Source organism: Lichenostomus cassidix, chromosome 12, assembly GCF_008360975.1.
Source record: "Lichenostomus cassidix isolate B80296 chromosome 12, HeHo_3.0, whole genome shotgun sequence".
NCBI classification, from domain to species: domain Eukaryota; kingdom Metazoa; phylum Chordata; class Aves; order Passeriformes; family Meliphagidae; genus Lichenostomus; species Lichenostomus cassidix.
Window position 1 is genome coordinate 4340112 of NC_139493.1, and position 121896 is coordinate 4462007.

General features: G+C 43.2%; 1 protein-coding gene across 10 annotated transcripts; it reads right to left on the reverse strand.

Annotated features, from left to right (window-relative positions):
• Positions 1-9254: 9254 nt before the first annotated feature.
• MITF (melanocyte inducing transcription factor) lies at positions 9255-109353 on the reverse strand. 10 transcript variants are annotated; one of them, XM_085072303.1, is made up of 10 exons: positions 108962-109353; positions 53466-53712; positions 28052-28279; positions 26881-26964; positions 25470-25565; positions 19870-19987; positions 17544-17618; positions 16559-16634; positions 15318-15465; positions 9255-13221 (listed from the first exon to the last, which is right to left on the reverse strand). In XM_085072303.1, the coding sequence occupies exons 1-10, from the start codon at positions 109063-109065 to the stop codon at positions 12820-12822; spliced, it is 1578 nt and encodes a 525-aa protein (XP_084928429.1). In that variant the 5' UTR covers positions 109066-109353; the 3' UTR covers positions 9255-12819. The 10 variants fall into 10 exon arrangements, with proteins under 10 accessions (XP_084928429.1, XP_084928430.1, XP_084928433.1 ...); XM_085072304.1 differs by having other exon boundaries at positions 17544-17600; positions 108962-109351; XM_085072307.1 differs by lacking the exon at positions 108962-109353 and adding an exon at positions 73503-73521.
• Between the last annotated feature and the right edge of the window lie 12543 nt (positions 109354-121896).

Consider the following 121896-nt stretch of genomic DNA (forward strand, 5'->3'; position numbering starts at 1 on the left):
CCAGGAATGGGGCAATTACCAGTTCTCTGGAAAACCCATTCCAGTGTTTCACTATTCCCACTGTAAAAAATTTCTTCTTCACAACCAGCCTGAATCTATCTTCTTTCAGCATAAACCATTATCTCCTCTTCTATCACAACAGGCCCTTCTAAACAGTCTGTCCTTTCTTATAAGGCTCATTTGAGTATTGAAAAGTAAAATATCCAGCAGCATCCATGGCATTGTATAAACAACTTAGAGAAATCAGGTGGGCCATCAAGCCTGCACAGGGACTTTTAACTCTCATTCAGTCTATATATACATATTTTTTTGCAGCTGCTAAACTATTTAGAACATCCCTTACACTCAGTGTTAGGTGCTAACCCTGCAGAGGAAACTCCAAAACTCACAGCCAGCTGGAGACACAGAAAAACCAGGCAAGAAAAGCCTCATCTTTCCATTGAGGCTGATCCATAGCATTCTGTAATGAACTCCTGGCAGAGGATCTGAGGCTCATTATACTGGGGATTAATAATCTGCAAGATCATTTGTACCTACCCCCCTGGGTATGTCGAGTGTGGTCAATCAATCTCCTGTGAGGCAAATTCTGCTTCTAAAATTACCTGGAAAGTGCACACTAAATGGCTTTATGTCTGGAGAGCTTTGGAAACTTTTGATAAAGCAGAGTTCAAGCTATTAAAGTGTATTAGAGACAAGTTCATCAGCAGCAATTTTCAGTGCTTGCACAGTGAGAAATCCCCAGGATATCTGGAGGTTTCTGGCAGGCACTGTGAAACCCTCAGGTCACCATTCCCCGCTGCAGGAGGGGGTAATGCCTGAGTCAGAGAGGGAAAAAATATGAACTTCTAACAAGGAGATTACATCTAAACCCTCATATTCTCCACGCTGCAGTGTTTTCTCACCTTCCCTTGCCCGAAGAGCAAACCCAAGGATTAGATGAGAGTTGTCCTGGAGTTGGCCACCACCCACTCCCTGTCCTGAGGCTGGCCACCATCCAGTCTCGAGTTTCTTTCCAGGCATACAAATAACCAAATCTCATTACAAACCACCTGCTAGGCTATGGGAGCATGGAGCAAACTCCCAGCATGGGCAGAGCTGCCCAGTATCGGGGGAAATTTCACACCATTGCTCCCATCATTTCTGCCATTTTACCAGAATCCCACTGGGTATTTCCACACTGCCTTTTGCACAACCTTCACTCATCAGATTGACAATGTGTGACACCACCAGGTCACACTCCATAGACACCAAATGTATTTGTGCTAACCAGGAACTGTCTACAGAAACACCTTTTCAGGTTACAGAGGTAGAACTTGTCCATGTACCACGTGTAGATATTTCTTTCCTAATGTATTACATGTTCTTGCAGTCCAATCTACCAAAACACTCAAGTTTCCAACAGCACACACAAGGATCAGATAATTATCTTTAATTACCTCTTCTATTCTTTGTCCCAGATGGCTCTCATGAAACACAAGGGGCTGTTTGACCTGCTCAAGAGCCATGGAAAATACCTGCTGGACACCAAGTTCCAGTCCTGCAATGGCTTGGCTGACCATGGGGATGCTGCACTGCAGACTACCAGGATTGCCATTGAAACCATGCTGGAAGAGTTGGCTCCCAACCTCTGGGAGGATGATCTGGACAGACTGGTGGATTTTGGACACCTTATAAGCCCAGAGCTGGAAATGGTGAGTGACAGACTTCATATTGCAACATCCACTTTAAATACAAAATGAAATAATTCAATGGGCGGCATGAAAACTTGGTGCAAAGGAGGCGAGAGAAATTCCAGATTTGCACATGCTACCCCAGATCACCCAATACACCAGCCTGGTGGGACTCCTGCCCATTTCCCCCACACCTCCACTTCTTTCCAATTCAGACCTCAGGCCAGTTGTAACTTCTTCTGGGCTTTTACTGAAGCACAAAGACAACCAGATTTCAGTGCAGCCACCAGAAATCACCAACATGAGCTGTAACAGCACAAAGGCATGGAGACACAGCCCATATTCCTGGGGAGAAATTGCTATCGAGGAGTGAGGGAGGAAATCTTAGACCTTATCCAAAATTCAGAGCTCTCTCCTTCATCCCATGGTGCTCTACCAGTGATTTGGAAGGGAGGAGAATTAGACCCTGGATCCCTATGGGGGATTTTAGCTGCAATTAATCACGTGCAAAACGGATCATCCTAGCAACCCATAAATCACAAGACGCCAACATCCAGCAACCGCAGTGAGTCAAATGTCGATTTTCAGGGACGCTTCTAGAAATAAACCCTATTTATTTCCCATCTTCCACCCCAAACCTCTTCTGCCACCCACCTTTGCCGTGTTCCAGAGGGTTTTGCCGTCGCTGATGCACGGGGAAGCTGTGAACGTCGACATGGCATTCATGACGTACGTGGCCCACGCTCGGGGGCTCCTGGATGCCGAGGAGAAGGAGCAGATCCTGCAGTGCATGAGGGGCCTGGAGCTGCCCGTGTGGCACAGCGGCTGCAGCTGGGCTCTGATCCAGAGAGCCCTGGGGGAGCGCCTCAAGCACAGCGGGGGACAGACCCGCATGCCCCTGCCCACCGGGCTCGGCGTGGCAGGTATGACCCAGGGACCCCCGGGAGACCCCAGAAGGGCACTTGGCAGGCAGGGAAATCCTGGAAAATGTGCTCTGTGCCCTGCAGTTGTGCATTTCTTGTGCTCTTTTTCACATCTTGATGAAGCCATCAAGAGAGAGGATCCCTCTTGTGTACAAGACCCAGAGCTCCGTTAAAAACTGAGTCTAATTAATTGCATTATGATTAACCAATTCACCTTGCAAAGGTAAATGCAGTGCTCTGGCAGACAAACCAGCAAGGGCAAAAGAGAAAAACAATTCCTTTGCTGTACTTGAAAAGTTTTGTTAAATAGTCTTTGGCAAAAGGAACTTAATGTATTACTGTGCCTAGAACTAATACTTGCAAACTAAACAATTTCTATTCAATATCTGGGATTAAATACTCTTAATTACAAGATTTAAAAACAAAAGCCAACCAACCCCCAGCACAGAAGCAATGCAGAGGCCCAGGCTGTGATCTCTGCCATCAGTTCCCATTCACACCATTCCCATGAAGCTCAGTCTCTACACACAGGACAACAGATTCTCACAAACTGGAGAGACTCTGCCACAAGCAGTCAGAGTGTGCAGGCAGGAAAAGCTCCTCTGGATGCCCTATTAACTACAACTCTTTATTTTCCAGAGATATTCAATGACACCAGTGAAGAGACCCTGGAGAGAGCATACAAGCTGTGGGTCAGCGACTGCAAGACAAAGCTGGAGGAAGAGCTGCAAGCCCAAGGTGATGGTCCTGACCCAGGCCTGAGCTGTTTGCCACAGTAAATTAGTGGGCAGAAATCAATTTGGAGCAAGAAAAATCCAGAAGCACCCATGAAACTGCATACACCCCAGAGCTGTGAGGAACAAGCAGAATATTGGCATCTGACCTGATTTACCTTTTTCAATTGCTTTGTTTGAAAGGGAATCTGCTATTGCCTGAGAAATGATTGCTCACAACTGAAACCACCCAGTGCCTGTAGTGTAGTTCATAGCAAACTGGCTTCCTTCAGGGAATGTGAGCAGGATTATTCATTTATTTAGTTAATCCAAGCTGGGAACTGCCATGGCCCTTCCTGGTGGTATCCCACCATTGCTTGTGCTTGACATGACATGAGCAGCGGTAGCTGCCTCATAGACCATGGTGTGGCACCATGCAAAATCTCTATGCTATATAAGATATTTGAAGTGGGTTATCTCCTTCACTGGTTATTATTTTTCTTCTTGGTGTTCTTCTTGTTTTGTCTCATTCAAAAGAGCAAAAAAAGCAGCTCATCTGCCAGGCTTTGCACACAATGTAAGGAAAGACACACTCATTTGAGGCACCATGACAAGGCACAGATCAGTGAATGTCACTGCTGTGAAGCACATGGGGGCTGTATTTTGGCAGCAGGGCAGCCCTTTGTCTTGGGTCTCTCAGATGCTGAGGACATGTCTCAAGTCTGCTCTTGCTGCCCAAATTTCTGTGGTGTTTCACTGTGTCAGCCCTGCATGGCCCCAGTGTGACAAACAGGGCACAATTTGCAGCACTGCTGCCTAAAAACAGAGCTGGGCTCCTGGAAATACTGCAGAACCCCCTGGTGTCCCCAGCCTGGCACAGAGCTGCTCACACCTGTCAGCCCCTGGATCCTTTCCCATCTCAGCCCTTTCTGGTTAGATCAGGCCAGCTGGGGAAAACCAAGGGAAATTAGAGGACTCCAAGCAAGTTCATAATCTTCAAGCAGCCTCAGTGTCATGTCTCAGGATCCTGGCAGACTCAGAACAGATTATATAAGGGATGCTGATGCTGAAAAACGTAAAAGTAATGCCAACCTTCTCCCTGGAGGTCCAATCAAAGGAATTGCAATCAACAAACAGCCTTTGAATTATTTACAGCATTATTTGCTTTTCCCCTGGTGTTTTTTTTCCTACACCAGTTTGTGCTGATGTGCTGGCTTCTGTTTTGCTAAATAAAAGCTACTAAAATTGAAAAACTTTTGAAATAATGATTGCATTGCTGCCTGCAGTGTGTGCCTGAGTACATTTGCACGTGCTTGAGAGACAGAAAGAGAGGAAAAGTGAGGCACAGAGCTGACATAATAAATACCTTTTCCTCCTGAGCCTGGAGAAGATGTGCTTAAAACCACCCAGAAAGCTCTCTTCAGCCTTCTCCAGAGCAGTGCATCTCTCCAGCTTCAGGACAGGGTTTCACACAGCTGGTGCTGTCTTACCAAGGAACTGTAGAACATGTCCTAACAACTTCTTAGAAATAAACTCCAAATTCCCAGAGTTAAATTCACCTGGGGCTGAGGATATCATTGAATTTTTCTCCTTTTTCCAGACCATCAAACACAGGCTCATTCAGCAGGTACTGTGTGGGGAGAGCATCACTGCCTCTCTTGGGGATCCACAGAGATCACAGGAATCTCCAGCTTTGCTAGAGCAGACAGGGACAGGGACAGTGCAGCAGGAGAGCAGGTGAGAGCCCTGAGTGTCCAAAGAGAGGTCACAGGATGGACCAGGCTCTGCTCAGAGGTGCCCAGCAACAGGACAAGAGGGCACAGGCAGAAACTGATGCACAGGAAGTTCCATCTGAACTTGAAGAAGAACTTCTTGGCTGTGCAGTGACCACACACTGGGACAGATTGTCCAGAGAGGCTGTGGATTCTCCTCACTGGGGACATTCCAGACCCACCTGGACACCACCCTGGGCCATGTGCTCTGGGATGGCCCTGCTTGGGCAGGCAGGTTGCACCAGAGGAGACACTGTGGTCTCTTCCAACCTGAAACCTTCTGTGACCCAACTTTTTTGGAGCATGAGAGCCCCAAGGACAGCAGCCTGAGGGGCAGAGGTGCTGAGAGCCAGGTGATGTTGTGCCCACGGTGATCACCTGGGCACACTCACAGGTGGTTTCTTTCCTCTCCAGCAGCAGTGTTGGCCATTTTCCACACCAGATAACCTAAAAATTAATGAAGCACAAGATTATCACCTGCCCAAATCAGAGTCTTTCAGCACAGTGGACACGGATGGGAACTCCCATCTACCTCTGTGGAGGAGGTACAATGCAAACACCAACTCGAGTTGCTGATTTTAAATGCCCAGAGAGAGACTCCCAGGAGACCAAAGGCATTTAGCACTCCATTTCCAGTGAAAGCCAAAGTGCAGCTTCACAGAGTCTGGGTGAGTTGAACTAAAAAGAGTCACAAAACCACACACACATTAAAAGCCCAACACCCAGGACTGATGTGTTATTGGTGACAGTGACCTGGCTGTGGGTCACCTGCCAGCCACATTGGCTTTGCCTTCAGAAGGCAGTGGTTGTGTCTGTGACAACATATCCAAGGAGCTGCAGCACAATTAGGACTGAAAAGTGAACACATGATTATTATTATTTTTTACCCTCCCTTCTGCTGTGGGTGACAGAACACAATCAGCCCCTGACGTGCTTGGTTGCTTGGTAGCAGACAGGCACATTTTTAATTATATACTAAAATATGCTAAAGAACATAAAATGGCTGCGTGACTAATATGTGTGTATCAAGAAAGGCACATGACAGCAGCAAAATTGCTTCAGTGTCTGATAAAAAGTGCCTCTGCCAGGCTTGTCATCAAAAGATCAAGGGAAAGGGGTGGAAAGTATTATTAATAAAACAGTGACTTTTTAAAATACACCTCATTGTTTAAGGTGCATTTTTTTTAATGTCTAGCATGAATTTAATTCTTTTCCATTTATTCAGCTCTGATTTAGTTCCTGCTTTTTCAAACAGAACTATTCTATTAGACCTAAAATCTCTGCTTATTCTCATATGACGCATTACTCCAAAGTGAAAAGTGGAAAGTCCCAGCTGGGTCCTTGCAGAGCAAGTTCTTCATGGATTTGTTTGAACAAAATTACTTTAGTGGTCAGAGAATAAGAAATTATTTCATTATTTACTTGTGCTGAAGTAATTTCTTTTGCAACAACCTGCCTATAAACTGCTTTTCAGCAGGGAAAAAAGAGGAGAAATATTAATAAATTTCTTTCCAACCCAAATCAGTCTATGATTCTGTGGTTCTGGAATAGATAAAGGAGTATCCACCATCGTGCCCAGTGAACAGTAGCATTCAGTGTACTCAGTGTAAAATGACAATCAGGCCAGAGGTCTTGAAGACATTAAACGATTTTGACTAAATGTATTAAAAGTGGCTAAAGAAACTGTGCTGGATACACCAGCAACTGCCCCATTCCTTGTGCAACACAGCACCTGCTCACCCCTCTGAGCCTGCCTGGGTGCAGCTGATAGCTCTGCTGTGAGTTACACACTGCATTCAGAGAAAACAATCTGCAAGGACACAACTCACCTTGGAGCAGGGTGGGTTTGCTGGCTGGAGCTGGGATAGAGTACAGGCTGGGAAGGACAAATCCCCACAAGAGTGTGCTGTTCCCACTCTTTTCATTCAAGTCTAAAGTCAACTCCTGCTCTCACAGGCAGACAGGAGGAAAGCCAGCAGGAGCAGGGAGCTCTGGAGAGGCACTGCTGAACAGCAGGAGAGCAAAGTGTTTGAGCAAGAGCAGAGTCCCTGAGCTGTGTGCCCATCCACCAAAGCCTCTTTTGAGGCAGCATCACAATATGGAGCCATGTACATCAACCCCGTGGTGACATTTATATACATCTTAAAGAACAATCGATATTTAGATGCTTTGCATATAAATATTGCATAAAAATATTTTTTATGCGCTGGCCCTTCCTGCTGACCACAGCTGCCTTCCCTTGCCTTGCACAGCTCTTGGCCAGCACTACCTCAAAGGGGTCTGTCACAGGAATATCACTTCCCTCTATGATCCCAGAGCACTCCACCTGTTAAGAGAGTCACTCCCAAAAACTGAGCTGGAAAAGCAGCAGTTTCAAGGGTGAAGCTCGGGTCACAGGAAAAGACAAGGGTGTTGCTCAGTGCACACACATCTGACCTGTGAGACAGCATCTCGTCAAGCCTCATCGATTTTAATGAGTCAGCAACACTTTTCCAAGCCATTCCCCTGCAATTTGAAGCAAGTGCATTTCAAAGGAGCTGGAACAACAGTGTAGGACAACTGTCAGTGCTGGGACCACCCCAAGAGGGGAGAGCAAAAGGAGCAGCACTGAACTCACCGAGGCAGAGCAATCAGGAGCTACTCAGCTCTCAGCTCTCCTGGGAAGGAAAGCATGACAAGGTGACATGGTGGTGGCAGTGTCCTGCTGTGCCACCACACCACCCAGCCGAGCCCTGCAGCATCCCACAACCCAGCCACGGGGCTTTCCAGCAAAACAGATCCCACCAGGCATGGTTGGACTTACTTTTAATATCCACTTTCTTACCCTGCGGAGGATTTTTCAGGCTTGTCCAAAGCAACTAGAAGGCTTCCAAGCAGAGCTGCCACCAACCCTTTAGTGACACAGAGCTATTCCCTACAGCCAATAGCCCCACGATGGGTGCTCTTCCTGCTCCTCCTGGGTTCTCCAGCCCAGCCAAAACCTTTAGGTTCTCCCACCCACAGCAAGAAATTCACTCCAAACTGAGCACAAAAAAACCCCACTAACCACCAAAAGCAAAGTCAAAACACATCTAAGAACTCCAGCTTAATATAGAAATTATATCTTAGGCTGCTGATAAATAAATTTTCTAATGCAGTCCTACTACATTTTAATACGACAATTTCTAAAGAAATTACATTGGAAAACCTGCTGGAAACACTCAAAAGCTTTTACTCAAGTATCCTCTACAAAGAGGGAGTGGGGCTGTTCTGCTGCAGTCCTAGTAGAGTCAGGCATTTTTTGTTGGGCTAGTTTTTAAACTGAGCTACTACTTTTCAGTTCAACTGAATTGGGTATTTACTACTCCTAATAGGTATCAGCTTTTCAAGACACTGGTCAAATTCAATACCTCTGTTTGTAATCAGGGCTCAAACCCCCTGGGACAGCACTCAATAACCCCCAATGCTGCTGCAGCAAGGTCCACAGAGAGCAGGAACTCAATGCTGTGAGCACAGGAAGCCAAAGGCTATTGAAAAACAAAACCAGAAAGTGATGAGAGCAACAGAGACAGGAAGAAATAATGAAGATGGGAAGACACAAGACCACAGCTAACCAGCAGAAGCCAGAAGCAGCTGTTTGTGTGTTGGGTGGGAGGTTTGGGAGGAGTGAGCAGACAGGGGATGGGGATGCTACCATGCACAGCCCGGCTGGAGAACGGGGTGAGGAGCTCCTGTGCAGGGCTGCTGGGGAGAGGCGACCTTGCAGGACTAAGTGACAGCAGGACAAAGGGGACAGCTACCCCGAGGCCCCACAGAGGTGAGCATAGGTTAGCTGGGGGCTGCAAGGGGCAGGGAGAGAGGCAAATGACAAGAGCCCATGGTAGGGGAGAAAGGCAATGACATTTTATCACATCCACCTGTTTTATTCCTTACTCTGGGCAATAAGCCCTGGGTCTTTCCAGCTTGGGGTGTATTTCACAGCCCAGGTGGGGTCTGAGCTGTAGCTTCATCCCCCTGTGTGAGCACCACACAAACACAACTGGACAGCTGTGGCGGAACCAAGGATGCCAACCAACACCAGGTCAGGGACATGGACACATCCATGGCCAAGTCACAGACATAGAAGCACTGCAGGGACTTCAAATGCACAGGAAAACAAGATCAACTCACATGGAAAACGAGTGACTTACACAGATGTATGTGAAAAACCAAATGCTTTAATCCATCTATCAAGAACAACAGTTCAAATTATTTCATTGGATACATTAATATTGATCCATAATTTACAGTGCTATGGACCATACACAAATTATTGCTGCAGTCAACAGCAGATGAATATCAACATTACAGTACCAAGCATCATAGCAAGAGGCAGTAATTAATGTCACTTTTTCAAGAAATATAGGTATTTATACTATTATCAACATCAGCTTCCCCCCCAGTGCATTTTATGTCAAACAACATAAATGTAAGTGCATTATTTTGTGCTTTGTGCTTTCCTTATGTACCTTCTTTTTGCTTTTACAGGTTGTAAGAGTTAAATATTGCTTTATAGGCCAAAAGCAGAAAGGAAGAACTCCATGGTACTCTGCATGTCCCTGCCTGTGGCATGGCTTTGGCAAAGTGAGAATTGGTCAGTTCCCCATCCACCTGCTCAGGGAAGCCACCGCTGCCCAGCGTCACACACGTCACTGTCACCAGACCGGGCAACAACTTCTGTCCATCTCACTCCACCTAGTCCATGCCAAACCCTGTGACTGCTGTCCCTGTCCTCTGCCACTGACCCCTGCAAAATGTCACAGCCACACACTCCATGATGCTCAAACAGGCAAGGACACCTCCCACGAGCACCCACTGGGGGGTCTGTGTCTCCTAGAGGTGTCCCCACTGCAGTGTCACCATGCCAAGGGTGGGCAGACTCAGGGGAGGGCTGTGACCTAAGGAAACATGGGGGGAAGAGTGAGCAGGGCATGGCCAAGTTCTGTGTTACCCCAGAAAATATAAGGTATAGGAGACCAAAAAACAGAGACTTCTGCTGAGGAATCCAGCTCGTGATGGAATGGTTGGCCTTGAATCCTAACTCACCTCCACACAGCATGGAGCCAAAAATCAGAAGTCCTGGCTGTCAGCAAGTACCAGTGGTTTCACATAAGCTTGAAAAATATTCATATACCACAGTCTAGACTTGAATTCCTGAATGCCCTGGGCAGGCACCAAACCAAAAGCCTCCTTCAATACATTCAGTGGTTCTCAGTTACTACACTCCAGCATGCACACCCTGAATTGTTGTACCAACGCTGCAGAGCTCTCCCACTTTCTGGGAAAGGGCAACACAGCCCTGTGTTACAGCTACAAGCATTTCCTACAGCCCTGATTTTCCTACCTGTCACCCCAGCCAAACAGCAGCACCAGAAGCCTATACCCCCATCCTCAACCCAGAGCTATGGCACAGTTGCCTTGCAGGGACTGGGATGTCCTGCCCCAGGACCACGGTGACCACAGCACATCCTGCAGCCTCCCCAGCCTGCCTGGGCCACAGCTTCTCTACCCTAGGAAACACACATTCCCAAAAGCTGTCTGGGGTGTTGGGGGAGAGGCATCATTACAACCCAACCCCAGCTCCTCCTTCCAAAACTACAAAAGAAAGAAAAAAAAGCCACAACCCGGTGGTTGCATCAACGCAAACACATCGCTGGCTGCTCAAGCGGGAAGGAAGGGCTGGACACAGCCACGGGAGGAGTGACACCAACACTGATCCCCAGGTTCTGCAGCCACAGCTCTGTGAGCCCCAGCCCTGTGCTGGGAGCAGTGGGACCAGGCAGGGACATCAGGAGCCCTTCCCTGGGGAGACGTCCAGAGGAAACTCCCATCGCCATCCCCGGCCACCCCCTCCTACCCAGTTCACATTTGGTTTCTGAACACTAACTGCTGAGCCCAAGGTTTCCTTGGAAAGCTGGCCAAACTGGCACTCAAGTCACCCACCGTTGCACTCATCCTATGTAATCCCCAGTGCAGCACAAAGGAGAATGGGAAGCTCTGGTTTTCTATCCGTAGGCACCATGCTACACCTCAACGCCCTGTACACCACCACCCTAAAGCTCTGTCCACGCCACACTTCAGTCAGTGCTAGTCGAGGAAGACTACAACTAGAGTTTAAGGCACTTCATTCTGAACGAGCTATGCCTGCCAGTCAGCTGTAGGCTGCCGTGGAGAATTCCATTCCCTCCATCTAGCTCGGAACACCACATGTCACCTCCGTGCAACACCTAGGCTGGATATAATACAAGGAAAACTACCGTTATTGCATAGGACTACACTTGAGTAGATAATGCACCGAACTACTTTTACAACATGGTTGCATGTTAAAAATTAATAACATTGTTATCAAGTAACAGTTATTTGCAGATACAGTAATTTACTTTTTTTTTTGTTGTTTTTTTTGTTTTTCTCTTACGTCAGCCCCAGTGCTGAAATAGAACACAAATTGCTCTAACGGGTATATTAACTACATAGTTATGTTTCCAAGCATATTACTACTTTTTTTTTCTGTATCACTAAAAATAAATATGTAAGTTCAGTTTCTCTACAGAGTTGTTTTATTACCTAATCTAAATTTTTACTCTACCTTAAATGCGTTTAAAAACATTTTCAAAGTGAGACTGTAATATACAAAATATTCTCAAAATCTCTCTTAAAACACAGAACCCTGCATAAAAGCTTCCTTTCAAGTGTTTACAAAGAACGCAGAAAACTTCCAATGAGTTTTAAAAATGTCAAAAAATCGCTGCAATATTAAGAGGCAAAAATCTTACAAATGAAATACAAATAAATTTAAAACAAAAAGTTGAGGATAACTAAGGAATCCATGCAAATCAAAAGAAACTGTACAATGCAATTTAAAAAAAAAATAAAGCCAATTAGATATGTACAACATAATGTGCCCAGCTGATAATATGCATAATTTTTTTTTGTCCAAAGAGTGTATCCCAACTTACAGTGCTCCTGCTTGGTTTGCAGTCGGCAAAGCCATCCACGTGTGTCACAAAACAAAATGAAAATTTAAGAGGAAAAACTTGAACCATGATCAAAAGGAAAACCCAAATCAGCTCAGAGTAAAATGAAACACTCTGAGACACTCACATCTCCCTGTGGTTTCAGCAACAGCATTTTATATCACAATCAACACAATCAGGATGTCTTAACACTTGGGTTTAGTTTGTTTTCTGAGTAAAGTCGGGTGGGTATTTTCCCTAAACACTTGTCATGTAAGACCAACATTTGAGGGACACTGTATCTTTAAGGCAGCACTATTCAATTAATACAATTACAAATTGGACTTTTTGTTGTTGTTGTTGTTTCTTTACATTCTTTAACTTTACATTTTGTTTCCAAGTAAATAGGTTGCATTTACAATCCTACGACTGTCCCCCTCCCCCCCCCAGTAGAAACAGACTCTTCATCTGTAATTCTATTGCTTTGAGTAGATTTGACCAGTCCAAAGTTCTTGGCGAATCCAGTTCACAGATTCTGTACATATGCTGTACAATATTTTGGAGGCATTGGTAGTTTTTAAAATAGAATATACAAGTTTCTTCACAAAAATTCTAAAAAAAATCCTATATATATAATATATACACACACGCACACACACTGATGAAGCACAAGGGGAAAAAAAAAAAATCAAAAAAATTCTACAAAAGGTAAATTATTTCATCTACTGATCAAGAACCAAAGCAGTTTCTGAAAGGTGTGCCAACAGATGCTAACAAGCATGGTCAGTGTCCTCCATGCTCACGCTGCTCCGCCTGCTACTCGTCTTTGATGCCCCAGGAGACACGGAGGAGAGTAGTGGGTCAGTTACTCCCACGGGGGAGAGGGTATCGTCCATCAGGATATCTTCCAGTTTGGATCCCATTTTGGCAGGGACACTGTAAGTGCCAGCTGGCTCAGTCACGTTTCCCAGGTTGTCACTGAAGGTGATGGTGCCGTCAGTGAGGTCCAGCGTGGTGGTGCAGGACAGGTCTGTGTGGTGTGGCATCATGTCTTGGGTGCAGTTGTCCAGCACAGGCTCCTGTTTGATGACCCTGTTGACCATGTCAGGGGAGCAAAGGCCTGTAGATGGGACAAGGGACAGTCCATGTGCCCGGGCTTGCATCTCAAGTTCCTGCGAGGGAAAATAAGGGGCAAATTAAGAGAAAACCTGAAAGTAAAATCTGTCATCTTACGCTCATCTTGCGGCTTGCAGTTTCCTCCTCCTGCACACAGTTCCTCCCCTCCCCATAGTGACAAGTGCTTGCACCTTGCACACTCCAGCCCTGCAGATTTGCACCTGAACATCAGTGTCTTGAAGAGGTGAGTGAGCACCACCCCACACAGACCCTTCACACTCCTCCTCAGCACCTACACCAGAGCCAAGAGCAGCACCCTGCAGCACAGACGTGTTTCCCCTCAGGCTTCTTCTCAAACCAGTGCCAGGAGAGGCAAGTTTAGCATCAGGTAGGGTGAGGAAAACATTTAAAAATAGGGGGAAAAAATGAAATAGCAGAAGCATGTGTTTAGTACTTTTTAAAAAGTCATATGTGAAGGCACAGCATGTCTATGTGATCCTTGTCAATCCCTGCTGAAACACTGGAGGGGACATTTCTCATCTACAAGTCTGGTAGAGCTGCAAGAGGTCAATCAAAACTGTGCTGAAAAAATCACAAGGAAGTCACAGGAAGGCTTCAGACTTCACACAGAGCCAGGATTCTTCAAATCTCCCTGGAAAGTTTAAATCCCACCTTCACATTTAATCATACAGATGCACTTGACTGCAGACACATAATAGAAGAATTCACTTAAATGCCCTCTCACAAATACATCAGTAAAAGACGTTTTGCTTCTACTTCTGCATTGTATTAGGCAATCACAATCACTGTTGTAATTGTGCTGTTTCTGGATATTCCTGATTAATAGCCTTTCCCATCATTTTCAGGCTAAGACAACAAGCTTTTAAGGGCACACTAAGATCAGAGAAGGTGGAATGAACAAGCACTTCTTCCATCAGCTAATAAGCCAGAATCAAGAGCCCCTTACTCCATGCTTAATCAGACTCAACACAAAAAGGGAAAATACACACTTGAGGTTATTTGCTGCCAGATGGATTGCCCATTATTCTAGGGTCTGGGTTTTAGTGTATTATTTTGATTGAAGGAGCCAGAGCAGATGGATAACACAAAGCACGATGAAAGATGTTTAAAAAGCGCTCTCACTTAGCTTTGAGACACCACTGCTTGGTGTCGCTCTGCAAAAGGGCTGTGTGTTTTTATCATCTCATTCTAGCAGCAGATTGCTCAACCAAGTACAAAAACTGCGCTGAGGCTCAGCCCAGCCTGTTCTATTTTAAAGCTGTTTACTTCCACACTTGACTCTCAGGTATTTGCAGCTTCATTATCTCCTTGGTGGATTAGCTGGGCTGTTGAGGGGTCCTGGCAGGCTGCAGCTGCATGCAGAGCTCAGCTGTTCATACTGCAGGGGAGCAGCAACACGAGGATATCTGAGATATCACTGTCTCCACACTAGGTGTTCTTATACCCAATTCTGGTACACTTCTTTAATTACCCTTCTGTAGAGAGGAGTGGCTATCCAGAAAAAAAAACCTGTGTAGGCTTCAAGGAAAAGTTTTTCTCTCCAGCTTGAGGTGAAGGCAAATGAATTGGTTAGAGAAATGGAGTTTTCACCCTTAAATCTGTGCAGTTCAGAACACTGGGAACCTGGGTGAATCCAACAAGGCAACAACCCACAGAGAAAACATATTCATGCCACCTACTGCTTTTCAGTGCTGAGGAGAACTGTTGTACAGTCCTACAGACTTCAAGGAGCAGGGAACACTCCCAAACAGCTGAACTTAATTTCGTGACTACCAACAAATGCATGGATACATGAAGTCCCAATTCCTCAGGCCTGGCAAACAGAGGAATGTATTACCATATAAATCTTTTCAATGGTGTGGTTTGGAACTAGCACTGGCCATGGTAGAACAAAACCAGACCACTCACAAGCGCTTTTGCTAGAATGTTAAAATTCTATTTTACTTTTTTTTTTTTTAACCTAAGGTATCTTTGGCTTTTCCTGGAAATTTCTCTGCAAGCATCTCAGCCCTGGCCACCGTTCATTTAAACTCTGTCTCCTCCTAACCCACAACCCCCACAAGTCACCACTGTTTGCAATCCCACGCTGCATTTCCATCCCAGAGCGTTTGCAGCTCGTTTCTCAGCAAACCTGTATTCTGAGCAGCAGGTGCCTGTTTGCATGCTCCAGCTTCTTCTGCCTGTTCTCCAGCTCCTTGGTGCGCTGCTGCTCCCTCTGCAGCTTGCGGATGTAATCCACCGACGCCTTCAGAATCGTCCCCTTGTTCCAGCGCATGTCCCTTTGGGATCAGCACAGAGGGACAGGGTAAGGCTCTGTGTCATAGCTCCCTTCATACCTGCAGCTGTGATTACACCTTATTCAGACCTAATCCAGCTACTGTTTATGGGTGCAGAAGGCGTTTGCAGTGCACTAGAGGGGGCTGAAGTACAGCCCTTGGGAAGCACGTTGCTTTCAGAGAGAGAGGCTGCTGCATCACTGTCTCCTCACATCCTCTTACTTTCTCTAAATAAGCAAAAAATATCTTACTGCAGGCTGTCAGAGGAAAGATCCACCTGTCCTGTAGGTTGATGATGAGAGATATTGTCCTGCTGGCCTTGAAGGAGGCTGCAGAGCCACTCTGCAGAGTAGCTGTGAAGTTGCTCCACGAGCAACTGCCTTAAAATACTGGAAAATCTCCCCAGAAGCATCACAGGGCATTGATTCAGATTTAAGATTAGATTCAGACTGGACTTTCAAACTCTTTGCTACTGAATCAGCATTGGGAAAGTGTAAATACAAGCTAAAAGCAGTAAAATCATTGTAGAATTATCGTAAAGAACATCTGGGAAATCACAACAAACACTGGCAAATTATCAGTGAACAGGGCACACAGTTATGCTCTTTATTTTCCATCTTTTTTGCCCTTGGAGGGAAGGGGAATGTGACGGCTTCCCAGATAAACTGCCCTCCGTTTTCACTGAAAGAGGGACCAGTTCTGCCTTGTCAAGCTGTAACATCTGATTAATTAAAAGGATCATTTAGCAAGACATGCAACCAATTAAGCAGCCAGGCCAGTATAGGTTTCCCATCCTCACAACTCTGCGTCTGGTAAGGCACTCAGTCACTCCCAGCACCAACCCCAGCTTTGTGACAAAAATCATCCAATTAATATAAACACAAGCAGGTTCCAAAAGGGGAAAAATGAACCCCCAAAAAAATCTTAAAAAAACATAATGGAACTTTCAAGCATTTCTGCAGTCACAGAGTGCTAAGAGCAAGAAAAAAAATATAGGGTTGGGTTTTTTTGGCTTTTTTTATTAAAGTTCTTGTTCTCCCCTAGGATTTTTTTTACCTCCTCCCTCCCACAGTCTCCCTGGGCACATTATACTTACGGGTCATTTGACTTGGGTATCAAGGTGCCCAGCTCTTTTATACGATCATTAATATTAAATCTTCTTCTTCGTTCAACTTTAGGAAAAACAGCACAAACGTTACAAGTAATATTCACACTTAATTACAACTTGTTAAGTGCTTCATCAAAGATTTCTTTAAGCACCATTGAAATGTTCGCCTGAAGCTTAAAATCTAGTGATAATTAATTCTGCTCTCCTACACATGGACACACTAAGACAGAAGTTCTGTCTATACAGTAAATTTTGGGACTGCTGAAGTCACAGAATTTAACTGACTAAAAATCAGAATGACTGAGAAGCAAATATTTTTCTAGGGAGAAGCATCAGGGGCAAAATCAGAGATAAATATTTGGATGCTCAAGGAAATCCCAAGACAGAAAATGGGACAAAAGGCACAGTCTCTTTTTTAAAGTACTCTTCCATGTGCAACACTTTGAGGATCCAAAAGTTTAATTCAAACACCAATTTTCCTGCATTACCTTTTCATGCTATGGAAAAGGCTTCTGAGTGACTCAAGGCATGAAACAGTTCCTTTTTTCTACTACTATAATGTATAAAATGATAAGTTATGGATCCTTTAAGTCATAAGATGCTCATTATTTTAAAATGCTTTTTTTTTCAACTTGGAAATTTGAGTTCCCTACAAAAATGAAATCTATAAAATTGCTGCACTGACAATAGTGTCAGACATTGGGTCAGACATTGCTCCCAGCAATTCCATTGATAACCATTCGTACACTTGGTTTATTGAAAAAAAACAAAAATAGAGTTAAAATTCAGTAGTAGATTTAAGCACACATTTCCCAAGAATTTGGGACATTTGATCTATGGGCGTAACACAATGATCTAGTGCTTTATATACTACATACAGTACTTCATTCAGGTTTAAAACGTTAGTATTTGAGCACTTCATGCCCAAAATCATTCCACGAAGTGATGCAAAATGCAAGGAACCAACACTTACTCAAGTTGTGATTGTCTTTCTTTTGCCTCTCCTTAGCCAACGCTCTCGCTTCCGACTCTGTAGGAAAAATACATGCTGTGCATGTGAATGAAGTAATTAGAATTAAAATAATTCAGTCACAACCTTTCAGTCTGTGAAATATGTGCACAGGAAGTCTGATGGGTATTTGTCACACCGATTATTACCCCCATTCCAAGGAGCAAGAAGGGCTTGTGGATCCCAAAACACAATGCTGGGAACTGAGCTTCACCTCTGCACCTGTGCAGCATCTCTTCCCACACGTCCCAGAGTGACTTCCACCTTGGGAATGTTTCCCACGGATGCCCTGACTCAGCAAGGTATTTGAGGACAGCAAGCTGCTGAAATCCAGCACACCTTCTGCTACGTGAGCACACGAGCTGAACCAGAGGAGCAGCGTGTTTATGGCATTGCTGCCTGCTCAGGATGTGACACAGGCACGAGTCACAGGCTCTGCTCACCCAAATTAAGGCTGCATCCTTCTGAGGCACGTGCACACCTGTCAGAACAACACTCGAGGGATAGCTTAAGTGACCTGCTAAAAATAGTGTATTTTCCAGCTACGCTAACTGCTCCTGTTATAGGGGAAAAAAAAAAAAAAGGTGAAAAAATTCAACACCTTTCTTAGCTATAAAATTGGAAAACAATGGTTCTTGCTTCGGGAAGAGCAAAAAGGAAAGTAATGGCAGCCATGCTGCACTGAATATGTCCCCTCAACTCAGAACTGCTCTTCATCTTGCTCCACATATTCATTACTTTTTATTTATTATTACACGATTAATGCTATTATGTTCTACAATAATAATATAATTAACTTCATCATGCAGTAGTTTGGGCAACAGCGCAAATAAATTTCTTCCTTTCAGTTTTCATTTGATCTTAAGTTTCTCAAAGGATTTTAAGTGTTTTATCTTTGCTCTACCCCTTTTCTATTTTGATGTATTGAGGACTTCCATAAGACCAGTTCACTCACAACCTCCCCTCTCTTTCTGCCTTCTTGGCCTGAAGTCTCACACAACCACCTGCAGCAAATCCACCACACAGCCAAGCTGGGTTGAGTTTGCAGTCTACAGCCCTTGGAATTTTCTATACTTGGGACAATGAAACTGCCTGTAATGCAGGACTTTTGAGTAGCTCTCCTCCCTTCCCATCCTCCTCTTACAGAGTTCCATCTCTGTACAAACTTTGCTTTTTCTAGCAGCCACAAATCATTGTGTGCTCTCTGTGTCTTCTTTTGGTGCTGAGCTCAAATTCTGTGCAGTCCCACAAATGCAAATATCCGCTGGCTCAGAGAAGTGGCATTTCCTCCTGGCCTATTAAAACTGCTCTGCTTAAACTAATTCCTGCCCAGAACCTGCTTTGCAACTGAGTCAGCCTGTGAGTTTTCCCAACAGAAGCCCAGAAAGATGACAGACAAGAAAGAAACCAGACCCCTACACCCTACTGCACAGGCAGTGACTCTTTGTTGGGCTTAAGAACAGGCATTTCTGGGCATTCATATGATTTTTTTCATTGGTTCTAGAGTGGATCTCCATTTGTTCAGCCTACAGACAACCTTTCCTTGTGTATGTACCCTGTGTATGGTTATATTCTTTCAAGTGAGCAGAAATAAAACATGCCTGAGAATACGAAACTTACTATTTGCTCCAAACTATCTCACTTCTGTACATATGTGCTTGAGAGAGAGAAGCTTTTAGTGTCCCACTCTCCTGCCCCTGCCTCCCACAGCTTGCTCAGAGCATTGCTGCAGGAACTGGCATAAAAAATTTAAGGAACACTTCATTTTCATCTTAATTTAGTGATGCATATTCACAGAATCATAGAATGGCTTGGGTAGGAAGAGACCATAAAGATCATCGAATTCCAACCCCCTGAGTACCTAATTTTGTATTTTCAAGGATCTGCATGTCCAGATTTCACATTATAACAGGTTATTTGTTCATTACTGCCCTCCCCTACTGAAACAAAGCCCCAGTGTATATCACTCCTTGAAATTAATCCCACAGAGACTCTAGATGTGAAGTTGTTAAAGTTTGGTGTTGACAGAGCAAACAGTAAGCCCAAACTAGAAAACAGCTCTGGAAGAGATGCATGGAATCTTCCTGAACACATAATTTTCAAGGTGCAGGTGTGACTGTAACAATTAAAGTCTTTATCTGAAGTTGTGGCAGTGAACACACACATGAACACAGGCTAAAAGTAACTATTCATCCGTATGTTCTTCCTCATGACAGAAATTATGACCAGTATCACCTGAATTCAAAACAATTACACTATTACTCCAAGGTGGTATTTTAGATGTATTTACCTGTGAGCTCCCTTTTTATATTAGGAAGGTTAGCTGGACATGAGTTGCTGATGTTTAGTCCTGGAGGAGGCATGCTTTGGTTGCCATAAAGGTCAATCAAATTGCCAGACACAGGCAACTGGAAAAGATAAACAAGGAAAAGGATCATTTGGTTTGCCTTTATGAATGCCTTAGTACAGAAGAACAGAGTCAGGATCTGCTAAGAGATCTGTGCTCTTTTCCATGTGCAAACAGTGTGCAAGAAGGTCAGCAAAATTCACGGATATGCATGGGCATGAGGGGTAAAATATCTACACAGGGAAAATTCTGTTCTCCCTCCTCAAAAACATGCAGACTTAAAATATTAAGAGGTAATAGAAGAGGTAAAATGCTGATGATATTGCTGCATTGTTGCTCCTTATTTTTCACTAAAACTATTCTATCTATATCCCCAAAACTTCTCTCATTTCTGAAAGAGCCTACAGAACTCTCCCAGAGAAACTCCCCCTTTTCCAGGGATACGTGAGTGGAAGTACTTTGCAAGTTGTCACATGCTGGAGGAAGAACACTGTATTAATTAATCACATTTTTCATGTGATTTGAAAGCTACCTACACAGAAAACATTTCAGTTTACTTTGTTTTTTGCCTTACATAACAAGAATGTGCACCAGTAGGAGGATGATTATTTTTACAGTAAGTTTTCTCAATTACCTGTTCACTCTGCTGTGTTTATTTAGGTATTTAAGCAAGTAGATTTATACAGAAATAGGACAGTATTTCAACAAGACCTATCACAGCTATCCCATTATATTGAAACATATTTCAAGAAGCTTACAATTATCCTGAGTGGATTATTTTACCCATCTCTTATTTGTTTTTGAAAAGACAGGCATAAAACATCCTGATATCTTATCTGAGTGGCAACACTTCTTATCACTGCTGCAAAGAAAACCAATCCCTCCAAGACACTGATCCTGCAGAGATTACAGTAAGTATTAGCTTTACACCCATGTAAATAATGCTGGTGAATACAATGCACTGAGTCACAGCCAGGATTATTAAACTCCTACTGATGGGCTTTGCCAGACTGGGACCTAAGAAAATTTCTCTGCCATATGGAAGCAGATGAAATAGAAGTTGATATGTAAAGTACCACCAGCTAGAAGCCATGCTGATACTTGTTGAGAACAGACAGTGGCCAACAACAAAACCAAAATCCCCTGACTCAATCTTTAAAAGACAAAGGAAAGAACATAACTGAATTCTCACTAAGAGTCAGCCTTATTAAAAAGAAAGGAGCATCTAATAATGCTGCTCAGGTCACAGCTGTCCTGGTTGAGACCTGCCCACATCATTATCAGGGTGACCACTCAATTTCACTGCTCTACAAGGGTGACCTTTTGTCTCTTTGGGTGCCCCAAACACATCCCTGATACTGGCACAGTGAGAGCATCACAGCCTTCTGACTTGGATATGCTCATCCTATTCATGCTCCTAAGCATGGGGAGAGCACAAAGACCTTGTTTGTAGACCAAGAACTTTAAGTTCTTAACCAGACATGTGAAATCTAATTAGGAATTTTAGGGAATTGAGAAAAAAAAAAAAACTATTTTTTGTCAGAAAACCAGAAACTGGCATCTCAAAGCCTAAGTAAAACAGCCAGGTTGTTTTATGTGGAGAGCATTTAAAGTGACTGAGCTGCTTTTCTTACTGCAAGATGGACCCTGATTTTTAACAATAATTTGTGATTGCTTTTTTTCCCCCCAAAGGTGTCAAACACTGTGCCAGATTTCCACGTCAACAAACAGGACCAGAGTGAGCAATGAGCACAAAAGGGACAGAGAAGGCAGGCAGACACTGCTGAATGTGCACATGTGCATGGCTGCTGAAGGCTGTACACAGGAATGCTTATCAGGGGAATTCACACCAGGGGAGATGCTAACAGTCTCCACTTAAATCACTGATCCATGAGCAAAGCGACTGATCAGCTTCTTTCTTTGTTCCCCAGCATCCAAACTCTGCAGGTCAAAGCTTCAGTTGTAACATTTTCCTACACATGGTCTATGCTCAGTGCGATTCTCTGAGAGGCCTCTTCTCCTGGATGGCTGCAAGTCACATCTTGGGATTAATTTATATTAATTCCTTTCAAATGTAAACATAAAATACATGCAACACTCTGGGTCACCTCTCATAAAATACCTCCAGTTAAAGGTAAATTAAAATCAAGGCACATCCTCACTTCACAATTATCTAACAGTTCCCAGAGGAATAACATCAGCTGACTGAGATAAAACCAATAATCATTAGTGCAGGGTTTAGGGAACTGGGAAAGGGGAGAGGATCCCTGTGCTGAGGGCATTGGCTTGAGATGGACAAGACAGCAGTGTGGTGAGCACATAAAAGCAGCCACCAGGCTTAAATGGGGCAAAAAAATAAACCAAAAGGGGTTTGCTATGTGCCCATTGCAGTGACACCTGGGCATTTATTTCAAATGCTTCTTATTGGAAGAAACTGGAAAAAAATTGCACATTGTTTGCAAACATTTCAGCTCTAAGACAGTCGAGCTTTTCAGCACCATCCTCGAGTACAAGATGGGAAAACATCAAAACTTCCACAGCCATTTCATAGGGAAGATGGAGTCTCAAACTTTGAGGAAGATACGGAATTTTCTGGAGCTAAGGAAGCTCCTTCCCTGTCTTCTCCAAATTCTAGCATGTTTTCAACCTAAATATGGTTTTCCTTACAGCTTTCTTAGCTATTTCTGGCTAAGAAAAAAATTTAAGTACAGCATCAGCCAGATCATCCACCTTGACTCTTCCAAAAAGTAAATGAAGGAAGAGTGGCTTATGCCAGGCTTAGCAAGTTATCTTCATTGAAACAGCATGGTTGAAAATGCTTTCACTTGTGAGATTTCATATTTCAAGGTCTTGGCATCACAAATTGCACAAACACACCAAGTAAAAAAAATTTCAATCTTCCTATCACTTTGCATATGCTTCTTTTTTTTTCTAATAATGGCTTTTATATAACAGAAATTTGAAATATGGTAATTATGACTGCAGATTCATCATAGTGTACATTCATGGGAGTCTGAGGCTTTCATTTCTCCTCCACTACTCCAACAAAACAAGCACCCACATTCTGTCTAAAATCACTGAGACATCAGCTGTGTGATCAACAAGGCTGTTTCTAAGGTACACACTGGAATGGATTCTGCATCCCAGCTTGTGCAGCCCACAATGGATTGTGATGTTCCCTGACCTACAAGCTCAGCAGCAGTCCCTGCAACAAAACTCCTCTGCTGTGGAGTTTAAATTCCACAAGAAAGCCACATTTAAAAGTGGAGCTGCACCTATGCACAGAGCTTTCCATGCCAGGCTCTGGCTAGAGTTGATTAGTTGGATGAATTAATTGTCATCTGCACAAGAGCACTTTGCACAGTACTCATTAATTCAATTACCAGGTCACATCTAGGCAGAAAACCTTCTCCATAAACTAGTGACCATTTTGTGATGGTTTCCACCAAACACCAAAGCTGACAAACACTCCCACAAGCAGTTCATTGCAATGGGCATTTTCAATTCAAGGTACTTGGAAACTCCCTTAGCTTGCTCTGCACAGAAATCTCTGATTTTGCTTATCAATTAAGTACTGTTACCAACTGTAACAAACTGGTCCTTTTGTTCTTTGTTGGTTATGGAACAACAACTGCCTTTGTCACAGTCTCAGCACAGCTATTTATAGGTTGTGTCTCTTCAGAGACCATATCCTCTCTTCATTTCTCCCACCTCGACTTAGCTCAGTCTGTAGGCATTAATTCCTTATTAATAAAATGTTGTGGGCTTTAAGAGCGAAGTCCTGCCCCAACAGAAAAGTGTCTGGTTCATTTTTTTCCCTAAACTAATTGTTGACAAACCTGGTTCAATTTCCATCTCTTCAGGGTTGGGATCAGGTTGATTCAGAGACTAAAATATGCTTTTTCCCTCAAGTTATTTAAATGTATTAGTAAAGTCTTAATTTCACTGTTTGATATCCTTGTTTTTCAGACTTTGTCACAAAGAGTGGGAAAATTCTGAAATCCACAGTACATATGGATCAGGCAGCCTTTAGAAGGCTTCTTGCCATGCAGCAAGCACAGGAGGGATGCAGCCAAGCACAGGAGGGATGCAGACTACTCTGAACTCTGACTACAGGGACTCCTTGCACCAAAATAGTGCAGAATACCATTCTGTCCCTCTCTGGAAGCACAGAGCCACTGCTGGGGTCCCTGTGAAATGGGAAAAGAAGAAAAGTATGAAGATATCCAAGGCCCTTCTCAATTAATGGGTCCTAATCCAGTGGAACTTCAGAGAAAGGACTCCAGAAAAACGTCATCCCTCAATTTAAAAAAAACCAAAACCTATGTAAAATAGATGAACTTTCTGAAAGCTATCTTTTGACAGTTTCTTGAGGTTTTCTCTCAAATTCCAGGACAGCTGCACTTTGCAAGTCATCCTAGATTAAAGGGAAATTTATTCTCTCCAGCAGGACTGTGCAGCTATTTCCCTGTGTACTCAAAGGGCACTATTTAGAAAGGGAAGCTGGTGGGATGCTTCCTGCGTCATCCACCACGTCTCTGAGAGGGCTGTGGGAATCTGTGGGAGCACAGGACTGGGTTAACATGACATCAGACAGCTACTGTCAGCAAATGTAAACCTATGCCACAAAATCAGTGCTCTGTGGTAAGCTGTAAATTTTGGCACTAGATGAAACAGAAACAGACGCCAGCACTGGCAGACATCTACTCAGCCAGATCTAACAGCACTTAAGCCTAAGGCAAAAAATTCACTGGAGCTACCCTCCACAGAAGATCAAAATCAGATTATGCCAGAAGTATGATTATATTAATTCTCAAAGCAATGTGAACCAAACCAAAAGAGCCACTTGGAGGAAACCTGTGCCTTCCCTCAGCTCTTTCTGCACCTCTGTGTTCTTGGCTTTTATCACAGGCTTCCCACGTCCCCTGCCTTGTTCAGTTTTCAACCTTCTTTATTCCCTCCCCTTTTGTTTGTTTTGAAGATTGCTTTTTTAATTTTTTTTTCTCCTGCTAAGCTCTGTAACATCTTTGCTGTTGTCTAGCTGGGGACTTCTCCCCAGTTGAAATCAGGCTGGGCTAAAGCTGTGATATTAGAGATAACAAAGTGTCTCTGGACAGGGATGCTAACACATGGCATACGATTTCTTACTTTAATATGACAACATTCAGGAACCTGGGATGCCAGAGGTTCCTTCTTTTCTAAAGCCAAGTACAAAGTCCATGGCAATCTTTAGTATCATTGGGAATGAGGTACTCCTGGCAGCACAGTTTCCTCCTCTGTTGCAATCCTCTCACCACTAACGTGGAAATAAGAAAAGCAAAATTGTCCTTTGTATTCTCTCACCCTGACTCCAGCTTGTATTTTTAAATTCATATTTTTCACTACAACTGTATTACCCTAAGCTCTTCAAAGGAAAACTAATTACACTCTTTGGAACAATGCAGTAACTACTTAATTGCAAGGAAGAAAAGTCCTGCTGCAGTTTTGCTTCCTGTCAAGGAAAGACATTTAAGAGGGAAACCAGAAGGAAAGGACTGTTGTACCGTATTTGCCATTTGCAGGGCTGGGTCCACCAAGCCAAGGATTTCTTCATTATAACTGGACTCCAAGCTAATGATGTCATCAATCACATCATCCATCTGCAGCAGAAAAGGTGGACAAAGACAAACAGAACAGTTATCAGAATCACTGGGATCCAGGAGCCTGCAAAGCCCTGCAGCCACACTGCAGAGGTGCCACTGTGCAATCCCTCAGCCATGACTCCTGCTATCCAGGCAGGACACTGGGGTCATGGCAGAGCTGAGATTCATGCTGTAATCCCCTCCTCCCTGCAGCAGCTACCCTGCAATTCCTGCCCACGGACACTCTTCTCCTCCCAGCCACAGCGGAGGAAGAGGCTGCCCGTGGAACAAGTGGCTCTAAGGACACAACTCCCTCTCCCCACTGCAGCACTGCTGCCTCCCCCTCTGCTTCTGTCCTGCCTGGGACCAAACCTTGTGCACAGACAGAACACTGAGCCCTGGACACCTGCAGGGAAGGAGAGACAGCAAAGCCTTGCTGCTTCCAGGCTGCTGGCCCTTGACTTCATGTCCCTCACCACCACCCAGGGGCAGCTCAGAGCTGATTTTAGGTGGTACAAGATATCATCTTTCTGGGGCTGGGCTGGAAGGTGCCTCCCTAAGCTCCTGCACAGGCAGGAGAGACAGCCCTTCAAAGCACCCATGCAGGTGCTCCAAACTGTCTTGGCAGGATTGACTATTTCGGGACAGGACTAACTATTTCCTTTTTGCTCATTATAAAAAAGCAGCTGAAATGGCAGAGATCTACAAAATCAATGCATAATGGTGATGGTAAAAGTAGCAGTACATGGGATTTTTTTATCAGCTCCAAAAAGTGTGATCACAACAAATTACACTGACTGGAAGTGAGGGCAAGAAAGGAACTAACAGTTACAGCCCATCCCCGAAGTCTTGTTACTGATTCTGGTAAGAAATAAAAACCCCTTAGTTAAAAAAAAAAAAAAAGAAAATATGAAAGGGTGACTACTGAGAATGAATTACCACAGATGGATTAAAGCCTCCTCATATGATTTTTTTAAAACACAAGAGTGATCTGCATAGAAATACGGACTTAGAAATTATCAGGGCAAAACCACATCCATGCAGTCTTGGAAAACCCAGTTAGAAAAGATTTCCTGATGAAAGATCTTAAAGCATGGGTGATGTGTTCTTCTGCTATGGCATTATGGTGCTGGAACAGCATGAGCCTTTTCCAGATATCTTCATGCACTTTTGACATCAATGCTAACAAACAACATTGCTGTTATGAACCTTGAATACATCTTATATTCAACTTCTTAAAGACACCGGGGAAAGTTTATTTTTCAGCATAACATGAAAGAAACATGCTCATTAGAAAAGGGACCTGTGCTCCACCTCCTGTGTCATCCAGTACCTGCATGCATGATGCTCGTGAGTGTGTATTCAGAGCCGGGCACTCACTCTCAACCCTGCTTTGCTCTTCAAATTTATAAAATCCCTGCAGAAATAAAAAGGAAAAAGAAAAAAAAAAGAAAAAAAAAAAAAGAAGAAGAAAAAAGCAAAGCATGGATCTGAGTTCATGGCACAGTCTCAGTCCCAAAAAGAGCACGAATGAAATAGTGTCATGCACACATGTTCCCGATGACACAGCAAAGTGAAGCTGTAAATATCCTCAAGAAAAAAAATGTTTGGGTACAGCTGGGACAATAGGATGGAAATATCTGATTTCCATTTCTTTTGAAACTATGGAGCACAAATATTTCCCTTGCATGTGCAAAATATATTCTGTAATAACTGTTTTTCAGAGTTGTGTAACATTTTCCTCACAGAACACATCTGTATTAAAAAACTGGCACAAAGGCTTGAAGGGGGAATGAGGGGACAAGAGGAACTCTACAATTGCCTCCTGCTTTTCATGTTACAAAAATTCTGACGTGATTCTTATAGTTGTTAATATCTTCCCAACCATTTTTCTTTGGAGCCTGAGCACACATGTAACATCTAACTCTGTTTTTGCCAGCAAAGATTAAGACAAGGTTGCAAAGGACTTCTAGACATAGGCTATTGAACTGGAACAGCAATCAGTAACATTTCAGGGCATATTAGCTGGGATAATCTGGCCTTCCAGCTATGCAGGAGACTTGCTCAAATTTTACCATAAAAATACCTAAAATATCTCAAAAAAGCTTTGTGTTTTTTTCAGTTATTTTTGCTATGCTCTTTGCACTTTCCACACGAATGAGCCATAAATAACATTATTCCAGAAAGCTACAGCTTACAAAGCTGCTTTGTATTCTCCAAAGGTCAATTATTCACTGTGTGCATCAAGCAACCGGGTGGGGGGAAAAAGAAAAGTCGTTTTAGTTAGTATAAACTTGCTAAAATAGTTCAAAAAAGAGGAAGCTAGAGGGACATGGGCTCTTAGCAAAAATACCTATTAATCAGAGAGACACAGAGGTAGCAGTTACATTTTCAAAATGAAAAGATAAACAGACCATCATAACAGTGAGCACATAAGTTTAAAACAACTAATTAAAGAGGATTACAACTATTCTAGTGAAGAACACGAGCAGGAGAGCTCTTACCTCTTTCTCACAGTTGGAGTTGAGGGTGAGCATAGCCATGGGGCTGTTGGGCGCGCTGCTCCCTGTGCCAGGCGGCATGACATGATCCCCAGGCTGGTTTGGACATGGCAAGCTCAGGGCTTGGTTGGCATGTTTATTTGCTAGAGTGGTAGAGAGGTACTGCTTTACCTGCTGCCGCTGGGCCTGCTGGATGTGGTACTTGGTTGGATTCTCAAGGTGAGTCTGCACCTGTAGGACACAATTTAGAAAGGATTTTATTGTTTTACAGCATCATTATTGCAGGTGCTATGGATTTGAGCTATACATTTGTGACATGAGTACAGCTACCTGACAAAGCACAAACCTCTGCAGCTCCAAGGAAGTCCCCAGTGCTTCAATAACTCACAGTTGGCGGCAAGAAATCAGTTTATGATTTGGTCTTTACACAATTTTTAACAACTGACTTACTATCGGCACACCAAGAAGTTCCAGCTATTTTTCTACAACATGAGATTTCTCACTTAAGACCAACGCTCAGGTTTTCAGTTGATACAGACTCTCCAGAACAGTCAGTTCTGAGTTCAGACCTTCAGCTATGTGACATTTAGTTTTCACTAAAATATGGAAAAATGAGTTGCACTGCAGGACTCATTTTACTTGTTAGTAGCTGACAATTAAAACCAAGTAGTATGGATTGCTACCCTTAATCCAGTGTCAAATAACAGAGAGATAAAAAGGTTGGCTATTGGTGGCTTAGGTTTCGAATGTTTGGGGTTTTTTAAATTAATACCTTGGTTAAAATAAAAGAAGAAAGGAAGACACCTTTTTCTGCCTACAGATTATTTATATCTGAGATATACAGCCTAAATCATATACAAATAAGACAGCCTGTTTATAAACACATCATGCAAATAAGATGCAAGAAAAGAAGTGTTTCAGTTCAGATCAATCACTGTCGTCAGCAACAGCTATTTTTGCATTTAAGATAAGCTTCTCAGTACTTAAAAATTTTTTACATACAAAATTTGGTGTATCTCATACCAAACAACTATTGCACACCGTAAATAAGCAAGAGAAGAAAGGCCATTTTTTTCCCATTAAAAATTTCCACCATACCCTGGAAACCCTTTGTCACCTTTCGTCGACCAAGAACATTGTTATCGGAAGGTAGAAATTAAACCAAAACATAGCAATACCCTGAGAAGTTATTTTGTTTTAAAACAGTTCCATTAAAGCAACTTTTGCTGTTACAAGTAACCATGCATGGCCCCCACTTATTGGTGTGAAAAACATTAAATAAATCATCCAAGACACCAAAGGGCTTCCTGTACACTGCACACCTTCTTAGCAAAAGGTTTTAAAATGAGTCTCCAATAAAAACTCACCTGATAATGGTTATACTCAAGCATTTCCAGCATGCTACCTAGAGGTTTCAAGAGAATCAACTGCAATATCCTTGGTCTATGCTACTCCAGTTTGAGGGATCCACATATGGAAGCACAACAAACCCCAAAACAGCAGGAGAAACTTGATGGCCACTGCTCAGACTTTTAGTAACCTAGGCTAATTAGCCATGCAAGTGGAGAAACAAACAGTTCACACAAGGCCTCTTCTTGGAAGTTATGCAAGTTTAAGTTAAGCTCTAAGTATTGGTATCTTTTTTTTTTTCCCCCTTGGCTTTGATGTCATGCTTTTTCATAAACATAAAAGGACCTTTTAAGTGATGGGCTATCAAAGTCAGATTGACAGTTTGCTCAAGGCTAATTCGCTATTCAGCTTTCGTTCCAGTCCTACTGACACACAATGGAAGTTTTCTTTAGCAGTAAGGTTAAAAGGTTTTAAGTACAGTGTAAGAAATAACTGAATAAATGCCCTACGAGCCTAACACATACTCCCTGGCAGTGTGTGCCCTGGATAAACCCACGGGGCTCTGCAGTTCTGTCCTCACATTCCCAGCCCAGCCCAGGACGTGCAGTGGAACATGAAGCACTTGAAAAAGCTCTACCCCATCCTCAGCTTCCCTGCTGCCTCAAAGCCATTAATTGTCTCAACCTTGAGCTGCAAGAAGCTTTCCAGTTCAGGAAAGGCTGACAAAGGGCTAGTGCACGTTCCAAGTGCACTTACCTGCACCTGGGCACAGTCCCTACACCTTCCAGAACTTATTTTTTCCTTCTATCCAACTCCTTCACAGGAGCCTGTACTCAAACACAAACACAAAAACTGCCCAACTGGCATTATTGTCTGGAGTCTCAGCTCTCAGGGAAGCACATCAAGACAGCATTTCTAGAGAGTTTAATCTGTTTTGTTGCACTATATTGAAAGACAAGACTGTGCTGTGATAAGTACAGCACTTACTTTGTCAGTCCCAAACTGCATTATCTATTTTCCTCTCATCAGAGCTAAGAGCTACACTACCCAGATAAGTCTATTTTTCACTATATTTTCATCTTCTGAGTAGATAATGTTGTCAGTAAACAAGGTATTTTTGTAACACTTATCTTTGAATATGTTATTTTAAAGAAAAAGCTCTACTTGCCTGACAGAATCTGCACATTCCTTTTCCTCCACAGGCATCAGATATCACTGCTGTTCTCCATCCTGGGATGGGGCAAAGTCTCTCCTCTCTGCACCCATCACCCATGCACTCTCCACACTCCCAGGAGAGAGACCAGCAAAATCCCAAGATCCACATCTCAACACATCATCAAATACTCCATTATTTATAATAAATACCAATTCACTGAACTGACTCCACTACTTGTCAAATTTTGAAACACACCCTGCCTCATTGATAGGATTTATGCTGGCAAAACACTAACTTATTTCACAAGAACATCCTCTCTCTGTCATGTTGTTGTGCTATTCTACAAATGTTTTATTTTGCTACTCAATTATTAATTTAAGTTTTTTTAATGGGCTGCCCTGCCTTCAGCACACCAGGGAAGGCAAGAAAAAAAAAGTTTTGAGTTTACATGTCAGAAGCTCACTCAAGTCCAGTAGTGAACCAAAGAACACAGAGAACTGCCTTTTGTGTCATTAAGTTGCTCCAAAATGATGCAAAGAAGATATTCAAGGACTAAAGCTTTCTTTTGATGCACAACTCCCCAAACACACTTTCACATTCAAACACAAGAACATAAAATTATTCTCCAAATGGAGGAGGATGTGATATAACAATTCCCACAAGGACAGGAGCTCCCACAGGACTGGAGCAGCTTTACATATGTTTTTTTGGATATACCAGTTTCAACTGCTCTTGCTCTGGCTGAGTGTGAGGCCCAACTGGCTACGCAGAAGAAACTCGAGTTGGATTCTCTGTTGTGTCACTTGAGCTGCCTGAGGAGCTCCACCATGGAAATCTGGTGGGGACCACATTAATGAACCCCATGCTGTTTGTTGAGACTCTGTCTTTGGCCTAGAGCATCCTATTCTGCGTCCTATTCTACATCAAAGGCAACCCAAAAGTGCCTTCTTTGGCAAATGCCCCAAGATGCCCCAGAATCAGCTTGTAGTTAAGCCATAAAGCACTCTTCCTTTTTGACAAAATATCTCACGAGCAAAGATCTGCAAAAAAAAACCCCTACAACGGAATTCCACTACCCTGAACTTGAAACCGTGAATAAAAGCTTTGACTTAAGATCTAATTTTGGTTCTCAGCCCCTTCTAGCCTTTTGGGTGAAGAATAGTTCTTGTTGTTCTTCCAAATTCATGAGACACAAAGTGCAAAATGACAAATTATTGGTTTGGATACACTTCCTAAGAAATGTGACTGAATGAGGACATGAAAGGAAAAATAAACCGACTTGAAACCAAATCCTCAACTTGAAACCAAATCCTCTGGATCTCCAACCCTCTATCTCCAGAGATCTCAACCAAAGTTTTGTTGCACCATTACTAAATTGAGTAGAACATTGTTTTTTGGGCATTTTGGTATTGACAAACAAGAAGTAATGCAACAATTATTATTAGCATCTGCAGAACTTCAGAAATGAGCTAAGACAAGATGGCAAAAAAGCTAAATTTATCATGATATAGTAACACAAGAATTTGGCTACAAGAGTAAAACACAGCCTTAGAAGCAGAGCCTCCAAACTAGTTTAATTCCAGAAGAGCCTTCAATGCCAGCTCAGCAGCATCCCCACTGTCTCCATGGGCTGGAACTCTCTGTCAGCCATTCAAATTCAAGCTCCATCTGCTCTTGCCATGCTGACACTGAGGAGGATCTTTTTCCCTGCAGTGAAGCACTGACAAAGGCAGGGCAAAGAAATCAACTTGACTGCACCCATGTGTAACCCATCCTAGAGCCTAGGAGGCTGAGCTGGGCTGGAAAAATGTTGGACTGAGGCACCCTGATTACTCAGCATTCATCCCTCACACTTTGTGGAGTATCCTGGAGAAAAACACCTCAAGCAGGGGAAAGGTTTTCTAGTACCTTCAGCAATCTTGAAATCTCACTGCTAATTCCAGTGCAGTTCAAGGATCTGAGTAGAGGCAAAACAGCTCTTGAGAAGCTGACTATTTCCTTCCACGTCACAGAAACAACAGTAATAACCCATATAAATAGAGCAGATTTCCCAGCCCTTGGGTCTGCTATCTATCAGGAAAACAGTTAATCAATGGCTTTCACTAGCTTTAAGCACACACACCATATCAGCGGGAATTTTAGGTGTACTTCAGACCACATTCTTCAAAATCCACATTATATTACACATCAGTGACAGAACCTCTGAGCAGACCCACACACTTCCTTCAGTTTCCAAAAGTAAAAATGCTTCCCGTTAAGGTGCTCAAGAATTTAAACACAAAACATAGCCGTGTGCTTGAGCACAAAGCACACGGCTCAAGTAGTTCCTCTGCATGAAGCCAACACAAACAACAGAAACAATACTGCTGATACTTGCTCCTTCTGTCAAGTCTTGCTGGGAATCACTCAGACTTAATTTACTAATGACTTGCTAATGATGGCAAGAACTTGGAACAGTGCTGTGCAGCAGAGCAATGCTCCCAGTGGGTTTGCACTGACCAAATCCCTTCTGGAGAGGCACCCAGCAGAGCTGACTCTTGGACAGGCACAGGCCAGGGGAGCCTAATGGCTTGGCAAATGTGTTTTGCACAGTGTAATCCAGAAACGAAATGGCTGACAATAAAACTAACAGGGAAGTTACATCAGAATAAAAATATTTAATGAACTGTGGTATTACTACCAATCATCCTCTAGGAAAACTTCAAGGTCATAGAATCATAGACATATTTAGGTTGGAAAGGACCTTTGAGATTGTCAAGTTCAACCATAGCTGGAAGTCGATTAATTGCTGAAGGATCAAGCTTTGAGCCATTGGTACATCTGGATGAGGGTAACCAGGCCCAGTTAATTGGTCTGGGTTACTCATGAGTTTGTCCTTGCATGTGTTTGATTTCTTTGCAATGGGTAAATTCTGGAAGCAAGCACAAACCCAGCAGGTCTTGTGCTGAGAGTATTTCTCCAAGGTGGAACACCAAGTATTGGTTTTCCCATCTCAGTTACTACTTCAAATCACAACGTCTTACTCATCACACCTCCAAGAACTGCTGCTTTCAAAGCAAAGCTCAAGATGCCCCAAATCCTGCTGGTGCAACAGTAGTGACCAAAGGCCACCACAATGCCAGCAGCTCCAGACTGCCCCACTGTTCTGTCCCCATTAGCTGCGAAGAAGCATATTCCTGTTCCCAAAACCAGACAGAAGGAGATTCTTCTCACCAAAAACATCACTGATGCTTCCTGTGGCACTAAAGTTAAAGCACTCAATGCTTTATGTAAGCAGAGATAGGCTTGGGCACAGGGACATACCAGAGATGTTCAAAGACAGTGAGCCAAGGATGAGGAAGACTCTTCTCCCTAGCACTCTTCTTTTTTTAATTAAAAAGACCATTTGTTTCAAGTAAATTGCCTTAGGACTTACAGTTTACAATTACAAATAAAATACTTTTTGGTCAGCTTTCTCGGTTCAATAGAACTTTTTGTTGCCTAGACAGCTAAGTGTCATGGGATTTTTAAGAAAGGTTAAAATTCTGTGCTATTTAACAATTCATGGTACCCAAAGAAAAACCATCCAAAACCACATCCACTGATGTGTTCTGCAAGGGCTCCAGGCTCCAGTTATGTCCACTGCACAACCATGCCTGTTAGCCATGCTAGTCCTGGGCTTCAAAGCTACTTCAACCCATCACTTCCAAGTATAAAAAACCACCAACAGCAGGAACAAATTATTTTCTAGGACTTTGAATAAAAATAGGGAGTTTGATAAGTAAGTGTCTGTTCTTTGTGGCTAGGGGAAAAAAAAATTGAGGAGAATGACATCTGAGAAAGATAATCAATTAGTGCCACTTACAGTAAGAGTGATTTAGTCTTGTAAAGTTTTCCAGAGCAGGTTCAAGATTCTGTTAATCATATTTACCACAGGTTGGTCACTAAGTCTGAAAATTCTAAAGACCATAAAACCCCTTCAATTAACTTCATTAAATATTGATCATGGGTTTCACTGCAATTCCAGGAAGTACCCTCCTACCACCCAACTCGGAGCAATCCAAATCACCAGCCAGACAATGGTTTAACTCATTCTCAAAGACATTTTCTCACATGCTGCATTCAAACATTAAACAACAACATGACATTTTCCCCCCTACAGACGTCAGCGGCCTGAAGCAGCTTCACATGAGAAGTTCAGACCTCTTGCTTTCTGAGACCTTCCCAGTCCTCCGGGATGGAACAGCCACCTCATTTATAATGTCATCAAAATTGATTGGGTTGTGATCCCCCATAGGGCCATTGTGAATTTAGCAATAGCTAAACCTTTTCAGTAACTTCTCCACATGCCATTTCTCCTCAATGCCAAATTTTCCACAGTACATTTGCTCCCATTTCTTTAAACCTATTACCTAGGAAAAATGGCCAGAACAACACTGACCAGAAGGCCCAAGAGCAAGAAAAAGATGAAGAAAAACTTGTATTAACTGGGGAATGACAACCATGATGAGCTGATTTCATCATTTTACCTTAGGATGCAGCAAACACAAGGAAACTCCATCAGTTAGCACAAAACAACTCTCTGCTTACCTCATTCACCCCAAACCCCTCTGAACTTGAAAACCAAAGCAGATAGCAGAAAGTTATTTACGATCTGGCATCATGATTGCAGCCTAAGTGGATCCAACAGTCATCTTCAAGCACACAGTTATGACAAATAAAAGGCGCATTGTACAGAATTAACATCATTTACACAACCAGGGATTGTTTAGTCCATCACCAAAAATTCCTCAGTGTAACGTGACTTTTCATCCAAGCAAAAGACATGAAGCAAACAAGAACAAAGCTTTCGTAACTTAGTATTTAAAAACTGTGCTTTAGCTATAGAAGCACATGACAATGTTATCTAAGGAAATTAAAGAGAGGTTAGTCAAATGTACTCAAGGAGATAGGAACTGATGCAATTTGCAAGTTAGTGCCCTGCTGGCTGCCATTCCACAAGTGTGGCTTTCAGTCAGCATCAGGTCCTTTGAAGTCCTGCTACTTCTTTGTTAGGAAAGCAGCATTTCAGGGGTTTACTTCCCAACACATATGCCATAAATTTTTATTTTATACAGTTACTGAGAAGACACCAAAAGCACTACAACATTTTAGGACAGACATGGAACTGACTCCATAAAATCTCAGGCACAAATCTTTTGCAATGATTTCACCTACCCCAGGTGCTTCAGAGCATAAATATTTTATGACTTCACAGGCAACAACAACAGCCACACAACTGCATCTGACACACAAGTTTGAATTATGGTACTGCAATGGTGAAAAGTTTAATTCAAGCACCACGTATTTATGTCCACTTCTGCCACCCTTCTCTTTCAGAAGAAAGCTGGGCAGCAATTGCATCAGCACTAGAGGGTTTGAGATTGCTCACAGGACACCAAAGACTCCTCCTCACAGGAACTGTCAAAGATAGACATAAAGTTGCTTCCAAAAACTCTTGCAAGACTTGGCATAGCAATGCAAATTCAAGAGGGAGCACAGTCATAGGACTACAGATATTTCAGCTGCCTGGAAGCCCAAAACCAGTTCAGACAGATGGTCTGAAGCCACTTCTTCTCCAGCTTCCCTTTGCAAAGCCTTCCACAGCCCAAGCACAACCCCCCAACCTTGCTACAGCCCAAGCAGCACCAACACAAGATTGACCAGACCACTCTAACACTGTCCACTGCTGGCTTGAAAGAGTCACACTAGAGGGGTAAAAGAATTTGTCCAACCTTATCTTGCTCTGGGGGCTGCCAAGCACAGTCTGCCAGCGCCAGCTCAGACTGGCAGTCACGTACTTGGAGCCTGGGCAGGACTGGCAGTGACATTTCCCAGGGGTGACTGACCCTGCCACTGTTCCAGCACACAGTAACCCCTGCTAAACCTGAGTGACACAGCATGGAGCTTCCAGGTGTCTGCTGCACTGCAAGGTGGCTGGGAAAAAAGGGTGTTTTAATGACTTCACTGCATTTCCCATGGCAGAAAAGAGGTGCAGAGTATCCATCCTCTGTCCAGAAGGGCTGTGACAGGTCAGACTGCTGCTTAAATCACACCAACCTTCACACACACCCAGAATCTCAAAATCCTGTGCACATTTCTGGAGCCCAAACCCGAGACAGCATTCACTTTGTTATACAAAAAGAGGAATATGACTTTTCCCTCAGCTCCTGAGAAGCCCTGAGGATGAAATTTCCACAGGGGAGAAGAGTAATCCTTCACACCTGGTTTTGCTCAGGTGTCTCATCCATCACGTATTTGTCCAATGTGAAGAACACAAATGGGACTGGGTAAAAATAATGGCACCTTCCAAACAAAATGAATAATGGAGAAAACTGGAATCTGTTTTATAAAAGATGTTGGTAAAAAGTAACCAGAGCTAAGCTTAAACTGTAGGAGAGACAGCACACACTGACTTCAAAATAAAATTCCTTATTATCAGCTTTCTAGAGATGTAGAGTTACCCATGCATAGAATGACACAGGTTGTTTGCCTGTCCAGATTTTAGGAAGCAAAATTCAAGTAGCTTCAAGCCTCCATGCCAAAAGCAGATTTAATGCAGTAAATCTACTTTGCCCCTGTGTGAACTTCTCTTAACGTGCCATGCAACGCTGATTTTCAAAGGTGAAAATTAAATTAAAATTGGCTATTTTGCCCAAACTGTAAATAGAAAGTCTAAGGGTGGAAAAAACTCTCCACCTGTTGCTTTCATGAATTTTAAAACCTTCAACCCTGGTCTCATTTGTCACTATCAGGTTTGTGAAGGGTTGCTCAAAGTTACAGCATATGGACACACTTGAGCCAAGATAACTTCCAGTGTTGAGGAGTGTAACTGTGAGCATTTTGGGGCTAAGCAAGAAGGGAGTTTGATTTACAAGTCTTTGAAATCCAAAGCATTAGCCTGTGAGAATGAGCTGGTGTTCAGAATATTGCCTGTGGGTTTATTTATTTACAAAATTCCAACATTCAGCACTGAAACACAAGAGATGTAAAGATGGCATCAAATCAAAATCAATCAAACATCCAAAAGCCACACACCAAAACAGTTGTGTCATTCTCTTTTTTAAATAAAAGCCATTTGTAAACTCAAATGCAACTCTTGGGTTATTACAGAAAAAGATCTCCTCTTTTGGGGGCACACTGTGCATCAGCAGGACATCATAAATGACCTTTAAAAGTCATCAACTCCAACCTCTACATCTTGTTAAACTTTCAAAGAAGCACTCCAAAATAACAGTGAAAATAAGTCTGAAAGGGCCATTTATTTTAACAAAGAACTTGACAACACACTGGCTGCAGCACAAAGGACACTTGTCCTGGAACACACCTGTTTGAAGGAGATCTGCTTTACAGCACACACAGAGCCACCAGAAGAAGCAAGAGAATGAAGATTGTGTTAATTCAAACCAGTTTTACACTGCTAACATGCCCTGAGTTTCTACATGTCACAGCTAATAAAGAATTAGAAGGACTTAGCTGGGCTCTATACCACTTTGCCTATACCTGATGATGCCTCATGTCAGCCCCAGTATGGAAGGCTTGAATAAGCAGAAGAATAAAGCACTCCAGATACATCCATTTTATTCACACCACTAATATGGTCATTAGACACAGCCTAAAATAATAATAAATCGCTGACTTCACTTACATGAAGGAAATGCAAGCTGGCTTACCACTGAACTCCTTGATTTTTATCCTTCTGCTCAACGAGCTATGCTGTTATTTATGACTGTATTAAAACATACTGAGTTATAATAAAAGAGTTTCAGTACCTCGGAGTGCTTGATCATCATGTCTGCTAAGGTAAGATAATCCAAGTCACCTTCATGCAAACCCAGCTGGCTCTGATCTGAAGCATTCTGCTAAATACCAGAACAGGGATTTTTTTGGGGACTTTGGCAAGCCACAAAGGTGGGTCAGTCCTTGTGTGGAGTGGCACGACACCACTTTGAAGGAGAATTAATCCAGGGAGCCAAATTGATGCCACACACAGAGCATTCAAACAGAAAGCCAACACTGTCAGGGTTACTTCTGAATGATGGTGGCTCTTCCTTGGGAATGCTAAACTCCAACACTTCCATCAAGCAAGATCACATCTTTTCTTTCCTGACATCTCACTCACAAAGCAGATGCCAGAGCAGACATCACAGAGCCACAAGAGATTAAAAGTAACAAGAGTAAGAAATTAAATATGTTTATTCCACTCTAATTTTAAACCCAGAAACCACAATGGAATTTAGTGTTTTAGTTATTTCTTAGCTAAAGGCAAGTCACCATAATAATTCTGTAACAAAAAGACATACTTGGGACAAATAGCCATTAGGCTGCATGACCTCACCTCTGCACCCCATGACCTTATTCCCTCAACACTCAGACAGCAGCTATCGTCTGGCTCCCAGAAAAAATAACAGTGGCATGGGCTCATTTATTAAATGAGCCCATTAAATTACTTCAGCCCTTTAAGATCTCAAGCTTTAGATGCATGGAGTCATAGCATCACAATCTATTTTATCCCCACAAAAACAAGATCCAGCCCCCTGGCTGATTTTGTAACCTTCCCCACACCTGCCCCTCCGTGTCTTCCCGAGATGAGCTGTTGAAAACCCTCCTCCTCGTGTTATTTCACATATGACAGGCAAATAATTATTTACACTGCGAAATGAGAAGCTGCTGTCCACATAAATGACCCTTGATGAGGCCAAAGGATGGGGCACTGGTAGGATCATCAACTGAAGGAGTGAAATCTCTGACAAAACCCCAGTCAGCTGTCAGGAGCCCTGTTTATATTGCAGTTGTAAGAAAAAACTGCACTCAGGTTCATTACATCAACAGATATTGCACAAGCATGTTCCTTATCACAGGAACTTTAAGACTGAAAAATAGGTTATATAAAGAGAGAGTCTGAAATTCAGCCATGATGTTTTTCCAGCATATAGACAAAGCTGCCACAGCAGCTTTTGCAGCATGTGAGCAAATTTAAAACCTCCAGCCTGCAATGGACTACAAGCCCTTGATTCTCTCCTATGTGAAGTCCTACCAAGGTAAGGGCTAGGGCTCTTTCTGCAGGACTGGAAACACATTTTACTATGTGACACCAGAGAAATTCCACCTTTCCAAACATCTTACAGAAAACCCTCTTCAATGGTTTCATCTAAACTTCAAAAAAGCACAAGCCATCGGCTCACCAGGAGAGAGAGGCACATTGACAAAACACAAAGAAGAGTGTGTGTTATCATTCCAGTTCTCCAAAGGTTAGCTGCAAATGCGAATCACCAAGAAATTCAGAAGTAATAGTTTTGTCAGAAGATCAAAATGTCTTTTGAGAAAGAAATTCAAGGCCTCCAGGCTTGGTCTCAGAAGAATCCTATTTTAAACTGCACTTGACCCACACTAATGTAACCCTTGAAGTGCTAGTGCAAGAACAGAACGATGTTCACAAGGGGAAACAGGCAAAGTATCTTTCACTAAAGTTGTATTTATGCAAAAAATCATGCATCTCCTTTTAACACTGCAAAAATACAAACATCATTACATATATTTCACAACACACCTCTCATCACTGACTGACAACATCCACAAGGTTTTAGCTGCTCAAGAAACTGTATGGGAACATAACACAATTCAAAGCAACCAGGTGCTAGGGTTAGGGATGTAATTAGGGACTAGATAGGGATTAACTAGATCTTAACTCAGACTTCCCCACCTCCCTTGCTCCTTTTTACACCTCAAGTATAAACCCATTTTAGCATGTCACTACTTTACAGACGGAGTAAGTTTTCTTAGAGATCTTATTGCTTAAAAAACACAAATAAGCTCACACTGTAAAGTTGATTTTAACTGAAGTTTGAACAGATGAAAAGTAAAAATTTAGGGTATTTTAACATCTGCTGGAGCCAAGGAGATGCCAGTACATCCACCGTAGCCAACAATGTGGTCTGAGATGTGGGACCTACAGGGGAATGGCTCAGAACACTACAATGCATTTCAAGCCACTGGTGTCAGACCAGCCCTAGTCTGTTCTCAAAGGCTGAACTCCCAGAAATGGCTGGATAACACAAGGTCTCCTCATTTACTGTCCTCTGACAAGAATCTAATTAATACTCATCAACAGCACTGGGCAAAAATAAGCTAATATGTAATATGCAGGGGCAATTAGGAATTTACTTCAAAATTGTGGTGCTGCTCCACACTAAAGGCAGAGCCAGCCCAAGGAGGATAATCCTGCAGAAGCCCTGGCTGGAAGCTTTTCCCTCATTTCTTAGATCAAACACTGCAAGGAACGGCAGAAGGCAATTGAGAACAGTGACCCACAGAGGAAGTGGCACTCTGCACAGAGCAGCCACTGATTGCATAAGCAGCACTCCAGAGCAGAAGGCACCACTCTTCTTCCTTCAAAAAGCCAGTGTAAGAAAAGGATAAACTCTTTTGAAAAGCCACAGCAGCATGATTAAATAGTATTTTTCCTTTTACACAGCAAACCATACAAGGCTGAAGCCTTAAGGAATATATGAACTTTCATCTGAATGGAGCCCATTAAGTGCCCTGCAATGAATGGTGCCTGTGGTCCAGAATTCATTTCCTTTTAGAAAGCAAAGAGGACAGGAGGCTTACGATTGCTACACACGAGTGCTGACTCATTCAAGGTCATTTTATTCCCTCCCTAAACAAACTGTTTCTTTGAGACACAGGTATTTCAGTGGAGTGTGGTTTTGGTGGCAGTCAGGGAGCAGGACTGTATAATAGACAAATTCATACTACAGAAAAAAATGCTTTCAGACAGCTCAGTGGACAACTTTTCAATTCGTAACTCATGATAAGCTAGATGATTGCCACAGGTTTTTTAACAGAAATCTCACTTCTCAGAATTTTCTGTTTAACAAGACAAGAAGTAACTTTAAAGCACTATTATAATACAGCAGGAATTAATTTTAAAGCAGCTTCTGAAATGTTAACATTGTGCAACAGAACAGCCCTACTTCACATGAGGCTGTGGCAGAATTAACAGCAGGTTTTCCCCCCCAGTAAAAACAAGCTAAAAGCAAGTTTATCACTTAGCTGCTATCAGGAGAGAGATGATGGTTAAGGGCAACAGCACTCTGGATCACTGATATTGGTAAACTGCAGTAAGTTTTTCCTGACAATATCACTCCCAGGGCTGCCCAAACCCCGAAGAAGAAAAATCCCCACATCTATAGAAAAAAACACAAGCAGAGAAGTCATAAAAAACACAAGCAGAGAAGCCTTAGGTAGTTGTCTTAAAGACAAAATCTGATGTGTCACCTGCAGGTCCTTGGCAGGACCTTTGTCAAGACCTGAGTCAGACAGGCTGTTTGCTACACCTCAGCCTTCAAATGTCCTCCTCTCAAGGAAGGCACTATTTTCCAAGAAGAGAATTTCCATCAGTTGCCTGTTGATATTTTCCTCTGAAAGAACAGGAAGATTTCATTCATGGCAAACCATTACATCCAGAAACTAAATTTTGATGGTTTCAACCAGAAACTTCTTGGTAACTTTCAGGAAGGGCAGCCTGATGTACAAGCTTTGATTCACCTTGCTCAACATACAAACTTCCTTTCAAATCAATGGATTATTTTTTGATTCTAGGTGAGGACAACTTCAGGTGCCTGATTGCTGCTGCCCCAAGCTCCTGGGAACATTCAGGATCCGTGGCACTCTGAGGATCCCTGGTGAGCAGATCTGCCCCTCTCTGCACTCAGAGGAGAGGATGGATACAGACAGACACAAGGAGCACATTGTTCCAAGACACAAAACCAGCTCTTTGAGACTTTGGTTTCTTTAAACACACAAGACACGCTCCTGCTGATGTCAGTGTGTCTGTTGGGAGATAAGAACAGATTCCAGCCAGGTCAGTAACAAAAACATCGTCAGAAGCCAGGGATTCAAGGAGGTGGGGTGCCTGAAAACAGCTGATGCCTTCTGTGCTCTGCAAGCCAAATTTATTTAGAAATACACTAATATTTGCTACTGTTTCCAGACTGGCATCAAATACCACTCCAAATTATTTTTCTTTCACTAGCTGACATTTTCTGCAAAATCCAGGATTTGTAGCACAAAGCTGGAAGGGTTGGAATTTAATGCAGAACAGTTGTGTCTTACATAGCTTTGAGGATTGGAAATGGTCAATGGAAAACATTGTCTCTTAACCTTTTTTTAGTGTTCTTGTCTTACCTGCTGAATTAAGTTTATTACTTCTGCCGGACACTAGGAGCAGGTTTGTTTAAAACAGGCAGCCTGCCTTAGTTTTTGCATGCAGTAACTATCACACACAGCATTTTATCTGGTTAATGGCTTAAAGGCACCTCTGGGAAAATAAAATACAGTAACACAACCAAACAACATGATTAGAATAACGTGTCAAAACAGGCTTTAACACCCGAGTATTAGCCTTCATCAGTGAAGGGAATAGTCTAGAATGATGAATTCCCTGGCAGCTGAGAGCTTTCCCAAGGAATACACAGTCTTGGAAACCGTAATGCCATCTGCTGAGAAATGATGGAAGTGCATCACCATGAATTACTGTTTAATTACTGTAATGCTGATGTGGAAATGCCTGCTGCTGGGAATCAACTGGAAAACAATCTGTTTGGAGTGTATAAATTACACAAGAATTTTCGAACAACCATCAGCAACTTCAACTATTGATATTCAACAAGTCTAGGACTTTGTGACAAAGTCACAGGTCCATAATAAATATTGTTCCAGTATGTTAAAATAAGAATATGGTGTGTGAAACCCCAACGATTAATTTGGAACAGACATTACAACTTCACAAAACCTGGTATTAAATAGAGTTTTGTTTGCTGGGGGTTATTTTGTTGTTTCTTTAAAAGATACTTGATTTTCTGCTCCACATTGTTACAAACTGAGAAAAAAAAAACCTAGTTTAAAGTTAATTTAAACTATAAGAGCTTATTAACAGGTCTCAAAATAAGAACTTCCAGTGCCAGCCTGTAGGGTTAAGCTGTTGTCCCCACACCCCAGAGGCCTCTCTGCAAATGTTTGCAGAGAGCAAGTTATTTTCATACTTGGTAACAAAAGAATTACTGGCAGAGTTATATTTCCACAGAGGCCATCACATTTAATTTTTTTAATGTGCTAATCTGCTGAGCATCTAAAAGCAGACACGTGGGTTTTGCTGGGTCCCAGCAGCACCTAAGGAGCACAAGATTCCCCAGAATAATCACTATCCCAGGGGGTGGAAAGGAGATGGATGGAAGGCGAGCAGGAGGATGATTTTTCTTATTTGCATTGAAACACTATATCTAATTCTGCTCCAAATGATCCTGAGGAGTTAGAAGTTCAGAAACTCTTAGCCAGGATTCAAGAGCTGGCAAGCCTGCCATCATCAGCAGAAGGCCAGCACAGCCTGCTTTTCCTCCAGCCCACAACAGTTCCACAAGTGTTGCAACCTAAGGCTGACATTAATTATTAAAGGAAGATTTACAGTAAGTTCATTCTTTAATTCAGACAGACTGGCCCAACCAGATCCACTGGCCAGCAACTGTTGCTGTAACAAACTCAGACTGGACACTGAGATATTTTCCCAGAAAGTGCAAAGGCAGCAGTGCATTGATCCACTGATAGCCTGATCCTCTCATTTAATTTCCACGTAATGGTATTCCCATCTAGAAAGAAAAAGAGACTGTTGTATGTTTTCCTAAGCAAATACAAACTAGATGAGATCTTTCCTCAACTTGGGGAAAAAAAACTTCCACGCCAAGCACTAAAGAGAAAGTTAAATAAAATGGGTAATTTTGCTCAAAGAACAAGGCATGTAGCTGGCACTCACTTCTGAGAGACAAAGGGTTAAAATAGTTACCCATTTCCTCAACTGGACTACTACTACTATTGTAAAGTCCTTATTCAGCTGAATTCCATCAGGCCATGCTTTCTTAACACAATCTGACATGTACCTCTTCAAGATCTTGGAATTTTTTTTCCCTCTTCTCTGCCTCTCAGCAGTAGACACCAGAAATAAATACACCCAAAAAGCCAAATGGTAATCCAAACAAAGTAATATTTAATTATCAAGCTGGGGAGACTGATGACCAGACAGAATAATTTCTTTTTATAAAAAACAAAACAAAACACACTTGCCAGGTCCTTTGCAGACAACACAATACTGGGTTTTGTTTCAAGTTCATAACTTGGCTCTTAAAGTAGTTGATAATGAACCAGCAGGCATTATTTTAAATCAACCAGTTTTATTAAATGAGCCAGAAAGGAAAGAGGCAGGGCTAATTACCAACATTCCTTGATGAATTACCTAGCGGTGTGTGGTAAATCTCCCGGCGTCTTTGTCTTTATCCCCAAATTTATCCCTTACTTATTTCTCAAGAGGTTAAAGGACATGGGGCTAATTAAGGAACCAATCCAATGACAGACAGAATCATTCAAGGTAAGGCTGGTTTTCACTCTTTCAAGCTTTTGCATCTCTGCCTGGTACTTCTTAATCTAATTTTATTTTTTTTTAAATTACTGCTGGGGAGGGGGAGGAAAAGTGCTAATCTTGTCACGGTCAGGCAGGTTGAAATTGCCATGCAGTGCTGGGCAAAATGCTACATATTTGTAATTTAGCCAATAAGAAATTCCTTAAGCCTCTCTTGAATGGCAGGAATGTCTCCAGCTTGTCACTTTGCATTCATTCACTACACAGGTTCACCATCTCGGAGAATAATGCTGCCAAACCGGCTGAAGAACTGAAATATTTGTGAGTATACCTAATACCCAAAGATTACTTTAAGCAGATCTGAGTTTTCACATTTAAAATTTAACGCCTGTCAGAGGTGTCAGCAGAGGCCCCCCCTGGATCTCCCCCAAGCTCCCACATTTTCCAGCACTGTGTGTGGCTCTGGGCGCTATTTTCTGCTAAATTAAGCCACAACTTCAGCAAACACAACTGCAGTGACCAGCAGTCACCCTCTTCTTACAGCCTTGGCTCAGCCAGGAGCAAGGTGGTTATTAAATTCATGTTGGCTGACAAAGGACTTGGTAGAAGCTGCTAAAACCTGGGGGCTGTGGAGCCTCATCAGTGCTCCTAATACCCACAACTATGGGCACCTACACATCTTAATCTGCAGAAGATTAACTCATCTTCTGCAGGTCCAAAACAGCCACTGACACGTGGTGAACCACCATTTTCCCAAGGTCTGGTAACTCAGCCAGCAGATAATATGTCTAGACCATAAAAAAAAGAGTGCTTTGAAGCTGTAACAGACCGAACTCAGCAAGCTCTTCTTAATTTTGTGGATGTTACCCTGACAGCGGGAAGACAGCAAATCCTCAAGACCACCAACTAGGATACAAACCACCATGAATTTCCAAAAAGCAATCAGAGCTTGGACCTCCAGATGTCTGTATCATTTTGTCTGAGTACATCCTGATTTCCTCTGTGCCAAATATGTTGTTTCAAACTTCCAGGTAACTACTGTGAACTTGCAAGGGCAAGAGCTCTGGGATGAGGAGCAGATTCTCAGCTATTTTCCCACTCTGCTCATAACATTTTCCCAGGAAATCCCCTCACCCCCAACAGCACAATTCAGCAGCACAGTTTGTCTCCACTTTGGGAGCTGCATTTTTGTGACAGTGACCACAGCTGAAGGAACAAGATGGAAAGATCAGACATCTTCATCACCAACAACTATTTTTCCCAAGAGCTAAGCAACACACCTTTGTATGCATAGGAAAAGGGCGTTTGGGACAAAAGTGAGAGCAGTGTTTTGCACTAGCAGTCAACCATCAGATAGTTATACACAGAAGTGACTTGCCCCCTGGAATTCCATGCATTTTTAATGTCTAATACCCTGGGTGTTAAGCAAGAGTTTACATTTTACCTCTATTACTGACTGCAGACCTCAAGCACCAGGTTTTTAAAACAGCTTTCAACCCACTGAGAAAGCAGAAGATTTAAGGCCTGAGAGATACTTTTACTTACATGAAGGCTGAAGGGACAAGGCAGACTTCAGTGGTTCTGTAATTAAATACAAGTTCTTCTCTATGAAGAATTTGCTGATGGCTTAAGGTATATCACATAATGTAAGTAACCTTAGTTTAAATGTTTTACCTGCAGCTCACCAAGACTCAGTCTGGCAAATCACTTGTCTAAGTTCTTGACTGCAAATACACACCACGCTTACCTAACACACCAGCCCACACTACTATCTGCCATTGTCAGGTGAGATTAAATTAACTTTTAATCAGATAAGCGTGTCCACAAACACACATTTGCTGGGGCAGGCACTACCACACATTTATCTTGCCATCCCATTGTTCCTGTTCTTCAGAACTGTGAGATAAGTCCTCTTGACAATGAAGTTTTATGGTAATTATTACACCAAGAACATTATTGCCAGCTCCCCAGCCTTCCCTGCCAGGCAGAACTTCCACAGGTCACTCTCTGGAGTAAGCAAGCTGGAAAAAGAATAGGAGGAGGTATTTTTTCTAATGTATGTCCAATAGTCATTAACATTAAATAGAAGAAATGCTTGGCATTTCAAAAATTAAGAAATACAGGGTTTCTGATGGAAGGAGCTTATCGTGGTGGCACATTTAAAATCTGAATGAATAATGACACAAAGGTGAAGGAGAGAGGCAAGGGTGGCTGGCTGCACTCCTGTCCACTCTTAGAAAAAGTGGGAATGGGGAAAGATGAGCACAAACTGCAGCAATGGGATGGCACTGAGTAAAAGGCAAACACACCCACTCTGGTATCAGCAGCAATCAGCCCACAATACTGCCATGAGATGGGCAAAAGATGTTGAAATAATAAAACAAGAGAGGGAATCTGGCTCTAGGCTTTGAAAAGAAGAGGTTTCACCTTGCTTAGAACAAGAAAGAAAGGCCACAATGACATTCTGGCACCAAAAGAGCAATTAACATCTACCATGAAGGCACCAACCCAGGCAGTGTAGCAGGGGGAATCCTAAGTGAGGTTTTCAGTGGCAGACGAATTTTTAAATATTCAGCATATTATAAGCATTGTTGCATGGAAATAGACTATTTAAAATGTCTTAATCACAAACATTAAAAATGTGTTTGTAGCCTATGCTTCCATGCATACATTTTTATACACATATAAAATAAACACATATATATTTCGGGGTGAACAGTAGTATGTGCACAAGTGGAGGTTCTTGTCCAGAGAGCAGAGACCTCAACATGTAGATCCCCAAAGCAAGACCACCTTGTCCAGATCCCCTAGAGCAAGGGAACTGCTCTCTTATTCTCCAAAACAAGCTAAAAGGGGATGAGATGGACCTGTTACATCATCGGCTGGTGAGGAGACCTGCTTTTACCTGTACCACTGCAGGTTCTCACTGCAGCCCTCGAGGTTGTTCTTTGCAGTAGTATCAATCATTTCCCATATTTGCCCAGGAGAAGTTACATTCTTAAAGCCCCAATGGCAGACAAAGAAGGAGGGAGAGATGTGAGAAGTCCAGCAGATTTTTTATTGTGCTATGCATTTGGTGTGACAACACTCAGGAGGAAAGGGATGTGGCAGCAACTTCATCCATGGGACCATTTTTATCCAGCAGCAGGGACAGGAACCCACAGCACATCCACAGTTTAGGTTCCATCAACCCATGGCCTGGTGCATCCCATCAGAAACATGACAGCAAGTGTCACATCCACGCACCAACCCAGAAACGCCAACAAGTACCATGGAGGGACAGAGGGAAGAAAAGTTCACCCTCAATTTGCCACCTTCCATCTGCTTAGTGAGACAGGCAGAGGGCTGGGTGTCAGCTGCCCACCAGTAATGTTTCCAATCCTGCAAGAACTGTTAATATTTTCAGTGGAACTGATTTGCAATTCTGTGGGCTTACTCTGGCCCTGAGCCTCCTTTGCTGCCTCCTGAGGATGCTCCTGAGCTGCTTCTCCCATGGAGGACACAAGCCAGCCACAGTTCCTGTAATGCCACATTTTTTGGGGGCAGGAAGGTCCAAAGGACTTAGGGGATTGTGTTGTACTTGTTCTACACACTAAACTTGATTCAGAAATCAGGCAAAGCAACACAGGTCACACAGCACAGCTACAACTCAGTTTTTGTTGTGTCTCTACATGGGCAGAGAGACGAGTCCCTGTTCCTCTGAATTTCTGCAGGTCACCATCTGGATCACTGCAAATTCTGTAAATGAGACAAGTGGACTTCTCAAAAAGAAATAGAAGAGAGGAATCTTCAAAGGAAAGCCTTAATTAACAACTTGGTTTTACTTCTATCAGCAGAACTTCCCAAAGACTAACCCAAAAACAGAGTATCCTGCAGTCTTTCTTGTGCGAATCAGGCCTGACAGATGGTCATTTTAGCCTGTAGAGTCATTGCTTGCTTTTTTACTCCTGGATCTTTTAGATGTTTTAGACAAAGGAAAGCCCTTTTCCTTTTGTGGCTCTTAAAAGCTTCTAAGGCGTGGTGAGCTCCAAACCCCAGCTGCTACAGTGCAGCTTTGGTGAAGATGCCAGAGGAACATTATGTAAAACTCCGGTCATATAAATCAGTGTTTCTGTCTGCTGAACAATAACATTCTAAAATCAGCTACCTAGATTGACAGAGAAGACTGAAATTACCCTACAGATGAGGCCAGGGTATCACATCCCAAAGGCAGGGAGTTGTCCTGCTGCTGCCAGATCACTCACTTTACAAGAATCCTGGAAGTTGCTTGGTAGGAAAGGAGCAGGGAGTGGGCAAGGTGGAGGGCATGAACAACATGAAAAGCAGAACCCAGTAACTCCATCACATCAGCAGGAGATGCTCCCTAAATAACTAATTTGCTAACACACAGCTGCTTGGACTACAGGAGAAACACTAATTCAGTGATTTCCAGTAGGAAGACAGGAAGAGATGCAGTCCAGAACAGCTCTAGGGAAGCTGATTGACAAACCAGCCTCACTACAGACCAGGAGCGTATCTTCTAAAAAGCAAGGATTTACATATCTTAAACAAATTCATCCCCACAAAGTACGGGGATTGCATATTTTGCAAATGGATGACTGAGGAGCAGCAGCTCTAAGCCATCACCAGGCCTTGGTGACTGCAAGCAGGGACCTGAGCATGACCCCAAGTCCTGGGCTAACCCTGCCCACAGAAAGGCAGCAACCAGCTCCCTGAATTCCAGCTCTGGAATTCTGAAACTGCCATTTGATGTGGTGCTTCTGCTCCAGCAGATAAGGACTCCCACCAGACAAGAGAACAACGTCAACCACCAACAACAAAAAGAACAGCTCCTTAATATTAATTAGGTGCACAAAACTAAAATACACCTGGATGGAAGAAGAAGTATGAGCACATCTTAAGATGAACTCTGCAAAACTGTTAATAATTTTAAATAAAAATAACTAACTAAATAAATAAAATAAAAACATAATCTTACTTTGTACCTCAGGAATAGGTCCTGATTTTTTAGGGCTTGAAACTACTCCAATAAATAACTTTTTATGTTATATTCCTATTTCTAAGGCAGAGAAAGAAGCTGAGTTGCAGCAGAAGCAAAGAATTCCTGATGACATCTCTCTGTAGTGCTGGAGATGGATAAGAAGGTGCTTAAAGACAAACCAGTCCATGAAGCCAACACCTGCTCTGCAGAAAGATAACCAAAAGCTGTAACAAACCTTCCTTTCGCTATTAGAATTGAAGAGATACTGTTCCAAAAGCATCAAATCTATTCCCAGTCCATCTCTTAATTAGGCAGTACAAAGCAATGCAAAATCTGAATTCCAGCAGGTCATCTCCTACCTTGCCAAGCTACATTACTTGGCAGAGAAGTGATGCAATGAGAAGTCATTACTCAAGAAAATGAAATCCCATTTATTCACATGGCCTTGAGCATAGTATGTTATGCTATTTGGAGATTCCTATGCAACGTGACATAGATTAGTACATATTTCTCTTTCTGTATTGTTTCTAAATGGACATCTTGAAAACAAATATAAAATCCAAGCTCATTAACACCTTTGGCTTCTTTTTGAACCAGTCATTCCGAATTACCATCCTCAGATATGCAAGTATTACTCTCCTTCTCACACTGTGAGATATGGGTGAAAGGGCAAGTCACACAACATAATTAAAACCACAAAACACTGACAAATTCAACAGGCTTAGAGTGGGATTTTTTGATGCAAAGTACCAAAACAAACAAACAAAAGCAACAACAAAACCAGCTGCTAGATTTGGTCTTGTTTGTGAAGTAACAGTGAAAAAGATCACTTTTAAACAAAGTTGCCTTGCAGATTAACATTACTGAAAGTGTAAAAATCCACTTTTTGCCTATCTCACTCTTTAAGGTCACTAAATCCAGACCATCTGGATAATAAAGTTAACAACTTAGTTCCCTATTTATCTATTAAAACTTCTGTACAGCTCAGATGGAAAATTTGTCTACAGCTAAAAAACAACTGAAGTGTAAAAAGCAGCTGCAGGGAAATGATGTCACTGCAGGCAGTGCTGGCTGTCAGCACAGTGGCACCAGGAAGATCCTGAGTTATTGTTAATCTCAGCTTTTGAGCCAAATATCCTATTTGGAAAAACAAAACAAAACCAAAACAAAACAAAAAGAAAAAAATCAACTCCCCTCAAAACTACAAAGAAAATTATATAGATCTTTCAGCCAGCTCCTACTCTCACTGAAGCATCAGTGGTAATTTTCAGGAATATCATGACTTCAAACCTGGCATTTTGTACTAATTTTTTTTGTACAGAACTGGTCCACTGTTATGAGTGAGGATAAAATGGTGAATCTTTCACTGCTTTCCTCCACCAAAAACATAAGCAGCAAAACTACGCAAAGCAGTCTCTCTCCTCTCACAGACAGAGACCAAGAGGACTTGTTTTTGCTAATTTTACTGCTACTTATGTAAATGTAAGTGATGAAAAGACAGACATCATTTTGGTCCAGCAGGTTGCTGGTATTTCCACAACTATCACCTTCAAAATGCAATTCCATTGCCAAAAGGTAGCTGTTGCCAGTAATTACTTTTATTTTACAAGCTGATTAAGACACATTCTCTTAATTTTTCACTCTACAGGACCATGCACTCCTTTTTGGGCTAAAGATGAGTGCAGGAGAGATATCCTACCTCTTTCCAGGAGATCCTTCTCCATCAGAAGGAAACAGGGGACAAATGCTAATTTTTAGAATCCTGAAGAATGAGGGTTCAGGTTCAAGTCCTTTCTGTGAAGTTTCCTAGCAATGCTCCAGCAGATTATGACTTTGCACACAGAGCCTGTGACAAGCCAGGTCCCAGGAACTCCATCTATAATAACTGAGCATCACCTTCTGGCTGCAGAGATTTCTGAAGTTTGTCCCTCAAAACATCAAGGGCTGCCTTCCCTCCTCTCCCACAGAAAGGGGAATTTGCAAAATTAACAATAATGACAACTGCTAATGCTTCTTCAAGATGTTACATTCTTTCCTTATCAGTAAAATACCATCAAAAAATAAACGCTTTCCTACAAGTTTTCACAGAGGTTTAAAAAATACCCTACAATTCATGTTGTAACAGATTAGGACAAAAAGATGAAAAAATCTACCATGCTTATTTAGACAGGTGCATTACAAACAAAAAACTATTTCATAGCACCTACACACCTGCTGGATCTGAATTATGACTACAATCATAACCTGGAATCAAGTTTAAGAAATTGTAATACACAAACATTGTGAGTAATACACAAATGTTAGACAAAACAGCTCTTCCCAGACAATTTCAGCCTATAGACACATGCTCATGTGATCAAAGAATATTACATTTAATTTTTAATGGAAATGTGTGTTTATGTAGAGAGAGAGAACTCAAAATTCAACTGCTGCTGCTTTGTTCCTAGATCACATATTGGACTATGACTCTACCATCCCAAATCAGTGCTAGTTTCAGTGCTGACAACACAACACCACAATGCAGATTCAATAAATAAAATGACCCTGTATTTTCCTCATAAACCAGTCACACAGACTGCCTCGAAATCCTGAGCCTGCAAGTCTATTTTAAAACCGACTGCATATCATTGGTGTGTAACAGCAACAAGAAAACATGAGCTGTTTGTAACCAAGCTCAACTAATTTATGTTGCAAGAATATGCTCTCTGACTAAACAACAAACTGTACTAAAAAGATCCAGCAATAATGCAGAGCAAACTCTTCAAAACTGGTGAAAATTGTATTTTCATGAAATATGTCAGCAAACTTCTCCAAAACATTTGACATTGTTTTATTCACACATTTCACGTTGCTTCAGCCTACTTGAATTTAAGCAGTGCGTGAAATTATTGCTTTCCTTATAGCTGTTCACGTTTTTCCTCTGAGTAATTAGCAAGCTACATCCCCTTTGACAGAGGGACACTAACAAGCTCCTACAGTTTCCAGTGGGACAAGGAATCCAAAGCTACTAATAGCAAACAAGTCATTTAAACAAAAAAGGGATTACAAGGACTCGTTGCAAGAAGCTGGAAACTCACCCATATTTCAGATTAAGGCTTTCTGAGGAGCTCTTTTGTAAAGAGTTTTGACTCCATCTTACAAAACTATTTCATTGTTTTCCTTTAGAAACCAAAACATTGATTTGTTATCTACTAATAAGTTCTTCATATTGAAAATAAAGTACTAGAAAAACGGAGAAGCGTTTTCCAAAGGGAAAATGACGGAAACCTTAGTTTTGTTACAAAACCTCCCACCGGAGATCTCAAAGTTGAAAGAAAACAAAAGTTACACAAACTTTTTTTTTTAAAAGCGTTTCCATTTATCGCTACCAGGACACCAAAACAAGCTGCAAACTAAATCAGAGCTCAGCTTATTTGCAAAACTTTGCCGAAAACGCCTGGAGAACCACATCCCTGCTAAACAAAGCGGGTTTTGAGGAGCTGCTGAGCGGAAAGACTCGTACCTTGAGGACCTCCATGGGCACCTGGGTGGCAGGGGGCAGGCTGGTGGGCACGCTGACGTTGATGGCAGGTGTCTGGCTCACGGGCACTCGCTGCTGCATGAACTGGGCTGCCTGCTGCTTCTGCTGCTGCTCCCGACGCTCCTGCTCCTGCATCTGCTCACGCATGAGCTGCTGTCGGAGCAGGATTCGTGAGGTCATGCTGGAGGAGCTTAAGGGAGGCTTGGAAGCGCCAGGATGCTCGGAATTGCTGTGGGAAGACCAGAGAGAGACAGCTCAGCTTCCACGAAGCGGGACGGTGGTTTCAGCGGCCGGAGCTGGTGGAACTACAGGGAGACGTGGGGCGGCATGGGTGAGAATTCCCCGCGAGAGGGGAATTGGGAACCGACCTACTTCAGGTACTTAGCAGCCACATTAGGCTGCCTTAACTTGACTGAAGCCAAACCATTCCCAAACGCCAACATCCAGCTGTAAAGAGCCATTTGCTCTTTCGAATTTCACAGCAACCGCCCACCAGAAAAACAAATGCTTTTATAGATACTAGTAGGCACTCATAGTCCTTTTTTTAAAAAAATTAAAAAGTAATAAAGAGTTATAGCAAGTCTGATGATTGGCATGGGTAATACTCCAGTCCAACGATCTAGCTCAAAGTAAAGCAAATCTACCTCTCCCATGAAAACACAACGCAACATAGATCACTAATTTTCTGCAAAACTCTACCTTAGGGTTGAACTTGCTGGCTGTGACTCTTCAGAGCTATAAAACAGACCTCCACAAAAAACCCAGCTCCCACCCCAGGCCTACCAGCATCTTCCAAGCACAGTCAGATACAAAAATAGGCAAAATAAACAACAGTAACAGCTTTTTTCCAGTCACACTTTACAAAGAGCAACAGGCTGACCCAAGCCAGCACACAGCACTGCTTCACCACCTAGGAGCCACTTCTAAGCCATTGGCAAGCAGAGCATGGGACAGAGCATGGGACTTTGCCATGGACAGAAGGGACACTTCCTGAACCAACTCATCCTTTTCTCAGCCCTCAGAACCAAAACCCATGGGCCATGCCTTGGGAACCCTCCTGGCTCCAGGAGGAGGCTGCTCTTGAAAACCCCAGCTCTGGCTGCAGTGGTGATACCTGCAGGATGCTGGCAGGACACAGCAGTCTGGGAGCCAGCATCCCTTCCAGGTCTTGCTCAGAAGCTGCAGGCACTGAGCACTGTTTGTGCTTGGGCAATCAGAGCCAGCACTGCTGGAAGTTTTCCGGCTTTGTTTTGGACTGATGTTGAACACAATTCAGGGCAGAAATAAAAAAAGGAGAACCCACACTTACTGCCCCAAGAGATCGAACTCTGCTCTTCCAGAGCACACATTTTGGGGGCAGGGAGGCAGGGGACCATCTTGCTATTTAAGACCTGTCATGTTGAAACATTCACAGAGACACTGATCCTTTTGATAAAACAAGAGAAAACCTTTGTGGTGAAACTAATGCAGCTGCGGAATAATCGTACTAATTAGCTGCTCAAGACAAGTCATTGACTGTGATACTTGTAAAAAACACTCCCTTTTCAATTAAGGGTGAAGCATTCTCACATCTAAATCCAGCAGCTTGTTTTCTGGCTGCACATCTGAACCACTTTCACATTTCCAAACCGAAGAGATGCTTTATTTCCACGACCAGGATAGTTATAGATCAGTGGTCTCCCAATGGTTTTGATTACACATTCCTACCAGGAATGTTTGAACATGCACCCCAATATGTTTACTTATTTATTTATGAACTATATACATGTATTACTGAAGTGCTCATATTTTCTTTCTGCCCACCAATAACACTGCACATCCCACCTTGGAGACCACTGTAATACATAAGCAAAAAATAGGCACCCAAATGCTGCTTTCAAGGAAGGATTCATTCTCCTCATGTTGGGAAAAGGCCAATTTTGTACCACACTTGTCAGCATTCTCATTTGTGTGCTACTGGCAATTTTTACAGATACCTAAATGCTGCAAAATTGGTAACCCAGCAGTTCCTCCCACCTTCTTTCATTTTGAACTGTTTCTCCGCCTACCAAAGCCAAGTGTGCTGGAAACCATCTCAGAAGAACCTTCCCATATACTAAAACGTTGGGGAATGAGAGGGAGAAGGAAGGAGAAATTATTTCCACAGCACTTCAAACAGCTCCTGCCAGGAACCTCATCTTGTTCATACAATTATTTTACCTACTTATACCTTCTGTCCTTCCAGCTTCCTGCAGGTGATTCAGGGCTCTACCGTTGATCAAAATTGCAAACAAAAGCTTCAAGTATTGTGTCTTTTAATGAGACAACAGTCCCAGAAAATATTGTTCTGTCAAGTTCTTCCCCAAAGGGCAAAGATGCTCCCAGGCTTTATTTCTTCTGCAATTTTGCTCAGTATTTTACCTGGTGTAGAGGCAGGAGAGCACTGAAGGCAGACAGCTCTGGCAGCCACGTCACAAGTCTGCTGCCACAGAATCATGGAATTGTTTAGGTTGGAAGAGATCTCCAAGATCATCAAGTCCAACCATTAACCCAGCACTGCCAAGCCCATCAGTAAACCATGTCCCCAAGTGCCACATCCACATGTCCTTTAAATACCTCCAGGAATGGTGACTCAACCGTCTCCTGGACAGGCTGTTCCAGTGCTTGACAACTCTTTCAGTGAAGAAATTCTTCCTAATATTCAATGTAAACTTCCTCTGGCACAAGTTGAGGCCGTGTCCTCTTATCCTATCCATTATTAACTGGGAAAGCAAAATGGGCACCCAACCACCATACCATCAGTATAGTTGAGCTCAAATGTGGATTTTTCTGGGCTAAAAGCTGCTGCACAACACCTGCCTACCTAACCAGATGCTTCTGTCACAAAGACTGGGAAGGAACAAGGACAGATCTCCTGTTATTTATTCCCAGGGGGCTGTAAAGCTCCACCTGCGTGTACAATGGTCTCCCTGCCCCACTGTCCCTTCCACTCGCCTTGATGAGCACTGATCAAACATGGAAAACTCTTTGAAAGTTTAGTATCTCACCCTCTAAGTCTGTCCCATGCACCACACAGGTCATCCTCCCACCCAGCTTCCCTCCTCCACCATGTCTGCTCATCTCCTCAAGCACAGAATAGAAGGAACAGAACATGGTTTGGGATCCATGACCATGTACCCCCACAAAGCAAGCAGGAGGATTGTCAGAAACTCCCTTTTCCAGTCGAAAAAGCAATCAAAACCTTGTTGTTTCAAAAGCTTCATCCAGGGAGTTTTGAAAATGGTTTTATTTTAAAGTTTCTTGACCCCTCCATGCTGGTGCACAGGCAGATCTCCCGTGACCAAGCTCAGTGCCATGTACCACAGCACAACCCAAAAGTGGACACGTGGATCCACAACTCCCCTGCACCAACTGATTCACCCCCAGATTATGTGGAGCCAGGAGCAGAGCCCACACACAGCTAATACACCATGCGATTCAGATACTTCCTGCAAACAGTTTATGGAAACCATCTAATTGCAATAAATGAAACCGACTCATCCTTTTAATTGACACATGATTAAACCAGTTACCCATTAGCACTCTAATAAGCAGAGTGTAATACAGACTGGGAGTTATTAGTTATGTGTCATGTGCCGATCCAATTAATCACCAAGTGATAACGCTTTATTTAATAAGTTTAAATTGCATATCCTTTGCACAGATGCCTGGGAAATGTTAGTTACTGCATACAGGAGTTATTATGCAGGTGGCCATTGCATAATAAAAGGCAACTGATCACATTAAAATCAAGTTTGATTTTGTTGCCATCAACCCACAGAGACCATAACCTTCCCAGATGTTTACTGATTATTTTATCTGTCTCCTTAGGCAAACAAGACAAACTCATCTTTTGTTGGACAGTTTTGTTTTCAGATTCTTATGAATTGACCAAACAAATGCTCTGGTTCACATGCATTAGTTACGACTTATCTGATTGCAAAGCATTATTTTGCACTACCTATGCATTGATTAAGAAAGTTCTCTGGAGACTTTGAACTGGAAAAAAAATAATTAACTCATCTTTGCTTTTTAACTACTTAAGAATCTTTAGCTACTTTAAAATATTTTAAGAAAAAAGTGTCCAATGTAATGTTTCTTAGACAAATGAGACAAAGAGCCTTCAAAGCAACTTGTTCTGGGCAGGATGGACTACCCTGCTCTGAATTGAGAAATGGCACATAAGAGGGAGGCTGCTGCTCTCCTCTCTCCATTCATGCCAACTGTTTATTAATGGGTTAGTCCATAGAGAAATCAGCCAAGAAAAGCAGATTTAGCACCTCTGAAATCCACTGAGCTGCACCAGATCTCAGAGGTAAGAAATAACACCAGATTTAGATCTTTTGTTTATGTCTTACCCTTATCCCATTCACAACTATTCACAGAGGAAAGAAAAGCATCCATATTTGAGTTGTAATGTTGTCAACCTCTCATCTCCTTGCTTTAAAGATTGTTTTATGATAATGCTGGATACTTAAATATTTGACCTCCAGACGTCATTTCCAGAGGAGACACCACACAGCTCCCCTTCCAACACCCCTCCCAGAAATTCACTAAACTTCCTTCAAAATTGATTTGTACAAATTCTGTTTTCAATCTCTCTACCAAGCAGTAAAACCTCAAGAATCTTTTTATTCTCTGTACTACATATGTGGCTGAAGCAACAATGCCTGTAGCAGCTTCTTAACCTGCCAGCCAGCAATGCTGTTTGCCTCAGGAAGAGGTGACAGAAAAGGGAAGAACACCAAAATAAAAAAAATAAACGCCAGGAGCAGCCAGATTACACACACCACCACCCCCCAAAAAAAGTCAAATACAAAATGCAAAAAGTCCACAAGCAACAAAAAAAACCCCTTCAAAATCCTTTTTCCCCCATCTTCAGCCAAGGTAAGGGATTCCAACTACTACAGCATTTTCCCTGGGGCACTTTGTACTTCATTCCTAACATTTAATAATTGATTGTGGGTTGCAGCGACGCTCCACTCACCGTGCCAAACTGCCTCATGCTGCTTGAAGTATCAACGTAAAAAAAAAACAAGCCCAAGATTTGGCACCCTCCTATGTCCTGACTTGCCAAGGACAGAGCAGTTACAAAAACGGTGTGGAGACCTTTATCAGCCTTTATAATAAAGCCAGGACATGTTTCAGGCTTCTACATGAAAGGTTTCCGCACTTGAAGGTTACATGTTTAAAGAGACAGGCTGCCTGCTCCTGCATCTGATCCATCAGCAAGGTACATGTTTGCTGCTGTATCCCGACCTGCACTGCTTGCCCTACACCATGGGCTGCACCCACAGAACAAAAAACAACCCAAAAAGCCCAAAAGCAACCCAGCCATCTGCCTGGATGCACTGAGTGCACCTGGCTGGGTGGGAAAGGAAAAACTGGCCAATTTCCACCATGCACACCTACTAGCAAGGAGTGTTGGGCTGAGTTACAAATCAAACTAATTCAGTGGACCAACTCTCTTTGAGAAAAAAAAAAACCAAAAAAACCCCACACACACAAAAAAAACCCTGCAACAAAACCCAACCCCACAAACAAAAATATTATATCCTCAGCTAAGAATTTAAGTTGTTGTACACCATGTAGTAGTTTTCCATTTTTCTTCCCATCTTTAAAACACACCTTCACAAGTGGCTGAACATAATGCTTTCTGAACTTAATGAAAACCTCTCTCATGACCCAAGAGCACTCAGTAAATAATTATTAAGCTCTGGAGGTGGCTTTTGCATGAGTGTTGACTTAATAAAATGCTGTAAGTTGATCTGCTTGAATGCCCATTTACTTGGGGACACAGCTTGCAGTATAGCCTGGAAAGCTTGATCTTGACCAGATTAAAAAACAAGGTAAAATTAAGAGGTTCAATCCAGAAGCTGCAAAGGTCACATTTTACAATCCTTTACTACCATTGCTGATAAAAAGGAGACAAATAACTGCAAACCTAAAGTATCCTCAAAGACTCCCATATTATAAAAGTGATAATGCACTAAGTCTTTTTACATAGAAGCTGAACCTCCGCTAGCCCAAATCTGCGTTTTTGCCATACAGTTTCAGTAGAAGCAACATAAACATGCATATATATTTAAACACAGAGTATTTTGTGCATCTTCCCCTCCTGAAAGCCACCATCAACATCTGAGCCGTTCAGCCCAACTGCTGTGGCTCTGCAGAGGACAGTGGTCAGTCCCAAGCAGGGTACCTTTAATTCCCAGAACACAACCTCCACCACACCACACCAATCCCAACACAATCCACTCAGTGCCCCGGGAAAGCATCACTCACAGACAGAAGCTGTCAAAGGAGCAGGGCATGAACATCTGGACAGCTTCCATCCTTCCCCCCAATTTTGTGTCCGAGGGCTTTTGCTGAGCACCCCCGGGTGAAAGGCAAGCCGGCTGTGTCTCCAGGGGAGGCTCCAGATAAGGACCTGGCAACTCCAATCCCCACGGAGCAGCAGCTCCCGGCACTGCAGACCTGTGCAATCCAGCACCTACCGAGGAGAAAACAGCAGGGCTTGAGGCAGCAGCCGCAGGAGGTGTCATTAAATAATGACTCCGAAACAGCCCACAGGTTTGGAGGCAGCATCTCGCTGCATCCCGTCTCACCTGCATGGGAGCGCCGCACGGAGTGCTGATGGGCAGAGCTGATCCCTGATGGGCACAGAGCTGATCCGCAAAATTCGGGATTAATTCCTGCATCCCAGGGGCTGCACCACCCTCAGCACCCCGCCAGGAATGGGAGAAACCCAAGACACGGGTTGGAGTTGAAAGCACTTCACCCATTCATTAATTAAAAGGGGTGTGATCAGGCCATTAACACCATCAGGAGTGGATAAGCGCTGTCTGTAACAGCACCGTTTTCTCACGATCTTTATCGCCAAAAAGATGAAGGGAAAGGGTGGGTGCGAGACAAATTTGTTTTCTGGGATGTAACTCCTTCGCCTTCAAGGCTCCCCCAGGTGAAGCTCCACCTAGGAACTGCTGGACATGCATCTCTCAAGAGCTAGGAGGACATCTGTGATGGTCCAGAGTAAATGTGACAGTGCACACACTACTTCCCCAGCTCCACCTCTGCTCACACAGGCTGAAACCCTCAGAAAATCAGCAGGCAGGTACACTAATTCCTCGAGCTCCCAAAATTGTTCCATGAAGGGCTAAAGGAATTTAAAACTTAGCTGACTGTGTTGTTTAGTATTAGTCTGACGCTCTTCTTCAAACTTATAAAGTTTCCATCACAAACTTAAATTACCAAAAAACAAAGGAGGAAGAAAAGGCATGAAGCAGATTTGTCTTTCACTTAAAAGTCTGACCTTGTAAAAGGCTTTTTGAACCATTTTTCAGACACCACATCTATGGCCACGTCCCTCTCTAAAGGGCTCTACACAAATTTGCACAACAAAAAGCCAGATTGCTAAAACAACCGAGAGGTGATAAAAAAGAGATAACACTCCACTACCAATCTCTGTAGTTTTTGATTTTGTAATGCAGAATTTACTTTCTTTTATCTGGGTAAATAGGGACGATAACACAGTCGCTGAGATGGAAGATGACGTACTCTCACCACACTTTTTGATACTTTACATCTACACAGTGCCCAGGTCTGGCTTCAGAGCACCTTTCCATCATCATATGGGTTTAGAAATCATAACTTCCACAGCTGGATAGCAAGTTTATTCACAGAGGCAGTTTTCAGCAGAAGACAAGGCTCAACCATGCTGCATCCACAGCTTGTATCCATAATTCACATGCCCAGACTCCTTCCCAGCTAAAAACCCATGGTGCTCCTCAAGGCTCACCAGGACCAGCAATTCCCAGCCTAAACCCTTCCATTCAGCCAAGGTTTTCTGCTTATTGACTCCACTGTTAGAGCACTATTCAATGCTTTCCAAAGAGGATGAGGCAGCTGGAAGCCTCATCTCCTGCAGATGACATCCTCGCTCTGGCATGCTGAGCAAACAGGATCTTGAGGAGCAAAAGGGAAAGTGTTTATGGAAGATTTGTTTTAAATGATTAAGCACCCCGAACAGTCATGATGAAAACCACACAGTGCCTCAGTATGTTGGCTTTATCAGCACGTAGGCCTTGCTCACAGCAGTGAGTACAATATACAAGGGGACAAACAACCCCTAACACATCACTGCAGTAACTTTAACTTTAAACCTGTCTTGGACAGATATTATGTAAACTCTCACTTCAATCTCTAGCCACAGCACTAGCTGTTCATTACGAGACCTGATCCCATCAGCAAGTGTCTTTAGCAACTCTTCTTTCTAGCAAGCAACTCTCCAGGCTGCAGAAACCAATTCCTCAGTGTCCATCCCCATGCTCAAAACAAACTTCAATTTTAGAGTCCTTAAGCATTGCTCACAGTTTTAATTTTTGTCTGTTTGTGGAAGTTATTGAGGCAAAGAGGATTGTGTGACTGTGCAAGCTGAACAACTTGGGGTGAGGGTAAAAAAGCTTTTACTCAGCAACAAGTTATTTTACCAACCATTTGGATATTTACACTGCAATTCCAATTTCAATTGAAGGACAGATGTGCCAGACTTGCTGCCTTGGGTTTTCACAGCACAGACAGGAAGGTGGGATAAGCCCAAGCTGTCCATGTAAGAGAGCATCAGCGATGTTTACAAACTTGCTAATTGAGGCCAAGCAAAATGGAGGAATTGCCCAACTGCTAAAGACAGGTGGCCTTCAATTCCCCTGCTTGGGTCATTCAATGCCTCCCACAACATCCCTGACATGGGGTAATCCCAAAACAAAGCTCCTGGAAAGAGCAAACCCGCTCAGCCCACCAGGCATCATTGCTGTGCTGCCAGCAGCATCCTCAGCAAACATCCACAAACAGCCACATCCAGCAAACAGCCCTTCTGGCAGAAAGGCTCTCTGATTCCAAATCCCAGATCCCAAATTCAGGGATTCCCCAAGTTGGGTAGTTTCTGCATGCTTACAACCTCAGGGTGTGCACTGTGGGTCAGGATGGCTGGGGTAGAACAGTGCAAATATTGTTTGGAGGGACGTTTTAACCTGCCATCCAACAGCTGCAAACTCTGTTAAATTTGTCGCATTTACAGGAACTACACTCTTTCACAGAAATATTTAGCATTGATTTAAAGGCTTCAGCACTGAGGAATTACATCTCCAAGGACTGTTCTGTTAATTCCTCCTCTTCCTTCATCAAAATAATTCTGCATCTTGTTTCAAGTCAGAAGGTGCTCATGAACATCAGAGGGAGAATGAGGAAAATAATTACTTAAACATGGGGTCACACATAAAAAAAAGAAATACCAAATGAAAACCATGGTACAGAATGAAGTCTCATTCAAAATAAAAACATGCAAGCAACATTTATACTTCTTCATCTCACAGATTCAAAACATACACAGAAAGATTCTCCTTTATCTATTTATAGGCCTTTTAACAACTCAAATACAGCCCTGCTAATACGCAGCTTTAATTTAATTTTGCAATCACCCTTCTGCTCTGCATACCTCATGCTGCATCTAAAAAGCACAAGCACATCTCAAAGAGGAGACATCAGGAAAAATCCTCAGAAACAACTTTATGTAACCAAATACAATCTCAAAAATTAACACAGCTGCTCAGTTTCTAGAGAAAGGGATTCTCTCAAGTAATACTGCTCAGCACCACTCATGTTTTGCACACTTCAGTGACAACTGAGCCATGCTGTTCGTGTCACTGGCTGCAGGAACACCACTTCTTACTTTTCAAAGTACATTACAGCCCTTGGTTTACTTTTCAAAAAAAGCAGCCAACTCAAAACTATTTACAAGCCTTTCTGTTAGACCCTCCTAATCTGTTCTGCACTGCCAGAAGCACAGCACTTGAATGGCTATTTCTGTTCAAAGCTATATTTGTTGTGGAACTACTGCAACCTCCTGAATCATGTAAACAGAGGCAAGAGCCAAAAAATGTTTCACTGGACTTGAAGTTCACATCTGCCTTAGTTACTAGGACAAAAAAAAAAATAAAGGCAGGGCTTAGCTTATAACCAATAAATCCTGTAAAGTCTATGGTTAATCATGAATTCCTGCAACAGGGTTTTGTTTAATCTGGTTTACTTAGCATTTGTGACCTTGGCAAAGTACCTGCGGGAGCACCCACCATTGTTGTGGAGCAGCATTTCACACCTTCTGTTATTTTAGGCTCCAGCAGGCGACTGTACAGTGCTACATTATTCAGCCAGGTTTATAAACATGCAAAGTCACCTGGAAATGATGTGCAGTTCCAGACTTGCTGGAGCCCAGCAGCCAACTGTACTGCTGTCCCTAAAAAGCAGGACTGTAGCAGCTCTCAGTCGGGACCTGCTGCTGCATCGTTGGTGAAACAAATGCTTGGCAAAGGTGCTGCTGGAGCAAAGTGACCCTGCAATTCGTTGAGATTCTTAATTCACAATAGTGCTACAAACCATGCCCTCAGCTCAACCTGACTGTGGGTGAAAACTTCACCTCCTCTTCACTCCCCACCTTCTATTCCTCAGGAACCTCCTCCAGCAGGAACACCACCCAATATTCTCAATATGCTGGAAACGAAAGTGAGTCAAATGTTCCCAACAAGCTGGAAACCATGAAAAATCCCAAAACAATGAAAACCCGCAGAGATGTTTGATCCTAGCTTTCCACATATTGCAGAGCCCAACCACTTCAGGCAGGGAGCAATTCTGCCTAGTGCTCTTTGGCATGGAACTGTGGTAGAGGAACTACAGGCAGGAGGACAAGCAGCAGGGTAAGAATGGGACAGCAGAGGCGGATTAAGGAAAACAAAACAATGTTTCCTTCATAAGAAATCTGCATTAAACTGTAGCAGTTTTTTTTTTCTTGTCATACAAACATTTGCTGAATTCAGAAATTTAGTAGCTGCCTGATACTTAGTTGCCAATATACATCTGATACACTGAAAATATTTTTCCCTTCCTTTTAGAGAGGCTGATGCAAAGCCACATTCAGGAACTGCAATTGGCTTTCCAAGTATTTGGGGAAATAAATTTTTTTTTTTTTTTACGAACTCCAGAACAAACAAAATGATTTTCTATTCTTTCTTGTTTTTAAAAACAGATAATTCAAGCATAAATGGATAAGACATTTTATTATCTATCTTACTGTAGTTTATTTCTGTACAAATCTTAACCTTCATCTTAAACTAAGATATTCTACCTTAAAAGTGTTATACTTCCGTGTCCCTTCCCTTCACGGAGCTAAAACCTGGCTCCAGAATTCCTGATCTTAATAGAAGGATATACATTTAATTTTGCCTTGAATTGACACTACAGACTATTTAAAGTTGCATTAAAGCCAGTATTATCCTGTACACGCTTCCAGAGTACCAAAAATGAACATCAGAATGTCAGTTATTCAATTAACACTTTCACAGCCAAAGCACTTTGCAATCCTATTCACAGGCCACCCAAAAAAAACCCCAAAAACAAAAAAAAACAACCTAACCAAAAAAAAACAAGGGAAAAAAAAACCAGCAAAAAAAGCAACCCCCATGCCTGGTCTAGGAAAAGGCAGGATTTCTCATTTAGCCAGCTCCCAGACATCTCCCTTTCCACACTAGATGGAGCTTTGTCCCTTGCTTCCCCAGCCGTCTGGCAGTGCCCTGAGCTGGGATAAAAAGGGTAAAGAGGCAAAGGGTGAAACAGCAGCGTCGCCCCAAATAAACAGCCTGCAGCAGTGGCTTTAGGAACAGGAGGATCTGGGCTCTCACTGTGCCCTCCTGGCCTCAGGGTTTTGAACACAGCACTGTTTTGCCATTTTCGAAGAATGAAAGATTTTGACAATTCCAAATCCCAATCCATGCTGAGCTCTTAGCAGACTTTACCATGGCTGCAAGGCACTACCTGAGCTCACAGCAGTCAAATTACACTCCTTTTCCTCCCCTTATAATGGGACAGCATTGGAACTTATTACCAGATTACAAACCTGAACTGCTCACTGGCTTTCCTGTACCCCTGTTCATATGCCCAGTTATTTTCTTTCAAAATAAGTTCTTCAATCTCTTCTCTATTAACCCGAAACATCTGTCCCAAGTGCTTCTGCTCAGGCTCCAGCCTTGGACTCACTGACACTTCGGAGAAGCAACTCAGGGATAAAATTCCCCTTGATTTGTATCTGTTGGATTTGGTCTGTATTGTTTCAGATCACAGGTCATCCTCCTGGTGAGCTGCCACAACTCTATTAGGATCTTTCAAAGCACAACAGGATATGGTACATCATCAGTATTTCTCTGATGAATTTAAACTCAATGGGACTGAGAGGAGCCCAGGGGAATGAATCACTCCCCATGTCACAAGTGGCCGCAGCACTGCAAAGCACAGAAAGCAGCAGCCTCAGGCTGTACCAGACAGGCAAGGCTGGAGGAGCAGCAGTGGTTCAAAGTGTAAATCCTGTGTGCCTTGTGGGCAAGGGCTCCTGCTTGGGCAATGTGCTCAGGAACAAGCAGCTAAAATTAAGGGGACCAGGAAAACAAGCCCACGTTATAGTGGGAAGCTAAAGAAAAGTTTGGAGGTTGACAGGGGTGAGTGTTGCTGTCTCTATAAATACAGCAGAGAAACAAACACCCAGGAGAGAACAACCCTGGCACGTCACCAAGCGATATGAACCAGCTATGAACAAGATTAAATTGGTATCAACAGTCTCATTCTGAGAAGTTCAGACCTGAAACCGTTTCCAGCTGGAGGACTGGCGAAGGAACAACGTGCTCCTTTGCAAATAAAGACTGGTTGCCTAATCAAAGTAGGTCACTGTGGAATAAAGCAGCCAGTAACGAATTATGGGACACAGAATCACAGAACCAATTAGGTTGGAAAAGACCTTTGTGATCATCAAGTCCAACCTTTGACCAACCAGCACCTCATGAACCAGAGCAGAGCACTGAGTGCCATGTCCAGTCATTTCCTGAGTGCAGAAGATGCCTTGCAGCTAGAGGCTCCAAAAGGACAGATGCAGAGCAAAGCAAAGTCTCAGAGAGAGCAGATAAACCTGAAGTAGTGCTGGAATGCTGCACACAACAGGAGCTCTTACCTTTACACACACTGTGCTGAACTAAAGCAGTAAATAATACCCCAAAAATGCAACCTTTCCTTCATAACCCAAAGATTAGAGGTTCCCCCCAAAACAAACAAACTCAAGAAATATCTACTACAAAAAGAGACATCCTAAAGTGGACAGAAGGCATGCAGAGCAGGTTTCATCTAGAGCAGAATTAGGAGGGATACCTTTTGAAGACAAGGCAGCAGCTGGAGGGTCCAGCAGCCACACATCTCCTGGCCAACACAGCATCACCCATAATAACTTTAGAGCAGAGCCTCTTGAGGACACAGCCTAGGCAGCACAGACAGGAGCTGAAAACATCTCTAAATCCCAGTATCCTCCAGACTCTGTAGCAAACAGCCACATGTCCTGTTATCCTAGCTAGAACTGACAAGCAACACAAGACATGAGGTGAAGGTGAACCTGCCAGGCTCTTACAACACCAACTCACATGTTTAGCAGAGAAGAAAGAACCTTTCAGTTCGTTACAGCAGCACAAAAACCCAAACCCCTGACACCCTCTAACTGTTCAACATCCTGGACATTCCATCCAAAACTTCCACTGAAGTTCAGGAGTGGAACATAATGAAAACACTTTCACTGACCATGTTATTTACAGCCTGGGAACAAAGAACTCCAGCCTCCGGTGCACTTTTAATACAGTCTAATTTATTCTGAAAAAAGTAATAATTAAGTACACAAAACCAAAGTACAGAACCTGAAAAACACCTTCCTGTCTGGCAGAGCAAGTGCTTTCTAAGGACACTTACACAAGCTCCTGCTGCTAAAATTGTTTATTAAAAGTAACAGGGGAAAAGCAAAGATGATCTCCAAAATACACAGCAACATTAAGCTGAAAAAGTTACACTGAAAATAACCCCAAAGCAGATCAAATGCATTAATATGTTCTTGTAATTAAGTCCATATACAAGTTGCTTGAAACTGAAGTCTTTAATATTTGAATGATTACGTATGTTTTAAAACATCTTCCAAGTGTTTAGTACTACTACAAAACCAGCACATTAAATCTTTACAGACAAGGATTGAGAAATTCCCTGAAACAAGAGGAAAAAAGCCTTAGGCAAAAAAACATAATAATCAATTTTCTCCACCCATCCCACCACATGCCTCTGCAGAACCAGCATCAGGTAAATTGGGGATTGCAGAGTCAGCCAGAATAATGCAGTTCCCAGGCCAAAGGGGTTTGGCTTTCAGACAGGTCCAAGACTTTGGTACTGTGGTGGCCCAGGACAGAAAATGCAGATGAAGCACTAGCAAGTGCCAGGAGGGAGGTACTGACACCAAAACCAGCCTGACAGTTACTCCTTCAGGTAAATCATACCCCTCCTTAGCTAAGGAAAACCTCAATATACTGCCACTAAAAATAAAAAGGCAATAAAAGGCTACTGGGATTGCAGGGAATGTAAAAGGTGATTGTCTGGGAGGGTGAGAAGCCCTTTGCACGTCCACATGCAAATAACAGCTGGAGTTGGCAGGGGTGGGCTGAATCACCTCAGCCTGGTGAAAAAAGAGGTTTTAAACTTAAAAAAAATAAACCCTGATTAAATCTTTAAACTGATTTATCATTTTCTGATTGCATTATTCAACAACAGTATAATTTTATCAACCTCTCAAATACTACCCTCCAAGAAGCAGTACACAAGGGGTTTTCTATAAAGTTTTCCATAATCACTACAGCATGAAAAAAGAAAAATTCACATTGCCAGAAAATGGCTAAGTTTTCTACAGCAAAGTCCTTCTTCGTAATTTTTCATTTGAGATTAAATGAAAAAAAATTCCTTAGGACTAAAAATCCAAATATGCAAATCTAAGATTGATCCCAACCTGCAGGCATTTTTGTATCAGTTAACGTTTCACATGCAAAAATATGTAAACAGTGAGGTTCAAGCCAGAATGAAGTTCTTTCCTCATTTCAATTAAAAACAGAATATAACTATTTATTTTAAGACAGTATGAGCAACCTGGTCTAGTGGAAGGTGTCCCTGCCCATGACGGGGTATTGGAACTGGATGATTTTTAAGGTTCCTTCCAACCCAAACCAATCTATGATTCTATGATTCCCAGTGGTGTTGGGAAGTTACAGATGCATGGGAAGAAGACAAGGAAACGAAAAACAAAACAGAGTGCCTACAGAAAACATTTAAAACTGCATTTCCGCATGGCAACAAAGAAACATGCTGCTTGGAAACATCCTTCCATTTCTGTTTAACATAATGGTGGTGGGAATTCCTGCCAAAGTAAACTTCAAAAATTTGTTTGCCGTGGAGGAAAACCAAGCAAACTTGAGTTCTGTGTGCAGAATCCTGTTTCAAGAGGGTGAAGGTTTCTTTGTTCCCTGAAGTGCCAGGTCATTTCAAACTTTTGTGCCTACATACTTTATTGGGCTTGCAAAACCTTCAAAACAATAAAAAGAAAGAAAAGTGGAAGGTGAAAAATTTTAACAGCCCACTCCTTAAAATCAAAAAAGCCTTCCAACATGCCATGAGTAAAAGCATCACCAAGTGTGACATATTTCTTATTCTATCAGTCTACTTCCAAAACTTTGGAATCTTTGAAAGCAAAGTTTTATTTCACACAGTGCAGAGAGAAGGTATGTTTTCTGAAAAAATGTGTGCATAAAATCCAGGAAAAAAAAAACATATGTATTGACAACGTTAATGCAAATTACATAATCTGTCCTCTTAGACGGCAGTTTCTGACCATTAACAACCGTAAATACAGATAAGACCTTTTATTCAATTATCATGCCAAATTTCACATTTCTGTAAGCAGCATGATAAAACAGCTCAATCACTCCCCCCTTGCTTATCTGTTATCTCAAAACCACAGACAGTATCATTTCTGACACTAGAAAAATAATTGCAACTTTCTAGGCTGTGGCTCAGCTGCCCCAACAGATCCCTCTGCACCAGCAAGAGTTTTCCTTCTGCATCTCTCCATTTAGGTCTCCTACAATTCCATGGGTTTAAAGTTTGTATCTTCAGCATACAGACAGCAATTCCTGAAAGTTTGTTACTTATTCAAGGTATTTCTCATGGTATTTGTCCTAAAAAGCCCAGGATGTAAACTCAAATTGCAAATCAGACTTTTAACCGCTGCAGGATTCGGGAGACAAAGAGGCTGATTTGCATTATTAGACAGCAACTCTCACTGAGCATTTAATTCCAGCATTAAAATCAGGCATGTATTCAGCACATCAGAACCAAACTTAGGTGGGTTTGGTCCCAAATCCTAGGAAATCAAGAGGACTATTTAATTTTTATTTCACATAGACTCTTTGAACACCCCACAGCATTTTGAGCCAAAATCCTGCCTGCCCTTGCTGCACCTGAGGAAACTGCCCTGGCAGGCAGTGTGGATCCCACCAGGTACAGTGTCAGCTCTGCAGTGCACAGCATCTGCCACGGAGCAAACCCTGCCCCAGCTGGCTGCACATGAAAGCACATGGAAAGGTCTTGTGCACGCTTGTTCGGCTGGTTTGGAAAAGAAAAAGAAACAAGTGAGAAAATATTGGGGTTTTTTGTGGTTCCAAGTCAGGTAATGTCTCCATTTTATTCCTACCTGTGCCAGGAGGAGAGAGGGGGAAACTCAACCAAAGTGCTCGTATAGCACTGCTTGCTCTCCATCTCCTAGCAGGCAGCTCAGGAGCTAACTGCAGCACAAGCCCAGGCTGGCACCAGGAGGGACAACTGCTCTGTGGAGCTCTGCTGCAGCTCAGAGAAGAAAAAGGACCAAGGACTTACCTAGGGGATCCATCCTTTCAGGTTTCAATCCAAGGCAAGGCTAGAGTTCCCTGGGAGCTGAGCTCCTGATAGCCACAGAACCAAGACTAGCCAGAAAGGTCTTAGTAAGCACTGGCTTCCAGAAACTGCACTTCCACTCCTACCATCCACCTCCTAACCCTGCCGCTGCATTTGTGGCTGCCTTTGTCAGAACACTTCTGCAAATGAAAACAGATGAGTAACTATTGCTGCTTTAGCAAACTCCCAAGCCCATGGTCACTAATAATAGCTTTGTTCCTTTTATTACTAAACAAAACCAAAAAAAAAAAAAAAAAAAGTTTAAATGCTTGTATAAAATGCACATTGCTGAATGTTTTCTTTCATTGATCCAGGGTTGTTTCCCCATAGGAGCTCAGGCCCAGGACTCTCAAATAATTTCTGTGATCAATACAATGCAGAGCAATCTCAAGCTGTTTGAAGGGGCTTCCCTCACAAAAAAAAAATGAAAAAAATCAGGTTTGGTGCTCCTTCAACTGAGACATTACGAGTTCAGTTAAAAAATAAACCTGAGCAGAGACGTTTTTGCACGAACTGGAAGGCAGAGGCAGATCTGAGCTGCCTGGCAGGAGCTGATGGATTGAGGGAGGCAGAGGTGCTCTCTGCTGGCACTGGCACCACTGACTGTGCCAGGAGCAAACAGGTGGGACACAGAGAAAGGGCAGCCTGTGGGGAACAGAAAGTGGAGAAGGGCAACAGGAGAGGAAGAAAACAGAGAGGGTATGAAGCCATTGCTGTGAAATGGCAGTGGGAGAACGACCGCAGGAAAGCCTGCCCTTGGACAAGAAAATAGAAACCAGAGAAAAACCACAAGAGCTGCTTTGGGTACAAAATTCTGCTTTTTCTCCCTACAGTCAAGTCAATTACAGGAATTCCTGAAAGCAGCAAAAATAACTGGGTCCCAAATCACCCCAAGCCTGCCATGCTTTATTTGATGGAGCTTCTCTCCACACACTCCCTTTGGCTGGGATCTGCAGCAGCCTCCTGCTCCTCCCATTCTCATGCCCATGGCCAAGCAGAGGCCACATCTCTTCCCTTCCTTCATCTGGGATGCAGATTTCACACCAATCTTGGATTGAACTGTAGCACAACCAAGCCCAGGGCCTCTGTTATCCTGCAGAATGGTGCTGGGAAATGACTCGGAGCTGCTGGGCTATGGCTGCTCGTGCTAGAAGGTGAGTAGGCATCAAGAAAAAAAAAAATGCTGAATATTCAAAAGTCAGGCATTTTCACATTGTTCACATCCTAAAGCTTCTGGAGGTTTTTAGCTTATTAATTTCTATTATTGGGCTGACTGCTGATGAATGATCCCAAACATTGCATGGCAACTGTTTTTTTCACAGGAAGTAACCAAGCCAAAAGCAGCGAAAGCATCCTCTTGTTCTTGTGTGAGCCCTTTTCTATTATTTTTTTTCCTTAGTTTATTTGAACAATGGCACCATGAAACAGCCTACAATAATGACTGTTACAAAATAGGAAGCTGAATTATTAGGCAAGCTCTGTCTGTGTAACTCAATCAGCCTAGGGAGGATATGACAGGCACGACCAAGACAAAGGACTGGACTCTGTGACCCCAGGCATCTTTAGGACTCTGTTTCTGAGTTATTAAGAGCTGAAATTTGCTTTTGCGCCTTGATTAGAGGCACCATTCCTATAAGTGCAGCAGCAAATACAGGCATTTCCCAAGGAAGTGGATCATCAAACGTGCATGCAGAAAGCAAACACTTTGGAGAGGCTGGGATGAGAACTTTACCTGGAAATAAGGTTGACAATGGAAATTCAAAGCTTAGTATTTAACCTTTTGAGCACAGAGGGGGCACACAGCAGGACAGGTAAATCATGAGGAAGTCTTTAAGCAAATACCCATCAACAGTTTTTGAAAACCAACAAAAAACAGCTGGTAAAAGTGGTGTTTAAACAGCTGTGAGGTTCAATGGCACAGAATTTCCACAATCCCATCAAGAGCATCACCAGGACTAGTTCTGGAGGGATATATTTTGGACAGGACGACCAGTAACCAAGGGCAGCCACCCACCAGCCTGTCATTACAACAACCCCACTGAAACTATGGCAATCAGGTCTAAGTGCTCGGCTGAGCAACACTTGGGAGCCAAGAGCAACAGCAGTGACTGAGCAAGAGCAATACAGGAACCTGCAAGTGAATCATTAACGAGCCATGATTTCTCCATTACTCACTGTGGATACAGAGTTACTGCGGGTAAGATTTGTTGCTAAAAAAAGGGAACAGCCACCAACATGAGCACTAACACATTCATCAAAGCCCAGCGCAGTGTAGGAAGGAAAAGAGGAAGGCACAGCTCTCGGTAGGGCTTCGTCCAAAAGAGCTGCTCATTGAGGAAGGCTCAGAGCAAGGTGCTGGGAACAGCATCTCACCCCATCCCCTTCCAAGGGGTCACATCAGGGGCTCAGCTCAATTGGGTGCTGATTTTGCATCACACCGAGAAATTATTAACTCATTCCCCAAAAGCCATCGAGCTGTCAGGCTGCTGATAGAGATCAATAACCAACTGCTAAAACGTCAACAGTCTGACCTCTAGGCAAGTGTTTCCATACCCCTTTCACCCATGTTCTACAGGAAATGCTCCCAGTACATTCTCCCCAAGCGTTTGCAGCCTGTGCTACTGAGAATAAGCAACAGGAGAACTGAGCTGACATTCTCAGCCAATCTTTAAGCAAGATTAGCAAGCAATTAAAGCTGTTGTATGAGGAATTTTAAGTGCTCTACAACTTCATGCCAAACAAGAGCTAGTCAAGCACTGGAATTTATTTTTTGCAATTCTGTTCTACACAGAAACAGAGACAAATTTAAAGAAAAGATTTTTTGAAGCAAGGATTCAACCAATTACCAAAACATCTATTATAGTTTAAATACTAATATATGCTGAAAGAAAATCTGCATCAAAAAGGGATGTGCTAAGCATTATGATTGCTTCCTACCAGAACATTTCAATTTCAAGCGAACTGGGGGGCTTTAATCACTTTTTGTTCTTCTGTTGGTAAAACATAATTAATGGTAATGTTAATTGCACCCTAGCCACTTTGGGTGCAGCACATCCTGGGAACACTTCTGAAGGCCAGAACTGAATCTCAGCCCCAAACACAAACAAGAGCTTTGCCATCCCTTACCTACAATCACGTCCTCCAGGACAGGCAGCAGAGAATAGAGCTTTTGTCCCAAGGGCTGATCATGCAGTCCCAGCTAAAAAATCTTCATTAAATTGCCAGGAGAACAAGACAGAGTAACAGAGAAAACCGCACATTTCATTAGGATAAGAGCTACAAGATGTTCAAGAGGAAAAGCTTGGTTTTAAGTACAACAGAAAATAAGGCAGATTTGGGGAACTGTCACCCCCAGCAACAATTGCACAGCTTGCACGGGTCTCACAATAAGGGCCGAAAATAATGATTTTCATAAACACACCAACTGGAGCAGAAAAAAATGTTACAATGAACAAAGCAAGTAAGCAAAGTTAAATAAGGTAAGTGAAGCCTGAGGTACAGTTTCAGACTGATCTGCTGTTCAAATAAAGAATGCTCTAGCTGAAGATTAGGGGTGAGAAATAAGAAGTCATTAGCTCTTCTTCAAGGTTCATGATTCAAATCTGACAAAACACACACTTCAGTGTTTCCAAGCTTAAAGAAAATTCCAGCAGGGTCACAGAAGATGCTATTTTTAGCTGGCTTAATCTCTGTGCACTCAAACACAGCTTTTGTACATGCACATATTTTGTTAGCACTTAAATAAAGAAAAAAAAAATCACTGCTACCAAAAACTTAATCATCCACAAGTTCTGAAAATGCAAATAAGCTTTCCTCTTAATATTAGCTGGTTTTTAGTGAACAGCACTGAAAAACAGCCCATAGCTTTTCCAGCCAAAACTGCTACAGGAAAAAAAAAAACATAAAAAAACCCATAAAAAACACCAACCCAGGTCCTGGAAAATATTCAGTGACAAAACTGAGAAAGAAGAATGTGGGAAGTTACCGGCAATTAATTTCTTCAATAGGAAACAAACTCTTCCCACCCACCATGTACCCATCAGTACAGCTGAGAATGTTCTGAAATCTGGAACATCCAGGCAGTGAAGTGCATTGGGAAGTGCTGAAAGGAAAGGCAGCAGCCCCACAGCCCTGGCATGGCTGAGCCCTGTGACAAAAAGGAAATACATTAAAAATCAGTGGTCCTGCCTTGGCTCCTGGCTGGCTGCTCACTGCCAAAATGAGTTAGATCTGGGGTTGTTTGAAGGGCAAAGCAAAGGGGTCAGACCTCTGTGTACACTGAGCCAAGGGGTTGGTCCAGACGACCTTCGGGGTCCCTTCCAACCCAAATTATTTCTGGTCCAGAAACACTGACATTCAATCCTCATCTCTTAATTTACTTGTCATACATTTTATTCTGTTCATCCACGTTAGAAAGGTTTCAACCACAGGATCAAGAATGACGTAGCCCAGGCACTGCATTACCAGCTGAAAAGATGAATAAAAACATTTATAGTTGCAACAAGACTCTTGCTACTCTTCAGAAACTCCTGGGTGCATGTATTGCTACACAGGCTCTACACAAGTCATTTACTCTCTGGGCCCTTGCTGTTAAATTCTTTATTAATCCATATAAGTTTGTCTGCTGACCTACCGCAATTTTTAAGAGATTCAGAGATTGAATGTTCATACCAGCCAAACTCTTTTAATAGAATTAACCAGAGATACCATGTAAGCTTTTAATAATGTTGACAACTACTAAAATTCAGTTAGCTGAGCCAACAAGAAACCACTGAAACCTTACACATGTTCTCCTCTCCTCATCAAGCACAGAACTCTGTGTGGAGGCAGCAAATTTCCTGACTGTTTTAAGAAAACACTAATGGATCAAATCTGACTACAAGGAAACACTCAGTGGCTGAACTCCTCTTCTTCCCCCTGAAACAAGAGTCAACCTTCAGCATTTTTCCTGCTCAAACCCAGCACATGCACACACACAGGTTGTTCAGCAAACTGCTATTCCACAGCAGTGCTCTCCCAGAACTCTTTTTATCACCTTTAAGCAAGTTTAGGATAAGATTACAGCTTGAAGAGGCACCTCCTTTACTGAACACCTCCTTTACTGAGCACTAAATTCAGTGACAAATCCCCAATGCTGAGTTAATAGTTATTCAGAACTGAAAACAGAAGTACTTGACCATTGTACATGCATTGGAAAAAATTAATCAAAATCACTCAGAATCCCTCCTTGTTAGTTTTCTGTAAGTGACAGAAATCTTCTAGCAGTCATAATTCATAACCAGCCATCATTTCTCTTAAGGTACACCCCAAGGAAACTTGATGTACATCCAAACTTCTGCAAGCTTGCTCCTTTCTGTTGGATGCATCTTTCATTTTCCCTAAGAGTGCAAATCATGTTCTGGAAAGGCTACAGCATGCCAGGGATTCTTAAAATAGAAAGGCTGTAGCTGGTGATACTGCAAATATAAATACAGCTATTGGTATAGCAGTGGCAGTAATAGCAGTGACATGGACCCAGAGCAGCCCAGTGGCCAAATTCTGCTGGCAAGCTGCCCACGGCTTCCCAAAACACAAGCAGGAGAAAGGGAACTGCCATTGAACAGTCTGAATGGGCATAAAGTACACCAAATGAGTTGTGGCAAATTCACAGCACAGTCCAACCCTTGCGCTCCAACATTTCTAAATTTAGGCAGGAAGGGAGGCAGGAGAGCTGCAAAAATGCTTTAGTAAGGTAGAGTGAGCTGATTACAGGTTTGTGTAATTTTGACCTTGTACCAAAATAAAAAAAAAAAAACCCAAAAACCAAAAAAAACCATTTGCAGTTGGCAGCTGGGGCATTGTGTCCAAGTGCCACCTTGGTATGAGCAAGGAAAAGCACAACCCCAGCTTTCTGTAATTGCAGCCTTTAGAGAATGATACAAACACCAAAACATGAACATCAAAGAAAAAAAAGGACTGAGAGAAGCTTATCCACTGAACTAGTGAAGCCTGTGAACCTTAAAGTCTGCTTAAAAATATTAGATGTCAAAGTTATCAAAGCACACCACCAGCCAGAGCTGTGGCCAAGTCTAATATAATAATGTCATGTTTATTTTTGTCCCTGACTCCAGACTAGGTGCTCCAGCTATATTTGTGCTTCTTGTAGCATTTTTAAGGAAACACACACACTGACTGAGCAGAGCAGTAGAGGGTGTATTAGATGATCTGTTCCAGACAGCAGCATTGCTGCATCACCAAGTTAATAAGGAATTTCAGTCAACAGAAATATCAGAGCATATCTTGAGAAACACCTTTCTCCAAACATTTTTAAATAACTGTTTCTATCAGACTAAGGACAAACAATATTCCATAGGTTTTAGAATAATTTAGTGAGCCTTTTTGGATAAACTAAAATAAAAATATTTTAAAAACTTCATCTAATATGTGACTAAGCCTTCAGATATGCAGTGATCTGGCCAGTGGTCAGAGCCACTCAAGCACACAGTCCATGTGGCAGTGTCACTCAAGCCATCAGACACTGCAGCACAGACATCCTGACACAGCAAACCCTCCCAAAACTTCTAAAGAAAACACTCATAATCTCCATCTCTCCAGTTTTGGAACAGCACAGAGCACTGGTGGGGAGATGGGAGACCCCAGAGCCCCAGCACTTGCCTTTGATTTCAGCTGCATTGTCACTGACTAGAGCACAAGTATTAATTTCTACGTAGAAAACAGGCAAGCCAGCAAATTCTACAGAAGCCCCTGAGTCAGACCTCTTGAAACTCAAGTTTCAAGACAGAAAGTTGCCTGCCTGTCTCTATCCTCCCTTTTTCTCCTTCCAGCTTGGTCTTTCTTAGCCCTCACCCCACACTTAGGATGAGAGGCTGCAGATTCCATGAGCTGGACTCAGGCATCCACACAAAGTCATTGTTTAAAGAGCTTGGGCAGAACTCCGAGACTCAAAGGAGATGGCTCAGACCACCCTTGGTCAGTCTTGACAGGATTCAGTACAGCCTCTTTGCCTTGCCTAAATATAAAGAAAACCAGGACAGATGACTGCAGGATGCATCCACAAAGTACTTGTTAAGAGCAGCTGATGAACAAACACGTTCGGCTTAAACATCAGAAGTTATATTTTTATGATAACAAAAAGCCATGTGCTCGCAGCCATGATGATCACAGGGCGTAAGGAGTTCAAGAGTTTGCAAGGAGACTAATTCATCAGATCAACAGCAGCACTTGGACAGGAAAGCACAAGCTTTTAGCAGACAAATCCTTCATTAGGATTCCCAGGGCTCACAGCACTCACACCACCACCAGCCTCCAAAACACACCTTTTTGGTTTTGGTATTTCTCACACAAGACAGAAGCAGAGCACTGGACAAAGCCATTTCTCTCCTGTGAGCTCTGCATGGTTATATTCCAGTTCCAGCATCTACAATCTCCCATGATTATGGAAAACTACCAAAATGTGAGAAAACCCTTCCTTGATGGCTGACCAAATCTAAAATACCAGGAAGCGCACTGCTGTTCCAATAGCATGTCAACATATGGATCATCTTTAGCAGCACCGAGTTTTTTCACATGCCACTGCTTGTATAAACCAAGAAAAATGCTGCTGTTGTGGAACAACTGAGGTGTCTCTATGGTTAAATTCACAAGGCATTAATTGATTCATTTCCACTGCACTTTTCAGGAGCCCAGTTCTTAGATGCAAAGCTGACTCTCCTTATATAGTTTTGGGGAGGGAGGGGGTGGGTAGACAGGAAGTAATAATTTATGATCAGAAATAGAAAAATTCAATCAAACCTCAACTTCCAATTCAGTTTTCCTTTGCTGTATGACGGGAACATGCTAATTCAAATCACCACACCACATCTGAATTCCTCCTCTTCCATGACAGAGGCATAGCAGAGCTTTAACATCACTGACATCATGCAGCACAGCCTTCATGCTAAATCCTGGTTATCCCACTACCAGCCACAGAAGCAAACAGTTCTGAGCAAACAGGAGAAAATAAATCACTGTGAGATGACAGCCACAAAGCACACATTATGGTTAGTTTGGGTCATGGACATAAGGATTAATGGATAGCAAACAGAGGATAAAAGAAAAAAAAGAGTGACAGAGAGGTCAGAATCACTTGTCACCCTAACCAGAACACAAAACAAACTCATGTCCTGCCACAAGTGCTTGCTCTCCCACCCTGGCCTGGTCTCACAAGTGGACAGTTAGCAAAATCCTTATTTCACTTATTAACAAAAAGTTTTCAATACAGAAAGCAGCCTCTCCTTGTCCTGAAAGCCAAATTTGTAACTATTAATGCCATTCTTTGTTTCTGTATTATTTTCCTATCCTTTGCACCTTAAATTAGGTAAATTCACAAAACAAGAGTTGTGGGGATCATCCTTGGCTTTGTGCTGTACAAACCACTAGAGAGTACAGAGGTATAGCTGGGATTCCTTTATACAGTGAAAACACAAACAATCAAGATCTGGCTATTAGGCACAAAGCTACAGAAATTTCATTTCTTCAATAGTACAAGGAGAGGACAGAGGGGACAATAAAGTGAAAGGAAGAAAATATAGCACAAAAGGAAGAATGTAGCACAAGAGGCCTCCTTCAGGAGAAAAGGGCAGAGGAAAATGCAAGAAAAAGGAGATGTAGAGAAGAAGCTTCCAGGACACAGTTGGTGTGAGGAACAGTCCCAAGGGATGAGGAGTGGAAGTCTGAAGCATCATCAGCATGAGAAAGGTAGGAGGACAGATACCAGGGCTGGGGAGTTAAGAGGCAAAGAAAGACAGGGACAGAAAAACGGGGAGAGCATGACAGAATATCATTGCAGTAAAGATGGAAGAACACTTGTCAGGGTGTATGTAGAGATAGATGGGACAAGAGATGAATATTTACAGGCCCAGGAAGAACTTAACCATCAGACACTAAAAAAGGGAAGTAATGTAGGGGGAAAAAAAAAAAGCATTGAAGAATCGAGAAAATAAGAACAAGAAACCCCAAAGGCTTCGGGTTTGTTCTGCTTAAGGAAAGGACAAGTGTTGTGTAACAAAATCTAAATGGCAGCTTCACAAAAGTGAGCTGGTCAGAGTTCACTCTCTGTGCATGAGACTATGAGAAGAGAACTTCCCAGCCCCAGCCATGGGCAGAAAGTACAGAAACTTTTTTCCCAGCAACCCGAAGGATGAGAAGCAGGCTGCTGTTGCTGTTGTCTGCCAGGTCTCTCCCACCCAAAGTTCCAGCACTAGCTATTGAGCTATCCCTACCTGTCAAACAATATCCCTGCCAGTAGCTCAAGGCCACGATTACCAGTAATTGCAACTAATCCAGCTCTGGCTGCATGGAGGGAAAGGTTGTTCATGTTCTGAAATATTTTGCAACAAACTCTAATTTTTACAAGCTCACAGGAGAGTTTTACTTGATGCACTAACTTCAGATGAAATAACTACAGGACTTGGTGAGGACAAGGATTCTGCTCCTCACTGCTGCTCATCTCCATCACCTGAGGGTAAGCTGCTCCCTTCTCTCTTTCTATTTCCCCATTTGCAAAGCAGGAATGATGATAAAGGCCTCTTCTATAAGGCATTTTTTGAATTAGAAAACACAGGCACTGTTGTCCAAGCGCAAACAATGGTCCCTGTTCTAAAGGAAATGGAGAGGGGCCAAATGCTTGGATGTATAATCCAAGCAGAGCTGCACCGAGGGAGTGCAGTCTGGCAGGAGGCACATGGCAGAACCAGAGATGCTCAGCAGCACTGGCATTAAGGGCAGGAAACACCTCCCCTCCCTGCCTGCTCTCCCCTTCCTCCCTGCACCACCCAGAACAACACTCCATGCACAGAACACTGCACTGCACAGGCAGCTCAGCACTGACTGCGTTTAAGCGCCAAGACAGCACAGAGAAATAATTACAAAAAATGCTGGGATGCTGGGAAATTTGCTTTCACATTCACAGCATGTTCCTTTTGCCTCTGCAGTTCTGTTCTGACGCCTCTGCCCAGATGCGAACCGAAACTGGTTAAGTAACAGTGCAGTTCACCCTTGATGATGCACAGTTTCTAATGAGGGACTTCCCAGGAAAATAATACCCAGACTTTGAGTAATAATTATTCATACATGTTATAAATAAACACAGCTCCTAATACTTTTAATTAGATGGCTTCCACCAGCAAGTTATGTTCCCTTTGAATATTTACATTGTAAGAAGAAACCACAGAGCATTTGTCCAGCAATGGAGGAGTTGAAGAGTGGCTGAAGTCAAAATGGACTGAGTGAAGACCCTATTACAGCGTTCTCTTTCTGACTAGATAAAAAACTGATGAGGATCAAAAGCATTAATACAGTCTATTATATACATTTGAATTAAACGGGTAAAGGTTTGCCCATCTGCATTAAAAGTTACAATAACATTTAAAAGAATTAAACAAAGCAGCTGTTGAAATTACTTGTTTCTGCAATTCCAACTGACACCATCCTGTACTCTGAGGCTTCTATTTTGCTACACTTCTTTGAGCACATTGGATATTTTACCCACTGTGGATGAGACTGCTCTGCCCCACTGCCTGAAAGTATATTTATCAAAGTCACAAAACCTAAAGCTCTGTCTGTATTTCCCCCTCCATATTAGCATATCGTGGGGTTATGCACATTCATTCACTCATACATACACCAAATCTCTATCTGCTACTTAATTACTTGTTTGCATTGCCACAACACACAGGAGCAGTCAACATCAATCAGCATCTTGTACAAACAGCACCACACAAATAGCAAACATGACCACTCATGTCCTGAAAAACTTTAATTACAGAAGACAGACAACATAAGAAACATGAGGGGAGACAGAAGAGTGCCAGGAGACAGCAGCAGTCCTTACAGTAGATGTTGGCCAAAGGGTTTGTTTGCCTTTTTTAATAATGATTAAAAAAATCTCCAACTACTTCCTACACTGGATCTCTTCTTCCCTTTGAAGGAAGGAGAAATATCTTTTCGATATGAAATGGTCAACTCATTTTGATGCAACAAGGCCAACACAGAAAGTTTTACTCAAAACATCATTGTAGCTGGGAGTCCTCCCTCTCCTTCCTCCCCAGGTGCTGCTCTGCTGATCCTTCCCCTTCATTTTCTTTGAATTAACTTGATTTTATGCCATGCTGCCACAGAAGTGCTGCAGCTGAAAGCATCTCAAGATCATCTTTACCTCCCAATTTATCCTCTGCACTGCACGCTGAAGACCTCGAGGGAAAGAATGGAAGACAGATGGCAAAAAATAAACTAAAAAGTCTCTATGAAGAGCACCTTGTTAAACAACAACCCAACGACACTGAAGATGTGGGGCAGAAAAAGACGGTGAGTTAAGAAAGGCAGGTAAGCAGATCCAGCCAGGCACCTGCTGGAAAAGCTCAGTGAGATGACTCACCCAGTGCTCTGCTCCCCTCTCCAGCTTAGCTCAACACTGGATCAGAGGGATGTGCTACACATCAGGAAAAAAAAGGGTGGAGTTGACAGAACATTTCCTGGGCAATCACAGCAGCAATAAGCAGCCTGTTTGTCCACCCAGTGCAATTACAGGAACATCAACACTGCTAAAACACACTCAGCACGGAAGAGAGCCCTGAGAACTGCTCCATCAGCCCCAGCTGCCTGAGTGCACAAGGCTGGATGGAGTCTGTCCCTGGGACAGCAAGCTCCGGAGTACATGGCTTGCACTGGAACAGTGCAGAGCCCTCCTGTGTGCCACCGAGAGTGATAAAAACATGACACCCACTCCCTGCCAGCTCTCAGCTTACAGCACAGCTCCCTAATAAAACCATTTTAAATAGCTCGCAAAGATAACAATCACGGAACAAGCTTTGGGAAGGTGAAGCAGATGTGCTGTAACACGAGACAAATCTGGAATGGTGACTTCCAAGGTGGGAAGGGAGAAGGTGAAGAACATATATGAAATTATGGAAGTCAGTTTGCTTTACTAACAGCCCAAACCACTTCCGTGCTCATAGAGCAAGTATGGGACAGAAGATGGACATGGAAGGATAAAGAAGGTTCTCACAGCTAAAGATATATTTGACATACTTAATTTCAAGCCAGAAAGAATGGGTAAGAGACAGATTCTAAAAGCTTTGAGTTCCTCTTTGTGCTGCATAAAAGACCTAAGGATCTTGTAGGGATGCAGTCCCACTTACCCCATCAGAAGGGCCAAAGGCACATAGATAGACAACAAAGAGAGGGACTGAAGCCAGAGCGAGGACATTAAGCAGAAACTCACCTTGACATCAGCTCCCAGCCAGCTGCTGACGCCTGCCCTAGAAACCCTCCTGAAAAAGCTCCTTCCAGGCCAGAATGTCTCAGGCTCCCCTGCTGTCTTGTTCCCCGTAGAACAAGACTCCCAATATCCCATCACCTCCCCTCACACATCCAGCCAATACCTTTGCATCCTGTGCTATTCATCTTTCTCATCTTCTCTTCATCCTCATAGCAGAGCTATTACCTACAACACTCCTAATCACAGTTAATTGGGTGTCTGCTATATGGAAGAGATCCATAATCTTCAAAGCATCTCCCAAACAAACTGAAGCAGAAGAGATTTCCCCCTCTGCTCAAGGCATTTGGCAAGAGCACAGCAGCAGACATTACACCAAGTAGCCTTTTTGTTTCCACTCCCTGAGTCACAACCCTATGCATCAAAGATTGATTTCACACCTATCTGGGATGAATGAGCTTTCCTAAACGTTTATGACATGTTAAAGAAAAAAAAAAAGCAGCAAGGGGAAGGTATGACTCACCAAGTATTTGCTAATCTATAGCTGATCTTCAGAAGTTATTACATTTGTATCGTGTTTCAGAAATAAACGTGCAGATTTCAACACTTATCTCAGACCTACAGCACAGCACTCTCTGGTTATGGGTTACCACAGCTGCTGGATGGACAAACCACACATAGAAGCCTTCTCCAGGAGACATAAAAATACCAAGGTACACAGATCAGTCAGAAATAAAAGGCTTGCTTTAAAATTATATACTCATAGATTCGAGGTTTTTTTCCTTGAACTCTACTGTAATCTCTGCTCTCTTCTACTAGTGCAAATGGCAGCACAGACTCCGCAGATTCAAATTTATTTCTTTTTAACCACCAAAATTCTTCTCAGGTTTCTAGAAGGACCATGTAGTCCCTTCCCATCCTCAAAGGTATTTGGCACAAGAAGAGGCAAAGCCTGTACCAGAGCTGAACAGATAAACTGTCTCCCTTGGCTGGCTGAATCACCGTTTTAAATTAAGTACAAGAATATGGAAAATCCCAAGCTTTCCTTTGCCTCCCCGTATTCCTACTCCATTTTTCAAGGGGGAAATTCTGCACAACTTCAGGAATCAGTTTTGCCCCCAGGTACAGACAAACAAAATACATGACAGCAGGATCCAGGTTCCTTGGCTCAGTTATGTTTTCTTCTCCCAACAACAGAGCCTGAAGTGTGTTTAGGAGATGAATCCATGCAGAATCCAACCAGGTGGTCTTTATGCAAGGAAAAGGACTGTAACACTTAGAGCCAGACTTGGAGCAGCAGCTCCTTGTTTAGGAAATCCTGCAAATACCCCAGCACAGATTTTTTGCACCACAAATACTATGGAAAAAGTTTTAAACTGCTGAAAAATCCATGTTCCAGTGAAACCACCAGGGTGGAGAAGGGACAGCTCCTAAGGAGGTTGGACCTAGCACAGCTGGTGATGCCAGTGAACTGAACTCTGCATTGGGAAGATGAGAATTGACACTACAGACCACACCACCAATCCCACCTGCCTTCACAACAGCTATTAACAAGTTCAATATGAGAAACTACAAAATCCAGTTATGAGGGAAGCTCATCCCCTGCTATTCCCAGAAGCACAGAGAGCTGTGTCCACTGCAGCAGATGCTCACTTGCCTCAGTTATCCAAGCACATCCACCTCTGCCAATTCCACAGCAACAACTCAACAGCAGTGATGCTCCAAGGACACATGCAAAGGGTTCCTTCTCCCCAGCAAAGCAATACACATTATGCCACACACTTTCACACAAACTCTTTTTTCCTTAATCATCCGAAGATTTAAGACTGTGCTGTCCCACATACAAGGAACAAAGTAATTGAACAATGGGACTTAAAATATGCGTAAAAATAGAGATGTAAAACCTCAACACCAACATTTCTCTAAAATTGTATCCATGGATAAGTTACTGGACATCAAAGCAGACAGGAGACAAGTAATTCTGCAGTGCTCACACCTGATGCAGAACCTCCATGTTCCATCACTGCCACCTGTCAGATGTGATGGGACACAGGAAGGGTATCACGGCAAATCAAGTTATGTCCCTTAACCTCCACCAAAATAACCTTATTGTTTGGTCAGGGGTTTCATTGTTTGCTTCGGTTGGTTAGTTCTGGGGTTTTTTTGTAACACTTTCCCCCATTTTTTCCCCTTTACTTAGCAGACCCAAAGCCTTTTTTTCTGCTTTTCATGCTTTCTTTTCCCCAGCCATATTTTCACTGTGTGTGGGCACTTGAATTCTCTTTGATTACAAAAGAATTAAGCACTCAACTACCTTAAAAACCGTGTTTCTTTTCAGTATATTATTCCTATTGTATTTCCTTTATGTTCCCCTTCAATGGCTACTAACATACCAAGCCCAGGTCTTTGTTTTTTTTAAATGAAGCAGATCTCCTGACAGCACTGGCAACAGAAGCATTGCTTGAACAGAGGAACCAACAGTTAAACTCTTAATAGTGTATGGTAATGAATGAGACAATCCCCATTAACCCTGGCTAATAACCACAGTTTCACACCCTATAAAAGTCCTGCTGCTTGGCAAAAGAGGAACAGGCAACCTTCAATTATACTCTTTATTTCTTGTTTGAATATAGTTTCCTGACCTTACTGGTGGCCAAATCCCGTTTGCCTAACTCATGAGAGCATTTTATTTTAGTGGGAAAACTCAGAATTCAACTGTCATTCAAATAAAATCAGAATTTGACTTCAGGTACTCTTATGGACTTAATGTCACTAGGGAGGAGTCTGCATCTTTTGCCAAGAAATTAATTCTTCTCTCCCCCATCAGGTAAATTCTCACTGTCTAACAGCTGGAAAAGAGCTGCATGACTGACACACACGAATCCCACAACTGAAAATAAGCAGATTGATCTGTTATTCCCATTCTTGCCAGCAAGTGTTGCTGTTTACCAAGAGAAAGCAAGAATGGGGGAAAAAAAAAAAAAAACACACCACAAGAAAAAAAAAAAAAGAGTATTGCTAAATTTTCTTATTGTGTTTGTACCCAAATCTTTCCATGCAGAATTCTGATTCATCACTTGAAACTCAGTGTGGCTTCAGAAGAACGTGCTTTCAATAGCTCCTGAAAGCAGAAAAGCTTACAGACTATTTTCTGAAGAAAAAAAAAAAAAAAAAAGAACATGCATATGATCTTCTGCAGTGTTGATAAGCACATAGCAAATGCCCAGGGAGAAAATTTGTGTGGGGAGATAACTGCAGAAACTATTCTTAGTAACAGAGTTCTGCATCTGTTAAACTAACTCTGTTGGCACTGCGCTGAAAATTTATATTCACGAACACGTGTTCCAAATGTTGTGAAAAAGATACTATTTTAAATCCTGGTTTATGTAACCTGAAACATCTCTGCGAGCTCATGGAGGTGTTTGCATTGCGCACCACAGAGGAGCAGAGCCTGGTGGTCCCCAGCACAGCGGGGACTCAAACAAGAGCCAGTGGGGTGAGGACAGCAGAAACCCTCGAGTTAAAATCACAGCAAAAGGTAGAGCAAAGCCCATGGAAACAGGTTATACAATCACAGGCCTAACCGTGGATGAAAACTAAAGCTTCAGAACTGGGGTTTTGCTGTTTAAACCACTGTCACTCAGCATAGGGAACTGATCTTTAGCAAAACATTTAAGCAAATCCTTGATGTTCAGTATACCATGACAGTCCATCTTCTGATCATGCAGCAACATAGGATTCTCATGCAAGCAATGAAGGCTTTAAGGGGCCTGCAGATTAAAATAAAATGGTGCAATCCTTGTGACAGTGATTGAGATGGGAAACTTCACCCAAAGACAATGAAGCATCAGACCCCCAGTTTAATAGACAATTTCACTGATCACACTTCAACACTTGTTTTAGCCATCTTATTTCACTCTGAAAATTACTTTTGGTACGGAAGAAGTTCATTACAGATCTTTTTTATTCCTTCTAGCATCAGCCACTTCTTGAAGTTCTCCCATAGCATTTTATTTTTGGACACTCTGAGATGGTGGGTAGAAGGTTCCTCTCTCCCCAGTACATCAACAGTGCCTCCAAAGGTAGATCAAGCAGAAACCATGGCAAACTATTCGTTTTCTGTAACTCCTCTGTGGTTATGCCTCTATGTACCAAACAGAACTGGACCCCTGGATGGAGCTGTAAATAATTGCTGTCAAATGGAATAAGAGCATTCACCTCTAAACCCATAGCTGAAATCTCATCAAATGGCTGAGAGTAGTCTCTGTGTTGGACAGCACCTGAAGACCACTGTGACACTTTCCTGCAATTATAAATGAACACATGGAAGACTCAAAGACTGAAAGATTTTAGAGGGAGAAAGAAAAAGAGGGGGAAAAAAGCAATACTGAAAGTTGCAGGGACTCCAGCAAAACAGTTTTTTACTCAGCTGAACAGCCAAAAGCAATATTAGATTGTACCACCCACACCAGACTTGCTCATAAACCCCTTCCTCCTGGCTCTCAGGGACCATAATCTGGTATCCATTTTGAAAGGAAGCCTCCCTCTTCAACCACCTTCTACTAAAATACTTTTTCTTAAAGCTGATGGTACAGACAGGCCCTACAGTAGTCACAGAGAAGGTGTTTTTTCCTGCTAAGCCATCCTCATGGCAACAGCCAGAAATACCCTTCAGTAACCCCTACGTGTCAACAAGCTCCATTCCAGCCCAGGCTGTTTGGTATAGCAGTTCTTTCACAAGTCTCTGGTGGGACTGTAAATTCTGGCAGTGTCAAATACATTTCCTTTTATTACAAAACCATTTTGAAGCCATCAGAAAGATTTCTCATTTGTAAACTAGCACTTCTATATTTAGGATGTTACTTGGATTACAGATTTATTTTTTCTTCCTGACACTGCAGAAATGGAGGAAAATAAAAGGCAGGAACACTAGCAGAGGCGAGCAGGCAACTTTTCAAATACTGGAAAAAGGTTTAAGTTCTTGGAGAAGGGGACTGTTCCTCTGGATTTGAAGGAAGGCCCAATTCCCAACTTCCAAATAAAATGCTGTCCCTGACTTCACCCCTCTGTAAAATGGAAACTCCTCCTCTGGCCAGGCTCACCTGCAACGTGACTTGTGGTCTGCTTCAGAAAGCAAAGGGTCAAGATGTTACAGGGATGTGGGGTGAAAAACCAAAGATGCACCAAGCATCCAGTCAGGAGAGGACCATTCCCTTCCATAACTCCCTATTTCTTCTCTGCTGAAAGCACAATTACAACCTACTGATCCTTCAGCCAAAGCGAGGGAAGCAGATCCCCTCCACAAAGCATCTGCCCCCCAGAGACAAGTGCCTTTTGGAAGCATTGGACTGAGTTGTTTTAACATGTAGACTGAAGTACATCATGATGTGGATTTTGTGAGTCAAATAAAATATGGCAAACAGTTGATGAAAGTGCAGATTTCGGTTTCTCAACTAGAGTAACGCACTGGGAGAACAAACAAGTCTCCAGTACGTGCAAAGATGAACACACAACACAGCTTGGCGTGCGAGACCACTAAATAAATTCTAAATCAAACAAACAACTGACAGGATAATGACTAATACCCCATGCAAAGCAAAGCTCTTTCTTATGTACTTGGGAGATTTTGATGTCTTGGACCGAATTCTCCCAACTCAGATAAGCTTGTTTTCATCAATTCTGGAATAACTAGCTCAATTACCTTCTCAAAGTAAAGCATATCCAAGATTTTGATTCCTTGACTAAAACCTGCTCTGCAGCTAAAACTAACACCAAGCCTACCCAAACAGCTTGGTACAAATAAACTGGGGGAGGGCTGCATACATTACTTCCCAGATCTCTGGATATACTTTTTTGGGGGGGAGGAGGGCACTGTTCCAATAGTTTCTTAAAATTACGGCAGGAGAACAGAGTGTGAAGCCGGGTGGCAAGGAGCTGCCAACACATCAAGCACTTGCAATGATTCATTAGTCCACACTTTGACGAGTTGTTCCTGGGTTTGAAACGACGAGAGAAGGAAGGAACGAGACATCCAACCTGCCAGAGCTCGGCTGAGTGGTACCCAGAGCCCAAGTGCTGGGCAAATGCATGGCACAAGAAGAGTCCCATTGTGTCCTGTTCAGCACCTTGGCTCCAGTGGGAAAGGACACAAGCCTGGCTACTCTCTGTGCTCTGCTCCCCTGCAGCATCCACAGTCATTAACTGAGGGACAGAGCAACCCCAGTCCAGCTCCCTTTCTGGTTTGTTCATGAAATTGCCTAATCTTTTTGAGCCTTCCAGTACTATCTACCTCCACAGCCTCCTGAGCAACCAAATCCAGGTGTTAACTACCTGCTTAAGCTTATTACTTTCCCATCAAATATGTGTTATTTAATTTCACGTGTTTACTTTTATCTTAATCCAGGTAGGTATCTTGTGAAATGATGGAAAAGTGGTTTGCATCTTGAAGTCATATACATTAACTGGTAGAAGAAAGAACAAACCAAGAGAACAGCCATTGGCAAGGGACCACTTTGATGGTTCAGCATTTGTATTCAATCATCATATAATTTCTCCACCTCTATATTTTCTTTGAATGAAAACATTACCCTAATTTCCTATTTATTGAACCCTAATCTCTGCCTGTTTTTCCTATTAAAGCTTTTTCCAGACTTCCACCCTCCCTTTCCCCAGAGAAAGGGTCTTTGAAAAGTTTTTATCAAATGTAATGTGTAATTTAGCCTGCTCCAGCTATTTCCAGATGGCCTCCAGTGTGCTGAAGTTATGCACTCACAATTTTCCAATGGAGAAGAAATAAATGGAAGCAAGACGGGATTTCCAAAGCAAGAACCTTGCAAGTACCCCAGGAATTGCAATACTTCATTTCTTCTAATAAAATCACACTGAATTAGATCCAATTTAGAGATACCAAACACTCCCAATGACTTCACCCTTGTCTCTAACCCAAAGAGCTTTTTCATGGAAAGAGGGCCACAGCACATGCAGGTATTCAGACTGTTGGCACACCTCACTGGAATCTTTTGCCTGAAAATCCAGCCATTAACATATGGAAGAATTGGAGCCAGTGCTTCTATTTTTATCATACACCATCTTTTCTGAGTTATAAGGTTCTCTGCATTAAAGGTATTTGGCAAAATACAAAAAAAAGACAGAAAATTGTGAATTAGGATCAAGAATTACAGCACAGAGGTTAGCCTGGCCATCAGTATGATGGCACTGTTTTCTCTATAGCATCCTCCCTCAAGTTTTGTGCTGCACAGTACAAATATTCCTCAAAAGGAGCTCCTGAATAGCATTGTCAGGCAGCTCTTATAGGACAACGGCCTGGAGAGCCAGGAGACAGATGTGTCCACGTTCCTGTCTAATACCAGAAGCATCAGTAAAGCAAATATTCTTCTGCTTTCATTACAACAGGTTTTGTCACTTCACCACAGGCATTACTTCCTTGGCATGTCACATTTCACCTGAGACCCCACACCTGCCTAAGGCTCTGCTACCATGAACCTCTGGGCCACACTGAACCCCCACCACCCCACAAGGGGACAGGGCTGGGATCCAGAGCCCCACATTCCTGATGCTAGAGAAGGAAAGCTAGAAGCTGCTCACCAACAATGCCACATTTCTGCAACAACACCTGCTCAGCACTTTATCCTGCTCACAAAGGAAGATGCTCAGAGGTAGCTCCAAGTGTACCTGCCCTGACCAAGTCCATCAAGAGCTCTCCTGAGCAGGGCAGAGCAGAGCAGGGTTCTGCCAGCAGCAAGGCAGTGGGTGCACTAGGACTCCATCCCATCTCGCTGACAGCTCTGCCTCATTGTTTCCCCCTGCAGCCATCTGCTTCTCGTGTCTTATTCTCAGATAGCAGAGCTGCTGTGAAGCAGCCCACCAGCTCCCCTCATGCTCACACAGCACCTACCAGCAGCATGGGATGCTGGGTCCCGAGCAGGGACCCGAAGTGTTACAGTGGAATAAGTCATAACACACAGAACAAAAGCTGTTTACAGAAGATGGTGTTGTTGGAGCTTCCCAGATATACTGCTGACAAGATAATGTCACATTTCATCACAAGTTCCCTGATGTGTGTCAACAACAGGGGAGCCCTCTTCAACCAGTACAGCTGAAAGCACCCTGCATCAAAGTTGTAGGTCTGTATTTCAAAACTGCTGAGGAGAAACAAGGTTTATATTCCGATTAATTGTTCAGGATGAAAATATGGGCTCTGACATAATGTAATAGCTATTTTGGCACAACTTTTGAGGAGCATGAGTAAGCAGCCTCTCCTAATTGATGTGCAGATCCTGGAGTGGGTAGTAACTGCATAATAGCTTCATGTTGTCTTCTGAAAGTTAACACAGATGTGAACCCTGTCAAACTAGTCCACAGTTACCAGCAGCAGCTACTCACGGGAAGAATTTAACTCCATTTCATCCATTATCTACATTTTCTGTCTTCCACAGAAAATGGATTAAGACAGGACGACTTGGACATCACAGCCTCAGTCAACACAAATTGTTCCAGGCCTCAGTGGTGGCAGGAGAACTCTAGCAGTCCATCAAAACCCCTTGGCTAAACAAGTTACCATCCAGCAGCAGGGCAAACAGAGCAGCCACGTGTGTGGTTAGACAACAGCCAACATGTTCTAAGACAGTTTAGCTTAGTCTGTGGTCAGAGGGGTTAGTGTTAACCTGCATTACGTGGTATTTGCTATGAACCAGGACTTTGCACATAGATAACTCCTGCAGCAGAGCTGACAGCAGTAAATTATTACACAGAATTAACTAAACTACGCTTGAGCTGTAACATGATTAGCTCAGTGAGCCTGTATTTTTGGGTCATGGTTCCTATGGAGTAAGCATAAAGCTCGAGAAGAGAGCCCTGGCAGGTTAACAGACCACTAGCATATGCTTCTCATTCATTTAAGAAATTCAGTATGTCAAGAATCAGACACAAAGCCCTCAAACTGCACTCACTGGTGAAGGTGTCACTGGCTTTAAGTGTGGTACTTGTCATGCTTTCTACTGGAATGCTGGTTTTAAGACAGCAAAACTCAACCGCATACAAAGAAACAACCACAGGGCAGCAGCCATGCAACTCACACATGACTTCTACCATGTTTTTATAAGGTCAGCAGCGTGATTTTAAGTTCCATCTAATTCAGCACGACTGCAAGATGCCACAGCAGGAGGAGTCTGGCCCACAGTCTGCTTCTCAATCCTCCCCTGGGCTGGGGCTTGTAACTGTGTGGCCATAGACCATGTCAGCTCTGTTAGCAGATGGAAAACTTATTACTTTTGAGCATGTGTGGTCCTTTCCCATTGGATCAGTGAGATGAAATAACTCTCCTTACAGCCATTTAGCAGCCCAGATCCTTCTCAGGACTGGTCATAGGCAGACCTTGCAGAGCTCAGGTGTAGCACAAAACCACACCCAGATAGTGCAGAGTCCCTCTGACCGCGTTTCTGGGGTGAACTTTTACCCCACATTAGTGCCTTGGAAATCAAGTAGCTAAGTAAGTGATAAGAAGCTATTTTTTACCTTAACTCATTCAAATGATAGCAGAGACAAAGCCTCTGATTTCACATACCTAAGTTAGGGAGAAGATGGTTGGAAAAACTCTGAGCCATTTGCATCTTTGTTTTCAATGTTTTCTGAAGTTGGCATTGACAAAGAATTGGTAAAAGTGCACTTTAAAGTGAGAATGCACATTACAGGGCAAAAGCATGACAGACAGCACCGCTCTGCAAATATCTGTTCACATTCTGAACTGGAGCTGTTATGAACAGTTTCTGGTTCCCAGACCAAAAAAAGGTGTGTAATCAGCATTTCATGCACAAGATGTCCAGTATAAAAGGGGAAAGCTGCCACTTATTGCCGCAGTCACCCAAAACTCCTGGGCAGCAGAAACTGCTGCAGTTTCCCAGCCTGTCTGAGAGCCTTTACCTTATATCCAAAGGCAGGTCAGCCTGTGTGAACTGGTGATGCTAGCAGTCCAATACTGAAACGCACAGGACTTACCAGCTGGCACATACGTGCAATAAACTCACACTTTCTGAGGAAAATTAAACACATCTGTACTCAGTGCTGGGAGTAGTTAAACAGTCCTCTTGCCAGAGGAAATGGGGACTTTTCTTTATAACACTAATGGCTGTGGTAGGATGTAAAATACAGGCACAGCAGCATGAAGAGCTCTACCGACTAAATCACAAAGACCAGGCCAATTTTTGTGAAACAACTCTGCTGCTTGTAGGTGTAACTCTCTCCTTCTGTGCCTCTCTCCAACAATAACCTCTGCAGAATATGCTGGACTTGGGGTTCAGACTACAGTTAGAACAGAAAAGGGGATCTTCATCTTTGTACACCTCTCCCAGCCCCTGCAAATGCCTCACACCTTTTGGTAGTTGAACACTCACAGCCATCCCATGTCCAGATTTCAGAAAAAGCTGTACAATGAACCTCAGTGCAATAAAAACTCAGCATGCAATGTGATAAATACTGACTGCATTACTAACTCCCTATTTAATTCAGACCATCCCCTAACCTTGCAAGTGCAGAGGCAAGACTGTGCCTTTAACACACCTCTCATTAAGAACCCAGCTTCTAGCACAGCTCCCTGTAAACTGCATATAATCAAATTTCTGCACAACCCTGTTTCGGTTTCTCATTACTGCATATCTTTCATGTTTTAATTCACATGACATTAGATTTGCTGCACTAAATGAGCACCTTCTGAACTCCAGAATAAAATGGAGGTTAATTACTAAACCAGATTTTTAAGTGAGAGTAAAACTCTATTAATGCCTAAAGCAATGCTAAACTTGACAACTTAATTGAAGTTAAGCATTGCAGAGTTAAACTGCCCCAACAGCTTTATTCAAGCTGCAGCTCACACAGTAAGACCTCCCAGGATCCCACGTTTTACCCAGATGACAAAGGACAGGACCCCTCCTGTTCCAGAATCTTGCAGTGAGATACTCTAATGGCATTTTTGATGGCCTTGTAAGATGCTCTGACCTCTCCCCCACCTGCTTCTCACCTGCCTCATACACACCACTGAGCCTTGGGATAAATGAGGGGAGACAAACAAAAGCAATGGGCAAAGAGAGCCCCCACTTCATGAATTACAGGTAGAGGCAAAACTGCTATCAAAATCTGTCAACATCCAGCAATCTCGTGGTGTTAATTTTGTCACCAAAGCATCCTGAGAGTGCAGCTATTCTGTTCACTGTTTACCACCCACAGTCACTCCAATTTACACAAGAAAAGCCCAAAAGGATTGCATAAATGCTAATATCATCCTCATCTAAAAACATGAAGGAAGAAGGACCACTGAGTCTAGTGGGTCTCAGGTTCCTCTGGAGCTTCTAGATGGCATTAACAAATCTAATCCCTTCCCCAAAAAATGCTGCTTTGGGAAATCACCTGCAACTTTTCTGCTTATTTCTCAACAGTAACTGGAAATGCAAAAGGAACAAAGTCTGAAACAGTAAACATGGCTTATTTTCTATACTTGATGTTTTGCTATTGCCAGTCAACTCCAATTATCCAAACATGTCAGAGCTTGAGAATACAGAGAAATGAAGACAGCCTCAGAAAACACAGACTGGAGACTACATGGTCACCTTGATAGCTGATGCCAAGTCAATCAAGTAAGACTGCTACAGCAGGGCACAGCACTGTACTCTTGCTTGTAATTGACATTAATTGCTATTGAATCATTAAAGATTTTTATTTAATTGCTACACTTTGTTTTACCCTGGAAGACATCTGAAATAAACTTTTCCAGTAATTTCAATAACAGTTTCTTTGTGCTAAAGAACATACTCTTTAAAATCTCTGGTTTGTTGGCCCTTGAAGCTGTCAAAGACAATCTGCACAAAACTGAAGTCCTAGACAGTCAAGACAAGATCAGTCCCAGCTGAAGATTAAATGCTCAATTCCATGTGATATTTGTTTAATATAGCTTGGCCAAAGTGCTCTGTATGCTGTCCTGATGAACAGAATCAGCTACAGGTCACAGAAAGCCACTTTGGGATAATTCTAGAATCGGTTCCTCGGTGTGCTGTGCACAGAGCAAGAAATGGCCAAAGTTCATGTTTACTATTTCAGAAGTAATTTCAACTTCAGTGTATGAATTCATAGCAGACAAGTTAGTGCTGGCGCATCAAAGAATGGGAATATTTTAGTCAACAGCCTGGTGGAATTACTATACATGTTAAACAGCCCAGATAACATCGCAAGCGATGAGCATCTGACAAATGCTCTGCACAAACAACACCAAGGCACAGCTCTGCAGCACTGGACACAACCTCTGCTCTGAAGCTGAAGTGTTTATTACATGCAAGGTTATGTTGTAGGGTGCTTTGCATCTATCCACAATGGGCAACAGCAGAGCTAAAAACTAATCTGTGTCCAACAGGACTGAACCAAAATAAGGAAGAAAACCTGGCAGCCCTTGAGTCACGAATGAAAAGGATGCAGAAGTTTTGCCCACCAGATCTGCACCTAGACCTGTAGAATCCATTGTTTTAAGGGCAAACCCCAACAGTTTAGGTAAGAAATGCAACCCCTGTTTTTACTTCAAAAAGCAAAGCTGAGGGAGTGCAACTTGGGGAGGAGATATGCAGCCTCCTGCATAGTCCATCTTGAGTGCACTGTGATACCAAAGTCAAGAAACCAGTTTATGTACAGCTCAAAAAACAACCCAAAACACAAACAAAAAAACTGCACACGTTTTTCACTGTGGGGGTCATCAATACTGGAACAGGTCATCCAGAGAAGCTGTGAAGCCTCTGTCTTCAGAGATACACAAACCCAGCATGACATGGCTCTGAGCAATGGAGCTGGACAAGATGATCTGCAGAGGTGTCACCTCGGTGACTCTGAGTCTGTCTAGCCACAGGGTAAAGCTTCAGACTCTTGGAAATAGCCATATTCCAAACTTTCAGATCCTGTCCGTGCGACAGTTTCAGACTTGACAACGTTGTGCTTGGCTTTGAGAACAACCTAGTTTTGGATCCAGAAAGCTGTGGTCATATCCAGCTCCTTTCCCAGGGAAGCCACACAAGCACTCACTGTTACAGTAGCCAAATGCATGTGGGGGCCGATAGGAACTGTTCTGTGTGATATAAGCATGTGCAAATCTAAATACTCATCTCAAACACTATCATCAGAACATCAGAAACTAGATGCGCAGTTAAGTCTTTTGGGAAAAAAAAAAATTAAAAAAAATAAATGCCAGCTGATAGTGCTCATCCTCTGCTAAAGAGACTACACCAAAATTCAGTTAATTCTGCATCTCATGTCGAAAAGATTACAAATTTATCTTTTCCTAGTGGGATTTTTTACTTTTCTAAGCAGTATTTCAATGAAAGTGGAACATATTAAAATCACAGTGTCAGGCTTGAAAGTACATCAGATTTAGGTTCTTGCCATATGCTGAACACTCTTCTCCCAATCCAACTAGAGGGATTTTAGCTCAAACCATGAGCTGAAACTGAAGCACAAGCAGTCCTGAGCAGCACAGCTCAGATGCTTAAGGCTTGGTGGATCACTCCTGTGTTTGTCACACGCCTGGGGCTGCAACAAGATGAAACCTACAAGTACAAAACCAATTGAACTATTTAGGATTCTGAAATAAAGACTACACAGAAGTGTTGTATTGAACAAAGGTCTAATTGAGGCAGATCTTTAAACATATGCTTAACTTCAGCTGGCATTTAAGTCTGATCTCTTTCAAAGAAGCCTCACCCTGAACACTGGATGCTTTCTTAGCTTGCAGCTCCCACTACGCCAAGGATTTAAAGTACATTTAGGGGGGAGGACAGTCTATGCAGGCATTTGCTCAGGAAGAATGCTTTTTGGGAGACACTATGTATCATTTTAACATTTCAATTACTTCCACAACCTCAAATAAGCCCAAATTGTTTCTAAAATTCCACCACATAGACACCTCCCTGAATTTTAACTCAAATTCTCATCTTCGTCTAACAAGATTCCAGGAAACAGAAAAGAGCCTGTTCCCAAAAATTTCGATAAAATTCTGTTAAATTATCCAGATGGTTTTCATTCCACAGAAAATACTAAACCAGCAGTCTGCAGAGCATAGCATTTTCTAAATACACAAAATAAAGAGAAAACAATGCACAAGTGGAAAGTGCAAATGCTGAGCCCATTATATTTTTGTTCCAGCAGAAATGCAGCACAATCAATACAATCTTGCAGTTCCAGAGGACCCATCTTTCTGCTGCCAGGGGTGCTCTGCAGCTGTGAGTGCCACCAAATAAACTGCACACAGTTCAACCATTTAATTTTTCCTGTGCTACATGCAGAAAGGAAGAACTGCATTCCCACCCACTTAACCTCCAAAAGCCAGCATTTCCTATAGCACAAGAAGCCAAAGAGCACCTACTGAACAACCTATGTACTTTGGATGACTCTGCAAGCAGCCAAATTTAGCAAATTTGCTATTTTCTCCAAAGCACAGCCTGATTCTGCGGCTCTTAAATACAGGGGAAACTGTCTTAGATTAAATAGTGATTACAGATTTAGAATTTCAAGAGCTATGAAAGTCCTTGCCATAGAAAATAAACCCACTGAGAAGAGATGAGGACAGATACTGCAATTTTCTGTGCTGTGCTATTTAATAAATCTCAATGCAAAGGAATTAAATTACAGCTGAGGAAACAAGCATCTATATAATTATGCCACAACACCTGAAATCATTCAAATCTACCACCAGCAGAATCAGAAAACTGATCAGCAAGAGGAGCCATGAACAAAACCTCTCTGCAGTTACAGATGGATATTTCCCTTTCACATGGCATCTCACTAAAATGTTTCATAGCAACGGGGCAGGAGTTATCCCACAGCAGAGGATGGGACTACTTATCACATAAACCAGAGCCATCCTGCAGAGTACACCCCAAAAATGAGAGGAAGAACAGGCCAGAGAGCAAACTCAGTACTTAAACTGAGTTTCTTTAACAGTAAGAAATCGCTGAAGTATTTATTCTTCAGGTCCTTAGGATGTTTTTTCATGCAGTGCTGCTGGTTGTGCTCATCATCCAGCCAGGAAGGCACAGACAAGAGCATCACCAGGCCCTGCTGAGCACAGTGACAGTGATGCTCTCGCAGTCCTTGGGGAGAGCAGGACCTTTCAGCTCCCCTGAGCCTCTGTGCCTTCCCAAAACAGCTGTTCAGGCTGCCCAGGAACAGCTCTGAGCATGGAAATGGTGGGACCACCAGCTGATAAAGCCACCATCAGGTGCCCTAGGTAGATGCTCACTGCAAGAGCCACCTTTCCTCATTTCTCCTTTGGAGCTGGTGCCCAGCACAGCAGAGCAGCATTCAGGAACACAAGACCACTGGATCTGTTCTTCTGCAAATCTACTTACAGTCTCAAGTGGTGCTGCAAGGCAAAAAGCCGAATGACCCCCAGTTTCCAAGAGCAAGTCCCTGAAGATCCCACCTGAGAACCAAGAACACAACCCCAGAGTGGGGCAAGACACCACTGCAGGCACAGCCCAGGGAAATTTTGCCTTATGGACATCTTTGCACCCCAGAACAACTCTTACAAGCACCTTCATTAGAAAGGCTAAGTGAGGGATAATTATGACTCCTCCACAAAGGAGGACTGACTGCTTTGGAAAGACAGCAATTACTGCCTGCTCAGAGGGATCTCTGCCAGAAAGCAGGAGGCTTTTCTTGGGAAATACCAAAAAAGTTGCAAGGAAGACCCCTCCCCGGCTCTGAAAATGTCCAGCAGCAGCACCAGGCCCCTTCCAGCCAACCCTGGTTTTGTTGTAGGGGCAGCTCCAGCACCTTTGAGATCCTCAGAACAAGGCAGATCCATTTCACACTTGTCTACATTACTCGACACACTTGAAAAACACTAAATCCTTGCTGGCCCACAGCATCTTCAGGGCTCACAGCCCCTACAGCACAGCTTTGGACAGTATCAGAAGTTGCATTAGTTGGGAACCAAATTATCACTTGCAGAGTAGTTTCGCAATTCGATTGAAACTGTAAATTGTGCAACAAGCTAAATTAAAAAACAAGTTTGTGATACAGACATAATCTTAATTCAGCTCCTGCCTTACTCACCTTACTCCTTTGTAACTTGCTTCTACACAGATTCAAGCTCCTTTTGCTGTACCACAAATGACCTCACATTCCTAAAAAATGAAGCACTCCCATGAACTAACGTATGTTTGTCGTCACTCCTAATATCCACCTTTGCCTGAAGCTTCTTCACCAACACACACCACTCTGAGAGGCCTTTTGGGCATCAGACTCCATACCATCCCTCAACCTCCTTGCCCTACTGCAACATTTCAGGACTCCTTCCCTTCATCCAAATATCTCTGCCCCGAAAATCACCACTCGTACTTCAAGCAGGTTCCTGTATTTCATGCTGTGACTTCAACTACAGAGATTTGGAAAACTACCTTTTAGATGGAGCTGAAAACCATCTAATTCCTGAGCATATCTTACTCGCTTCCTGGTAGAGCTGTTCCACTTTGTACAACTATTTTTTGGAGCAAAGTGAGAACCATCCCATGCAAATACTCTCTCCCTTGTGTTACACCAAGTCACTCCTGCCCCTACCAGCCTCAAAAAATACTGTACAAGGCAAAATAGAGTAGCTTCTGCAAAAAAAAAGAAACACCTCACAAAGCCCATGGTTTATTGGTTTGGGCACTCCCAAGGATGGTGGGCACTTTCAATCCTATGTCTTGAGTCACAGTCAGGACTGGAACTCCAAACTTCAATGTGCTGAGTGGATAAAGCTGGGGCAGGGGGATGTCATACTCTTCCTCTTCCTCACTTCTGTAAGAGCACACCTGCCTTGGGCACGTCACTCCGAGGAAGGTTTAGCAACAGCTCCCCTGCACCAGACACCCAAATCTTTGAGGGACAGTGTTGAGCACCACCAACAGCCTCCTGCAGCCTTCCCTGGCTGACTGGGGCATTCCCAAACTCCACAAGCCTGCTTTGAGCCACCCCAAGCTCTTCAAGGAACCTGGACACCCAACTCAGGGTTTTGTTTTTTTTTTTTAAATTCCACTAGGCAACAGAACACATAAAAATGAGATGATGCAAGGCCAACCCAAAGTTCCCTTAATGAACATAGCCCCAAGTGTCCAACAGGATGTGACAGGTGGAGGGGCAGGCGAGCCCAGCCGAGGATGAGGTCACGAAATGAGCAGTTTGCACAGCAAACTACTAATCTTAAATTCCAAACTCATTATGCACAAGCCTAACAAACAAAGGAGCAGCTTAGCAGATTTACAATGTACCTTCTCCAAGGGTGGGATAATTATTTATCTGATAGCAACTCTTGTGATACAACAGCAATAAATAAATAAATTATCCCAGCAGCTCTTGTGAACTGTGCCTGTGGCTTCACCAGACAGACTGACAGCTGGAATGTGCCTTTAGCTGGCTGAGCTTGGGTAGAGTTGTAAATATTTGCTACAAATAAAATAAAGCTTGCTAGACCGAGCAGAAACCCAAACACAGTAGTTAATGGCATCTCAGGGGACAGACTGCAAGAGACCCACACCCCACTGAATTCCTTCCAGCTCCCAATGAACAGCCCCTATGAGTTTTTTCCCTTTGCTTTTCTCTAAGATGATTCCCTCCTGCATGCGTACACATGTCAATACCATTCTGATTTCATCCTCTCAGGTTGAAACTGTTATTTATTGAGGCTGAAATTCATCAACATTATAGAAAGAGTTTGTACTCCTAATTTGGCTTTACAGCTGCATATTACCATACAGCGACACATCCAGAAAAAGCATTTCCAAAGTCATACTTTATACAAGCTCTCTCCTTTATTTAGATAAAAACCCAAAGAATCCTGAAAGGAAATAGTACATGTGCACAAAACATGCTCAGTTAGGCTCTCCCACTCAGATCTCTCAACGATCCCTTTCCATTTCTATGGCATTATTCCGACCTCCCAGTCTGAAGCTCCAGAACCACATGTCCCCCTTGCCCATATTCACAATTTTTCACCATCTGACAACTTCAAAGTCCACTCCCATCTTCTCACCCTGAAGCAGTACCTCCAGCCCAATTTTCTAGCTGGCTGCTTCTCCTCCAGAAAGGATCACAGTAGTTCTTGTTTTCTTTATGTGTTTATATACTACAACAGGATGGCTGGCAGTGAGATCAGTAAGAACCATTGCTCCTCTCTCCATTCTACAAAGCATCCTTCACTTGGGACATTCCAGTTTTTCCCACTTCTTGTTACTCTTCTCCGACCTCCAGACCCCAATGCCCCTGCCCTACTTGTTTCCCCCATTCCTGCAGAAATTTGTGTTGTCACATATTTGCAAAGAAAATAGACAGTGGCTCAGCATTCAGGTTACATGCAAGGCTTAACGATATATTATCATCTTGCTGCTTTAAACACATCAAAATTGGCAAACTTCCAGCACCTGAATAACTCAGAGATTATCAACATCTTTCCAGGAACCCAAAATACCAATATTCACCTGGATTTTCTCAGAATTCACCCCAAATAAAATCTTTAATGTAACAGTAGGCCAAACCAGGCACGTAATCCTTGCACACAGACAAAGACTGCCTCTGTAGGTTTTGAACAGACACAAACATCCTTCCAACTCTCCAAAACTTCAGTGCTCTCTTCACAAGCAACCTCACAGGGTGGTCTGAGAAGACCAGACCCCCAACACACTCCCCCCAGCCACACCAGCCCAAACAGCAGGTTCAGGTGGGTTTACACCCATTTTGTGCCAGAAGAGCAGCACAAAGGAAGGTGCAACGTACCTGTGAATCTGGATCAGCTTTTTTTGGGGAGCAGTCAAGGAGGATGAATCCAGGTCTTCCCAGAGGTGGCAGCTGCAGCATTGTCCCCAGTGCAGCTGTTTCCCTGAGCTGTAATATCCCTATGAAATACCAACTGCAGGACTGGGCTCCAGCCACCTGACCCCACACCTGAAGTCCTCTAGAGTAAGAGAAAAAGGATCTGAAAAAAAGGCACTTGTTTTTTCTCGATGCTCATTTCTCCAAGGAACACAGAATTCATGAACTCCACATCTGCAAATGTATGTCCGCCTGCATTGTAAAGGAATAATCTTCACGGGAACTGACTTTAAAAAAACTTGTTTACGGTTAGAGGCAGCTAATTACAACATTAAAATACTAGCCTGAACCCCACATTACACTTGCATTCTGTTTTACATAGCAGTATACGTAACAATCATCACAGCAAGCAGCTCTGTTGGCTCATGCTGGAAGAAATAATTATATATCACAGCAACACAATTTCGCCCTTCAACCTGCCAGTCCAGTCCATGCAGCAGCTGTGAGCAGCAGGTCAGGGTGGGGGGAGCCTACAGAGTGTTTCTACATAATCACTTACCACTGAAGAAAAAAAAGCTAAAAACCACCAGCCCCTGGCTTGCATGCTTGGCAGAAAGCTGCTAACACAAACATTACAGCAGCCCTTGCAGCAGGGATGTTACCAGAAAAAATGAGCTCGATCCAAAGGCACTATTAGTGATTGAAGTATTAGCTGGAAGTTGTAGTGCAAGCCCTCCTCAGTAATTGTCACCATTTCTGTGCTTGTACCACTGATACCCACACTATCCTGTTTCACTTGGACACTACTGTGACCTCTCTGAAACACTTATTCTCAAGTGAAACCCACAGACAACAGTAACTAAGGCCTGTGCAAGCCACAAGCTGGAAATCTGGGCAAAGACAGTGAGACAGAGCCTTTCAAAAGGCACCCCAAAACTGTTCCTGCCCACCCACAGCAAGCAGAGCCTTGGGGTGCCTGGCACTGAAAACTGCACTTCTGCCTCAATGGGCTGGAGAACAGTCTGACCTCTTCCAAGACTTTGGTTCCAGTGAACCTGAATATTTAAATCTTGACACTCAAAGCGGCATCAGTTTTTTTTTTTTACAGCTATTGCAGATAAAGCAGTGGCATTTTTATGTTATGAATATGCAATAAAATTAGTTTTCCTGTGCTGTTCTTTTTCCCAGTGTGAAATGAAGTGTAAAACTACACACAAGCCACTAGTTGTGCTGTTACTGTTTAACTAGAGATTATTAAAAATAAATCATCGCAGTCCTAGTACAATATGATAGTGATGCAATGGTTAACTGTCCAGCAAAATCTGCCATGCCATGCTGCTTAATCATGTTGTCTTTGTTCCAGCAAAAAAAATATTAAAAGACAGTGAATTTTTCCAAGCAAAAAGGTTACAGCCTGTGTATTTCAAAAACTTTTTGAATCCAAAATAGAACGAGGCAGACAACAATGGCCAAGAGCCTGACCAGCTTAATGGAAGTTGGACTCTCATTTTGTTCCCAACACTGAAACAGCAGATTGTTCACAGAAGACAATTAACAGCCAACACACAATTTCAATTTTTTTTTTTTTTTAGCAGAAAAGTAAACAGAAAATTACTCCTCCTGTTTCATTTTCAAAGTCTTAAAGCATGTTGCTTTGAAAAGCAAACGCAGGAACAGGAGGACTACATCGTTAAGCATCAGAACAGGTTTCTCCTGTACCCTCATTTTTAAGCAGCTGTACTGATTTCTTCCCAATCAACTTTTAATCAGAGAGCATGGTTAAGAGGCTGAATTTGTTTGTAAAATAGCACATCTGCAAGTCTCTTCTGCTCTTGCTTCCCAGTTTTCTTCTAGATCCTGACCAGACCATACAGCAGGAATTAGTCATGCTGCCTAGCACCGTGCTGGAAAGGACCTCTGATACATTGCCCTAAGTGCCAAATAAAAACATACACAGTGCACAAGAGGCTCTGCAATGACCTGTTAATGACAGTGGGTAGGTTCCAGGCAGCCCCAAAAATTCTAGACCAGAAGCTTGTGAAATGACCTCCACTAGACGAGGGGAAATGAGCAGTACTAGGAGCAGCCCAGCGCTCATCAGCAGGGCTGCACAGGCTTATTTTCAGCCTTCTAAGGGACAGAATATTGATTCCAATTATCACCTGGAATCTGTAAATCAACAGCAGCCAGCTAGGGAAGTTTCCTGCTCACCAGAAAAGCACGGATTTATTTCAAGCAGAATGCATATTGTGTGCTCTCGCACACAACTAACGCAGCCAGCAGTCTAATAAATAAAAAGCAACCACATGTGCTTGCTAAAAGATGCACAGTCAGTGCAGCCAGCTCGGCCTCAAAATATCTGTGCCCTCTCTGATCAGCTTGGCAGCCACACAAAACCCTCCCGAGGAAAGCAGGCCAGGGAAGCAAAAAGGTGACGCTCCACAGTTCGTATCAAAGCAAATGCTGAACTGAATTTCATGGGCTATTTCTGTTTCCTTGCTAAATAGCAAAGGCCTACTGCAAATAACAGAGCGAGAGTTTCGCAGAAGAGAAAAGGTCACCCAGGATCTCTCACCATGGAAAATGCTCTGCTACAGAGAGGGAGCAGCACCGGCTCCCCGTGTAAAGAAATATACGGAAATACCACTTATTGTCTCCACATGTTTATACAACAGACACTCCAACTGCAGCCTTTCCTTTTAAGACTGTTTTCAAAAATAAAAAAAGTACAAAAAGATGTGGTGAGGGTTTCCTTCCCAGTGCAGCGAATTTGAGGTGCAGAATAAACATGGAATTATTGACTCACTCACAAAAATGTTACCGGAGAGATTTCAGAGACATACTTTTGGCTTAGCTCTACTCCCACTGACGTCGGTTCAGACTTTTACCACTGATTTCAGGCAGTGCTGGCCTACGTAGCACTTCCAGCTCAGCTATTATTACCTTTTAGTTTAAAATATGTAATGTTCCTCTGTAACAGACGGAAAAATATTTCAGGAACTTTTTAAATCTGTTCCTCCAAGATACATTTTTATATTTTTTTTTAATCACACTGAGACACGGTTCCTGGATGCAAGAACATGTGACCTGTTCTAAATAAAGGATATTTTCCACTTCTTGCACAACTGGAACAGATATAAGCAGTAGCTTGAACAAACTGCATTGCAGAACCCAACCAGAATATAAAACACTTGAATAAGATCCATAAATAGCAGTAATATGAAAAGACTACCTCCAATAAGGCACAAACTCAATGTTAAGCCTAATGTAATCAAGTTCAAATTCAATCACGCTGCAAAGTTCATTTACAAAATTAAATTTGATCATCTGCAGGCTAAGGCACTAGGGCACTTTAGAAGAGTCCTCTTTGGCTCCAGAGTAAGCACACAGTTCAAAAACGTGTGTCTATTTGGCGAAATTAATATTTCCTCAACAATCATTGCATATTAAAAGGGAAGCTTTAACCAAATCAAGGCTTCAGTATAGAGCATCAGATAAGAGCATCAGATAAGAGGAAAAAAACAAAAGGAAATGTTTTGCAGAGGATCCCAACTGAACAGAGATGAGGCACCAGCTGATATAAGTAAAATATTGATGGTTTGCACAAAAAAAAGGCCTTTGGACAGCAGGAATGATGAGAATTTTATAAAGACATCACTGCTTTAATAATGACAAACTCTACATATCAATGCTATTGCTCATAAAACAAAAATAAGCTTCCTAAGAAACTATCATGCAAATTAAATGCATTTCCTAATATTTTTTCCCACTAAAAATACTTCAGTAACTGCATCATTCGGGTGCTTTTTAACCAGTCTGAAAATATAGGCAACAGAAAAGGGTACAAATAGCAGTAATTTATCTGCAGGTTTTATTAAGAGCATGGCAGTAAATTACAACAGCTGACAGTAATTTGCTGGTGTTTGGTCACACAGACCATCCAAATGGACACACACTGCAGAGAACAAAAAAAAAAATAAGGAGAAAATCAATTTAATCTAGAAAATTTTGCTACATTCTCCACACCTGGGTTTGCTCAGATTGTCCTGTGCAGGGGCAGGCTGAACAGTCTTTACCTCCAGATACCAGTTTGACATCCAAAGCATTGCTAAATGATTTAAAGAATCCACATTAGAGATGTAACTCAAACCTCCAGTGCCCTGCTGACTGCGTGCAGACATGTCAGGATCTGTGTTTACTTTTGGTAATAAAACTCCATCGATTTCATTGTACATTGCTTGTACCAGGAAACAAACCTTATTTGCTTGTTCATTACACAAACACATACATATTTAAGTGTATGTACTTGTAGATTAAAACTATTATCCTTTGTGAATATGGCAGGAGAGAAAATATGAATATGAGGGGGAAAAAATAGATCTTATTGCCTTACTGGGTAGTCTTAAAGCCCAGTTTCCTCCCACAGCAAAAAATGACTCTGGAGAAACCAAAGCAACAGGAACATCATCTCAGTTTTCAAAGACATTCAACCATGGCAAATTCCAGAGATCCCATGAATGTAGGTATTGCTTTGCCCAAGGATCTAACTTCCTACGAGTCGGGTGGGTTTGGGAAGTATGGGTTTGACTGATCTATCTCACTCCCATGTATTCTCTCTACCCCTGTGATTAAAGCTTTTGCTGGGCTTACATTTTAACTTGGCCTCTAGCATTCAATTGTGGCTTGGCCTAAGTTAGTACAGTATTTACTGCAAAAAGCTTTTATTATTGGACCCCTTGCGGCTTTGGATTGCAGACTTGAATTATGAAATAGGGATGGAGTAACTGCGAGGGCACACTGGAGAGGAGAAATCTTTAACTGGATGTCACATATTGGAAAACAAGCAATCTGGGAGGAAGCAAATAGGAGGGCTTCTCTCAGAGAAGGACAGCAGTATCAGCAGGGCTGAGTTAAACAGGTCAACAAAACTGTTCCTTCTTGGTTCAGAGCACTGACATTCTTACCTATTTCTGAGCGGGGTGAATTTTCTGTGTACTCACAATCTCAGCTGCTATGAGTAAGCCAAGGATGCTTCTCAACTCTTACGGTTAAAAAGCTCACAGAAAGCCTTGAGTGTTGCTAGGAAATCAGCAGTTCTCACCCGGGAAAAGGGCAGATCGCTGTTTCGACTCAGCTCCTCACATCAGCTCTGGTTTGCCTGCTCCCCAGGCACTTTTCCAGAGCCAGGCTGTGGAGAGGGTAAGAAAGCAATTCCCATGGCCACAGTCCCACAACTACACCACGCTGACCTGCTGCTGTTCCACTCACTGCCGTGCAATTACTCCTGATTTACATCCACAAGAGAAAGCAGCAGGGTGATGCTGATAGCCTCGATAATCATCAGTCAAACTGGTTCCAGGCCTAAGCAGAGCTGAAGGACTACAGAAGTACTCTGAGATATGATCATGAAACAAACAGGTTTGTGAGCAACTTCTGCCTCCTGTTATCAAGTTTTATCAGCCTGGCTGCAGGGACAGGTTTACATGGACCTGGCAGAGCCCCTGACTCCTTTGCATCTTCATCTCCCACAATACCAGGAAGGCAACTGAGACTCTCCCTCGAGGTACGAGCTGTACGTGAGCTGGGCAGGCTCCACACTGAGGTTAACATGTCAGTTCACTATCTGCCAGAAAAGCCATGGATTGTTATTCCACCCTCGGGGCTCACTCTTCTCATACACATGGGTGCATGTGGAGGGACACGAGGCAGACTGGGATAAGCTGGTCACTCCTCCAAAATGCTCTCCTGGAAACATCAGGACAAATGTTGGTCTGAGGCACCACCAGGATGTCAGGATGACAGACCCTGGGGTCCCTTTAAACCCAAAGAGTGGGCAGTGCTGTCTTTGCAGGAATATCAGGTAAGGATATACTGGGGAAATTAACTCCAGAGAAGTTTGAAGTGACAGTATTTAGAAGACAGAAAAACACTCCAGCGATTCATTACAGAGTTTATTCACTTCTCCCTGAGAGAAGTGAACAACCCAAGGATGCATTTGGGTCCCAAAGCATCAAGTCACAGGAACTAAAAGCAGCTCCAACATCTGTGCAAGGTCAAATGCAGACCTGCTCTCCATGCTCACACCAGGAAAGCACAGACAAACTGCTGACTACAAAGAGGATAACCACAAAGGGTTGCACACCAGTTAGGACACTCAGCTGGTACAAACAGGGCTACTGGACCACAGCACAGTGGTCACGACTGCTGCACTCCACTGGCAACACAAGCATTAAACCTGTGTCTCTCAGCTGCCTCCATCACAGCTGGAACCCATCAGAGCCAGCGAATCCCATCTGCTCTGCACATTAGCTTGGCTCTCCAATAATTACCTGGGTAATGGCAACTTCCCTGCATAACCTTGGGGAGCAAAGGAGTTCTGGCAACTTCAGTTTGGTCAGATGGCTCGCTTGGGCTGCACATCACCACTACTACCTGCAACATTTCTGAGCTGTACCAAGGGCTCACTGAAGACAGGCCACAGCAGGTGGCCCCACATCTGTCAGCCCTTGTGACAGCAACAGAATTTTTAACACCTTTCACTACAAGCCTTCAGCGTTTCTGAACCATTCAGAGGATGATCAAAAAGTCATTTATTTACTTTGAAGTTGGTCTGACAGGTGGTGCAAAGTAAACTCATTCTAGCACTTTTTTTAATTTAATATTTACATTCTTATTCATTTTTCCACTATACAGAGACATATGAAGAGCAGTGTGGAAAACTAAAATATGAATATAGAGACAAGCTAACAACACATCAGTTACACATAATACATTGACAGTAACGATCTTATATTCAGGATAGGAGAGTGTTGAGGTGAAATAGAGGGCTCTTGAATGAAAACACAGAGGGAGAAAGGTGCCATCGCTGACAAGGTGGATGCTGGAGGCGCGGGAGAGCACTGACTTTCTTCTCCCAGCAGCAGGACGCACAACGGGTCGCTAACAGCCCACAAGGCAGGGAAACACGCACAGCCCGCCTTATTTCCCTTTACAGAGCATATCTACGCGACGCAGCCGCTCCAGATAAGCGAACAGCGTCTATTTCACGGAAAAAAAACCACACTCTAGGAAGAAAGTGACCTACCTAGCAAAAGTTTCCAGTCCCTAAGCGACTGCGGGTATCAAACCTGTTCTCAGACTCGAAAAAAACCCCAAAAACCACACAAACAAAAACCACGCAAAAGCCACACAGTCAAGAACAAGCTCAGACGCTACAAGACCTTGCGCAGCTCCGCGCTGAGCCCGCCGGAGGGTCTGGGCCGCGGGCAGCGCAGCTCCCCGGGCAGGTGCGGCCCGGGCTCGGCCCGCTCCGGCGGGGCTGCCCCGGGTGACAGCCGGGCCCGCACGGCCAACAATGCCCTTTACATAACGCGGGCCCGGCCCGCCCTCCGCCAACAACGCCGCTATTATGGCACGGAGCGCTCGGCGCTGCGCAGCGGGGGCCGCGGGGATGCTCCGCGCCCGCGCACGGCGGGGACCCGCGCCCGCAACGCCCCACCTGCTCTTGAGGGGCTGGCTCTTCAGCTCGTAGTACGTCTTGGGCTCCTCGTGGAACTCCTCGCCCACCTCGAAGTCCGGCACGATCCCCGACTCCGCCTGCATCGTCGCCGCGGCCGCTGCGAGAGGAGAGACGGGAGGTTACGGCTGCGGCGCCCAGCGAGCCCCGCCGCGCCGCCCGCCCCGCTCAGCTCCGCTCAGCTCCGCCGCCTGGGCTCACACACAGCGCCGCCCGCCCCGCCTGGGACTTGTAGTCCGCCCCGGGGCCGGCCGGGCCGCCTCCGCCCGCCGCGCACTACAAGTCCCGCCGCGCCGCGCCGCGCCGGGAGGGCAGGGCCGGGCCGGGCCGCGGCTGTCAGCGGGAGAGCGGGGCCGCCCGCACCGCCCCGTGCAGCCCGCCCCGTTCCTCCCCAGCCCGCCCCTTCCCCGCTCCCGGCCCATTCCCGGCCGTGCGCGCCACCTGCCGCCCCCTCCCTCCCTGCCGCCCCGCCCCCGTGACGTCACGCGGCTCTGACGGCACAGGTGCCGCTCGTGACGTCACGCTGTCCGCAGCCCCCCAGCGGCTCTCGGGGTTCGGCTCTCCGCAAAGCGCTGCGGTGTCTCTGAAATCACAGGGCCGTGGGACGGTGAGCATCCCATCCCATCCCCTCTCATCCCATCCCATGGCAGGGACACCTTCCACCATCCCAGGTTGCTCCAAGCTATGTCCAACCTGGCCTTGGACACTGCCAGGGATCCAGGGACAGCCACAGCTTCTCTGTGCCAGTGCCTCACCACCCTCACAGCAAAGAATTTCTTCCTCATATGCAATCTAAACTTGCTCTCCAGTTTGAATCCATTCTCCCTTGTGCTGTCTCTACAGACTCCTGTAAAAACTCCCTCTCTGTCTTTCTTGTGGGTTCACTTTCGGTGCTGGGAACCTCCAGCACAAAGAAAAAAGGGTTCTTCGCCTCCCCTTGGGAATGTCTGACCCATGCAGCAGGTGTCCAGCTGCAAACAACATTCCCATACAAGTGCAGACCTAGAAATCAGCCTTGCCAGAGTTCAGTTAGAGGGGAGGGTGTGATGGGTTTGAGTGCCAACCACAGAGATCAGCTGGCAGTAGAGCGTGGCACATTTATTGTCACTTACTTTGACGGGTTCAAAAGCAATGAATGTTTGCATCCCAGGACTTTGCACTTTTCCAATCAAGTTCCCAGCACAAGAATTGACAGCTCTAAGTGGCTTCCTTTGAACTTTACCTGCCTTTATAAATAGTCTAAAGCTCATAAACATGGCAAAGAAAGGTTCAGTAAAATGGAACATTTGAAGACAGCTGGGCTTCAGTTATTTCCAGCAGAAATGTTTTAATGCCACTTCATCTTCCAGTTTGGCTCCTGGCATGTTTGGGATACTAAGAGCAGATAAGCTCAGAACACAGAACTTGTTTAATGATCTTGTTTGGCCTTTGTTGTTCTCTTCAGTTTGGAGGCATGGTGCCATAGGAAGATGGACTTCAGGACTGGGGTTCTGTCCCTGAGCTCATGAGGGACCTATCAGCACTGATGATGACTCTGGACATCTCTGATCCTCGTTTACAACCCAGAGGGCAAGAAACCTTCCTCAGCTCTGTCCTGTCCCATCTGCTGTGACAGGAATCCCCCAGTTCAGAAATCCCATAGAGGTTTTCATTCATAACATTTTCCCAGAGCTTTGACCTCACTTAACGAAGTCCTAGCACAACTCAGAGAACCAGGACATTTAAGGATGCTGGTGATAATTGATGCTTAATAATTCTGGTGCCATTATATCACAGCTAAAATCACAACACTCCTGTTGTGCCAGGGGAACACCACTAATTCCAACACACCAGATAAGCCAGAAAAAGAGTCTTTTCCATACATCCTTTCCCTCTGTCTCAACTGCCAAAGCTGCTCAGTGCTGCACCAGGGACTGCTCACACCTGGGCAGCTAGGACTCCTGCTCATTTCAGGCAACGTGAGATTTGATTAAATAAACCCAAGAATTCCAGCTTGCTTCAGAAATTTAAGTCCCAGATTATTATGCAGCTGCCAAATTCCAAGCAATGCTTTAATAGCAAGAGTAATAACTTTAATGAATCAGATACAACAAATTGGATAAGGCCCTGAAGAATGTTCTTTTGAGCCCACATTGGCAGATGGCGGGGATGGCTCAACAGAGGAGTAGGCTTGATAACACTGCTTTGGGCAAAAAAAAAAGGCAACCAACAAACAAACAACTAAAAACAACTTAGAATAAACCCACTGCTCAGCTACATTTACAGCCTGTGCCTCTGTGGGTTAGGGGGTGTTGTGAGGAACTGTGTTTTCACAAGTGAGGAATCACTCCATGATTTGATGAAGGCAGTAAACAGCAGGACTCATCTCTTTGCAATGATCTTGCTTCTATTTTCCCAGGTGTAAAAATGAGATATTCTCTTCTGCTGTTCAAAATGTACAGCTTATGAGCCTTCAGCTCTGTTTTAATTATAGAACTAGTTCTAAAGAGCAAAGATCTTGTATGCAAATAAATGTCCCAGGCAATGCTGCTTCACTTGAGATACCACAGCCTCAGCTGGGCCAGCGTGTGCAGCTCCCAGGGAGAAAGGAAGCTGGTTTACTTTTCATCAGACCATGAATCTTTTGATTCTGTCTCGCAGTTTCTGTGCAATGCAAAGTTTTATCTGGTGTTCGGATCTAGGTAGTTTCTCCTTGCACCTGAGCTGACTGGGACTTTCACACTGCTTTGCTGAGTCATACAAAGTGTTCTTCTATTCATTATAGACGTCATCCATGTTTATATCATCTTTTTAGAGTTTATCTTTCAGGGTGAAAGAACAATACTTCTACTGTGCCTGAGCAGGATACTAATACGTAAGCATGGCCCAAAACAAAAATTATGCTTTAAAAAGCATCTTATTATGCCAATATTGCAGTTAAATTGCCATAAATAAAATTTAGTTAACCCCCAAATACGTACCAGGTGAAACTAAAGCTGAAGTGACTGTTGTATTGCTGCAGGGTTTCTGTAAAGTTACTCTCTATAGCTGGAATTCTGTGTAGCTCTGTTGATTGTTTTCCAGTTATGAATGTCAAACCACTTGAGGGAGGTGAGCAAGAATGATTATCCACTTTAGCAAAGTGAAAAACAAAATACAGAAGGGTCATTTGTCAAACATCAAATCAGTGGCAGAACACGAACTTCAATCTAGTGCTCACATTATGGGCATAACCCTACTAAGACTCTTACTAGGTCATATTTCTGTAGAATTGTCACTCCAATAAGGACAATTGCCTACAAACAAGTCCCAAACACTCTCTAGGAGGTAAAGTCAGGTTTCATCGGGGGCAGCCTTGTGTTCAGATTTAGGGCTCACTGGGAATGCACAACTTGGTTTTCTGTTACTTGAAAGCAAGTCCTTGCTAAGTCCTTTCCAGAGCTGGAAATTAACACCCAGCAATACAGTCTCAGTGCTTATGTGACACTTTTGTCTCATTCTTCACCCAAACTAATAAAACCCCTTCAAAAGCCATGAGCAATTGTGTTTGGGCTTCACAGTGCCATGTAGACATCTCTCTGGTCAGCATTGTTCAGTTATTTTTCAAATGATGGGTCTGATTTTCCTAAAGCCATTAAAATGTATTCATCTTGGGCAAATTCTCCTTTTCAGAGTGGATTCTCATCAAGACTGAGAAAGCAGCACAAAGGTTCAGGATACTGAGGGACTTTGGTCGTGCAGCTCCTGAGAAAGGTTTATCAGGAGACACAACTCTTCCTCCTTCTAAACCAATATTTCCTGTGATTTCAGCAATGATTTTGAGATACCATGGGGCACACAATTTACTGCGCAGCAAGCACATTGAACAGAGCTGCTACTTCCCCCCATTACACTTTGCAATTCCCTTATTTGTAGAATCCTCATTTATAAGTCCCATAATTTGTATTTTTCTTCTTCTGGCCTACAAGTCCCATTTAAAATGATTCTCCCATCAGTAATGTTACTCAAACTGCAGTCTGGGGATCTCTAGTTGACAGCAGGGAGCAACAACATAGATTGATATCTCTATAAGTAGGCAAAAAATTGACACACAACTCAGCAGAGTTCCCAGTTTGCAAGAATTCCCCCGCACCAACTATTTGTGCATTCATGTGAAGAGGAAAGGAAGCAGTCAATGCTGCTATTCAAAATAAAAAATAAACAGACATGTGATTTAATTTTGAAGAAAGTTCCCAGACTTTTGCATTCATACTCTGTATTGTACACTGCGAAATTCGTGAAGAGAATGCAATTTCCCCCTGCAGACTAAAAGACAAGAAGTTGTTATCGCTTTTTATCTCCCTACAAGGCAGAAGATTTGAGTAAAAGCATTCAGTATTGAGTATGAAAGAAAAGAGGCATTTAAGTGAGAGTTTCCAGTAGCCATGGAGAGATCTGGTAGAGTCTCACAGGAACATCCCTGTCCCGTTTCTTTGCTCCACCAAGCACATATAATGCCAGTTAAAATCTGCCACCTCCATTATCCCATTTCTTGTCCCAGTTCCTTTTTCTCCAGCCACACTGGAGACCCCCAGCCTGCCACCATCTCCCTTCCCCAGCTGCCATCCCATCTCTTTGCCCAGCCAAGACACATTTTCCCTCCTTTGGACTTGAGCTTCCTCCACCTCCCAGTGATACCCACACACGTTTATTTAATCACAGTTTCTGCCTACCCTGAGTGCTGTTGGAGCTTTGTCTCCAATAAGGTGCAGTTTTCACCCTTTCTGCTTCCAAATCAAGGGTTTTCCTTTTACCCAGGAAAAGAAACCCAACAATTTCCTCTCAGCTCCCTACAGACAGCACCTCAGAAATGTAACAGACAGGAAATCCTGCTCCCATTTAGGGTGGAAAATGCCTGAGAGGGATGGAACATATGGAAATTCAACTGCTGCTTTGCTGTGCATGTACCAGGTACAGTTTTGCAAAGAATGATCATTTAGCCTTTAGATTGTCACAAGAGCAGCACGTGACATATCTCTGACATATGTGAAAACCTGCAGCCACATACAGCAAGATAATTTTTCCAGGCTTTGTCAGTTTTCATGCAGGGCTTTGCTAGACAGCCAGAAACAACCAGATGTTTTGAGAAGGAATCCAAAAACCATTTTATGAGGGAGAACAACAGGCCAGCTACCCCATGTCTCAGCAGGACAACCTTGCTCTCAAAAGCCTGCTCCATGCAAGATGCTGTTGCCAGGTCTAATAATTTCACTTCAAAGTTTTCATTTGCTTCTCTTAGAAAAAGTTTGGAGTTCTGGGATTGAAAATGGGCTCCCTTGTTACATGAATACACCAGGAGAATTAAGGAGAATTCATGTTTTAAAATATAGTTTCTAAGAATGTGTCATCAGTTTGGAACAAAGTCTGAAACCCTGTCAGTCCCAGGGTAGTTTTATCGGCAGAACTGAAGGAGATTAATTCTGCAGCTGGGGCTCCTGAACAAATTATGTTACTCTAATGAATCATTCACTAATTCCTAGTCCTCCCTTTCTTCATCTCTGCCATATTTGGATAAGTAATGGAAGAATTCAAGGGGGAACTGGACAATCTCTCTTGTTCAATATCCTTGTTTTGATTTTCACATGTTCCTCTTTCCAGATGCTAACTCATGACACTGGTTAGCAACAGCAGGGGTGGCGCAAACAGAAGCTGGAAGAGCAATGTCATTCTGACTCGGCTTCAGGGGGAAAAAAAAGCCTAGACTGGGATTAAGTCATTCCCTCTGGTTCTTCATCAAAAGAATTGCCTTCATGATTTCCACGCCAGAGACTGAGCCTGGTGCTCGAGGCAGATGTTCCTGGGTTCAAGCAGAGGGTGTGGGGAGTCAGGGACAAATGGTCAATCCTCCCTGGTTTGGGGACATATTCAGGGGAGGGATGTGCAGGATGGAGAGGAGAGGCTGAGGACTCTCACCTTCAGTCCCTGGCCTGGGGAGCAGGAGCTGACAGGCTCTAGACTGGGCTTGCAGCCAGTAACACCCAGTCACCTCGGAAGTGGTGACTGTGCATTTGCAAGTGGAGAAGTAGGGAGTTGGCCTTTTCTTTGAGTGAAAGCTGAGGTTCTCCTGGGCTAGAGCAGCTCTAAGAACTACTGCCAGGAGAATGACAAATCCAAGGCCAAGAACAGGGTCAGAAGAGCTGGCAGCAGGCTGTGTGTCATTGGCTGCTCCTGGGGACCAGAGGGTTATTCCTTCAGTGGGGAAATCTTTTGGGTCTGACTTCTTGAGGAAGGCAGAAGGAAAGGCAGTGGAAGAAGCAGCCAGAGCTGGACCCCAGCAGGTATCACTCACTGGCACTCAGACACGGCCATGGACAAGCTGGGAACAACAGCTTGAAACTCAGGAAACGTCTGTGGAATAAAGTTTGTGAGGCCAAACCTCATCTGGCCAACACGGCATTGCAAATCCAGTTAATTAAACTGGTGCAAAGGCCAGAGCAGACGTCGATAAAGCAGGTTAAACTCTCACTTATGCTGATTTAATGTAATTCAGTACAGCATCAGTGGTAGTTAAACTGATTAGAGAGTTAACTGGTTTAAATACATTTGCCCTAAGTACTGGTGCTGGTTGAACTGGACTGCTTTAAAGCAAAAAGCAAGCTGTAGACCTCTGCCAAACTTCCCCTGTTGTGTTTAAACCAGCACAACCTGTAGAGACACGTAAAAAACTGCTTTTAACCAGGAGCAAAGAGCACTGAGAGCAGGGGACTTGGCTCAGCAGCCCTGGTCTGTGGTGCCTCATTCTCAGCTTTCCTGAGAAACTGAGCCACTTTCACGTCAGCAACGCTTTGGTCTAAATTTGTTTCCCAAAAATCCTGTTATAAAAGGTGAGACTAAAATCACAGCTCGTTTTCAAAATACACAATCTCATCAATTTAGGGGGAAGGTGTTTGTTTCCTTTCCCACTGTCTAATAATAGTTTTGAATGGAAAAAGCACAGATTTTTCAGTGAAAACTTTCTCAGGCTTCCTGTTTTTTTACAATTCCATTAATGATTCCTGTGCTTTATGTGTCTTTTCAGATATTTCATTACAAGCACTATCTGAAGAGAACAGGACTTTTTTTTAACATTAGAAATATGAATATTAGTAGTCACAATGAGTTCAAATACCAAGACTTTAATATTTCTGCTTTACAACACATCATGAAACACAAACCCTCCTCGAATATCTTCAATTACTCACTCACCTGAAATCAGAATATCAAATATTATTCTAATAAATACTAAAATATTCTCCACCTGAAGTCAGAATCCCTTTTTACCCACAGCATCTTCATAATTTCTACATTTCTATGCCATCACCTAAAGAGTTTGTCTTCAAACAAAAACCAAGCAGTGAAAGAATCAGAAATCCAAAGCAAAATTAAAAAGTCTTTAGTACATAAAGCCTGCTGAGACTTGTGGGGTTTTTGAAGCAGAGGATTTAAAGGATAAAGGCCAATTTGCTGAATTTTTTGTGTTACCTTTCACACTTTTGGATGTACAAAAAGGATGCCTTCAGCTAGCAAGACAGTGTGGCAAGTGTTTTAAATCCATACTATACCAAGGTAATTGGGAGCATCAAGGGCCAAAACTATTTATAGTTAAGATCAAAACTACTCATACAAAAAAAAAAAAAAAAGAAAAAAGCTTCCCAAACCTCTTCTTGAGTGATCATTAAATGCTTTACTCATAATATGGGCCTCTTTCAGATCCCCACAGGGATGTAATACTTTTTTTTGCCCTCTTGCCTCTCAGCAGGATGCCATTTGATCTGAACAGGCACTGTAAGGCCATGTCATTGCTTCCATCTAGCTGGAAAGGATAATTTGCCAAAGGATTCTTTTTTCTTTAATGAGACTTCATTAAGAAAAGGGAAGGTAAAGGTAAAGGCCTGGGAACCCATCCCAGCACACTGGATGTGAATCCCCTGGACCCATCTCATGCTTGGGAAGCCATGAAGAAGAGATGTCCCTTCCCTGAGTGCAAAACCAGGGAGGAGTTTAAATGTTTACTTCAAATATGTGTGTGCAAGAAGCAAAAATGAGGCAACCTACCCAGTAAAATGCCTCTGTGGTTTTGCCCCTCTGTTTGCATCTCTCCAACAACTGTTTCCCTCACTCTCCTTGGCTCTGTGTTCATCCAGCACTCGTTCCCATCAGTGCCACCCTGTGAGGAGGCTGACAGAAATGCTCTGGGGGGAGCATCAATGTCCCCAAACACACAGCCATAGCCCAGCTGTGCCCCTGCAGTGCAGCCTCAATCACCCACTGCTTCTCTTCATTTTGTCAGTCCTTTGCAAAGCACCAACACTGCTTTCTGTATTGGGAGACTTGATATAGAATAGCCCAGCCTGGACCAAGCTGTGCAGAGCTGATACAGGAACAGACACATGGCTTAGCCTTCCACACCCTGCCCAATGATGTAGTGCATGAGAGCAGGGTATCCAAACTGCTTCAGATGGCCTCAGTTATTTGGCACAGCAGCTTTCAGGGATGTAGCTAAAGTGAGCTGACTCCTCTCCAAGGAGCTCGTCAGTAAGAAAGCCAGACCTGGAGCTCCTGTTGTCTGCTTTCCCAGCAGTTAATGCCATTACTGGGGTAAAATTTAATAAAAAGTACACTCTGTACAGCTGTGGGAGAATGGAGGAAACACTCTCTAGTGATATCCAGGGAAAGTCATTGCCTGGATAAAACTTATTTGCAGCACAAAGGCCTTGCTCAGCAGCAAGTCAAGCCTACTTGGAAGGGTTTAATCTAGAGATTAAAAGTTACCAGAAATCCACCTCCCCGTGCTCACCTGGGCTGTCCTTGCTACAGACCTGTTTGCCTGTGGCATCCAAGCAGTGGATACTCAAGCAGATACTCAAGCAGATACTCAAGCAGAGCAGCCTTGAGTATCATGAACCCAGTACTTGCCTCACACCCATGTCTGCATCCAGCTAATTAGTCTGGTTGTTGTCAGAACCTCCACAAGTCTTTTAAATTTCAATAAAGGCAAAGAGGAAGCTCCATGCTGTAGCTCATGGGTTTTCTGATACACACCAGTGGGAGTTCCTGTATCAGTTCTACCTGATCCTTATCAGGGAAGAGATTTCTGAATCAGATTATTCTGTCTGGAGTTGATAAAGCCTATCTCACCTAATTTTCCCCAGCAGTGGCTGGATTTACTGGAACCAGGGATGGACTGGGGGCTACAGGTACTGCAGGATTGGAGTGCAAGATAAATAAAAATACATTATTTATAATTTCTACACATTATTAGCAGAAGCAGCACAAGGTGCAGTCACTGGCACTTCTGTGTATCCTAAGTGTTCATCAACCTTTCCTTGATGTTAGCAAGTCTATTAATAAAGTGTTGCAAGCAATCAGAACTGCTCCACCAGCCTGGGAGGGGGAGTGTTGGTGACACGGTGTTCCAGCTGAAAGTCATGTAAAATCCTCTATCCCTTTTGCTGAAAGACACTATCATCAGCAGCAGCAGCAGCAAATGTAAATGTGCAATCACAGCACCTTGTAATTAATGGGAAGTCACAGGCCCCCTCAGCACTGCAGATCCTCTTCCACTGGTGGTGAGTGAACAGGATTCTTGCCCAGCTAGGGCATTAGCAGTAAAATTCAACACATCCAGACTTAAAGAAGAAAAATACCACTGTGTGCTGACCTTCCCAGGTCTGCTGTGTCCCCTTGGTTGTGTGGCTGAAGCCACCCTGTCCCTCAGCTCCCTGGGTGATAGAAAGGGCTCTGCCCTGGAACTCAGCAGCAGGGTGATGCCTTTGCTGACTGCAGACACATCTGAAACCCCACGTCAGCACCCTGGGGAGATGCTGTCTGAGCTCATTGCAGAGCGCTAATACTGGAAAGATCATGTAGGCCTCGTTAAGAAATAGTTTTGTTCTTGAGTCTGTCTTACTTTTTAAAGCACCCAGGAGACAGCAGAACCACCACATTTCCTCTTACACTCAATATTCTGACTGGGGGCCTGAAGCACTCACTGCCAGATGTTGCCCTGCTCTCATACAATCCATGTGACACAGGCATCAATGCCAGCAGCTGCATTTCCCTGTGATGTCAGTGCTCACAGCAGCCAGCAGAAAGTTCAAGGGGCAGCTAATGGGCACATGTGCAAGATCATGTATTTTAGATAGAGTGTTTTGGTCCTAAATATGTCTTGCCTGAGCCACCAAACATCAAGCTGCCTCTGCTCAGCACCACACCACCCCCATGTTTATTCTTTGTCATCATTCTCGCACATGCATCGTGCTGGTGGTGATACTTAGGTATTTTATTTTAAGTGAAAAAAATTAGTGTGGGAAAAACAAACATGTACTTCATTTATCCAAATTCTGGCCTGGATTTTTATAAGATTTTCTTGAAAATTGAATTATTATTATTATTATGAAGAAAGAAGTATGTTAATGCTGTGCTGGTGCATATATTTACAGTCTCTCCTACACTCAGCATGAAGAAATAATTCACCACAAATAATGACATTCTGTTCCCATTGCAGCTTTGCCCACATTCTCAGGTCTCCACGCAGCTTCAGCACAAAAAAAATCAAAAACAAGAGACATCCAGACCAGAGGAGGCCATGGAGTGCTTGCTGACAGGTCTGGGTGGGCACCCATGGCTTCCCATGCTCCTGACCTGTTTGATTGTCCCTTCCTTTGCTGTGTCAATAAAGGCAAGGAAAAACCCACCTGAACAGCACTCCAGCAGCACAACCAGCTGCTGTCAGGTTTTAGAGCCATTAAAAGCTTGCAGGGAACCTTCCAGTACCAAACCAGAACAGATCAGCTGAAGAAATACCAGGAGTCTTCAAAGATTCTCGTCTGGGAGACAAAAGGACCTCCTGGTGTGATGTCAATGGATTGAAGATGCTAAGCAGGGAGCTGGTCCTAGGACCTCACTGTGCTCCCTTGGTCAGAGAAAACCCTGGATCTGTTCTCTGCCAGAAAGGGGACATTAAAAATGGGAAGGAAGCAGAGGGGAATTCCAGAGAACTGAGTCGGGGAGCACAGAAAAAACTGTTTGTTGCGTGTCTGGCATGCACCTGACTGACATTTCCCTCTTAAAAATGCTCCCAGTAGATAAACCCAGATAAAGGGGCAGAAGTCTTATGATTCAAACACGTGTTGAATAAGAAACCACATAAATGAAAATATCAAGGATTCACTGACTGATGAAGCAATGAGCTCTATTCTGTAAACATATTTTCAAGGGAAAATCATGTGCCTTGTGTAGAAAAAAAAAGTTACTTTCTTTTGGCAAAGCTCTATGAAAGTTCAGTGAGCCACATCCAGTTACTCTCAGTGGGATCTGAAGCTTGCTTTAGGCTGCTTCCTATCTGAAGGATTTATTTCTTTTAGCAATGTTGTCACATTCTGTCCATTGAGTGTCACCTTGTGGCACAGCAGGACACCAGAGGCACCAGGGCTCCTGGGCAGAATTGTGGGGTGGCCGTGCCTTGTGCCACCAGGGAAGACCTAAACCTGAGCTCCTGTTCCTTCTGGCTCTGAGCTACAGTTGGAAAGTCAAGCAGGAAAGTCCTTCCAAACGGCTGCTCACTCACCAAAATTAGGTCACTAAGGGGGAAGAAATGTCCCCGCAGACTGTAACAGCGAGAAACTTCCTACGTGAATTACGTGGGACTGGCAGCCTCTCTACGAATGCCACTCAAAGCACCCTCCCACCTCCAGGAGTCTATGGAGAGGGCACAGGCAATGGGATTTTTCCATTCTCTTAACCAAGTTTTTCCTTTCAGCCATTCCCAGCTCCTCTGGAACACTTCAGAGGGAGATTTACTGAAATACCTGTGGACTGAGTGCCAGAGAAATCCAAAATCTGTGGCGATGGGTTGTGCCTGCAGTTGAGAGTTGCCATCCTTGGCTGCCCAACATCTCTGCCCTGGAGCCCACTGGGGTGCATGGACCATTCTCCTCAATAGGCCCAGCATCTCAAGCAACTCTTTTGGGATGGCTTTTGTGTGCAGTCAGCACAGGAAGCCACAAATATACTCAGAGTCATCCCCAAAATGGCAAAACTAAGCACAGCAATGTGCTTGACAACTTTTCCAGTCCTCAAGCTGGTTTCCGTGCTCAGAGCTGCCAGAATGGGCACTTCCAAGCAGGAATTCAGGTACCAGGAGGTCTAGAAACACTATTTTTTTGCACACATTCCTTCTCCCAACTTCTAAGCTCAGTCAACAGAACCCAGAAAACGACGGGAAGGAAGCTTGTTTAGAATAGAGGAGAAGAAATCTTTCCAACTAAAATCACTGAAACACCTTTGGTTTTTGGCTCTGCAGAAATGCCAACACAACCTTGAGGGTATATATGTGGAATTTTGCACTGGTGTGCAGGTATCCCTAGACTCACAGACCAGAGGACTCTGAACAGCCATGTACACCCCAACACACACGTAGAGCTGTTTACTCATGCTGAGTATTAGTGCTGCCATGAGTAGACCTGTAGTAACCAGTGACTGCTTCCTCAGAGAGGTACTGCTCAACACGGGTGAGGACATTATGGCTTGAGAGAGGGTGAAGGTGTGCAATGAAATCTGGTTGACATCACTAGCAACCAACTTGCTCTCAGCGTGGGACCAATTAGGATGTCCCAGTCACTCTCAGGACACGATTTTATTATTTTTCAAGGATTCTCTTGTCCCATTGCAAGACACCTCTCTCCTTGAAGGGTCTTAAAACCCATGGAAGGGTTTCTGCATCAAGGTACCATTGCTCCACAGTCTGCACCCACAGCCATTTCAAGCCTCTTTTCCCTACAGGTGTAATCTCAAACAGTCCAGAACACAGAGGCACTGGAACACATCAGCTGACTAAAACCAAAAGTGCTAAATCTCAACCATCTGTTAAAAAATGTGGAACCATTGACTCATTAGTTTCATCTAACTCTACCAGCACA

Bases quoted from the DNA above. Each gene is read 5' to 3' on its own strand.
- MITF (XM_085072303.1), bottom strand. From the start codon at position 109,065: ATGCAGGCGGAGTCGGGGATCGTGCCGGACTTCGAGGTGGGCGAGGAG. The intron at 53,713-108,961 runs GTGGGGCGTTGC...GTCTTCCCACAG, and splicing joins AGCCAGCCCCTCAAGAGCAG to CAATTCCGAGCATCCTGGCG. The intron at 13,222-15,317 runs GTTTGCTGAGAA...TTTCCCTCGCAG, and splicing joins ACCTGCTGCTCAGAATACAG to GAACTTGAGATGCAAGCCCG.